This window comes from Dermacentor albipictus, chromosome 6, assembly GCF_038994185.2.
Source record: "Dermacentor albipictus isolate Rhodes 1998 colony chromosome 6, USDA_Dalb.pri_finalv2, whole genome shotgun sequence".
NCBI lineage: Eukaryota > Metazoa > Arthropoda > Arachnida > Ixodida > Ixodidae > Dermacentor > Dermacentor albipictus.
In genome coordinates this window covers 137,783,786-137,920,599 of record NC_091826.1, presented here as the reverse complement: position 1 = coordinate 137,920,599, position 136,814 = coordinate 137,783,786, and the positions used below count along the sequence as shown (strand labels likewise).

Genomic DNA, 136,814 nt, shown 5'->3' with positions numbered 1-136,814 from the left:
GCCTTTTTGTGTGCTTGATGGTCTGAGAATCGCCTCCATTGCAAAGACATGCTTTTGTAAGATGCTATTATTTTTCCTTTGTCCAAAGCACTTTTTGTCACTGGATCTTGAGGGTTTTTCTAACCTCTGCCTTTATTATGCATGTTGCTGCCTCTGCAAAGCTACCCCTTCGTGAGAACAATATTGTGCCTGTGTAAAATAACTTGTGAGAGCTTTTTACTTTATATATTTTTTATGTCATGGAAGATTCCTTTTATATTGCTGCTGCTGTAAAGCCATACTTGTGGGACTATTGTTGCGCATATGTATAGACTTTTGTGCAAGATACTTTTAGCAAGACCAACTTTTTTTTAATGTTTTGGTCATTTGTGTCCTACACTATGAGCATCTTGCTTATAAAAGCAAGGATGCACTTTATTGAAGTGCTCTTAGTGTGTTTTAGTACAGAACTTTTGTGCAAGATACTTTTATGATATATCTTGTATTATGGGAGGATTCTAGTCACTTTCGTGCATATGTAAGTTGCTTCCAGTGAAGTGTCATTGTTCTTTGTACAAAAGAACTTTTCTGTGAAGTCTGATGGGTACGTCTACAGTTTTACAAGGTAGAAGTGCTACCACAGTCTATATGCAAGTTTAACATCTAGTCATTGAGCCAATGAAACAGCCAGTTTGTTTTTGCATCATGTGCATTGCTGTTGTTGCAAAGATGTCATTATGTGCGTTCTTGCAAGAAAATGTGTGCATAGTCATTGTGCCAGATATTTCTTGTTCTCTTGTACTGTTTGTTTAGTTATGTTTGCGATTTCACAGTTCAGGTGCCAATGCAGTCAGTTTATTCTAGTCTTTTTCCTTTATAAAGTGTATGTACATCACTGCATTAAGTTGACAATTCGAATTTTTCTGTGTTAAGGTCACTTCAAGAAGCATCTTTAGTTCTCTTCTGTGCCCCTGTACTGATCTTGTCAATGTCAACATATACTCCTGCTGGCATCTTTTGTGATTTTCAATTTCTTGTGGGTCCTTATGGGCATTTCTTTAATGTGTTCAGGCACAGGTTATGTTTTGCTGTGCCAAGCACACAGGCATGTTCTTACAGTATGCTTTTTAAATAAAGATCCAATGTTTCTGCAGTTTATGCGCAAGTCTATGCCTCAGTTAGGCCATCCTAAAAAGCTGAGCAAGTTTTATTAAAAGGCTTATTACATCATTTGAATTCACATTCATGCAGCTTAATATCTACAACTTTGATGACTATTGGAGTTGATACATAATGCATATTCTGGCTTATTCTGTGCATTTGGAAACTGCACATATACATTTCTGATGCCTGTGTACCAATGAAACTTACATTAAATATGTTGAGTGTGCCAGTTTGCAACATGTGCTTCTGCCGTGGATGTTGTGTCCACGTACATTTTCACCTTTGCAACCTGCACCAGTAAGATGGTCCCAGTTCCTTTAGCGGCACTTAATTATTTGTGGATGCAATTTTCACAGTAAAGGAAGTGCAGCATATCCCTGTAACTGGTACATTGGTTCTTAGGTATAGCACAGCTTCTAAAGCATTGAAAAAGCCGCAGTACCAGCAAGGTGACACCCCAACAAAACCGAACAATGGATAAATCCCGGATTTATCATGGATGTCCTCTGTACATCTCGTGGACGTTTCTGTAATCAATATCCACATTTAAAATCCCACAAATGTCCCTGGGATGTCCATGTCCAGATTGTTTTATCCAGCGGACATTGTTTGGATATTTAGTTTTAAAAACGTCCATTTTTAAGGTCCGACGGATGTCCGAATGTCCGTTAAGGGCATACACGGGACGTCCGATTGAACGCCTTTTTTTTGCACGGGACGGTCCCTCAGATATCCGCCGTATGTAATCTGGATTTGTGGGGATATCCGGTGGATGTCCAAACGTCCGGCGCTAAACGTCCATTGCATGTACTGTGGATTATTTGTGGTCCATTGGGATGTCACTGAAGAAATTTATCGTCCCAGCCTTGCAAGCTTTGCAGTTGTCATTGCAGTTGTCCTTCGCATCGATAGGCAGGTCATTGGCTGCTCCAAGGGCTGGGCTGACAGGTTGTGTCATTCACCTCCGGGGGCATCCTGGCTTTGTGAACTTTAGACTTGTGCTGAAGGGCAAGGTCAGACAGGAGCTGAAGCAAGCAGAAGGTGCTCCCACCTCCCAAACTTACAGATGACGCCTGCAGCCACAGTACGAGTCCTGGGTATTATGGCACAAAATGTAAAGAATCGAGACAGATGCCATGGATACCCTGATCTTGCTCCTTTAATGGAACTCTAATGTGAACGATCATGATAGAAGAGTGGTGCTATCTTCCTTTTCTGTTTGCAATAGGTATGAGGGCATTCAAGGCAAGAAAACAGGAAAATTAAAGGACCTATTTGTACATATTAAGTAAGGGACTAATCACTGCGGACCACGAAGCCCTGGGTGACAAAAATGAAGGGAATAGCTGGAACATGGATGAAAGCCACATAGGAAGGTTGCCCCATGGATTGTGCTGAAGACATGCAGTCAAGACTTCACTGGACCAGGGCAACCAGTCAAAACCTGGCCAACACATCGCTACAAGAGTACGGTTTGTAACTTCACCAGGCTACAGAATTCTAACACAAGGCCTGTGAGCTCCCGCTTCTGTGGCCAGAACACAAGCTTCTCGATATGGTTCCCGCTTCTTTGGCCAAGTGTGGACATTATGTTCGAGATGTCTTGGACCCTTCGGTCAAGCCTGTAGTTGCTGGGGTGAGTGCAGGGCTGCTTCCCTCTTCTCACCTTGCAGCAACAGTGAAATGTTTTTATTGGCTGAACAATACTTTTTTCATTCGCTTTGTTTTGTGCCACTGCTTTATTTGTTGTAGTCTGCTGTTCACGTCGAAATACCATCTTACTCTCAGCTTCTAACTTAAATCTTTATGATTTACTTCCCCTTCCATGGGTGCATTAAACTTTTATTGCATGTATGCGATGGATTTTTTTTTTTGGGGGGGGGGTACTATGAGGTTTTTGGAAAGTCACCAATTCCAAATATAAATAACCGACATGATATCTACTGATTATTGGTAGCCATATGGAAAACAGGCAAACGCAATGAATATGTAATGGCTACAAAATCGCTCCACATAGTTAGATGGTCTGTTGAGATTTTTAGGCCTGCCAAAGTTATAAGAACACGACAGTGCAAGCCATAAAGTACTTAAATTTAGAATATACAAAATAGTATTCGGTTATTCACTATGTTGACTGTTTATTAAATAAAGACTGGCAGATTTTATTCCGTAATGATGCTGCGAACAGCCATGCAGCTCAGTATAGTTGCAGCCGCAATGGGTCTGTGCTGCGCAGAAATGTAAATGAAGTTTATTAATTAAATATTCACATAACATCTGACGAGAACTTAGTTGCCATATACATGCAGCCGTGCAGGTAGGTCTCCATGATCAATGAGCGCAAAAACAATTAGGCCATAAAAATAGCTGGGTGGCTTGTTTTATTCGAAATTGATTTTGCCCAAACTACACACAAATGAAAAATCATCACATAATATCTATATCAATAAGACAAACATAAATGAGGGGGGAAATGGTACGACGAGGAGGACAACAAAGCCAGAAAGATGGGGCTTGGTTCGAAACCTGACAGCAGCTTCAAAGCATGGCCAGAAGGTTGGCCCAGGATGCTAGAAAATATATGTATGTTGGCAAGAGTTCGAGGGCATTGTGGTCAGCTTCATGCTTGATCCATAGTACTATCTGCAATGCGTGTCAATAATTGGCCTCCTGAAAGTTGTTTCCTATGTAAGCATGGCTGTGTATGTTTCAGCTCAAGAACAGGACCTGCTTCTGTGCCTGAATTGACAGGTGAGCACGCTTAATAAACCAGAGCGTGTCAATAGTGTACTGAGCAGGCGTATGTTAGCAGGCTAGGATTTTATTTGTCTTTAGTTATATTTCTCATCATTTTACCTGTTGCACAATGCAGACCAATGAAGGCCCAAGCACAAGAGGGAAGATGAAAAAGTGAATGCATACATGACTTTCTTTAATGACAAAATGAATGTTTTCTGCACCAATGCCATAATACATACCTGCCAACTTTTTCAATTTCATCACAAGTCAGATTTTTAGAGGTTGCTTATAATTCTTCTATTGACACAAATAATTATAATGTGGGCATTTCTTAGGCACTTCATCATCTGCACATGACCATCATCACATCGTGTTCTTCATCTCTTGTGGGGACCCAGCTTAAGATTGAACTGCGCCTTCAGTGTGATCGGTCCACCATGTCTTCGGGACGTATTAAAGGTCATGCTAAATGCTACATCACAGTAAAATTTTTTCATTTGCATCTTAGTAAAGGCAAAAACTGATCTTAACGGAATGCAAATATATTATCAATGGGCAATTTTCAGAGCCAGACTACTCAGACCCACTCAGGTATTCAGGCTTACTGGCAGCAGTGCCACAATAAAACGGCAGGTAATATTTTGGCTGACGTTACATGAATATTTTGCGAATAAACATCACAAACATTTCTTTTTCTATGACGCAGATTATGTTTGCTGCGAATATAGAGCAGCGTGCCTTTTCCTAGAGCCTCTACAGAATGAAGCCATGTAAGGTTCCCTGAAATGTTGCATAATTCAGTTTCCTAAAATCAGCTTCGCCACAATACGGTCTTGTTATGCAGTGAAGCATATGCAATGTACGACGGCGAAGCATATTATAAAAGTGGAAAGGGGCCACTGTCAGGGACATATAATGTGTTCCTTAAAGTGACAATAAAGAGAAAGATTATTTCTTCTGCATTAGTAAATTACCTTTCTACAACACCAAAAACACCACTCTTACCAGTATAAGATGCTTGGTAGACCAGAAAAAGTGCAAAAACAAAAGACAGGTGGCGACGCCTCCTTGAAGTTCCCAGACCTGGTCGCTGTGACGTCATGGATTTGGATGGTATCTTCTAGGGCCTACTTAAGTACATAGCGGTACAGACTGTCTACATTGTGTTCTAAAGGAACCAAATATGAAGTTTCTGGAATTTTTACTCAGCCAACGCTGCCCAAATGCAAAAATATACTTTGAAATCCCTGACGTCACACTGACGCAGCTGTGTCGAGGTTTTGGCGTGAATTTCAAATACTGATACTTCGAACTTCATTTTCACATCTAATAACCAAACTATTGTTTTAAAATAACTACCTGCAGGGTTCTAAAACAATGCTTTATTAGTCTAAACTGATTTATTGTTTTGCTTTAGTGTCCCCTTAATGATACGTCTGTGCACCCTCCGTCTCCTGTCAGTAAAAGCACCAATACACCTATTTATTGTACTAGCAGGCCATCAGAGCTACTTTGGACATGGCTGGGGCAATGTGAGCTGTTATTTCAACTACCTTGCAAGGATGTAGCTATTATTCTAGAAATATTAAAGACTTAAAAAACATGAACACTATAAACTTTGGCTTGATAAACAAAACGTTACTTTCTTACAGCTAGGGCCGCACTTTTCACCCCAGAACATGGGCCTTAAATCTCCACACAAACAGCTTTGAATGGCTGCCAGTAGTTATTACATGTGTCGGTATTTGTAGTATGACAGAAGACAGCAGGTGCGTGCATGTGTAATTAAGGAACACGCATGTCCTGTGACAACAGCCTCTTTTCATTTTTGACATGCTTCACCGCGTGACACAGCTGTATTACGGAAAATCTGACTTTAGGAAACCGACTTACACAACATTTTTGGACCCTTGCCCAAAGTCAACCGAATTTCTTGTGCAGAAAACAATTCCCAGAATTTTTTACCATATTTTAGTATTTTATGTCTGCAATGGTAGTACTTTTTGGATTTAAAGTTGAAGAGTCTGTAATACAAATGGTTTGTTTGTGTGTAAAATGTCTATCGGGGTATCTTAAGCACATGTGTAAGCACATGTGGTGCGCACGTCTGTAATTAAGGAACACACATGTCCTGTGACTACAGCTGTATTACGGAAAAACTGACTTTAGGAAACCAAATTATGCAACATTTTTAGACCCTTGCCCAAAGCCAACCAAATTTCTTGCGCGGAAAACAATTCTCAGAATTACTATATTTCAGTGTTTTCTGTCTGCAATGGCAATACTTTTTGCATATAAAGTTGAAGAGTCTGTAATACAAATGGTTTGTTTGTGCATAAATTGTCTATTAAGCGCCAAGTAGAACACAAAAGCAAGATGACATACAACACAGAAAAGCTTAAATTTGGCCTGACAGCACAAGATAGCACGAATTTTAGTTCTTGTGTAAATGTCTTTTGACCATAAGTTGAAAAACCCTGTTCACTTAATGTTGAAGATAAAAGCTATAAGGAAAAGTACACAAATTCTTAAGGAATGAAAATGCACAAGGTAGGCCCATCAGAAAGTATAAGCTTTGCCTTTTAGTGAGAGTTTCTTGCAAATTTAAATGTGGTTTGTAATGAGAGCTAATTTTGAATGCTGATAATTGTAAAAATTCTATCACATTGAAGTCGTTTAATAAGGATCTAGCTTCGCTTTTTCCTCCAAGTTTGGCGTCGGCATCTAACCAAGTAGACGTAGCAGGATACAGCTGTACAATGGACAGGGAAAACATGAATATTTACAGGACAAAAGACTCCTGCCAGATAGACTAAGCGGAAGGGCTCTGCACTTGTGTGATAGGTGTATTTAATAGCTCATGCAATTCAGAGATGCTCAAACAGTAAACATGTTTAGTAGCTCATAGCGGCATGACTGTCACCTCTAACGCAGGCGAAAAAGATGAGCTCACATGCAGGTAGTGCGAGAATAGATCACGCTAGCGCACTTGACCAAAGTGGCCGCGGTGTCAGCCTGCCCCGAGATCCCGTGGCACCATGGCTGGCTTAAACAAACAGTGGCTACGGCAGCTACTTCTTCGCTCTGCCTCCCTCAAAGTGATGACACAGCTGACCGAGCCCAGCCTTCCCACAACTTGGTGACCAGGACGACTGAGCCCTGCCATGCCAGCATCAGCGCACCGACTTTACCAAGGCGAGTAGTGACGTGGCCTCGCACGGTTTGGCAGAAGTCTTGCGATTGTAGGGGGCACGGGAATTCTACATTGACATGGTGGACATCTGGTTCATCCCGCTAAACAACCATTTCCTTCTTAACAAGGTTCCAGGCTCCGGCTCTCAGCCCCTGCTCTGACTTGTACAAGGACTCGTGGGCAGCCGTCCTTGCTCACTATGTCACCTCGAGCACTCACTCTCCTCCAGCTGGTGCTCCATCACAACAGCTCTCGCCATCTATCGTGTCATTCTGAATATGGTCGTCCCACATCACCTGCTTCCACCCGTGCCGGTCGTCGGCATGCGCCGACCCCAGCATCAAACCTCTACGTGGTCCATGAGCTTCCTCCCCCAGCTCAAATTTCCAAGAAATACACTGGGCTAAACGCAAGCGCCTTCGGCTACTTTACAGCTCGTCGCTGTTCTTCCTTAGACGTCCCCACAAGCTGCCCGCTTTCCACTCGGGGCAACTCACTCATCGCCAATTCAGAGGCTCAGCCACCGACTCAACAAGGCGCAAATTTCACTCTCGCTGGCGCGGCGTTGCCACAAGCACAACCTTCGTGATGCATTGAGTGACCACTGCAACCCTGATGCTATCGGCATTCGAGATTCCACTGAAAGCAGCAGCAGGCAAGCTTTCCGATGTTGTGCTCACATCTTCCGCAGATGCATGGCCTACCGAAATTTTGCAGGAGCAACTTTGCCATCTGGTTTCTTCAGTTCGAGAATCACTTCTAAGTCAACAACATGAGTGACCAACACTTGCGCTATCTCCACGCAAGTCCCAAGCTGCCAGATGGTCTACTTTTGGAGCTCCGACTTCTACAGGCCCGTGCATCTACGAGTGCCTGTGGCAGGTTGCGATTTCTCACTTTGGTATCATATGTGGCTGCGCTTCACTCACAACCTATGCTGCCGGTGCTGCCTGGTGTATATCTCTCAGATTGCAAGAACCCGACACTACCAATGACGACACCGTCTGCACACTTTACCTGGGGGCTTTACCATTGGACTTTATTTCAATTGCACTTCGCACTAGGAGATGGGCTCTGTAGCCGCGCGGCATCACTTCCAACATAGGCAAAGAAGATGGGCTCACACACAGGCAGAGCAAGAATAGAACATGCTAGTGCACGCGACCTGAACGGCTGCTCCCAAGATCCCGTGACACCATGGCTGGCTGGCTTGAATAAGCCTAGTTACCTCTTCATGCTGCCTCCCATAAATTGGTGACCAGGACGACCAAACCTAGCCTTCGCACAACTTCTTTGTACATACACCTCTGCTCACAGTGCTTCCGTTGCAAGTCTGAAAACATTGCCTTAGCCTGCAAGTCATTATTGCATTCATGTAATTAACAATGAGGACTTGTTAATTTGAATTCCAGCAAAAGGGTTAAACAACTACACAAGTCGGAAATCAAAATGGAGCGACTCCCATGCATTATGGGAACCAATGTTATGGTAACATTTTGCTGGTAACCCAACATTGTTATGATTAACGTGAAGTGTTGCTAGGCGGACCAACATGTTTGTGTAAAATGAACTATGTGTGTAACAAAAGCAAAAAGACGTCAGTGACTATGATTGTGTGACACTGACAGCATGATTTCTACTCCGGCCATTTGAAGTCAGCTTACAACATGCAGACTGTTGCGTTCTACATGGGTACTGGACGAGCATATGAAAGAGAAGCATGGATTGTCAAGTTATCAGTGATTATGTGTTATACAATCGTACGTACCTATGGCTATGTCATGTGATGTATGTTAAAACAATGATGGCTTCATAGGTTTCTCAGCCCAAAGCAGTTTTTTAAAAACCCATAAGGGATTTCTTCGAAAAAGAAAGCTTCATAGCTGAAAAAAAATTTTCTCCAGGTCCTGGGATGGAACCCAGGACATTGTGCTAAAGTCAGGTTGATGAGAATTTTTCTTTTCGTGAACCCTCCTTGATTTTGCGGGCTTCCACAGAACTGATTTGCCATTAATCGGTCTTAGGAGCAGGCAAATGGTCGACGGCCCTAACTTTGACCGCCTAAATGCCTTGGGGTAGCATACAACAGTTTATTGGCTACTAGCCTGCTTCTAAGGTCACATGCAATTAAAATGAATTATATTAACTAACACATGCAGGATTGTTTTAATAACATATGCCTCCATGAACTCATGCACTGCCCAAGATCATAACACGCAAAAAGCACAGTTCACATTAGTAGGCCTTGCAAAGCATGCCAAGATGCACACCATGAAATTTATTTGAATTGTTTGAGTGCTTCCTATTATGGCCATTTAATGGGACACTAAAGGCAAATACTAAGTAGATGTTGCCTATTAAAGTAGCATTCCATAAACCTCACAGTGCTTCTTCCATGCCAAGAAGAGATAGTTTACGAGAAAATTGCATCTGAAGGGTTCGCATACCTAGAGAGCAATTCAATTCGCCTGCTCCTGAGGACAGAGTGGCGACGTTGTGCCATCACTGCCCTTCACTTCCATTGGTGAGTAAAACAGCACCCTACAGACGGTGCTACAGTTTTCTGTGCAAAATGCGTAAGCCCGGCCATGTAGCAACCGAGCCAAGACAGAACGTTGGACTCGCCGCTGCAACTGCTCTTGATCAAGTAGCACGGACTGTTCGGGAATCCCGCATCACATAAACATCGAATTCTCTGTAACTTGCAGTTTGTGCGAGTTTCGCGAGCCAGAAAATCCAGCTCAGCATGTGATAACGAAACTACTAAAACATGTAAGCGTGGGCGATGCTTTCAAGGGTAACCTCAATGGGTTCTTTTTTCTAAATATCAAATAGAACTAGATGAATAGCATTTTCTTTCATCTTATAATGCAATGCAGCAATCTTTTTATTACTAGTAGATAAGTCCTAGCGACAGAACTTTAATGAGGAGTGCCTTCATCATCGGGCTGGTACTTTAATGTGCTGGGGCAGCCTCTAATTGTGTATTGCAGTTACTTCCGTTCATCAATTACTGAAGCTCTGTTCGCAATAACAGTGATACCTTCGACGTTTTCAAGCACTAATCTATTACTTTAGCTTGACTTAATAATTGCCTTTAGTGTCCCTTTAGACACTAGTCTCTCTGACCTGCATAGGACTTGCCACAGCAGAGAGGTATTGCGCTGATAACCCCCACAGCACAACACACAAAGTGCTTGGCATGGTTCTTTGTACATCCTTGTCTCTCAGTACTCGTGTTACAAAGACACAATTGGGCTAATCACTTCGGTGCGGGAGAAACCATTGGGGCACCATATCTACTAGTCAAGTTTTTCAATTTGTGGCTAATTCTGAGCACATATGGCACGAAGTCATATCTAGTGATATCTGTTCTTCTTATGTCCGATGGTGTGTCCTAGTGAGGAACGCTTCACCTTTCAAAGAACAGATTTGGTAACGGCATGTACAACCAATTGAGTAAGTGGGATTTCAAATGCCTGTTCATTTGATCAAATCACATCAACAGGCCACTTGCCCCAATTGGGCAAATGGCCAATAAACCATCATACCCTGTCTTAGGGCATCAAGGGGCAGCCGAAGTCAGAGCCCTTGAACAGTTGCCTGCTGATGTATTTTATGATGCCTGCAGTTAAGACGTCTGCTGCTGTGGCTGTGAGTGGCAGTGGCTTATGCCAAGGGGATGGGAGGGTGAGTGCCACAGTAGCTGAATTGGTAAGGCACTACATGCCTAATGAAGGTGGTGTGGATTCAGCTCCTACCTACAGCAAACTATCTTTTCGTCCACTTTTATTTCCCTTATCCATACTATTTATAAATTCCAAGTTTGCATATTTAATTTACCCTATGCTTTCTCCGAGTTCATTACCTATTTTCATCATCTGGTCTAACAATTATGGCTCAGCTCGATAAAGGCTAATTCAGCTTGGAATATAAGAACATCCGAGGAGGCCAAAGGAAGTGACTTGGTCGGCAATTGTGGATACTGTTCAGAATCAGCTTTAAAAACATAGAAGGTTTTCAGCTAAGCGCATAGCAAAGACAGTCAACTTGTCATAAAGGTGCTTAGAGTAACTACTCACTAGTGCACTAAACATGAAAGTTTTAGCTAAGTGTGCCCAAATTGCTGACAAGAAATGCGGAAATAAGGTTACTTGTCAATCTAGTATATGCTCCTGACAGAGCACCTTGGTGGCGAGCGTCGCAACACCCGTCACAGCAGAAGCGCAACTAGCGAACAGGTGGGGGAATTAGGTCATGCGTGCCATGGCCGAATCCATTTCCCGAAAGCTGAAGAGCGGCTCGACAAGGACTTGCTAATCAAATGTAAGCGGAACAGACGCCACTAGGCCTGAGGTGTACAAATTGTACACCTCATGTACAAATATGCGCACAAATTTACCCACAGCTTCAAGAACATGCCTGCTAGATACAATGTCCCATTTGTTCCTTTATACACCTGTCAAATTAGCCCAATTGTGTTCTCGTACCTAAAGACAAGGGTGCATGAAAAATCACGCCAACCATATTGAGCATTGTGCTGTGGGTTGGTCATAAGATATCTCTCAGCTGTGGCAAGTTCTACGTGGACCAAACGGCCCAATGCCTGAATGACTATTTGAGGGAGCATTCAAACAATTTAAATAAACCGGATGGTGCAGCACACATTGCAAGGCCTGCTCATATGAGCCGTCCTTTTGCACATTATGATCCTGTGCAGGAGTAGCAACAAAACATCGCATGAGCTCACGAAGGTATATTTTATCAGAGAGTGCACATGTTAGTAGCACTTCAATTGCCTTAATTCCCCAGAGGTGCACTTGTTTAATGGCTATTTGTAGCATTAAAAGACAAACTAGCACTGTCACAACATTCACCTCTTGCCTGTGCACAAAATTTGTACACTATGTTTCATCCTTTGAATCATTAAATCAGTTAGTAGTTCGCACTTTCACGTGTCCTTCCTCTGTAAATAGATTTTCGCACACAAAAACAATGTGCAGCAGACTTCACCAATTTGCCCAAGATGAAGTCCTAGTCAGACTCAAAAATCTCCTTCAGAGATTTTCTTACTGTGATGAGAATTTCTGTCACTGCATGGAACTCTGTTCGAACAAGGCCTTCACTGATAAGATGGGAGAAAAAAAAGGTTACAGAGGCAAAAATTGTCACATTGGCACTCAGATATATTCCCTAATGCAATGCCTAAAAGATTTTTTTTTGTTGGACAAGAGGATCAGGGTAAGGCTCATGACTAATGAGCATTCTAGTGCACAGATGAAGGGATTAACCAAGCAAGCCCTGCGAAGTCAAGGAAGATTCATACAATGGAAACTTGGCATTTGCTTGAGAGTGGCATGCAGGGACCCGCAAACCCACACCAGTCATATTAGCGTGCATCTCACATCTATAACCTAATGCAGGTTCCTGCAATGAACCTACATCATGTTTGTAAACAAGTTGCGAGGAACATTTGCGCAAACCTGGTACCTCGCATAGCGCCATCACAAGAAGCAATACTAAATAGCAGCTTAGCAAACTAGCTGGAAGAAATTTAAGAAAATTTCTTGGTCTTCAAGACAGCCAAGCTTTAGAACAAAATTGAGCCAAAGTAGAACTATGAGCGGCTGGGCCACGTTCTGCAATATTTGTCTTCATAGTTTACATTGGGGTTGCTCAACATGTTCCTTTAGAACTGTGGCGAGCAGGTGCTCAAGCAAGTCGCGATTCGCTAGCCGCCAAAATCCGATAAACAAGGGAACAGTATGAACATGCAAGACAAGAAACAGTACAGGTAAATGCGACATCGAGTGCCATATAAAAATTGCAACAGCTCACTTACTTAGGCAATATCTGCAACAGCAATCCTACGAAGGATGAAACTTTTTTTTTTTTCGCGATCGATGCACAACACTAAGCGGCAACTGCAGCAACAAGCATTTGGAACGAGTTTAAACGTTTTTTACCATAAGAGCAAAAAGTTCTGCCAAACTGAGAGCCCACATATGCTCCATTCACATCAGTAAATTCAACAAACAAGAGCAACAGCACTGAAAAACGTAGCAGGAGCTGCACAAGACCACACTACCAACCATAAACGCGCTCCAAGGCATAAAGAAACGAGCTGCTCCAGCGTTGCGCCCAAGTGTGGCTCGAGATCGCAAGCTCGAACACCATCCGGTTCTTCCAGCGCAACTAACTAGAACAACATTCTATCACACAACACAGTAAGAAACCGTAAAATTCTGTTTTAGCTAAGCTGAAGCAGCTCTAGCAGCGCGCGCAAAACTATAAACCGGAACACGCCATACTTGTTTAAACAACGTCATCATAACTGTGACGTCACTTCCGTGCGTGGCAGCAGCGTTTTAGTATGGCATTTCGCTCCTACCACGTGCGTGTCAGCAGTTTACGCCAATGGAAAACCGTTCCAACAGGGTGCGCTTCCGGTGATCGAGGATGGTCGGTGCGCACCGGTGCGGTTGATCGAGGATGAAAGTGCGCACCAAGGCGCCCCGGTGCGGGTTATCGAGGACGCTATAAATTTCAAACCTAAATTGTTGCCTTCCTGTCCACAGATATCCTGTCCTGCTGCCTTCCTGTCCATGGGGCTCTTGCATTGCCCAGGGGGCGCTGCGAAAAAGGTGCTAAAAAGCGCCCTCTGTCCTAAAATGGGTCGTACCAAGCTCGCTCGTCTGCTTCGGAAAGCACGTTTACAATATGGACCCGCCACTTTCGGTTGTGTTGTATCACGGCCTGCAGCGAATATCCGGTGCCGAAGATTTTTTCATGGGTGGCACGCTGCGTAAAGGGAAGAAATTATGCAGTGCCGAATACCTGTATACCGTTCAAGAATTAAGCGGCGAAGTTTTAGCGCGGTGTCAATCGCAAGTGAAGCGAGTCGCGTACGAAGTGGAACTTCAGGTTAGGTTTGCACGCTGCTAGATTCAGGCGCACAAACGCGAGGAAATGCTTGATATAAATGAATCCACAGCAGCGATAAGCAGACATGTGTACGGAACTGCTCGAGCACACGATCGTACTCGCCGCGAAGGCAGCAGTCTTTCGACATGCCGCGAAACGGCGGGCCTCCTGCAATCTTTGTTGACTGCATGCCGCTAAACAAGTAGTTTCGTACAAACAAGCGTTGTCGTAGCGGCCATCTGTCCCTTTTAGTACCTGCTAATAACTGATGCAATGCATATGAGCTCGCACGTACGTACGTGCGAATCGCGCTGCAGCGCGAGCTCGTGCGCTGCTCGCTTGACGTAGCTTTTAATGACAGCGCTCGAACATCGATCTGCTGTAATCAATACTACCTTGCTGCGCTGCCTCAACATGCTGACTTGAGTTCAAGTATGAGCACATTTAACTCTCTAACCTGTGCTGCTCGTAGTGGGGTAGTGAATCGTCACCGAATCAGCCCGGCCATTTGTGGTCATTTGCACACACCTGGTCACTTAACCACTTCGCATCGGTCGAATTGTTAATTGTCGCTGTGGCCGGGTCTCGAACCGTGAATTACCAGCCATGCCTGCTGCTATGTCGGTGTGCTGTCGGGACTGTAGGTGCAAAAGACCGAAATTTAGAACGCAGATAATCAAGCAAGCTTCAAGACAGGCGAAGCAGTCAGCATGGCGCGAAGTTTCGCTTACTCAGCGCGACGAACTGCAGCTATGCAGCGTGCCCGACGCTCCACTTCGTGAGGCCTTGAAGGAAAACGGTAGAATCTGATGTTGGGATTCAGGCCTTCTTGCTCATGGCAGCCCACGACGCAGAAGTAATGACGGTGACGCTTTCTCGAGGCTGGCCTAGGTCTCTCCGGATCGGCGTCACCGATTCCGTCTGCTCCCAGCATTACCTCCCACGGCACACGGAGAGCCCGTTTTCGTTAAACTATAGGCTGCGGCGAGCTCGCAGCGTGGTCGGCATGGTCTGCGAGAAGTGACGAGCTTTTTCGCACTCGCAACAGGGCAGAAAAAAGTGCGAATCGACGCAAAACTCGGCCGAGAAACGTGCTTCGCCACAGCTAGGGCTCAATACGACCCAAGCTGGTACGACGCAGATGTCGTTTCTCGCGCCGCCACCAGGCGCCGCTACTATACCTCAAACTCCAGTGCAAGACGCCCATAGGATGGATGGATGTTATGAGCGTCCCCTTTGGAAAGGGGCGGTGGCTTGCGCCACCAAGCTCTTGCTACTATGCTGCCTAATATCCTACCTAGGTTAACCAACGAGAAAAAAAACCCACTATGAACTACCACGTACAAATTTTCTGATACCCTATTGCGAACTGTGCTTCTGTACGTCTCCGTCCTTTGTCGTTTCCCTACTTTTCTTCCACCAATCCTCCAATCGCCTCTTACTGATGTCTATTGCGGACCTGTTTGCTTTACCACTGCCATAGAGTTTCTCACTATAACACCTAGAGGGTAATCTGGCGCCACCGTCTATGGGAGTTTCTTAAGGGGGCACCGTGCCGTCATGGGAATGACGGGATATGTGTGTGCGAGGCTCGTGTTGGCTGGTGTTGTAAGAGGCTTCGTCTAAAACGTGGATATGGCTACGCAAATAACGCGTTCTCAAAGTAACATCTTCATAAAATGTTTCCATTCACGCATATTACATCTTTACTCACCCACGATGCATAACCAAGCGAAGAAAAGCAAGAACAGACGACCAACTGTTTCAAAGCGAGCGCGAAGCTTGTCGTCTGTCCTCCAACTTTAGCGGCCCGCTGATACTTTTTACGTAACATGTAGTCGTACACACAATAACAAGTTCTCATAGTTAAACAAAATATGTTTTCGCGTAATAATAAAGCTAAAACAGCTTTTCATGTGCTGTTCTAGTAGAAAATGAATCATTGTGACAGACGGAACGCTACTTGCCAAGCGCGTCTTCAAGGTGTCGTGTCTCTACGAGAACGATGCCATTCCGAATCCACAATATACCGGCATTCCCATGCATACCACAGCGCAGCAGCGCCAGATTTCCCTCTAGGTAATGTAGTGAGAAACTCTATGACCACTGCTCCCGCTGAACCCGAGGGCTTCAAGGAGGCCAGTGGTGCCTAAATCGACCGCTGGATAGATGTCTTCACATTCTAATAAAATATGCTCCGTCGTTTCCCTAGCCCATAGCCTATGTTCCTACAGCGCCATCTCGTGCTATCTACATGAAGCGCCTTAACGGCGAGCGCTTCCTGAACACACTGCCCCTATTCTAGCACACTGTATTTTCCTTGCACTGTGGAAAGTATGTGCCGTGGTTGGTTCGTTAATCCATGGTGGCGTTCAGGTAAATAGCGGCAACCGTGCACTTGTTTCAATCTCCGGTGTTGTTAAAATGTTCTCGCTTGTCCAAATGACTGTGGCGAAATTCCTGAGGATTCGAGCATATCGAAGTTGCTGCTTGTGGGCAACGAGTTCGCGTATGTGCGCTGACGACACGAGTTTCAGGAACATGAGCGTCGTGCTGGACGATCAGCGAGCAGGTCCCTTGCGGCAGTCCGCCGTGCTACGAGTGCAGCTGCCGTGTTCCCTCGCTATTTCGGCCATCGGCGACGACTCGGCAGCGGTGACCGCGAGGCTGCTGGGCGCTCGGCCGCAGCTGTTCCTTGGCGGCGAGTCACCGATCGCCCTTTCGATCGACGGGACCGGCGCAGGTCATCTCTCTGTGACCGGCGTGGACGGAGGAGGAGGAGCTCAGGCGGCGCGGCCGGACCTACTGTGCCGTCTGCGCGTGCCCTTCATGACAAGTGCGTGCATACAATGAGATTACCCTGCATTTAGCGAGTTGTGCAGGCGCGTAAAAAAAGAAAAATTGTATTACGATTAGCATTTTTAGCCTACTTCAGAAACCTTATTGTGCCTACTGGCTGACCTGTCTACCTAACCTCTTTGCGCCACTCTTCCCAGTGATGCAGTTTGTCTAGTAGCTTGATCCATTAGGTGCGTGCTGGCTGCTGTCTTGCCGAGAAAACGACATGGGCCACTGGGTATTGCTGCTAGCATAAAGTTTCATACAATTACTGTAGGGAATTGTGGTGCTGGGAGCTATGGGAGCTGCCAGCAGGACAGTTGAGTGCATAAGGTTTTATAGAATAATTACTAGAAGAAATTTTGGCGCTGCGATCGTGGAGCCACCATGGGAATGATGGGAAGTACATGGATTTGTCTGATCTTTGTTCCTGTAAATTGAGACTTTCTTGTGGCTTTGTTTGTTTGTGCTTTATCTGTTTTCATTGACCGAAATTTCAAAGCGATCTGTATTTTTCCAAGTGCAGAATACTCTGCCAATACGCACAATCTCTACTAATTGAAGCTGCTCAACCTCACGAGGTGGCCATATTGAAACGCCCAAGCGTCTCAACACGCAGGCTTGCCCGCAAGAAACTCATAAGGGTGTTCTATGCCGCTTGTCGCTGCAGGCGTCCGTGGTGTAAATGTTTCAATATTGGGCCCCTGTATTGGAGGTCCTGTGTTCGAATCCTGCTGGCTGATAATTTTAATGTCCAATTTAATTATGTGATGCACAGTATTATGTTGAAAATGACAAATCTACAAAGTGGCCGAGCCATTTGAATCAAGAAGGGCGAAGTTTAGGCAAATCTATGTTCTTCCCGTAATTCCCATGCTGACTGAACCGCCCCAATTGCAGCTGCCATAGAGACTAGCGTTAGAGTTTCCTCTAGTAATTATTGTGTGAAACTCTTATGGTTTAGCCAGCATGGGAATGATGATACGGTGGCTCGATGGATAGGTGTTCCTAGCAACGTAGTTCGCTTCTCCTCCACATCATGCCTGCAGGAGTAGCACTGCAGTCATAGAGGCCTGTGGTATATAGAATAATTGACCTTCACAGTAAATCCTGAAAGAAAATAGTTAAATTATGTTGAGAGAGTGCATAAAAGTGTGGTGTTTCTTACTGCAATGAGAATATTCAAAAGCGGTCATTTAAATCAGCTTTTAACTTGCTGACTGCACGGTGCATTGCTCTCGTAGTCAAGGTAATTCACCGAGCTCCTGTAATTTACTTAGAGGTTTAAGGAGCGAAGTGTGAATACTGTGGGGGATGTTTGTGAATACAAAGGCCTGCAACTGAGTGGAAGTGCTCCTCCAGCAAGAAAACTAGTCGGAGATGCACCACTTACTTTGCATCATATTGTAAGCTCGGCTACAAACATGCAAGCTGCGGGTTAAATATCACTGAATTTAGTGCCATGAGACCCTGAAATTTCTGAGAAACGTGAGCTCGCACATGAAAAATGTTTGAACTGCATTAGCCGTGTGTGAGCGCCACTTCAAGGAGCATTTAATTGAGTGTATTTTGCAGATTACGAAGGTGTACCTGCCGCTAATGAGTGACACTGTTTCTTCGATCCTACCCGGCGCTCCAGCTGAAGAAACTTCCTGTAGAATAAACAACCAATACCTTAATGGGATGGCGGTTGCTAAAATAATCCTGAAGAGACAGTTAGCCAAACTTGCACATGCACTTCGAGCAAATATGGTGTGAATTAAAATAACGCGTGTGTTTAACAAGCGCATAGTGAGCATTTGTACACAAGTAAGGAAGTGAACCTGTTGAAATATGGTTGACAAAATGATTCTATGCAAGAAGGTTGATGTTTCGGCAAGTACGACAACAAATCTAACATGCCACGCAACAGTATAAAGTACAGATTCAAGTGAAACCGCCGCCGTTCAAAAGAAAACGACTACTGTGCATGGACTGTAGCTGGTAGATTTTTCTTCCTTTTTCCAGCTCAAACCTTTTGGACTAGTCTCTTGTGAGCAGCACAAACTTGAACTTATGAACAGCGTCATCAAGCTAATCCATTGCTCTCCTGCACTTCCTTGTGACAAGCAAGAATGCAATTGTCTCGTGAGCGTATTGCAGAAATGAAAAATCACGTTGCACTAAGCTACATGTATTGAGAGCATTGCGATGCGGTGCCGTGTTTCATTTAAGGCTATTGTTGTATCGCAGAAGCAACGACACACTGACACGCATTTCGACTCAACTGAAGAAGGCACAGCTGCTTGCTGCGGCTGCTCTTTGTTCACTTTTGTGACATCATAGTCAAAACCAAGCAAAGTTGCCAACATCGTAAAACTAGTCGTGGCACGCAAGCGGCTATAGCGCGCAAACTTAACACCCCTCCCCCACATAGACAGAACATTATTAGCAATCCATTAATGCTAAAACATAGTCTCTCAAATTCCACGGAAAATTATGAACTCTTTGCAAACGACGCAAGCATGATAGATCGATGATGGATGACGTCTGCCTCGATTCCGTGACTCGTTCCCCAACGTCTTCGGCCAACGGTGGTTCATGTGCAGATGTGTCATCTGGAAGTTGAACTTCTGCAGGTCGCAGCTCTACAACTTCACTGATTTCGGAAGTTCCACTGCTCTGCCCATTGATTGCGGGGGGAACTTGGCAGGCTCGCTCTCTAGTGGCCATTCTGCGATCGCCAGTTCTGGTGTCGTGGCAGCTGCACCAATCCAATGCCGGAGCTGGTCCATATGGTGGTGAAGTACTCGGCCATCCAGTAACACGACCTCATATGACACCGGCCCCGTGGCTCTCCAGATAACTGCTGCAGTCCATGGCAGGCCCCTGCTATAGTTGCGTGGGAAGGCAAGATCTTCTGCCTGGAACGTCTGTGGGGTGGACACAGGTACTGTCAGCTGGGATGACCTGTCCGGAGCTCTGTCCAAATGCAGCTGGTCCAGCGTAGTTGACGACCGAGGGCCCATTAAAAGTTCAGCCAGCGAACAACCTGGGGCCATGTGTGGGGTTATGTGCTGCTGCAGCATGAAATCAGCCAGTCGCTTTTCATAGTTCCCATGGATGACTCGAGACTGTGCTTTTTAGGTCATTCACACCATTCTCTCAGCCTGTCTATTCGTGGTGGGGTGGAAGGGTGCTGATGTAACGTGACGGATCAGATTTGTACTCAGAAAACTCTTGAATTCGAGGGACGTGAATGGTGCTCTGTCATCTGAGACGTCTGGGTCCGGCAGTCCATGTGTCGCAAATAGCCTCTGCAGGATGCCAGTCACGGTGAGTGACATCATTGATGACACCTGAATGACCTCGAGCAATTTTGAATACGAGTCAACCACTACCAGGAAGGTCTGCCCCTGAAACGGCCCGGCAAAACTGACGTAGCCGGGACCAGGGTGTCCAGGTGGTCACCCAGTGGTGAACTGGTCCCCGTGGCATCTCTGGCCGCATCTCCTGACACGCCTGGCACCGGCGAAACCATTATTTTATAGCAGCATCCATTCTAGGCCACCACATATAGGTGTGAGCGAGTGCCTTTATCCTGATGATGCCTGGGTGTCCTGCATGCAGGGTTTCAAGTACATCATCATCATAATTTATTATTCCTTCAAAGGGGTGGAGCCATCAAAATTTTCGTTCATGCGTTTGTTGATCCAAATGTTGCGTCATGCTTCAGGGAGCACGATACACACAGCGGGATTCATCTATATCCGATAAATAATTTAATAATAGCATTATTATACCGAGCGATTCCGGTTTCTGGGCTCCGGGGGATGCTATGACGTCACAGAGAAGGAAACACGACGTCACAGAGAAGGAAACGCAACATGGCTTGGTCACGTGGGCCACAAAAAATAGTGACGTAAAACTGCTGCGTCGTCTGCTCGCGCATACGCGTTCTCTGCCAGCAGAGGTCAACAACTGGCGATTCGAAGTGCATGTCGCGATTATTATAATTATTGCGAAGAGCGACAACAACGGTAAGAAAATGTTGCGGCTTGTGAGAATCGGTGATTCATTCCGAAGCGCCGTAAGCTTTAGCTTTGAAGTGAACCGGAAAAGGCCTAGCGACGATATCGGCGGCGCCGAACGATCAGAGGCGGTGAAGCTGCCGTCGGTGCCAGGGTGACCACTCCTCGGTCGCTCATTGGCCACTTCGCCGAACGGCTGCCGCACAAATGGGTCCCGGGCCCGTCCTCTCTACGGCTAGGAAATCTCGCCGTTCGCGAGCAAAACCGCCGTCGCACCGGGGCCCGCAAACGGCGTGCGGCGAGTTTCCGTGCCGGACGCTCAAACCGCCCATCGCCGCACCGGATGCATGCGGTTCGTGAAAAACGGGCGGTCGTCGCGATCGGTCACAATTGCATTTACGCTGAAACCGCACGATGCGGTGCTAAGGCCCCTCTATAATTTCCAAGGTAGCGACATCTGCCGCGCGCGCCACCTAGGAAGTTCCTGTAGCAGACGGCGCCCACGCCAAACCGCGGCGCCGCGGCATTCGTGAGGTGAAAAAATATCTGCATACACGCGGAAAGAAAACCTACTGGTGCCTGACTGTGGCGAAAAACGAAAGAAGGACCCGAACTGCTAAATTTATTCCTTTAATTTCAAATGAGTGCTCCAAGAAAATAGCTCAATAGAGCGTAATGAGGGCTTGATCGCCTCGATTCCGCGTGTTTACATTTCATTCGTTTGCGCTCAATCACCGCGCGAGCCTTGGTGATTGCTTACGCTTAATCCCATATGCTCTGTGAAATCTTTTGCATGTAAGTGTGCTGCGTACACATAGCGGTTGCATTGAACGAAGAAGTCGTGTAAAAATGAAGGCTGACAGTCGCTTGGATCGGAAAACTTTCGACAGAACGTCGCTCAAACGTGCGATTCTCAAAGCGCGCGACCCTCACGGCAACTAAACAAAATCCTGTGTGTTTGTGGAAACGAGTGCGCCAACAGTCTTCTTGTCGCTGAGTGTGTCTGTTGTGTAGCGATTACACGACGACTGCTGTGTCTTGTGGTTCAATGCTACGAGCCAGTGCAACTGTCGTGACATGATGAAGAGGCGGTATGGATCGTGTCAGCGTGTCTCCTCGATCGTGTTCGGGCTGCCAGTGCGATCTGATTTCGCGGCACACCAACATCGAGCGTAGTGTATGCACGTGTGTCAATGTGGTTGACTGTTCTCGTAAACCGTGCGACGTCGCCGCGTAAACTTGAATCATGACGCGCATTGTTGTGTTTATCCCTTTTCGCCTCCGTGCACCGCTAAAGCATCGTAAGAATTAGAGTGCCCTTATACGAAACGCACGCTGATTGACCCAGCTATTAATGCACTGTGTTTTGCTGGCAATCCGTGTATCGCTTGTGGCGTTTTTCTTAAGTTCATTTGCAGTTGTGTGTTTTTCATCAGTAAAATGGCATTGCCGATTACTGAAACATCTTCGAGTGCAAGGGAAACTTGGAAGGAACGAGCTCGCAGCTGTATGTAATGTACTTTGATATACTGTATTACGCTTTATTATTTGACGGCCAGTAGCTGTGGCTATGCAGTATTCGTTTTTAAAAACAGAGTAATGCAGGTACTTAGCAATATATTTATTCACATATGCAATGCACAAAATACGATTAGGATATTGGAAATTACATTTTGGTCATGTTGTAAAGCGCAGCTAACAACGCGCGCACAAACAGAGGAAAGTGTAAAAGTAGAATTCACTGCTGAATTTTATTTTTTATCGCACGTAACGCAATGCGGATATTTGTCAGCGAGTTAATGCGTTTCTGCCCCACTATTTACTTGCATGCTAGGTCATACTGCACTTGCTAAGTCAACGGGCTCATAATGCACTAAAATCAGTAATCTCCACCAACTTCGGCCGTCAACATTCATGCGCGCGAATGAAATAATACTGCAGCTCTGCACACACAGGTGTATACTTTCTCTCGCACCTTCGTATCGCTCTACGTTACTTTCCTCGCATAGTCGTGCAGTTACCGACGGTGCAGTCTTTCCGTCCATTTCTATGCAACCAGAATTACCTCCTGGTTAGGTTTTGTTTGCTGCGCGGGATGCAAAATAACCTCTTGTCGTCCTCCGTCTGATCTCGGCACCCATCCGCACAGCAACAAGGCATTTCTGTCCTTCGCATCCTAGGTCATACCGATCTATTCAGCGGGCTCACAGCGAACTAAAATAAATAATCTCCACAAACTTCGGCCCTCAACATTCATGCACGCAAATGAAATACTATCACCGCTCGACACACGCACGTGTATACTTTCTATCGCACCTTTGTATCGTTGTATGTTACTTGCCTCGCATAGTCGTGCTGTTACCGACGGTTCAAAGTCCGTCCGTGCAATTCTGTGTAACCATACTTTTCGTCTGGTTAGGCTCTGGTTGCCGCGCGCGGTGCAAAATAACTTCCTGCCATCCTTCGTCCGGTTTCGGCACCCAACCGCACAGCAACAAGGCATTTCAGACCTCCCGGAACGAAATTATCGCAGCGATGTGCAAAGCACAACAGGCTAAACGCGCGCTCTTCGCCCGGCGCGCAGGAACTTTCATGGCGGCAAAAGGGCGGAGCAAGGTCACATGTCACCGATCAGCCTATCACAGGCGTTGTCGGCTGGATCCAAGCCTGGCGGTACATTTAAATGATTGAGGGACTTTATGCGGTGCGGTTCGCATGCGCCCTCTGGTTGTCCAAATAGGTAACCAGCAACTGGCAACATGCATCAGCGTGTTGGCAGCCTCGAGTGCTGGCGACCAGCAATATTTCGCATCGTGCCAGGATTTTGTTATTACATTTGCTGTATTATTAGTTATTTTTTTATTAATTAGCTCGAGCGGTACGAATGCGCCTGCATCCACACTTCGGTTTGGAGATGCGACGTCTGCTGAAAGCTGGCAAACATTCGGCAGTGCGCAGAGCAACACTGTTCGAAGTCGGCAACTATCGCCAACAGCAGACGACACTAGCATATTTTTGTCGATGTAGGTTGAAGCTTCCGCATCATAGTGAAAACATGACTCCTGCACTGTCACATTCTGTGCTGCATGTGTGGAATTGACGTGGTGACCCACCTTTGGAACAATGTGCAGTCGTCTTACCTGTGCCGCTTTTTTGTTATTTGTTTATTGCTACTGCATAACGTTGCGACAACATATGTCACTATGTGCTCGGTTGTGTAGGCGCGCTGGCGCACTTTTTGTAGCTGTGCTAGCGAAAGCTTGTGTTGTGTTGCCATCTGCTAGCCGCCTGGTTAGCTCAGATGCTGGAGCGGCTGCCCCGGATAGGCGGTGGTCCCGGGTTCAAGTCCCGGACCAGGACAAATTTTTCTGGAACTTTGAGGCTTTTCTTTCGAGGAACCCGTATGGGTTTCCTTGTAGCAATTGCTACGAACGGGTGGATGTCTGATTTTCCCTTTAGTAATGGCTTATGATCCGTGTGAATCTAAAATGGGCTGCCGTACACGTAATCGTGGAACTTTTCCACACCTGCTACAATAGCGAGTGCCTCCTTGTTGATCTGCATGTAGTTTCCCTCGGCAGTAGACAAGGTTTGCGAATAAAATTGGAGCTTTGGTACAGTCTGGCAATGGGGGGCTGAGCACGGCTCCAATACTGTACAGAGATGCATCGCATGCAAGGATCACTGGTTTCCTTTTGTCAAAATGTGTAAGGACTTGTTGGATGCCAAGAGCTGTTTCACACTGACAGAGGCACTCTGTTGCACTCGACCACAGACTCAGGTTGCATGCTTGTCCAGGCGATGTAAAGGCTCAGCAATTGTTTCCTTGCAGGGTTGGGAGGCGTGGTAGAAGTTGATGAGCTCCAGAAAAGCCTGCAGTTCGGTTTTGTTTGCAGGGTGAGGCAGGTTTATGATTGCCTATCTATTGCTTGACATCAGATGGACTGCTTTGACATTGAGTTACACATCAGCAGCATGGATTTCGTAGTGGATTTTCCTGTACAACACAGTTGCTTGAGTTGACGCATGATTTAGCAGGAACTTTGGATAAGGGTTTTCCTGTTCACTGTTTGTTTATATATTTTAAGAAGGCATTCGATGTTGTTCCTCACTCTTTACTTATAGAAAAATTAGAAGTGTATAATATAAACAGTACGGCTGTTAACTGGATAAAAGAATACCTAAATTTAAGAAAACAGAAAGTTGTACTTAATAGCAAAACATCCAGTGAAGTTGATGTGTCCTCTGGCGTGCCCCAAGGATCAGTCATAGGACCGCTTTTGTTTTTTATCTATATAAATTATATTTGCTCTGGTATTTCATCGCAAATCAGGCTATTTGTCGATGATAGTGTTTTGTGCAGGACTATTCATACTACCCATGACTGCAATGTTTTACAAAACGTCCTTTACAAGATAACTGGTGCAACAAGTGGCACATGCTCACTAACTTGAAAAAAACCATTCGTATGCATTTTTCGAGGAAAAGAACAACTCATGACTTCTGTTACTCTTTAAATTCAACCACGATATTATCGGTTCAGGAGCACAAACATCTTGGTGTTTATTTCACACCTGTTCTTTCTAGGAGCCGTCACATTGCTTGCATCACAACTAAAGCATGCCGTGTTCTAGGTTTCCTGCGCAGAAATGCAAAAAAGTTGCCTCTGGAGGCAAAGGTGTCATTGTACAAATCAAATGTCCGATCTGTTCAGGATTATGCTTGTGTTGTGTAGGATCCGTGGTTGGCACATGACGTGAACAGTTTAGAAAGAATTCAAAGCATAGCCGTTCGTTTTGTTTATTCAAATTACACCAGGAATTCCAGTGTTTCATGAGCAAAAGAAAGCCTCGGTTGGGAACCACTTCAGCAGCGCAGGAAATATCTCGGAATGAAACTCTTTCACAACATATTCCACTTTTGAACAGGTATAGATTCCGCGAAATATTTTTCCAAGCCTGATTACGTCTCTCAACAGCTGGACCATGAAAATAAAAATAAAGAAATAGCCTGCAAACCTGAAGCATTTAAAATGTCATTTTTCTCCAGAACCATAAGCCAATGGAACAAGCTACCATCAGATGTCACAACGATTCTCTAACACGATGTATGTACAAACTCTATAGGCCACTGAAGTAAGATAGTGCTTTTGTGTGTATGTACGAGTATGAATGTGTTTCGGGTACATGTTTTGTTTTGCCTGGTTTATTCTTTGTTTCCTTCTCCCCCCCCACTTTGATGCGTACGGGCGCTGCGGGTATTGTGATAAATAAATAAAAAAACAGATAAGGAATCCCAGAAATTACACGCGATCCACACCAATATTGCACTTGTTTTTATTGACTCTCAGCATGCCTTCTTGAAATTGACTGAGGACATTGGGGAGATGGTGAAAAAGCTCTTTACACAAAGCACCAGCAATGATGATGTCATCAAAACACGGAATGACGCCTGGTATGCCACGCAACAGGGTTTCCATCAGATTTCGAAAAATGCCAGGTGCAACACTGACCCCGAACTGAAGTCTTCGGGTGTCAAATGCCCCTTGATCTGTCACGGTAGTTTGTGCGTCCACAACTTCCTTGGTCACTGGCAGCTGCTGGTACACCTAAGCCAAGTCTAGTTTTGCAAATACCTTCCTACCTGATAGGGATGCAAGCAGGTGGCTGATTACCTGCACAGGATACACGCAGGGCTGCAGCGCCTTGTTAATAATGCACTTGTAGTCAGCACAGATGCAGATACAGTCAAACCTTATTATATTGAACATAGATATATTGAATTATTGTTTATATCGAACACTTTCTGTATCACCTGGAAAATCAAATGCATTTTTAATTATCTTATTTCGAGCGGGTCGAACGCGAAATGGATATATCGAATTCCACCACCCCAGACCACGTGCGCTCTGTTGACATGTGGTGAGCTTTCCTGCAACACCCTTGAAAATAGCGGTGGTGTGATGGGCGTTCCCAACTGTTGCGCACTATAGCTGCACACATTGATCATGCCGAGTGCTCCAGTTGAACGTAACGGCGTACACACACGGCGGCTTGGTTAGTTCGACGTCAACGATACATTGCATTTGCTGCACTAACTCCTTCTCAGTGACACGCTCTGCACCTGCCGTGCCTCGCGAGGAAGAGTGGTTTGCATCCACAAAGACGCGTGACAGCATGCACTCACTGGGCTCACTAATAGACACCTTGACAGGCACCACTTAATACTTTGTTATTGACAGTCTTTAAAAATGTTTCGGTTGACGGATGTGGAGATTGCAGTGAAAGTAGCGGCCAAATGAATACATTGCCAAGGTTGATCCCGCAAGCACTGATTTTGCTCCGCTCCCAACTTCAACTGACGCTGTAGCTGCTTTTTGCCCTTCTTCGCCGCTACTGCGGTGCAATAGAAGGCACAGGCCTAACACTTGTGGATCGTTTAAATTATGGTAAGGATGCTGTGGCTAAGCATGCAGTTGCTAATAAGAAGCAGGCTACACTGCTGCAGTACTTTCACCCAAAGAAATAAATGCTTTGTGTGAAGCTTCAAGTGGGCATTTACTGCGCCACAGTAGGTTCATTGATTGATTTGTACAAGTTTTTGATGTGTTTTTTATGTGATTTTATAATAGTGTTCTGGCTCTATCAAACTATTTCGCGATCACTGCGCTGTTTGATATACTAAGGTTTGACTGTATCTCTGTTTGCCTTCAAAGGAGTTACAATAGGTGTTTCCCATTGGGCGTGGTCGATGAGCTCAAGTATACCTGTAGTATCAGCTTATCCAAGTCGGCATCAATTTTGGGGCAGAGCGCAAATGATACTCTCCGAGCCTTCAGGCGCACTGTGAAATGTCCACGTTGAGAGCAAACTGCACCTGTGGTCCACAGTAACAACCCAGTGCTCCATCCAATAAGGAAACGAAATCTCTGAATATGTCAGTGCACGGAGCAGGCTGACATGTTGCACCCCGGTAATACTGATGCCTAATGTCGGGAACCAACCAGACCGAGCAGGCTCGGGCGCTCACTTTTGACGATTACCAGTTTCAGTATCGTGTTTAAATGGTGGAATGTCACCGACTATGCTGATTTCGTGCACAGCAATGTGATTGTGTTGGTAATCTCTCATTACCATATCAAGTGGTTGCAGCTTTGGGAGTCGTCCGTTTGGAAAAATCTTCCTAGATGTGCGATCGGAAATGAGCGAAAACGTAGACTCCAAGTCCACTTCCATTCGGCACGCTGTGCCCTCGATGCTGATGTTGACATAAACCTTCTTGGTGGGTTCCGGCAGCACCTGAATGGAGCTTGGCGCACTGTTGTTGCAGTAAGAGATATTTTCGCAATAGGCACCCTTGAATTGATTCTTGCTTCCGCTTTCCCAGTTTGCTCGTGGGTCGGACTGCCCCTGAGAAAGACATACCCTGGCAACGTGCCCCGTTTTTCCGCAATTTCGGCACTGTGTGTCCCTGAGATGCCAGAGATGGCGCTGAAGTGGCACGCCGCAACTAGCACAGGATCCATCCTGCAGTCTGTCATGGCCCTTCCGTGAATGGGCAATAGCTTGTAAACATAGACTGTCCTCCTCTGTGTTGTCCTGCTCTTTGGCACTGTCCTCCATCGTTCCTTGGTGCACTGGCTCCATTCGTGTTGCGGAAGTGCTAGAGTGGGGCAGAAGGTCAACCTCCCGATCCACTACTTTTGCCGGGACCGGTTCATCCATGGCGCTAGTGAGGGTCACCTCCTGTTTCGTTAAGTTCCTTTTCACCTTTTTGTTCTATAGGCCAAATACAAAACAGACCTGCAATGCAGTGTCGAGGGCCGTGAAATTGCAGTACTGTGCTGAGCTCCGGAACGCTGCAAGGTAACCGGCAGCCAACTCCCCGGGCGCCTTGCCAGTTCGGGTGGTTTCAGGGCAGGATGCTCTTGCAGGGCAGACAGTATTGTTGATGCCATGGTGTTCTTCAACTGTGCTGGCACCATAAGGGCCTTGGCTAACTTGAATGTCATGGGTCGCATCAGCTCAGGAAGGTATACCTCTGCTTGTTGGCATTCTCAATGTCGTGGGATTGCAAAAAGAACTAAAATTGTTGAGTGTAGACCTCCCAGTCCTCCGACCGAGATAAACCGAATGTCTTGATGTAGCCTTTCATGGAGGTGCCCATCAGACTTTCTGGTGGGGGGCTTTGTCCTTTTCCTTCAGTTGGCCTTGATGGTGAATCTGCAATGATGAACTCCCGGTGGTAGCATTCCGTTATTTAGGCACCAATTCCATCCTATTTGCCAGTGTTGTATCGTGGAAGCGACGACACATTGACACGCAGTTCCGACTCAGCTGAAGAAGGTGCACGCAGCCACTTGCTGTGGCTGCTCTTTATTTAATTTTGTGACCCCATAGTCAGAACCAAGCAGTGTTGCCTAAATCATAAAACTACAGTTATGACATGCAAGTAGCTGTATCATGCAAACATAACAGCCATAGTTTGCTATAAAAGCTTGGCATTGCTGGTTTATGTGTGCAACCTAAAAATTACCTTATTACATTCAAGCGTATGTATACGACCATCAAGAATCCAAACTATTATTTTGCATGCTGCAGGCTGCTACTATAATACATCATACAGTTAATCATCGATCGTGAACAAGGTAAGAAATAGCTTTTCTTTTTCTTCAGAAAAAGGATTTAATATTACAGTGGAACCCCGGTTATACGTCCCCCGGTTTTGCGATGACCCGGGTTTTACGACGGATCAGCGCAGTCTCGGCGAAGTCCCCATAGCAGCAATGCATTAAAAACCCCGGTTATCTGACGCAATTTTATGCCTGACCCGCGTGATATGACGACCTTCGCGAAGCGCGGGATGAAACGGCGGACGAAAGAAAACTGCCGTGGGTCTCTTTCCTCGCTCCGCCAGTGGCGTCACCTCTCATCTCGTTGGGGAAGCATTTCTCTCCCACCCACCAACAGCTGCCCGCGACACCCACTGTGCTGAAATAGCGCCTTTTCTTCTTTGCAGTCACTTTCTCCCTCTCTTCTCAGCGGCATTGCCTCTTGTCGCATTAGGGAAGCATTTCTCTCTTTCCAGTTTCCCAGCAGCAGATCGCCGGCAAGGTAGCACGGAGAGGCCTAGGTTTATCGCATGTGTTCTTCGTCATAATCCTAGCGACCAGCATTCAGCGGAGGTTTTGAGTTGTGCGGAGCAACGCAACGCATGATGTCTCGAAAGCATACAGTTCTGTCGCTAAGCGATAAGCTGAATATTATCGAGGAAGCAAAAAAGCGGCACGGAGCCATGAAAGCCAGCATTGCCCGGGACCTTAGGATACCCGAATTTTCGCTTAGGACGATCCTGGCAAACAAAGCGGTGATATTGCAGAATGCCGACAAGTTCGGGCTCAAGCGGAAAGCAGTAAAAGGACAGCATGAGAAGTTAGAAAAAGTTCTCATCAGGTGGCTGCATCAAGCACGGAGCTCTGCGATCAACGTTGGCGGCGCCATTGTAAAAGAAAAGGCGGACCTTGTGGCATTGCGTCTGGGCATCGATGACTTTCAGGCATCCAATGGGTGGCTGGATCGCCTTAAAAAGCGAAACAGGATTGTGTACACACACTTCTGCAGAGAAAGAACTTCCATGGACGTTTCGACAGTGAACGAGTCGATGGAGTCGCTGCCGGAGATGATTGCTGTATACAAGCCCTGTGACGTTTTCATCGCCGATGACAGTGGTATTTTTACCATATGCAGCCCGACCAAACCCTTGTGTTTAAGGGTGACAGCTGTCATGGTGGCAAGCGTAGTATAGAGCATGTGGCGGCACTAGTCCGCTGCGACATCGGACGAGGACAATGACGACGGCATCCGGAACTTCGTCTGTTCACGCGCCGCCACAGAGGACCTCCTTTTGGACATTGCCCAACTCGAGCGAAAGCTCTTGGTTCACGGATCAAACAAGGTACAAAAGAAACATACTGACTTTAAACATTCACGCTGGCTGGCGAGAATCATGGTAGTGCACAGTGGAGTGCCGTAAAGGTTCATTTGAATAAAGCGTGATTGGTACCTGTACTGCAATATTAATTCTTATTGCATTTACATCTTTGGTAATTCGGGTTTCCAAGCCCTGCAGAGTATGTTAGTAGCTTACATTGAAGTTTCTCGTAAATGCTTTGCACGAAATAAGTAGTATTTTTATAGGCATAATTTATGTTCAGATTTTACGGCGCTTGCATTTTATGACGCTTTTTTGCGGTCTCAAGAAGGTTGTGTAATTGAGGTTCCACTGTATTGGCGAAAAAGGTTGTTGGTTTATGTGTTCAGCTTGACACGAATTACCATGCATCTTGTTTATATATAATAGTACCCATATTGGCAAAGAAATAAAGCCAGGGAGTTTAGTTGTCCGAATATCAATATTTATTCGATATTTTACATTCCTTCAGACCAAGTCATTTTCTCTACAGACTTGGCAATAGAATGCTCCCTGCACGAATTGCATTCACATACAGCATCTACATACTGATTTGTAAAACAAATTTCGATTCTAGCTATACCGTTAGAGGAACTGATGAAGGGCTAGTTCCTTAGAGGAACCGATGAATGTCCGCATAGAATTGGTGCTGGTTTTCATAGACTCAATTTTAACATTTTTACCAAACGAAAGAACGTGAATAGTGCTATATTTTTTTTCCCACTCAAACTGGGAAACAAACTGCTTGCAGACAGAGCAAGTATGTTACCTTCGCAAGTAACAGGGTGCTGCATTCAGAAATCTGTATGGCTATGGTGTGACTGTGAACACAGTTTACAGTTCAAATAAAGTGATAAATACGCTGCATGTTGACTGTAATACGGTTGCAGCAGCAGATGATGCGTGCCGCTTGTGACAGGCCTCTGACCGCAGGGTCACATTTGTCATCATGAAGTGGAGAAGCACTGAAGTACGCATCATGTCCGGCAGACAGCGCACCTACCCATCTAGCCACCGTAATGATCGGTAGTGCATGGACTTGCCTAAACTTTGTCCTTCTAGCTTTAAATGGGTTTGCAGCTTTGCAAAGGGATCGTTCCTAAGAAATTACTGCATTATAAACAATTGAAGAGACATTATTAAAATTTTCTGAGAGCAGGATTCAAACACAGGACCTCTATCACAGAAGCCCAATATTGAAATCGTTATGCCATGGATGCACAGACAAGCCGAAGCACTGCAATTAGCAGTGATTATGTGTTCTTTCAGAGTCACCGGCTGTGTGTCCGAACAGGCTTGAATGACGTAATAACATAATCATCATAATAACATAATCATGAAAATTTCTACCAATAATAAGTTTTCCATTACCAAATTACATATGTGCTACTATTTGAATTATAATTGCATTGACTTAGATAATAATTCCCAAGGAATGTATTCTGCCTTATTAGGGAGTGGATCCCCGCAGGGGCGTCTGTGTCAGCAGGCATTTGGTGTGTTGCAATACCACGTATACCAGTTTTTACTAAAGATACTAGTTGTCCCCTACCATTAATGTCTAGTAACATAGTATCTGTAATGCCGGCCATCACCTTCTCCGTAATTAAGTAATTGATAACCTCAAACTATCTTCATCCACCAGTGTCGATGGTATTAACTCGAAACTGTTAAAAATACTAAGCATATCTCAGCTGCATTTTTGTGTCTCTTAATTTCTCAGTCACTTTCAGCAGGTTTCATCCCTTATGAGTGGAAAGTAGAAAAGGTCATTCCTATGTACAAGGGAGGCAACAGGAATAACGCACTAAATTATCGCCCCATCTCCTTAGCAAGTCTCGCATGTAAGATAATGGAGCACGTCATTTACTCACTCATCGTGGACCGTTTAGACGCCAACAATTTTTTTCATCCTGCTCAGCATGGATTTCATAAGGGCTTTTCTTGCGAGACCCAACTAGCTCTTTTCCCTCATGACCTTCATTCGAATCTTGACTGTAATAATCAAACTGATGCTATCTTCCTCTAATATGAAAAAGCTTTTGACAAAGTCCCTCACCGTCACTTATTACATAAACTTTCTTTCTTGAATTTAGACATGGATGTATTAAAATGTCTAGAAACGTTCCTCGCTAACCGCGAGCAATTCGTTACTATCAACGACCAGTCCTCCGTCAACCTCCCGGTATCATCAGGTGTCCCTCAGGGGTCTGTTCTTGGACCACTTCTATCTTTAATATACATCAATGACTTACCCCTTCATGTAACTTGCAAAATTTAGATGTTCGCTGATGACTGCGTGCTTTATCATACCATTAACAGTGACACTAACGGAGACAATTTGCAACAAAATCTCAACCATGTACAGTCTTGGTGTGCCCATTGGCTAATGACTCTTAATTCCAAAAAAATGTAAACATAAGTCATTTACTCCTAGTCGTACACCCTTCTTGCCTTCTTACACAATAGCCAACAATCGGATTGAAACGGTAAAATCACTCTAGTAACTAAGCGTCTTAATTTCCTGTGATCTTAACTGGCGCACGCATATCAACACCATAGTATCATCGGCGAACAAAACACTCGGTTTTATGAGGCGCCACTTGCGTCATGCGCCTCAGGATGTCAGACGTGGCGTACAAATCACTTATCAGGCCTAAAGTCGAATATGCGTCGCCAATCTAAAACCCGTATCAAAAATATCTCGTAAACGCACTTGAGCTTTTCCAAAATCGTGCGGTAAGATACATTCATTCATCCTACTCATATGACGTAAGCATATCATCTTTAAAAGAGTAATCTGAGTTAGAGTCTCTCTCGCACCGTCATAAAATAGCCAGCATTGGTCTTTTTCATAAGTTTTTCTACAGTTCTCTTAATCGTGTGCCATACATCATTCCACCCGCAAGAATATCGCAACGCGCTAGTCATCCACTCCAAGTTTTAAAACCACGCTCACACACAACTACCTTCTCTGCTTCTTTTTTTTCGCGAACAGCAGCTGATTGGAATGCCCTTCCCCACCATGTTGTATATACAAATAATCACCATGTGTTCATTGCTGAGGTTGCTTCTATTTTCTTGAATTAATTACCTTATTGTACAAATTTGTCATCTACAGTACATTTTTGATTGTATGCAATCTATCTACCTTTTTCCAAATGTTCCACTAGTTACTGAAGTGAATTGTTCATTGCCACTGTTTCTTCTCTTCAGCCAAATTAAATGTTGCTTTTTATTCTAATCGACAATTTGACACGAGTATGTACTTGTTTATACAAAGTATCTACCGCTTTTCAGATGTTTCGTTTGTTATCATGTTGAATTTTTGTTACAAGATGTACCCCACCCCTTATGTAACACCCCTGATAAAGGGGCCTTTAAGGAAATAAACTGACCTGACCTGACTGACCTGTATGAACTTTGAATGTTAAATTTTGGAAAGGAGACAAAGAAAAGAACATGTATCGAGCACTGGTTATCGACAGAAAATTTATTCCAATTAACATGAATATACTGATCATAAATACAGAGCATCACATATACTTCTACAGAAATATGAGATACATACTCGAGAAATCAATACTAAAGTATATACACACTGTTGCCAAACCAACCCACCCTGCTTATATTCAGGTGGACTTCATTTCCAAACTCTCGGGCTTTACCAAGTCGATGAACTTCGATCTCACTGTCCCTGCACTTCAGTCACCCTTCATAGTCACCTGTATAGTTTTCTTTCTTTTTTATATTCACATAGTTTTACCCCTCATGCTGATGACCTTTTTGAGCATGCAGCACAAATGAATTTAAAGAAAATGCAGTGGAGCCAACAAGTTGGTATCTATATACAGTAAAGCTTTGTGTGAGTGCATAAAGAGTCGAAACATGAGTATGCACACACACACGTGGGCGCACACGAATTATGCCAAGCCATTTGTTAAGTGGAGTTGCTGACTACTAGTGAGTACGATGGACACCTTGAACACATCATGGTTTCAGAGGCAGCATGTGCATAAATAGGTACAACAATTCGAATCCATTCTATCTGCAAGGTGCACTTACTTCCTCATTACCATACAGCTGCGGATGCGTGAAGGCAAGATTTCTGGTTCTTTTTATTTTCTTTCCTCCCCGTGGCCAGCACTGCCGCTGCTGTGGATGCGCAGAGGCGAGTGCCATCTGGTGTTGCAAGGAACCTCACAGCTCACAGCACGAAGCATGAGAAACATGCGCCGGAGCGTGTCGTATTGTCACGTGGTCGTGACGTCAAAGAACACAGTAGCAATACTGTGATAGGCAAAACTAGCTTTTATTGGGCAAACCTGTGCCCACAAAATCCGCTACACTTAAAGCACAACGAGAGTGGCGAACACAGTCGGCGATCGCCGAAAATCTGATCAACGGGTCAAGCGCGTCGGCTTTTATACATCAATCGTCGAATGTTCCAGACTAATCGTTGGGACCCGCATGCCTTCTACAAAGTTCTACATTATTCTCGTCGCGTACACATGTAATCAGATGACACAAGTTTCGGTCACAGACAGTGGATGGAACCATCGATAACATTCCAGAAACTTCCCACAACTGCAAGCGCATCCTGCGCTATGCGATAACATTTGTTAGGCGGTGAAACGTGTCGCCCGATAAAGAAAAATACACGTGTTAATACCCCCCCACTTGAGAAGCGTCGACCTGATGCTGCAAACAAATGAAAGTAATAAAGAAAAGCACTCATAGCAAAGAAAACAAAAATAAGGAAGTTCGTCAGCGTGCGTAAAAGGGCTTCAGATCGTGCCCTGCGCCGCTGTGACTGCGAAATGCCGCCTGGCACGACCTCATAGTCCAGCTCGCCAACCTGTCGGGCGATCTTGTAAGGTCTGAAATAATGTCGTAATAGTTTCTCACTGAGTCCTCATCGACGTATTGGGGTCCAAACCCAAACACGGTCACTGGGCTGGTACTCGACGAAGCATCGTCGGAGGTTGTAGTGTCGGCAGTCGGTACACTGCTGGTTCTTGATCCGTAAGCGGGGGAGCTGTTGGGCTTCTTCGGCACGCTGGAGATAGGTAGCGACGTCAAGATTCTCCTCCTCGGTGACGTGCGGCAGCATGGCGTCGAGCGTCGTCATCGGGTTCCTGCCGTAAACCAGCTTAAACGGCGTGATCTGTGTTGTTTCTTGCACCGTTGTGTTGCAAGCGAAGGTTACGTATGGCAGGACGGCATCCCAGGTCTTGTGTTCGACGTCGACGTACATTGCTAGCATGTCGGCGAGGGTTTTATTCAGGCGCTCCATAAGACCACTCGTCTGTGGGTGGTAGGCAGTTATCCTTCTGTGCCTTGTCTGACTGTACTGAAGAATGGCTTGGGTGAGCTCCGCTGTAAAGGTCGTTCCTCTGTCAGTGATGAGGACTTCTGGGGCGCCATGTCACAGCAGAATGCTTTCAACGAAACATTTTGCCACTTCGGCTGCGCTGCCTTTCGGCAGAGCTTTAGTTTCAGCAAAGCGGGTGAGGTAGTCCGTCGCCACGATGATCCACTCATTTTCGTACGTTGACGTCGAAAACGGTCCCAACAAGTCCATCCTGATATGCTGAAAAGGTCGGCAAGGAGGCTTGATCGGCTGTAGTAATCCGGCTGTCCTTGTGGGTGGTGTCTTGCGTCACTGGCAGTCTTGGCATGTCTTGACGTAATGGGCAACGTCGGCGGTTAGGCGGCCAGTAATACCTTTCATGTATCCTCGATAGCATCCGGGAGAAGCCAAAGTGCCCGACGGTCGGATCATCATGTAGGGCGCGCAGTACTTCTGGATGCAGCGCCAACGGAACAACAAGAAGGTAGTTGGCGCGGACTGGTGAAAAGTTCTTCTTTACGAGTAGATTGCTTTGAAGTGTGAAGGAAGATAATCCGCGCTTAAAGGCCCTGGGGACAACGTCGGTGTGCCCTTCCAAATATTCCACGAGGCCTTCGAGCTCCGGGTCTGCCTGTTGCTGTTCAGCGAAGTCTTCTGCGCTTATCATTCCAAGGAAGGCGTCATTCTCGTCATCTTGCGGTGGCGGGTCAATGGGGGCGCGTGATAGGCAATTGGCATCGGAGTGTTTTCGTCCGGACTTGATGTCATATTCTTGTAGTCTGAGGCTCCACTGTGCTAGTCGTCCTGAAGGATCCTTTATATTCGCTACCCAACACAACGTGATGGTCGCTGACGACTTTGAATGGTCTGCCATAAAGATAAGGGCAAAATTTAGCTGTAGCCCAAACGATGGCGAGGCATTCCTTTTCGGTCGTAGAATAGTTGCCTTCCGCTTTTGACAGCGACTGGCTAGCGTAAGCTATCACCTGTTCGACTCCGTTTCTCCTCTGGACTAGAACGGCACCGAGGCCTAGGCTACTGGCGTCAGTATGGATTTCTGTATTGGCGTACTCGTCGAAGTGCGCATGTACCGGCGGCGACTGCATGCGTCGTTTGAGTTCTTCAAATGCGTCGACCTGCGGCGTTTCCCACTTGAACTCAACATCACATTTGGTTAGATGTGTTAGCGGCTCCGCAATGCGTGAAAGGTCCTTGACAAAGCGCCTATAGTAGGCACACATGCCAAGGAATCTGCGCACTGCCTTCTTGTCGGTTGGCTGCGGGAATTTTGCGATGGCAGCTGTCTTCTGTGGGTCGGGGCGTACTTCTGATTTGCTGATGACGTTGCCTAGGAACAAAAGCTCATCGTAAGTGAAGCGGCACTTTTCCAGCTTCAGAGTGAGCCCTGATGACTTAATGGCCTCTAACACTGTCGCAAGCCGCCTAAGGTGATCGTCAAAATTTCCGGCGAAGACAACGACGTCATCCAAGTAAACAAGGCACGTCTGCCACTTCAATCCTGCTAAAACCGTGTCCATCACGCACTGGAACATCGCAGGCGCTGAGCACAGTCCGAATGGCATAACCTTGAACTCGTAGAGGCCGTCTGGGGTGATGGAGGCCGTCTTTTCGCCATCTCTTTCGTCGACTTCTATTTGCCAATAGCCAGACTTCAGGCCCATCGACGAGAAGTATTTAGCGATGCAGAGCCGATCCAATGCATCTTCTATTCGTGGGAGGGGGTATACGTCCTTCTTTGTTATCATGTTCAGACGACGATAATCGACGCAGAAACGTAGGGTTCCGTCCTTTTTCTTCACCAAGACTACAGGAGATGCCCACGGGCTTTTGGACGGCTGGATGATGTCGTCGCGCAGCATTTCTTCGACTTGGCGCCTTATAGCCTCACATTCTCGTGTGGAAACTCGATAAGGGCTCTGGCGAAGTGGTCAAGCACACTCTTCGGTTATTATGCGATGCTTTGCGACTGGCGTTTGTCGAATCCTTGATGACTTCGAAAAGCACTCTTTGTATCGTCGAAGTAAGCTTCTCAGCTGTTGTTGCTTAAAGGGACACTAAAGGTTACTATTAATCAACGTGGACTGTTGAAATACCATCACAGAAACCTCGAAACGCTTGTTTCGTGCCAAGGAGAGACCTATTTTAAGAGAAAATGCGTTCTGAAGCGTCCGCGTACCTCTAGCGCAGTTCAAATCGCCCGCCCTCCGATCGAGGAGTACTGACATCATGTTCTCATAGTGACGTTGCGCCATCGGTGAGTAGAACGGCGTCCGCAGACGGCGCTACGGCTTTTCTGCGCAAAACGCAAACGCGCGGCCAGAAACAGAGCCAAGGCAGAGCCGACAGCAGAGCGAAAGCGGGAGTATGGTGGCTAGCGGAAGGAGAAACGAATTACGTCCCACATTACGTCCCACGGCACATGGAGAGTCCGTTTTCATTAAACTATAGGCTGCGGCGAGCTCGCAGCGTGGTCGGCGTGGTCTGTGAGCCTTTTCGCACTCGCAACAGGGCATAAAAAAGTGCGAATCGACGCAAAACTCGGCCTAGAAACGTGCTTCGCCACAGCCAGGGCTCAATACGACCCAAGCTGGCATGACCCAGATGTCGTTTCCCGCACCGCCACCAGGCGCCGCTACTATGCCTCAAACTCCAGCGCAAGACGCCCATAAGCTGGTACTTCATTCTATGACGCAAACTTCGACGCTCGTCGCAATGGACCCTGACACCGACAGATTGGTTCGCGATGGTGGGCTCAACTTCAGTGATTTGAGCACCGACGAGCGCGACCTGCTGCTGAGGGCTCGCACTGCCGGCGTCGTTGTGTACTACGACGGCGGCCTCGACACCGGCTCTCCAGAGCGGGAAAGTAACGAGGGCTTCCCACGACATCACATGGACGTGGCATTCTCGCTGCTTGTTCCAAATGAAAGTTTCGCGAGCCAGCAGAACCCTCACAGCACGACGCGATAACGAAAGTACTGAAACTCCAAAGCGTGCGTGGCGCAGAGTCGAGCGAAAACGAAACCTTTCGAACACCCATATTACTGAAGGGTAACGTCAAAATGTTATTTTTTCCTAGAATCGAATAGATGTAGACAAGTAGCAATTTTTCCGTCTTATAATTGAATGAAATGATATTTTTAATACGAGTAGTTGAGTATTAGTTACACAAATTATGAGGAGTCCTTTCGTCATCGGGCTAGTACCGGAATGTCGCTGGGGGGTCTCAAATCGTGTCATGCATTTACCTCAATTTCTCGGTTACTAAAGCTCTGTTCGCGATTAAATTGACGCCTTAGACATTCCAGAACATTGCTCTACCACTTTAACTTGAGTTTCTGGTAACCTTTAGTGTCCCTTTAATCATGGGGAGGCTTGGATTTATGTCGAACTCTGGTTCGGAAACTACGGTCGTCGGGGTAGATGCGGCAGAATCTGAGAGGACAAACGCATTGCTGGTTTCCAGAATTTCATCGATGTATGCGATCGTCGTGCCCTTGTTGATGTGCTTGAACCCTTGGCTGAAGTTTGTCAGCAACACTTTCGTGTTTCCTCCGTGCAGTCGAGCAATTCCTCTAGCGACGCAAATTTCACGGTTGAGCAGTAGACGTTGGATGCCTTCGATGACGCCTTCTACATCAGCGGATATTTCTGTGCCAACTGAAATAACAATGCTCGAGCGAGGCGGGATGCTAACTCGATCATCGAGCACACTGAAGGTGTGGTGACTACGAGAGCTCTCCGGCGATATCGCTTGATCTTCTGACAGCGTTATCGATTTTGACTTCAGGTGTATGATTGCGCTGTGTTGGTTCAGAAAGTCCATGCCGAGAATGACGTCTCGTGAACACTATTGGAGGATAACGAAGGTGGCAGGGTAAGTCCGGTCATGAACGGTTATTCTTGCCGTGCAGATTCCAGTCGGCGTAATGAGGTGTCCTCCAGGGGTTCGAATCTGAGGGCCTTCCCATGTAGTTTTAACTTTCTTCAACTGGGCGGTGATGTGTCCACTCATTACGGAGTAATCGGCTCCTGTGTCCACTAAGGCGGTAACTGCGTGGCTGTCGAGAAGCACGTCGAGGTCGGTGATTCTTTGTCTGGCCTTGCAGTTAGGTCTCGGCGTCGGATTACGGCTGCGCGTGTTGAACTGAAGCTGGAACATCGTGTCGTCAGGCCGTCTTTCGTTGTCGTATTCTTTGCTTCCAGACTTCGTCGGGACGACGGCATGTCGTTATGTCGTCGAGGTAGTTTCTTCGGTGTCTTCGTCGTCGGCGGAGGACCTTCGTCAGTTCGATGAACAGCAACCACACCTGCATCGGTTGCTGCTTTTACTTTTCCGGATATGGGCTCGCTGACCGGCGCCGGGCTGAGCCAGTGTATGGTCGGCACTGCGGCGACAGGTAGCGGCCTGGTGATGGCGAACGTGACGGTCGTCGAGAGGTCCACTGATTAGCGGTGAGGTAGTCGGCGATATCACGAGGGCATTCACCTTGTTGCAGGCACGGAGCGTTGACGGCGAAACCTCGCAGTCCCATCTCCCGGTATGGGCATCATCGGTAGATGTGACCCGCTTCTCCGCAGTGGTAGCAGAGCGGGCGGTGGTCAGGAGGGCGCCAAACGTCTGTCTTCCACGGGTAGCTGCGCTGGGCGACGGGTGGGCGTGCTGGCGGCGGCGGCAGTGGTCGACGGAATTGCGGCGTTACGGGGCCCTGGCGCGGTCGTGGAGGGGGACCTTGATGGCGGGCGACGGCAGCGTAGGTTATTGCTTGCGGCTGAGGCTGCGGCGATTCAGGGGCTACTCCGAGTTGTTGTTGGAGCTGCTCACGTACGGCGTCAGCAATCGAAGCCTTTTGAGGCTGTGATGATCGGAACAGCTTCTGTAGCTGCTCCCGCACGACTGCTCGGATAGTCTCGCGTAGGTTGGTGGCCAGTGACTGAACTCTGGCGTAGTTTGTCGAGTTCGCGTGGCGGTCGAATTGCCGGTTTCGCATCTCGAGTGTCTTCTCGATGCTGGTGGCCTCGCGAAGAAACTCGTTGACGGTCTTCGATGGGCTTCGTACCATTCCGACAAAAAGTTCCTCCTTCACACCACGCGTGAGTAGGCAGACTTTCTTCTCCTCAGGCATTTCAGGGTCAGCGTGGCGGAATAGACGGCCCATTTCCTCCGTGAAGATCGCGGTTGTCTCGTTAGGTAGCTGCACCCGGGTTTCTAATAGCACTTGGGCTCGTTCTCGGCACATGACGCTTGCGAATGTCTGCAGGAAGCCGCTTCGGAACAGTTCCCAGGTCGTTAAGGTGGCTTCTCGGTTCTCGAACCACGTTCTGGCTGCGTCTTCCAATGTGAAGAAGACATGTCACAGTTTGTCGTCACTGTTCCAGTTGTTAAATGTAGCGACTCTCTCATACGTCTCAAGCCTGCTTTCCGGGTCCTCGAACGTTGAACTGCGGAACGTCGGAGGCTCCCTGGGCTGCTGCAGCATGACGAGGGATGCTGGGGCTGCCATTGGGGTGGACTTGCTGGTGACCTTCCTGGTCGTCTCAGGCAAAAGTCCGTGCTCTGGAGGCAGTCCTTGCAGCCTGCGGCTACCTCGCTGGTTCTTAGCGACGTTGGTGTTGTCTTTCGCGTGAGGGCTTGGGTCACGGCTTTGTGGGGGCGTCCGGTACATGAACGCAAAGCACCTCCACCAGATGTCACGTGGTCATGACGTCAAAGAACACAGCAGCAATACTGTGATAGGCAAAACTAGCTTTTATTTGGCGAACCTGTGCCCACATAACAGGCTACACTTAAAGCACAACGAGAGCAGCGAACACACTCGGCGATCGTCGAAAATCTTATCAACGGGTCAAGCGCGTCGGCTTTTATACATCAATCGTTGAATGTTCCAGACTAATCGCTGGGACCTGCACGCCTTCCACAAAGTTCTACATTATTCGCGTCGTGCACACATGTAATCAAATTACACAAGTTTCGGTCACAGACAGTGGATGGAACCATCGATAACATTCCAGAAACTTCCCACACATGCAAGCGCGTCCTGCGCTGTGCGATAACATTTGTTAGGCAGTGAAACGTGTCGCCTGATAAAGACAAGTGCACGTGTCAGTATATAAAAGGCAGCCAAGGAAGCTGAAGATGGCTGCTAGACTTGCTGATTGCTTATACTTCTCGCCATGACACCATCAAATGTTCTCAATTTTATCTATTGTACGGTCGCAAACGGACCTTGCCTCTCAATACTGCACTTCCCCCTGCTGCTACTTCAAGAAGCGAGTACAACTGTGAAGCACAGCTTTTACCTGGTGCACTCGTGCTCCTGTGGTCACCCTCTTGTCATGTCAGACTTTCAGAGAAGCTCCTTTCCCAATACATGGGGCCCTACCATGTGACGCCAGTAACTAATGAAATTGCTCCTGTCACTTCTGCCTCACCTTGTACTCTGACATCCACTTCTGTCATACGTATCATTAGGCTCAAGGCCTACTACACTGCTTCTGAGCCCGACCTTTAGTTGCACTGGGATGGCACATTTGCCACCAGGCTTAGTTAGATGACGTTTGGAAGCTAGTGTGGGCTTTTGCCTTTTGGTCAAATGCATTGTATTCACTTTGTAAATATACTTGTATAAGCTTCTTGTATGCATCTTCCCACATAACAATTTGGTGCTGTACAAAAATTCTTTATGTTATTTTCTGTCAGAAACTTGGTGAATGTTTCTGACGTGAACTGAGTTCTGTTGTCTGTCACAATGGTTTTCGATATGCCTAGCCAGCAGAAGATTTCATGCTCATGTAACCGCTGATTGCACTGTGGCATAATGCACTGGAATTGCTTCGATCCATTTTTAATGTGAATCTATGGCCACTAGGATCATGGTGTTATGCGTAGGACCCACATAATCCAAATGTACATACGTATGACCAATTCTCGTGTGTTAGTGGCCAGCTTACTAGTATTTTCTCTGGTGGTGCTGTGCTTGCTTGTATGCACATAGTGTAATTCCTACTAATTTGTTTGATAGCTGCATTGATGCTGAGTCACCATGAGACCGTACGGGTCGGGTCGTGCAGCAGTTGCAGCATGCCGCCGCGGGCAGGTTTGGGAGTCACGACTGTGTGACCCCAGTAAATGAGACCTTTATAAATGTTTGTCTCAGTCTTTCATGTGGAGTATGGTTCCAACCGCAAATCAGGTGCTTTGCACTCCTTTGGCCAACCATGAAGATTGTAAGACTTGACATTTGAGCACTTGATCTTTCTCGGTCAACTCTTCCGTTGCTTGTGATGAAAGAGGTGTATCATCCAGCTGCTACAGTGAGTGTAGCTCCTCTGACGTGTCCTCAGTGGTCTCTAGAAGAAACAGACCTAGTGCGTCTGCATTCAGGTTGTCTGTGCCAGGCTTGTACTCTATCTTGTGTTGGTATGCTCCCAGCAGCAAGGACCAACACTGAACTTGTGTGGCAGCCATAATGAGTGTGGAACTATCTTCACAAAGAGTTCAGTTTTTTCAAGTAATATTTGTAGGAAGTTAGTATGTAGTTGGCGCCTAACCTTCCTGGTTCTTGCACTGTCTTCTTGTGGGCTATACAGCACTGCATTCTTGTGTTAACAGCCAAATAGCCCAAGCACTTGCCCCGCATTTTGCTGTTCTTTCTGTTATCTGTCTGAGCACTGTTTTTGTGGCAGACTAAGAAAACAATGAACTAGTATAACATAAGTTCTCACTGTCCTCGTATGCACGCACTGAGTTAAATATGCAACATGACTTCAGTGTGCCTTTTTTATTGTACCATCTTGCAGGTATCGATGTAGACCTATCTCGATGTGCCCAGGCAGTGCTTGAAAACCTAGTACTGGACCAGTGCAGAGTGATGACACATGGATCAGGGGACATTACACTGTCCAATGTCAAGGTACTTCTCAAAGCTTTCTAGATCAGTGCTGCAAGTAGTGCATAGTTTGTATGCAATATATCATGTAAAAGTGCCGAACAACCATGGCAGAATAATCTCCTTAATGCAGATGGCCTAGTTGCAAACAGAGAACAACTTTGTAGTGTCCCGTGGACGGTGATGCTGTTTATTTTATAGAAGCATAAATAGCAGCCTAACTAAAAAGACCCTGTCGCTCTTATCTCTGGAGTAAGTTCATGGATGGCATGCTCAATTTAGGCATTTTGCTCCATATGCACATTTAAACTTTATCAACCACATAGCACATCCTGCGGTTATCATCTACATCCATATCATTCAGCATGAACCAACTGGCCAAGCAAGCAGCACTTCTACAATTCAGCACACTTTCTTGTCTTAGTTGTTACTAAAGTAAGCTTTCATTGATTTTTATATATGGAAATTTCAGTTTTTGTAAGACATAGCAACTAGATGTGGCCTCGCATGAGCACAACATGTCTTTGATACCTTCAACAGGCACAGGTCTTCTGATAAGCATATGCATGCATGCTGTTGGCATGTGCATTGAACTTGCGGGTCACTAGCCACTCCATTTCATTTTGTTTTTTATTGGGACCACTACCCTAATGATGCGATTCTCTGCCATGGTTTGCTGACCACCGATTCTCTTATGCTACTACTGGTATCTATCTGCCTGTGGTGTCTCAATGCCATCTTTGAAATTGTACGGCATACATTTGTGGGCTGTTCTCGCATGGCTTCTATATACTGTCTATAGAAGTCCCTGGGCCCGAAATGCTACCCTTCCCTGGACCTTCGCTGCTGCCAGCTGTCGGCCTGACCCTGACTGCCTTAACTGCTGCAAAAGCTGTTGCTGAAGCTTTTGTTGAAGCTTTAATTGGAAGCCCATCGAGGCCATGTTGACTCAAATTATAACTGCCTCGGATGGTTAAATCTTCTCGTGCTTTCGCTAGGGGATGAGATGATGATCCTATGGTGATGGTGATGATTACTAATGACATCCGCTTTGAATCAGTTTGGTGACAATTAGTTACCCAGCCTTGTAAGCTACTTAATGTTTCAATTTAGCATTCTGTCTATCACTGCTTGGCACTATGGCAAACACTGTACAAAAGGCCCTGCCATATGCCTGTAAAATGTATGCAGCATGTCCCCATACTGTCCCTCGTGGACAGGCAAGAGATGTCCTTGGGGCAAGGAAAGTGCAGCCAAATGATCATGTGAGGGAAGTCCACCAGTTGTATTCAGCACATTCCTAGGATATCCATGTTTCAGCAGTGGGTGTTCAAAGGATATCCATAGGACATCATTTTTGTCATTGGGTGGTTGTGAGGGTACAGCAGCATCATCTAGTTGCTATACTGTACTCCCATAGTTCAGTCATTCACAATGTTCATTTCCAGTGGCGCTTCCTCTCTGTAATTGGATTGCGTCCTAGCATATCTACTCCCTAAAATTACCCAAGCAGCAGAGCTAAGCGGTTCCAAAGTGAACCAGTGCAGAATACAGGACTAGGTCAGCCGTATTTAATTTTTAAGGTGACCTGCCACTATTGAGAGCCTGCTGAAAGATTTTAGCAACTCTGCTCACCTCTTGTGCCTCCACAAAAAGAAAAAAGAACTGTCATTATTGTTGTTGTTTGCTGTAATATTTCGGAATTCGAAGTAAAGAAGACTGACACCAAGTTGCCATTCAATAGCACAGCCCTTCCCCTGTGTTCTGGGGCGTAGCCAGGGGTGGGGGGGGGGCTTGTGGGGCTTCAGCCCCCCTCCCCCCCTGAAATTTTTTCATGCTGTCCATGCACCGCCGACCAAAGCTACCCCAGTGCCGGAAACCATTCTGAATTTTGCCTAGAATGTGTTTTTCACACTCGAAAAGACATTTCACCACGGACATTGCGAACTCGGGCTGAATTTCGCGGCAATGCCCATGCACCTGGAGTCACATACCGCAAGGAGCCCCATCCAAGCACAAAATGTCAAGGGCGTTTGGATGGCGAACAGGCTCGCCGCGGCACCTCGCGGAGGCCGCGGAATCTACGGAGCGCATGGATGTCGATTCCGAAACTTTATGGGTATAAATCTCATAAACTTTTGGTGTGAAAGGTGCATTGACCTTTCAAAAGTTGTGCTTTGGATTATCAATTGCGGAACTTTGTGGGTTTAATGCTGTTATAAACATTTGACGACAAAGGGGCATTGACTTCTCTAATCTCTTACATCGGAATATACAACGTGACATGCCAAATCACCACACTATCAGACAAGTTGACAAATCACGCAGCGAGGTCCGATGAGACGAAGCGTTGTGGTGGATTATTTGTGCCATCATGTCACATAAAAAATAACAACATTTTTTTTTCACCTATGCCAAAGCATCCATGTCAAGACACTAAAGCCAGCAAAGGAAACTACGTTCTTATTTATTTTTCTACTTTAACTTTTATTCGCGCGGACACGTTGAGCCTCTTCAATTTTCTCGTTCTTGCTACCAGCAGGCTGCCAGAGCCAGCCAGAGTGCTTGCTACCAGCAGGCTGCCAGAGCCAGCCAGAGTGCTTGCGTTTTTCTTGTGTTGCCCCGACCACCACGTGGCGCACTTTGGTGCACGTTTGGTTTGCTCTGGCTGAGTGGATTTTCACCTGGCAGAGTTTTGGACGCTTTCTGGCTAGCAGACGATAAAAGGAAACAATGGTCACTCGTCGCCATCACTGTGGGGACTCGATGGATTGCACCGCGTTCGCTTGAGCGCAATCTCTCCGTTAAGTCTTGTATCGCTAGTGTAGGGTCCCGAGCAGTATGCGTATGTTTCTCGGTAGACCAAGCGTCTCATGTTTTCTTCTATATGTATTCCTTAGGTAGCCACATTAGGTGCCCAAAGTAGACATTCAATTGCAGCCAACATACTTTCCTTTGCGTTTCTTCATTTAGGTGCACCTGCCCCACAAAAGGAAAAAAATACATTGCTGCAGTGCAGTGAATTGTCACATAGTGAAATTTCAATTTTGTTATTTTTTTTGTGGAAAGTAATGCTTCAGTTGCCCGATACTCTTATTATACTATTCTGATAGGAACTATATAGATGCGCCAGTGCATTCCTGCCGTCGCCATCGCCCTCATGTTTGATATAAAGTCCAAGAGCGGTAACTTCGTGACCAAGCGCCGCATGCTGCATGTGCGAGTGAAAGCGTGGGAGTGGGGGGTTGAATGGGTGAGCCGACAATGGTGACTCAGTTTTGTGTGCGCAAAGGAGAAAAGCGAGGAGCAAGCGCGTCATGTGCGAGACATCAGGGGGAGTGGAGAAAATGGGGGCGACACCTAGGATTCTGTGAATCTGTGATTGCGCAACATGTTTATTTGCCTTGTTTGACGCGTTATATCACAGTGACTTTTTCTTAGATACATAGATTTATTGGAGACTTATATGTATATTTAAATATCTTGTTGCGAAGTTTTGTGTATACGTGCGGTGAACTTTGTTTGCAGTGACAATTTTTTGCCCTTTATCAAGCTGTATCTTCGCATTTGTATATTTCATTGTATCTTCGCATTTCTAATGTACGAGGGCGAATCAGTCAGTCAGTCAGTCAGTGTTTTATATTCACCAAACAAAAACATTTGTGGAAAAGGGGAGACGGCGTAAAAGCTGCGGATACTGCAGCTTGACTAAGCACCGTCCACCCTGTAATAATAATAATATTTGGGGTTTAACGTGCCAAAACCACTTTCTGATTATGAGGCACGCCGTAGTGGAGGACTCCGGAAATTTTGACCACCTGGGGTTCTTTAACGTGCACCTAAATCTAAGTACATGGGTGTTTTCGCATTTCGCCCCCATCGAAATGCGGCCGCCGTGGCCGGGATTCGATCCCGCGACCTCGTGCTCAGCAGCCCAACACCATAGCCACTGAGCAACCACGGCGGGTACCGTCCACCCTGTAGGAGCAAGGACAGGGTAAATATACAAGCAAAAAGAGAATTATACAAGCAAAAAGGGAATAATTAAAGTGACAGCTGAAACACTCAAGCGAAAGCAAATAATTATTATACACCAGTACGAAAAATTGTACATATAGGATCATTTTTGCATATAATAAAGCAAGAGAAGACAAATTGGCATCATACTTCTATGCTTAGTGAAAACAATGTGTAGCGAAGAGAGACGCTGGTGGGTTCAGCGCTACTGGCGCTAAACGGTAGTGGGTCGAGCGCTCCTGCTCAGCAACAGCTCTCATGCTTGGAAGCTGTGACTGCCCTGCCCGTCGACGTTGCACTGCTCCGAGCTCTGCCTAATAAACACCTTTAGAATTCGTGGAGTGTGCGGGGTACCCTCAGACGATCATCCTGGAACTCCGGTCTCGTACCCTACCATCTACCATGCCCCAAGACGCCTCCCAGCAAACGCCTCCTCCTGCACCCACTGCGTGTCCCGGAGTGCCTCGTCATCGTGACCCTCCTATCTACACTGGAGCGGACGACACTGACGTGGACGAATAGCTCACGGCGTACGACAGGGTAGGCGACCATAACAAGTGGGACGAAGCGGCCAAACTGAGCCATGTTCTGTTCTACCTCGCTGGAGTTGCCAGCCTGTGGTATAACAACCATCAAGCAGAGTTCCAGACATGGTCGGAATTTAAGACTTCCCTCGCCGATGTATTTGGTCGCCCTGCTGTTCGCAAGCTGCGTGCCGAGCAACGTTTGCGAGAACGAGCTCAACAGCCAGGCGAAACGTTCACCAGCTATATCGAAGATGTTCTGGACCTATGCAGGAAAGTCGATTCGACCATGGCGGAGTCTGAGAATCCGAAACATCCTGAAGGGCATAGAAGACAACGCCTTTAACAAGTTGCTGGCCAAAAGTCCACGCTCTGTGGCTGAAATTGTCACACTGTGTCAGAGCTATGAAGAACTCCGCAGGCAGCGGTCACTGACCCATCGATCTCTACCGCGTGACGAACACCTTGCTGGTTTGGCTGCCATGTCCAACCAGGCAGCGTTGCTCACAGAAATGAAGGCGTTCATCCGCGAGGAAGTTGCCCGGCAACTCTCGTTGATGAATTTTGCACAGCCGCAGTCGGTAGACGCGCCTACGCCAAGTTTTGCGCCTCCGCTTCGCCGTGTCATAGTGCAAGAACTGCACGAGGTCTTGCCTGAGCACCACCAGCGTGTTCCTGCGGCTGCGCCTCACAGCTACGCCGAAGTCATGGCCAGGCCCCAACAGATCCCGACAGCTGTGCCACTCAGCTACGCGGAAGTCGTCACCCAGCCTCAACAACTCCCTCAACGGGGACCTCTCACGTACGCCGAAGTCCTCGCTATGTCCCGACAACAGCCTGCTATGCAATCAATTCACCAGCCGCCACGTTCAACGCGTCCTTCCACATGGATTGGACCTGCCACAACGACTCGGTGGCGTACAGCGGACAATCGAACGATATGTTTGGCGTGCGGCTACGCAGGCCACGTCGCACGCTACTGTAGTCGCGTGCAGTCGCCTAGCGCTACACCATATGGGCCAAGTTCTATGGTGGGTTCTCCGCGCCCTTATTACGACGACGAACCTCGGGCTGCGTCACCACCATTCCGCCGGTCCGCCAACATCCGCCGCTCAACTTCTCCACGCCAACGCTCCCCATCACCGATGCGGCCTCGGCCCGAAGCTCGGGATGAGGAAAATTAATCGTCGCAGTCCATGAGGCAAGGACTACGACCCCATCGAAACGCGGAAGTCCTCAACGTAGCCCGACCAATGTGATAGACGTCTTAGTTGACGGTGTGCGCACATATGCCCTCGTGGATACCGGAGCCGCTGTATCAGTTATGGACGCAAAGCTTTGTCGCTTCCTTCGAAAGGTTACGACGGCCATTGCTGGACTTGCCCTCCGAACAGCAGGCGCACAGCGTATTCACCCGATTGCGGCGTGCACCGCTCGTGTTCTCATCGAGGACGTTGTATACGCCGTCGAATTTATTGTGATTTCCTCGTGCTCCCACGAAGTTATTCTGGGGGGGGACTTTCTCGCTCGCCACGATGCCGTCATTCATTGCGCACGGGCCGAACTAGAACTGTCGCCGATCTCAGATATGACGCTTGCCGATAATGCTTCTTTTGCGAACAAACTACTCGTCGGGCACGACACAAACGTTCCTGCCAACTCGTCAGTGATTGTGTCAATGCAGTGCAGCAGCCTCTCTGATGCCATCGCACTACTTTCTCCGTCGGGCCACTTTTATACTCGAAAAGGTCTGCTGCTGCCTTTTGCGAATGTGAACGTCAAACAGGGCTCCACAGCTATTTTTGTTTGTCTGTAACCCCTTCCCATACCCTGTGATGCTGCTTCAGGGCGAATGTCTTGGCCACGTGGAAGTGATCGACGCCGTACAAATTACGGATGTTCCCGAAGACACGTCCTGCGTCAGTTACAACGCGCTCGGTTCTCTCTCTACATCGGACCCTTTGCCCACAGGTGTGTTCGATTCATTTATTGCCGATGGCCTCACCCCACCTCAGCGTTCACAGCTTCTGCACATCTTAGAAGAATTTCGTTCTTCTTTTGATGTCGGGCAACCTTCCCTTGGCTGGGCGTCTGCTGTCATGCACCATATTGACACTGGCTCCCAACCGCCATTGCGGCAACGACCGTATCGCGTCTCTGCCACAGAACGTCGTGTGATTAATGAGCAAGTGGACGATATGTTTCACCCCGAAGTGATCCGACCCTCGAACAGTCCATGGGCATCTCCTGCTGTCCTTGTTACGAAAAAAGACGGATCGGTACGGTTCTGTGTAGACTATCGGCGCCTGAACAAGATCACTCGCAAAGATGTATACCCGCTGCCGCGAATCGATGACGTCATTGATAGCCTACACGGAGCAGAATTCTTTTCATCTCTAGATTTACGCTCCGGCTATTGGCAAGTACCCATGGCTGACGTCGATAGGCCGAAGACAGCCTTTGTCACACCTGACGGCTTATACGAATTTAACGTCATGCCGTTTGGACTTTGTAATGCACCAGCAACCTTTGAACGCATGATGGACACAGTTCTCCGCGGTTTGAAGTGGCACACGTGCTTGTGTTATCTCGACGACGTTGTTGTTTTTGCCTCTGACTTCACCACGCACCTTCAACGCCTACGGCGTGTTTTGACGTGCTTAGCAAACGCTGGCCTCCAACTGAACCTAGAGAAGTGCCGATTTGCAGCATGGCAGCTCACGATACTAGGTTACGTCGTCTCAAAGGATGGAATCCTCCCTGATCCAGACAAACTTCGTGCCGTAGCTGAATTTCCTAAACCAACGTCCGTCAAAGAACTGCGCAGTTTTGTAGGTTTGTGTTCCTACTTCAGGCGCTTCATTCGCAATTTCGCCGCCGTCATATCGCCCCTGACGAAGCTCCTTGGCAGCAACGGACCTCTCCATTCGTGGTCTTCCGAGTGCAATGAGGCGTTCACTAAGCTCCGTCATTTGCTGACGTCTCCTCCCATTTTGCGCCACTACGACCCAACGGCACCTATTGAGCTACACACAGATGCCAGCGGTGTTGGCCTCGCCGCTGTCCTAGCGCAGCGCAAAGAAGGGTTTCCTGAATATGTTGTGGCATATGCAAGCCGTATGCTTACTAAAGCCGAGACCAATTACACCGTCACGGAAAAAGAATGCCTGGCGATCATCTGGGCGCTTACCAAGTTCCGGCCCTATTTGTATGGTCTACAATTTAATGTCGTCACGGACCACCATGCACTATGCTGGCTGTCATCATTGAAGGATCCCTGAGGCCGTCTCAGGTGTAAGCGAAGGCCCGCTGGGCTTACAGGATTACGATATCTGCATACTGTACCGGAACGGACGCCAGCAAGCTGATGTTGACGCCCTCTCACGTTCTCCCTTGCCAGTCGACAATCCCTGCTGCGCAATATCCCAGCTTGACGTTTCTTCCGTCGACATTGGGACCATCGCTTCTGAGCAGTGCAAGGACCCCCGGATTGCCTCCATCATAGACTGCCTTGCTGATCCGTCATCACAGCCAACCACTCGTGCATTGCGCCGTCAAGCTCGCCATTTCGCCATTCGAGACGACCTGCTTCACCGACGCAATTACACCTCTGACGGCCGCCAGTGGTTATTAGTTGTACCTCCAAGCCTGCGTTCTGAAATCTGCGCATCGTTCCACTCTGATCCACAGTGTGCTCACGCGGGACTTTTCAAAACCTACCAGCACCTCCGGCGACACTACTACTGGCGGGGAATGTACAACTACATTCAAAAGTTCGTTCACTCATGCCCCGACTGCCAGCGCCGAAAATCTTCACCCCACCACTCGCCAGCTGGCCTGCAGCCTCTACGCTGCCCTATCCGGCCGTTCGGGTGCGTTGGCATCGATTTGTATGGGCCACTTCCCCTGACGTCGTCTGGTAACCGTTGGGCCATTGTGGCAGTAGATCACCTTACACGATACGCCGAAACCGCCGCTCTCCCAGCAGCTACAGTGCGCGATGTTGCATCATTCCTGCTACGCCGATTCATCCTGCGGCATGGTCCACCTCAAGAACTGCTCAGCCATCGCGGACGCGTCTTCATGTCGGAAGTCGTTGAAGCGATTCTCAAAGAGTGCCACATTGTTCATTGTATGACTATGGCGTACCACCCTCAAACGAATGGCCTCACAGAACGCTTCAACCGTACGCTCAGCGACATGCTTTCAATGTACGTTGCCTCCGACCACACGAACTGGGACGCCATTCTGCCATTCGTCACCTACGCGTATAATACCGCTATGCAGAGCACCACTGGATTTTCACCCTATTTCTTGCTGTATGGTCGACACCCTTCGCACACCATTGACACCATTCTGCCGTACCGGCCGGATGCGTCCGAGTGCGTGCCTATTTCTGCCACGGTCAAACATGCAGAAGAGTGCCGCGACCTCGCACGGGCCTTTACTTCCGCTCATCAAGGGCCCCAGAGGAGCACTCGCGGTGACGCCACTGCCACGGTCACCTTCGATCCGGGAGCGCTCGTGTGGCGCTCAGTTCCTCTAACTGCCCCTGGCCTTTCATCGAAACTGGCCCCTAAGTATGAAGGCCCTTATCGTGTTCTCGAACGTGCATCTCCTGTGAACTATGTCATCGAACCAGTTGAGCCATCTTCAGACATGCGCCGCCGTGGACGAGACATTGTCCATGTCGACCGTTTAAAGCCTTACTATGACCCGCTCATCGTGACGAGCTGTTAGGTTGCCGGACGGCTCCCTTCTCGCTTCCGGGGGGTGATTTTAGCGAAGAGAGACGCTAGTGGGCTCAGTGCTACTGGCTCTAAACGGTAGTGGGTCGAACGCTTCTGCTCAGCAACGGCTCTCGTGCTTGGAAGCTGTGACTGCCCTGCCCGTCGACTTTGCGCTGCTCCGTGCTCTGCCTAATAAACACCTTTAGAAATGATATAGTGCAATACAATTTAAGGAATGCGCAGTTACAGAAACAAGCTAACTACATTGGTGGGGTTTAGTGTTTTGATTTCGATGTCTTGCTGCTCATATGCGTTAAGAGTGCTTGGTAATGTCTAGCTAAGCCTTTGCGTTCCGTAAATAGTGTGTGAGAATGGAGTTTCCCAGGGGGGTTTATACCGATGGAAGTGAATACTTTGAGTAGGTTCAAGATTTGCAAGTGTGAGAAATGTGTCAAGCTTCCTGCGAGTTGCACTAATGTAGGATTGTAGCAGCCTGCATTTGTATATATTGTTCGCGGTAACAATTTTATGCTTCACAAAAAGATGGCTGGTGTGTTCAAGGTATGGTATGTTCTCTATTGTCCTAATAGCTCTTTTCTGAAGTATTTTTAGCTTATTCAATTGGTTAATGTAGTGTTTCCCCATATATTGAAAGTGAGCGTACCCACCCCGCGCAATAATGGTTCGGCTCATTATGTGCGAGACATGCGCTTAGCAGAGAGGCCTCTCTCATTTACAAAAAGGATGCGCAGGTGTGAGGAGAAAGGTTCTTTGATGCTCTCATACACTGGGTTGAGCATGGTTGCCTGTCATAAATGACATTCCAAAACTTGAACAGCGTGTTGCCGTGCAGTTTTTGACAGCTGAAGGTATTTCCCAAAAAAGAAAGTAGTCGCTGTATGGCTGCCGTGTACGTTGAACATTGCATTTCATTGGCCACTGTGAAGTGTTGGAGCAAACGGTTAAAAGAAAGACGTGCAAGTTGCAAAGACGATCCAAGACCGGGTCAAAGCCATCGTGCAATCTCCCCAACAAAATTGCAAAGGTTGATTAGCTGATCAGACAAGAACGGAGGATAAGCATTGATGAACTTGCACAGCGTGTGAACATCAATCACAGTTCGGTTTACACCATAATTCATGAACATCTCGGTTATCAGCTCTTGTGTGCGCAGTTAATGTCCAAGATTTTGAACCACCGCCAGAAGACGGAGAAGTTTGGCGCTGTCTTGACTCCTCTGATCTGGTATCGCAATGAGGGTGATGACTTCTTGTCCTCAATCGTGATCGGGGATGAACCATAATGCCACTACTACGAGCCTGACACACAACGGCAAAGCTTACAGTGGAAACATTCGAATTCACCACGCCCAAAGAAAGCAAAGGCCATCATTTCTGCCGGAAAGATGTTGTCGACATTTGTTTTCGATCGTCAGGGGCCATTACTGATAAAATTTGCTATATCTTGACAGACCATCAATTGTTTCCGATATGGTGAAACGCCGGAACGGCTGCGTGTCGCAATTAGGAACAAGCGACATGGAAAATTGAGGAATTGGGTCGTCTTGTTCCACGACAATGCCCGTCCCCACCTCGCAGATGTGGTTAATACAAAACTGGTAAAGTTCAAGTGGGAAACGCTGCAACATCCACAATACAGCTCAGACATGTCGCCTTGCGACTTCCACATTTTCGGGCAACCGAAAAAACAGCTCAAGGGGACCATATTCGTGTAGGGCGATGACGTGAAAGAGTCAGCTACAGACTTTTTGAAGCAGAAACCCAAGGAGTTTTATGAGACGGGAATCACACGACTCATTTGTCAGTGGGACAAACGTCTAAATTCTCATGGAGACTAATTTTAAATAATGTACCCCGTTTGTCAAATATTCGCATTGGCTCACTTTCATTTGACTCGCCCTCGTACATTTTGCAGAACTCCTGCTTTGTATACGTGCTCTCTGTTGCGACTATAATTTGGGTGCAATTACTCACGATACACGACTGGTGACAGCTGCTCCTGCATAATACATTGGAACAAATAACAACGTCATTGAGATTTTTCACTGGCCGTTGCATATGTACCAAATGTAAACAGGGTTCTTGAATGACAAAGATATATGACAAAGAATGACATTAACATATTTGTCCTCAACTTGTTCATTTCATGGCCATTACATTTTTCATGTCAACGGCATCCAATGCTTTGCTAGTTTCGAACTGATATACTAAAGTCCGTGTGATGTATTCTTTACTTATTAAATAGACAAAAACACGAAAGCATTGATATCTGTTATTTTGGGCAAAATTTTTGACACATACGAGTATATTCTTTCATGAAAAAATACGTATTTTACTTTGACAGTGCGTAGCGTTGAAGAATTCGTTTGCAGCATCTTTGGCAATGGCAATGCAATTATTATTCATGCATTTCATCCCTCGACAAATTGTTTAAGAGGAAGCTTTAGCGTAGGCCCAGCGCGGCCTATTCAAATACATGTAAAACGCAGAAACGCTTTTCTGACATAACCCCTGCATCGCTTTGAATGAAATTTGTTGCATTTAAGAGAGAAAGTTGAATTATAGTCTCTGTTGGAAGTGGAATTTCGATTTAAGGCCTGAATTTCTTTAAAATATTGCGAAAAATTCTAAAGTTAAGAAAACTAGAAGCACAACGTTTACAATTTAATAGCTCTACATCAAGAACAGATATTGCGGTTCTGTAAACAGCATCTATTATAACTGTCAAAGCGGACAAATTTGGTATGTCAATTTGTATCTTACGTGAATTGGTTACGTTATGTACAAGGGCTCTGCAAAAGCCGTGTTTCCATAATAATTTTTTTGAGATTCATATGTAACATATAAATTTTGTCCGCTGTAGATGTACTATTATTGTATAATTCTGCGATTCACAGAATTATAATTTTTCATTGTTGAGTTACAGAGTTCTAAACTTGATAGTTTTGTTTTGTGAAAATGTGCGATATTGGTCGAATTTTAATAAAGAATTGACAATGTAAATGAAAAATTTGAAACAAGCAGTCAATAGAATTTAATTTTTTTTTTTAATGCAACAAAGCTGTTCAAATTTGGTGCAGTGGTTGCCGAGAAAAACGAATTCCCCTTCTACATGTATTTAAATCGCAGCGCGGGATTTAAAGCTTCCTCTTAAGGAGGATGCCGAGTTGCAACGTGAGCCCCCTTGGAACGAAATTTCTGGCTACGCCACTGCCTGTGTTGTTATAATTCACACAATAAATTTTACATTGAAGGAACCGCAGCGACGTTCCCGGTAATGGCCATGCTGGTGATGAGCCCTCTGTCCCAAATAGCCAGATACACCCATTAAATGTGCTTAATGTGGTACATTTTGGCCATTTGGTCTGTCCATTAGATATCTAAATTTGTTGAGAAAGTGTTGTGTTGATGGAATATGGATCATTGAAAATGCATTCGGAATATGTAAGTGCTGCATTGTGGAGCCATCAGGGTTAGATATATGCTACACCCATTAGATGTCCAGAACAACCATTAAATATTTACTATATGTAATAGATATCTGTGTGATCCATCATCTGTATGAACATCAAAGCTTTGATTGGTCTGACCCCCCTGGCATCCCATCATAAAATAGTGAGTCTCTGCCTTTTTTTCATAAGCTATATTATCATTTTCCTCATTTACGTAAGAGCCTAATTCTGCCGCCCATGATATCATCACGACGTCTGTTTAATTGTCACAGTGTTCAACGCCTTCATGGTTCAACTAAGGCTTTCAATAAATCATTTCTGCTGACTGCCATATCGGATTGGAATGTACTTCCTGACGCTATCGTCAGTGAAACAAATTCTGTAGAATTTAAACTGTTATTACTACACCAGTTTTGTCCACAGCCCCAGTAGTAAGCCTGTATATCGGCTTTTTCATTTTTATGTGTTTACTGTGTTTACCAGTTCTTGCAATCTGTATTAATTTATTTATTTATGATACCCTCAGGGCCAATGGCATTACAGAGGAGAGTGGTGTTAATATGCAAGAAAAATACAATATTCGCTCATTATACAATGTTAGCTATATCATTGGAAAAATTACGTAAAATATTAGCACAAAAACATGAAAAAACAACATTACAAATACCTTGTTTATACATTGTTGGCTAGAAGATTTCGGAAGTGATGGTTATCACTGATAGATACAGCATCAGAAGGAAGGTGATTCCTATCGCGACTAGTCCTGGGCAAAAAGGAGTAAAAGAAATGCTTAGTGTTGCAAATGTCAATACCAACTTTGTGGCTGTGATCGATGCGATGGGATCGGTAATGAGGCCTAGAGATAAATTGGTCGCGCAAAACAGGATGATAGTACAACTTATGAAAAAGAGTTAGTCTGGAAATTTGGCAGCGCGCAGACAGGGATTGGGGAGCAAGATTAGACTTCATGGCAGTAATACTAGCAGTTCTATTGTAGTTGCACAAAATAAACCTAACGGACTTATTTTGAACAAGTTCTAGTGCCGTTACAAGCTTGTCCTGATTTGGATCCCATATCGACCATGCGTATTCCAGCTTGGAACGTATTAGTGTTTTATACAGCAAAAGTTTAAGTGACGATGGCGCTCCAAGAAAGTTACGACGTATGTAACCTAACATGCGGTTTGCGTTGCTAACTATATGTTCAATATGAATGTTCCAGGTTAAGTTAGTGGTAATGTGAATGCCAAGGTATTTGTACGAGATGACTGATTCTAATTGAACATTGTTAAGGTAAAAAGGAGATATGGAGGTCTTAGTGCGGGAAATGTGCATTGTTTTACATTTGCTAGTGTTAAGTTCCATCAACCACGTTTTGGACCAAGTAGCAACCGCATCTAGGACGGACTGTAAGTGGGTAGTGTCATTAACAGTTCTTATTTCGCGAAAGATAACACAGTCGTCAGCAAATAAAAGAATGTTAGATTTTAAGAGAGGCGCCAAGTCATTGATATAGATAAGAAACAAAAGCGGTCCAAGAACCGATCCCTGCGGAACGCCTGAAGAAACGTGACTAAAAGCAGAGCAGCACTGATTCGCGACAACAAACTGTGAACGATGTGTAAGAAAAAATTCAATCCATTTTAACAAACCAGTGTCTAAATTTAGTTGATTTAGTTTATGAAGCAGTAATCTATGTGAGACCTTGTCAAACGCTTTTGAAAAATCTAAGAATAAGCAAACGGCATGAGATGATCGATCTAAGATTTGGTGCAACGCGTGAGTAAAGCACATAAGTTGCGTTTCACATGAATATGTTTTGCGAAAGCCGTGTTGAGCCACGCTAAAAAATGAGTTTGATTCCAGAAAGTTAACCAAGTTAGTGTAGATTACGTGTTCTAGTATTTTACAACAGTTACTGGTGAGAGAAATAGGGCGATAATTACAAGGAAAGTTTTTATTGCTTGATTTGAAGATTGGAATCACCTTTCCTATTTTCCATATTTCGGGGAGCGTACCCGTGTCCAAGGATTGTTGGAATATTTTTGTTAATATAATAGAGCAGTAGGTACTGGTGTTTCTCAAAAATTTGGTGTTAATACCGTCAAAGCCGGGAGAGGATGAGTTGTTTAACCCGTAGATAAGCTTAGCGACACCAGATACGTCGATTCGTACTGAAGGCATAGCTACGTAGTTGAACGCTTGTGTCAGGGGTAATTCATTTGAAGAAGCAGAGGAAAAATTCTGTACAAATGTTTGATTAAGAAGGGTCACACAAAGATTGTTGGGTACGGGTTCGTCAGAAGAATCATGTAAGGTGATAGTGTCGTGTGGTGGAGGGTTAATGGTGTGCCAAAATTTCTTTACGTTAGAGGCTAGCATCGACAAAAGCACAGTAGATAAATAGTTTTCTCTGGCGTCTCTAATGGCTGCAAGATAAGCGTCAGATGCACCCTTGTGTGCATCCCAACGTAAATTAGAAGGTGAGAGCCTGGCTGCGCGATAAAGGCGTTTTTTGTTGTAGGATAGCCATTTTAAATGAATGTTATACCATGGTGCCTGCGAATGGGTGGTGATGACTCGCTTTGGAATGTATTTTTTTATTAGTTCGTGCACTTTAGTTTCGAATGTGTCCCAATTAGCGTGCACTGAGTTATTGTCGAAGTTATGCAAGAAGATGTCTATGAATGCATGGAGTTCAGTATTGATTGCGTCAAAGTTTGCTTTGTTGTAGTCAAAAATAGTTTTGCGTTGTTTTGAGCGTTTTGGCGCGGTTGTTTCGATGTGAAAGTTTAGCAGTAGGTGGTCACTAATTCCAGGATAGCAAGTAACATCAGAGAGAAGCTCAGGGGTAGTTGTTAGAATTAAGTCAAGTGTGTGGGGTGCAGTAGCGGATAATCTGGTTGGTTCGGAAACAGTTTGGGTTAACGAAAATGCAGAGCGTATATCCAAAAATTCTTGTGATTCGGTTGAGTACGGAGTTAAAGTAGGAGGGTTCGTATTCCATATTATATTAGGGAAGTTGAAATCCCCTAAAAGTATGACGGGTGACGTGGGAAACCGAGTGTAAATCGTATTAAGGACGTCATGCAGTTCATTTAAACAACAGGAAGCGGAAGAAGGGGGTCTATAGCACACGCCAAAAATGAGTTTACGATGGTCAATTTTTACTGATGCCCAGACGATTTCGAGGTATGTGCTAACTGATATGCTCGATGAAGGAATATCATTTAAAATCGCAAGTAGTACGCCCCCACCTCGAGACGTAGTGCGGTCGCATCGGTATATGTTAAAATGTGAGGCTTCATGAAAGATTTCACAATCTTGTACGTCAGGAACGAGCCAAGTTTCCGTAAAAGCAACAATGTGCGCAGAGCAGGAATCTATCGCCGATGACAACGAATCATGTTTGTTGACGACCCTGCGTGCATTGGTGTACATGATAGACAGTTGTGCGAATGGCCGTCCAGCACCCCTCTCGCCTTCCTAGGGCATAGCATTTGCAGTGTTAGTGACGGGCTCATGCCGCTCAGTGCGTTCATTGGTTTTAATTTCTTCGATGCTATCCGTCAATGTGTTGTAAGTGTAGCGTTTCTTATTAACAATGACCTTATTGTAGCTGAGTAGAAAGGATGGGGAACCAGGAAGGTTTTTGGCGAATTCGGTTAGCTTTTTCGTGTGACACGGGTGGCGGGCGAGAAATCTTCAGATACTGTTACATTTTTTTATTTCAACATCTTGCCTGCGGAAAGTAGCTGTTCCTTGCTTTTAAAGTTCACAAGCTTCACAATAACGGGACGGCATTTGTTCGGTGATAGAGTGCCCAGACGATGCGCACGTTCAATTGAACCAGTTGGAAATGGATCTATGACTTTACTTAGTACTTCAATTAATTTTGTTTCCGTTTCTTGCCATGTTTCCTTCGCATCAGGCAAACCATAAAATATTAGGTTATTTCTTCGGGACCGATCTTCCATTTCGTCAACACGTGACTGCAAGAGGTTGTTCTGTACAGCCAGCAAGTCAGTAGTTGACTGTATATGTGTAATTTGTGCACCAAGGTCGTCTATTGTACAGGATTTCTTTTCCAGGGCGTCAAGTCTCGTTTGGATATCGGATACTTTGGCTTCAATATTTTTTTGTCCAGATTTAATGCTTTTTATGTTGGCTGCTAGATCGGCTTGGAATTTTGTGCTCTGTAATGAACGTGTGTGAACATCCTTTAGCAAACGAAAAAGGGCACCCATTTGTTCAGCGGGGTTGTCTGGTAAAGATTCGATATCAAGAAGTGCATCTGCTCTAGTGGTGGGCCCAGGGTTAGATTCAATATCCCCGCAGCACAATAACAGTAACGCCATAGAAAAGCACTCCGACAAGGTTTCGCGCAAGACGCGTGGGCATGGGAACAGCAACAAACAACGATTGTCGCTTTTTTTCGCACACAGAGAAAAGTAGGTACACACCTGCATGGCGAAAGTTTGACGATTAGGAGCGGTGCCGAAGGTGCGGCTCACATGCCCACTGAAGGAAACGCTGGCGAGCCGGCTGCTTAAATCGTCCCCGGTGATTGATGCAGTTGTCCATTGCGCTGTTGGGCAGTAGACGAGTTGTACAATTGCAGGTCCATCATAGTCAACCGCGCAGCAGGTCGACGCAGCTGACATTTCGTCCGGCCGGCCAATCCAAGGGACCGTCATTGACAGCGGGGTGAAAAAGTGTTTTATCTTTGTGACTCGGGGTTACCATTTGTTACCTTCCCCTTATGTAATGCCCCATCAGGGGCCCTTAAGGGTAAATAAATGATGATGATGATGACATCCAAAGGTCCTCTTCTGTACTGTACATCATATGGTTGTAGCCACAGCATCTAATAGATACTGATGCCCACTGGATGTCCTTTGTATTTTTCTCAGGTTACATTGGTCGTGCTGCTAAAAGAAAAAATTTGCTGATAGTTTAGCTCTGGCTAAGCACAACGTATTGCGCGCTAGCACTGTTAACCCTAGCCTTGCATAATTTGTCGTGACTTATCATGGGTATGTGCCACTCGCTCTGTTCTAGTCGCCAATGAACTTCTTTGAAGCCTACTTGGGTTATTGGATATGCCACTCTTCAGTGAACGGATTTGACTAAGCGTGCGGCATACCTGTCGCCCGTCGAGTCCTCATAGCTGAACATTGGCATCTACACAGCGTTGTTGCTGTTCCGATGTTTCATTAGACCTCGTGTTTCTCCTGGCCTCGGTGTCAGCATCGAGATGCCATTCCCTCTGTGCAGGTGTTTCATTTGCATGTTCACCTGTCTGTTTCCAACTTCCCTCATTTAGCTACAATGTCAGGATCGCTCGACAGACGCTCACGTCATTTCAGCAGTATTAGTGCGTTCCGTCAAGCCTGGCACTCCGCGAAGACCAACCCAAATGGACCCGCCACCTGTCATGTGTAAGAGGCATGCGGCGCAAAAAGAAAGGAAGAGGACAATGTGCTCAGTTTGGTCCGAATGGCACGAGCCCTCGAGGCGCGTGACCCGAGCTGTGACTGAGAGAGAAGCAGCGCTAAGCAGCGCATTATTGACGTGGCTCTGGGCCAAGAAGGTCGTAGCGTCAGCATTGCACTGGCGACGGGAGCCATGGAGGTTCGGTCGAACCCATGACGCTGGCGATCCAGGGTGTGGCCATTGACCTCGGCAACATTCGAGCGAGGTTCCTTGGATCTGCGGCAGCCTCTCATGGCACTACCGGGCACTCCAGGAAGGATCCCCCTTCAGAGGTAGATCAGCACGTACGATTGTCCCCGGGACGTCTCGTCAGCACTCAAAGAAGTAGTGGTGGAATACGGCGTTAGGCCTAGCCAGTGAGGCCAGAGTGCCACGTCACCGACGGAGTTCGGGACACCGGCATCAAAGACGGACAGGTGGACTGGCCGACATCAGGGCAGCAACTTCTATAGCGTCAGCAATGGCGAAGGTGCATCACGCACTGGACTCGGAGGTTATGTATGACGTCAAAAGTCTGTAAGAACAACCCTTTCGGTTAGTGTTGTTGCATATGAACCCTTTCCCAGGCATCACTCAAGTTTCTCGACCATATCCAATTGCCGTGACATTCCAATTATTGTGCGCACGGGCACGTCTACCACATTGTCGGACCCGTCAGACAGGTTGGCGACCCCCACCTCATGCGCCGCACGTCGAGCTAGTCTCCCCCTCTGCTTGACTCTTCCTGAAAGTGCAACAGGAGCCTGGCACGGTTCCAGGTAGTTGATCTTGGTCCCAAGCAAAGCTGTTTTGCAGCTCTGAAAGGTCATTCAAGAACGACCCATCTCCTCCAGCTGAGCGCTTGCAGACAAGGAGCCAACATTGGCGGCAAGTCACCCGTTAGACAGTGGAGCCCTTGGAGCGATCCCTCGGGGCACTTGCACGGGCACCTACCATTGGAGGAAAATGACGACACCTAAGCTGGCTCGACGATTGGCTGAAAATGATGTGACCCCGAGAGACCGAAGGTGTTAAAAGCGAGAGACAGGGAGAAGAGACATTCCTTCCTTCATTCGTTCATTTTTTTGTTCTTCTTGCCACGGGCCGCAGCATCCGATTTGCTACCGGCCATCAATGTCTTTATGATTGTTCATTACTTTGCGTTATTGCTGTAAATAATGTAAATAAACCTTCAGTTCTCAAAATCCTCCTCAACGTTGGCCAACTCCCGCACTCAACGGCAAGATCTAATAACTGGTGGCAGCGATAAGGATGAACCTTCGTCCAAATAAGCCCTGAGGAACTGGGAACAGCGAAGAAGAAAGAGCCTTCGAGCCAGGGAGTCCTGAAGAACTGGGAACAGCGAAGAAGAAAGAGCCTTCGACCCAGTGAGTCCTGAGGAACCGGGAACAGCGGACCGATGAACCAGATAGCGTGGTGCTGCATCCGTGAGTGAGCGCGTGGTTTTTTTCTTTTGATTCGCCAGACTTCACATTTTGCATGTCTATTTTGAGGGTTCTAGGAATCAGGAATTTGTTGCATATTTTGTTTGCACAAATTATTTAAGGAAAACAGTTCTAACCACCAAGTGGGGCAGCTGCCATGGATCTTAGAAGGTTGACGAGGGCAGACTTGTTTATTGTGCGACGAGTTGGGAGTTGAGGTCGACGAAAAGATGAAAAAGCCGGCTATCTAAAAGGCGATTCAAGATAGTGGCCATGATGATGAAAGAATTAAGATTGCTTGGGAGGTGATACAAGAAACGCAGGAGCGTGAGTGTCAACAACGTGAGAGTGAGTCAGAATGGGAAAAGTGTGAGAAAGAGATGGCAGAGCTAAAGGTTGAACTTGAGAAATCACGTTCAGGGGAGGGCAGTGAAGGGGACATCCCTACCAGATTAAGTGAGGTCGAGCCATATCGGATGGACCAGTGGATGAAACTGTACAAGGTTGTAGAGGACATTGCCTTATTCTTGGTTCATTTCGAGAGAACTTGTGAAAGGTGTAACTTCGCTCAGGGCACCTGGTCACAGCGGTTGGTGACTTTGCGTTGTGAGGCATTGAACGTTGTGGGGACTGCGTAGCCCATTTCGTTGCAGCGCCATAGCACAGCACGTTTTGGGCATAGGAACCGAGCGCGGCGAGGTCGCTTTTGAACTTCACGCGCGCGGTCCACCGCTTTCCCCCTCTCTCATTCCTCCGAGGGCGCCGAACGGCAGCGGGACCGTAAAACACTTGCTGCCGTCCGCCCCCGAACGGTCCAGGGGCTCACCCGATTGGTCTGTTTGGGTGGGAACCCGCGTTCCCTCTCCCCTGGCGACTCAAGTCGACCGAGGAGCGGCAACGCGGGGAGAAGCTCTCGGACAGCGAAACGGTGCGTACTGACTTCCCATTCTCCCGGTCATCCCTTTGGTTGGCCGGTCTCGCCGAAGGTCCTCGACCCGAGGCGGTTGCGTACCTATTCGCTGCTCCTGTTCTGAAGGCTACGCCAAAGAGACGCGGCTCACTTGACGTGCACGTTCGTACTGCACTGAGTCGCCCTCGGAGGCTACCCCGAGCTGAAAGAACGTTGCCCTGGTGGCACGGTCGTTGGGAGCCATCCTCCCGTATAGCGGCGTGCTACCGCGTTTTTGAGATAACTGAGTGTCACCCCTTGACTTGCGGGAGCTTCGGCTCATGAGCCCCGCGCCGAAACGGGTGTATACAGATATCCTGAACGCCAAGGTGGTCGTACAATAAACGCCTTCCTTGTACTCTGGGCCTTCTCCTTGCGGCGCTCTGTTTCGCTCCCAGAGGAGACCGAACGAGCGTCTGCTTCGGGCACACGCTACACACGCGGCTGAGCTGATCGTCCCCCTGAGGGGCTCGGATCCTCGGACCCGCGCGGTGGTCTAGGTGACTCCCGGCGGAGCACTGCTATATAGGCGGAGACCACAAGGTAGTCACAAGATTAACAGCGAATGACGCGGAAGACGATGGGAAAGTAAAGGCAGCACTGTTGAGGAGGTACTACCGAATTTCCCCAGAAGCATTTAGGCAGTGATTCAGAGAAGCAAGCAAAAAGAACGACGAGGGCTACTCAGAGTTTGCGCACGGGTTGAAAACAAACCTTGTTGAGTGGCTTAAGGGTGCCGAAGTCTACTAAAGTAGAGACAAAATTATAGAATGTAATTGTCTCAAACAATTCTACCGCAGCATTCCACAGTCAGTGAGGTTTTGGGTGCAAGATAGAGATGCGGTAGACACAGTAGACGAGGCGGCTTGGCTACCGGATGAGTACGTCATGCGACGAAAACTCACTACCGACGACGAGCGTTCAAATAGAAGCGATAATCCGAGAAAGCATATCCACCACAAAAAACAGACTCAGGTAAAAGCTGCCTAGAGGGCCGAGTCGATAAAAAAAAACTCGGGAAGGGAACAATGATAAAGGGGCTAGCAGCCCTCCAGAGGAGGGGATAAAGAAGGTTAATACGCAAGAGTTCGAGAAGAGGTGGCTGGTCCAATGTTACCAGTGCCAGGGCCTAGGTCACTATGCCTCGGAATGGAAAAAAAAAAAAAAAAAAGCCGGTAGTGCTTTCCTACGTCAGCGGAAGCGACGAAAGCTTGGAGCTTCTCCGTGCATACCTCCGGAAGCTACAGATTAGCGAAAAACATGTAAGGTATTAAGGGACAGTGGAGCAACCGTGGACCTAGTTCACCCTCTTTTGTAAACACCGAGGACTATACAGGGAAGGTAACTTGGATCAAGTTAGTGCTAGAGGAATACAGCGTGTGTCTGCCAATAGCACGAGTGACAATTTCTGGTCTTTTCGGAGAACTAGAGACAGAGGCAGGCATTTCGAAGGTGCTACCAATGGGCTACCCATATCTCTTTTCAAACCATTTGGAGCATTTGTTATGGGAGCGTGGTCAGGAGTTCGGAGAAGGAAGGGTGCAGGCATTAACCTGCTCGTGAGCACGCCAAATCGCTGCTCAGATGGCCGAGGACACCAGCGCAGCACTGGCAGAACACAACGAAGCACATTCCCTAGTAGAACCTTGGACAACGGAGGAAAAAGAAAACAGGGTGACAGTAGAGGTGCCAATTAAAATGATCCCTGTAGAAAACTCGCGTAGCGAAGAAAGGTAGTCAGTGGAAGTAGCAGAAAGGGGAGAACAGCTCTGTACTTTCACCTGCCTCTGAGGGCTTTGACAGGCATTTCCAGGTGGACAGGGATGTTGCTCAGCGCGGAGCAACATAGGGACCAGACTCTGACACGTTTACACTACAACGTGAAAGAGGGCATAGCTAGGCGCAACGTTACCATCCACAAAAAGGGAGCACTTCTGTATAGACACTACCAAGATTGTAGGGACTGTATCCGTCATCAGTTATTCATTCCGGAGAGGTGTCGGGTGGATCTCCTGACTTTGTGTCAAGGAAATGGCCGGTTGGGGCATCTAAGAATCAACAAAACGAAGGAGAGGCTCTTGTAAGAATTTTGCTGGCCAGGACGCTTTAAGGATGTGGAAAATTATGTAAGGTCTCGTGATGTGTCAGTGAGCTGGGAAGCTGGGAGATAAACGCAAAGCACCTTTAAAGTTGGTTCCCTTAATCACAGAGCCATTCTGTCGGCTGGTGATCGATACAGTTGGACCTTTGCCACCGAGCCGATCAGGGTCCAAGTACCTTTTGACCATACTCTGTCCCGCGACAAAGTTTTCTGAAGCGATTCCTTTGAAGAAACTGAGCTCCACCGAGATGGTCGACGCTCTGTGTTCCGCGTTTGCGTGAATCGGTTTTCCTGCAGAGATTCAGGCTGATCAGGCGACGGTCAGCCTGTCCAACCAGTCGCCGACTGATTTTCCGGACTCCAAAAATTCGGACATGCCCGATTATTCGGTCAGCTTTGCGGCACCGCCATTCTCCCCATAGACCATAATGTATAACAACTGCCGAAAGTTCAGATACCTTGGAACCTCTCGTCTGATTTTTCGGACACTCCTTGAGCCAACTTGGGGTACGTTCGATTCGCCTGCACCACTTGAACCAGTTCGCGAGGTGCTGCACCCTGCCATTTGTTTCAGCGATGCAGCAATGGCGCCCGCAGAACCACGACGTTCGTTTCAAAATGTGCAGGAAAGGTGCAGGGCTGGTTCATAATTTTGCTGCACCTGCTCCACTGTCGGTGGCGACTTGGTGCAGGCATACAGGTGCGAAGCAGTGACACAGCACACGGGCGCGAGCATCATTAAAACCACGCTTACGCAAGCCTGATGTGTTTACGCAACCGTGGTGTGTATTTACGCCCCAGAAACCGATCGTACCTGCAATTCAGGACTTCTCATACTTACGCACTCCGTGCTCATTAGTCTGACGTAGCATAACGCCCACACCGCGTCTGCACCTTTGCATTCGTTTCGAGTGTTTCGCTGGGCCTGCACCTCCGGAATCGTGCTGCACAGTTTCTGAACTTCTCGTGAACCGCCGTGAACTGGTTCACAGTGGTGCAGGCTAATTGAATAGACCCGATCGAGAGCACCATGCACCGACTCTGACCGGTGCATGGTTCGACTTGCTAAACGCCATTTTTGTTTTGAACGGAGCCTCCTTGCTCCCCCACAACGTGGCGCTACTGGAAATCCCCGCTCATCATCATCGTTGCTGCCTGGTTCGATAAAGTGGCTCTACAGCAGTACCGGTTTCAGCTTAGTAAGCCATCTCAAGACAATCCAGCAGCTGATTTGCTTCTTCGCGCAAGACGCTATGGTGGCTAGAAGGGGGGAGGTGATGCCAGCGCCGGCATATCCGCCGAGAAAGTACGATCCTCTCGTTCATGCACTGCCGCACAGGCCGCAGTGGCGCTGCGGTCAGCTTGGCGATGTTGTATAGGTATAGAGCAGCAACTCCCAGGTTTATTTTATGCGGATGACATTGTGTTGCTCGCTAACAAGCAAAGTGATTTGCAACGTCTGGCTAATATTGTTAAGAATGGCGAGCTGCAATGCAGGATTGCCACCCAATTACGACTGGGGAACAAGACGCGCATCCCCCACTCTCCGTCGCTTCAGCTAGGATGTGTTCGATGAAGCGGGCTTTGTGATGACACCGCCGCCATCCTCTAGCCTAATCGCCGTTGTGACGGAACGAGTTCGGCAGGTGAACTATTGTGCCCGAACTCCCCAGCGCAGACCTGATCTGCTACGCGTGAGCGAGCTGCCGCGGGAAAGCCGTTTTTTATTGCTTCCCACGCGCCGACCGGGACGCAAGACAACGAGCTACCCAGAATGGCTCCGAGCTTCCCGGAACGGTGCCCCTCTGACGTCGGCTCCGGACATCGGAATGTGTGTGCCTTTGTGTGCGTAAACTGTTCTGCGGGGTGCGGCAAATTTACAATGAGTAAACGAACGTTCGCGTCACCTTGTATCGCGGGAGGACCGAGTGTTTAAAAACTGCTGTGGTGCGAATGCTCGGGACACTTCTCTTGAGCAGTCATGTTGGACTGACACTCTTTTTTCTTAAGCAGTCATGTTAGACTGATTTAAATACTGTAAATAAACCCATATTCCTCGTTCTCGATGAGAAGCAGTTCTTCCCTTCATCAACGTCCTCAGCGTGGATAAGTTGGACGACGGCATGGGCCAGCTACCTTCGAATTCATGCCGGACTCCAATCTTGACAACGGATCACGAGTGATGGGATTGAGCCCCCAATCCTGACAATATCTGTGGACAGGAAGGCAACAATTTAGGCTTGAAATTTAGTGTTAGAAAATCAGGTGTTATGGTATTCAATGAAAACAGTGAACAGACAGTGGAGATACAGGGCGAAGAAATACCTCGGGTAACAGAATATAAATATACCTTGGTATATGGATAAACGAAGGCAATGGATATATGGAAACACAGGAAAAAACTATAACAGTCAAGGGGAAGAGAAATGCAGCCATAATGAAGCACAGAGCACTATGGGGATACAATAGGTACGAGGTCCTCCGAGGTATGTGGAAAGGGGTGATGGTTCCAGGACTTACGTTTGGAAATGCGGTTGTTTGCTATAAATCAGGGGTACAATCAGGACTCAACGGGAACCAAAGGCCAGTGGGTTGCCTCGCATTGGGCGCTCACGGGAAGACTACAAATGAAGCTGTGCAGGGGGATATGGGCTGGACTAGTTTTGAAGTGAGGGAAGCTTGCAGTAAAATTGAGTTTGAAGAACGGCTGAGGAATATGGAAGAAAGTAAATGGGCTGGGAGAGTGTTCAGGTATCTGTACAGGCAAAACATTGATTCCCAGTGGAGGAAAAGAACTAGGAAGCTTACCAGCAAGTATGCGGCCTGTGGGGTGGGCAACACAGCAACAAAGAAGGTCAAGCAGAAAGTCAGAGAGGCTGAATTAATCTCATGGGTAGCGGCAATGGAAAAGAAACCTGCCATGAGTAACTACTTAGGAGGAAAAAACGAAATCAGGAAAGAAACCATTTATGATAACTCAAAGGGAAGCTCGTTACTTTTCAAAGCGAGATCGGGATGCCTTAGAACACGCACCTATAAAGCGAGATATAAGAAGAAAGAAGAAGCATGTGCTTGCTGTGGTAAAGCTAGGGAAACGACGGAGCATATTTTGTTAGAATGTGAAGACGTCTACCCAGCGGTCGATTTAGGCACCATTGGCCTCCTTGAAGCCCTTGGGTTGTGCGGGAGCAGTGGTAAAGCAAACAAGTCTGCAATAGACATTAGTAAGAGGCGACTGGAGGATTGGTGGAAGAAAAGTAGGGAAACGACAAAAGGTGGAGACGTACAGAAACACAGTTTGCAATAGGGGATCAGAAAATTTGGACGGGGTAGTTCATAGCGTTTTTTTTCCTTTTTTTCATTGGTTAACCTAGGTAGGATATTAGGCAGCATAGTAGCAAGAGTTTGGTGGCGCAACCCACCGCCCCATTCCAAAGTGGACGCTCATAACATCCATCCACCCATCGATGCAGTCACGTGGTTGCACGCATGTGCAGCTTCCCGCGGTGTCTGGCCGGCGCGACAGCGTTCCTGTTCCTTCACGGCTGCCAAAGTGTTCTCTCGTTTATGGCAATATGTGTTTCACTGCTGACATGTTAATGTGAGTGCCGGACTTCACCGAACAGATGAATTGCAACGCAAAAAATGCGAGGCAGCATCACTGCTTCACCCCTGGCTGCACGTCCGGCTATGTGTCGTCGAGGTAGCAGGGAGGGTGCTCTAAACTTGGGAGGGTGCTCTACGTTGCATATTTCTTCAAGGTCGAATGTCTTAATTTTTTATTTAGTGGAAAGTGATATCCTTGCCTCCCCATTTCTTAGTGGGTGTTCAAAGTTTTATGTTTTTCTTTCAAATTACACAGAAGCATGTGTAAATGTGATATCTTGTATTTTGAATTACCCTGAATGTATGATGTGCAGTGCTTTGCTATTACTACGATGTGCAATAAATTTTTGCTATGCTTTGTATTACCTGTTTTGAACCCCATTCACATTTTTTTGGATTAGGCTGACGCTTCATATTACTGAAACTTAAGGAGTGGAAGACACCGGCCAAAGAACAGCCAACCTTTCTTTCTCTCATTTAATACCCCTTTTAATTTTCTTGTTACATATTCCTTTATGCCCTGAGGCAATAAACAACGTTATTAATAAAATGCAATCGCACGGACCCGAAACATATTTCTATCCTAATTCTTTTGGTCTGTGTCTCCTACTGTCGTCATGCACTATCTTGACCACATGGGACTCATTCGGACCCTTAAATTCCTGAAACTGAGACGATTCGTGAATAACGCTTTAGATACGCCGATGTGTTACGCAGCAGATGTATTGCAGAGGCAACCACTCGATTTCAAGGGTTTTGTTTGTGGGGTTCCACGTGCCAAAGTGACTCAGGCTATGAGAGATGAGTAGTGGAGGCATGAAGGACTCTGGAAATTTCGACCACCTGGGGTTCTTTGACGTGTACTAACATTGCACAGCAAACGGGCGCCTTGTTTTTCGCCTGCATCGAAAAGCGGCCGCTGCGGCCGGGATGCCATCCCTCATTCTTGGGCACAACAATCGGGCGCCCTAACCTCTGCACCACCACGGCTTAAAATTGCATTCTGTCAGCCGTAGTCACGTTCGACTAGCATTTAATGAGCTAAACCATTGCTTGCAACGACATCACTAAAAGGCTGACGCGTTGCGTGCACGGCAGGCCTGCGTCCTTGCGTATGCTCAAAGCCAGCGGCGCGTACCATGCATTGCATTACGGCCAACAGCGCCACCTACCCCCGGTTTGAAATGGAGAAGCGGCTTCCATCCGCCGTGTGCGTCACCTCTCCCTTCTAGCCACCATAAAGACGCTGCGAGTAGGCCGTGTTGTGCGACTGGTGTCGGCACGGTAGTGTTTGCTTTGTGTGCCGTGTCGAGGTTTCGGTGATCCAACGCGGCATAAGTAAACATCGCGTCAAGAGTCTAATGGCGCCGACAGTGCCCGCGCAGACTGCGCTGGGGGAATGCCGGCAAGCGGGTGCCGGGAGGCCTAAGATTTGTCGCCTTCCGATGTGCTCCCTACTGACGCGGAAAATGTTCTGCCGAGACCTGCGCAGTGGTTGCATTGCGATTCCAGACACCGTCTAATTTGACAGTTTCATAGGTGCTGACACTGCTGTATTGACATGCGCAGAACTCGACGACGGCAAGATCATTCATCAGCTTTCTGCTGCACCGCCGGACGATGACTCTGAGTCGTAAGATGATGCACCATGTGCTACGCTGCCGTCGCATGCGGAGTGTGTACAAGCAGTGACTGTGCTTTCAGCTGCCTATTGGCCTCGAGCTCCACCACTGGAAAAGCTGGTGCCACCGTCGGCGTGACATGCTATTAGGGATCACGTGGACATAGCGGCCGCGTCGGCTGCTTCGGGAGCGCCTAAGCGAGCTGAAAACGAGAGTTTAAATTCCCTCGTACGCTGCGGTCTTCATTCAGTGGCATGATTTTCCCGATTCGAGTGTCTCCTTTACAACTCTTGAAAGCACTACAATAAGTAGTGGCTGCCATTGAAGGCGCGCACCATGGTAGGCTACTGCTCGGTGCCGCAGTGCCGGACCTACGCGCCCGGTGTCCGCCTTATTCACACGTAGCCGCAACACAAGCTGCGTAAAGCTTGGCTTGCAAAACATAAAAGCGGCAAACAGTCATCGGCTACAACTCGGCTGCGCAGCAAGCACAGATGCGAGGAAGATTTCTGCCATGGCGTCGGGTCTGCGATGTTTGGAAAAAGCGCACTGAGACGCTCGCCCGAGTCTGCTGCCCGACTAATGTCACGACGGTTTGGTATATGAATTTCTCGATGCTATAGATACTGGCAAGTTCACTGGAGTGAAAAGGGAGTGGTAAGAAGCACATTAAAAGAGGCATGGAGTCATGTTTGTGTTATGAATTAATGCACTGGATTACAAAAAAGAAGCAGTGGGAAATCGCATGCTGAGAACACCGATAAACATACAGTGCGACGAAGCTCGAGAAATAATATTGAAACGTCCAAGAATTTAGAAGAAGAAAAAAAGATTGAATCGTCGCGATGGCACATCACAGTCCCCGTAGGCGTCCGTCGAAGTCTCTACAATCTAATTATTTTTTGAACAGCTCTGATAGCGCCCACGCAACAATGGTTGCTTGTATACTGTCAAATGCTCATATTCTGCGGCCTAACACTCATGGCACGGTGCGAAAACACGCACGCGGCGAAAGCGAAACAATGCACGGACAAGCATGCAGACGCACAGTCGGTCGCTGCGAATCTGTGCGATCGCTGCATTGAGGCTTCATTCTATTACGCTCCATTTAGTTATACAAACAATATAAGAACATATTTCACATAGTTTGCTCTCAGCGTTTACCTACCTTTCACGCAAAAAGCCGGTTCGGGAGACTCCATCGCGACAACCGCGCGCAGTGGCGTTCACTGTACGTATTTGGTAAAGAGATAGTGTCTGTAAATGATTCTATGCTTTCAGTTTGCCCAAAATTATTATTTAGACAGTAAAAGACTTCTCTTGTTTCGAAAGTACTTACAGAAATGTCTGGGAAAGCTCGCGCGTAGCGTTTTCAGTGAGCGCTGACAGCAAAACCTATGAGGAGGGCGCCGCGTGATCCCTCATACTACGCCAGCGAGGCACTTCCGATAGATGGCGACTCCGTAACTCCTCGTCGCCAATAGTGACCATAAGACCCTCTGAGAGATTAAGGCTTATCTGATTGCACGTAAACGGAACAGCGTGCAACGGCGCATTCACGATTTCTTCAAGCCCACTGCCGAGCCCGAATGAGCGTAGAAATAAAGGATTTCATTTTTTTTTCTTAATCTGCTTTTCCGGACACCTGTTTATATGGACATTTCTGCAGCCCCTGTGAGGTCCTAATAAACGGTTGGTGACTGTAGTGCTTTAACCATGATGTTCCTAGAAAGGTGTGGTGTGCAGCTGATACACAGCTCCATGTACCATCCACAATCAAACAGCGTTAAGAAGATGCACTCGGTGCTTAAGAGAGTGTTATGTGCGTTCTGCCATGAACACGAAGCAGACTTGGAGGACCGTTTACCCGCAATCCTGTTCGCGTTGAGAATGGCCCCACATAAGGTAATGGTAATGGTGACGCTAGTGACAGAGGGTTGGGAGCCATCCTCACCCAGGTGGGCGAAGACGCAGAGGAGCATCCGGTACTGTATGCTAGCCGAAAATTAACGTGCAGAGAGGAGGCGTACAGCACTTCCAAAAAAGAATGCACCTGCTTAATTTGGGCATTCTAGAAATTGTTATCTGTACGGAGTGAACTTCACTTTCGAGACCGACCACTGTCCTCTGACCTGGCTCAGACAAGTCCCCTAAAAATGGACACTTGCTCAGATCGAGTCTAATTTTCCAGGAATATAACAACATCTGTTACAAAAGGGGCAAGTATATATTGGAACGCGGATGCTTTGAGCCGGTTGTTTCGGTAAACCGACTTATTACCTTCCCTCCTTTGAGTAATGAGGTAGGGAGTGTTATTATGGGCTGGAAGTCGTACTTGTAGTTTCAAAACTTTGCTTGTGTATAGTTATACAAGTCGTTTTCATTAATTGTTTAACATTCTCCCGTTTCTTTTGCAGCAGCGATGTCACTCTGGTTTTGTTGGCATTTGGGGAGATATGGAAAGCTGTTTAGAAAGGTGGTTGGAACTGCTTTATCAAAATTGGGAAAAGAAAAAAAAAGTACCTGTGTTGATTTTGACATAGTAGTAGCCTGGCGGGTCAGGGGTGAAGAGCCTGCGCTTGCACGTGGTGCAGCGCGGGCTCTTGCTCTTGCCCTCGTTGCCCACATGGCCTCGTTGGCCACATGCCTTCTTCCCCACATGCCCTCGTTTATTTTGGGCCTGGGATACAGAAATTCGTCACACGAGGCTCGTTACCCGTACACTACAGGTTATATCAGCCTTCATGGCCAGCCAATTGAGTTCACCGCCCATTCCGAACTTCCGGTGCAAGGAGGAGCTCTTGGATACGGACACTTTTCCTGGCATCACTCAAGTTCCCCGACTACATCCAATCGCTGTGGCATTCCAATTATTGTGCGCATGGGCGCATGTACCACGTTGTCGGACCCATCAGACAGGTTGGCAACTCCCACCTCATGCGCCGCACGTCGAGCTATTGTCTCCCCCCCCCCTGCTTGACTCTTCCTGAAAGTGCAACAGGAGCCTGGCACGGTTCTAGGTAGTTGATTGTGGTCTCAAGCAAAGCTGTTTTGCAGCCCTGAAAGGTCGTTTGAGGACAACCCGTCTCCTCCAGCTGAGCGCTTGCAGGCAAGGAGGCAACGCCAGTGGCAAGTCACCCATTAGACAGTGGAGCCCTTGGAGCGACCCATGGGCTGACTGTGACGGCACTTGCTCGGGCGCCTGCTATTAGAGGAAAATGACGACACCTAAGCTGGCTCGACGATTGGCCAAAAATGACATGACCCCAAGAGACAGGGAGAAGAGACATTGCTTCCTTCATTCATTCATTTTTTCGTTCTAGCCATGGGCCGCAGCGTCCGATTCGCTGCCGGCTGTTGAATACTTTATGATTGTTCATTACTTTGTGTTATTACTGTAAATAATGTAAATAAATCTTCAGCTCTCAATATCCTCCTCAATGTCGGCCAACTCCCGCTTTCAACGGCGAGATCTAATAGTGTGCAACCGTAGGCTGGGGTTGCCGGACTCTCGCGTAGAAGGCGCTGAGGACTGACATAGCTGGAAGTTGGAACGTGTTTAGTGACTATTAAGTCGGTAGCCTAAATGCTAGTACTTCACTGTGTTTTGGTTTGCATGAGTTTTACTTTGAGTTTGGTTTAATTAAAATTTTTTCTGTGCTGCTCTGTGTCTCCTGACTCCATCTCTCCCGACATCCGCATGCCCCCGAGATCAGTGACATGTGACAAAGTTTGCGACACTGCCTCATCCATGGCCCACCTCCGAAGAACTGCAGCACGACTTGTTCTGATGCACTGCTAATACGAGGAGAACGACACGCGGCACTCGTAGCAGTATCGAATCAGTTCTCTCCTTTTAAACATACTCCATACACTCAGGCTGGCACCAGGTAACAGGATTCTACATTTATTTATTTATTTTTTTAGTACCCACAGCGCCCATTCAGGTACTACAGCGGGGGGGAGGGATACAGATGAAAAAACAAGCATAAAAATTGCAGGCTTGCATAAATTCGTGTAAGTGAAAAACAGATTATTATACACCGACACAAAAGCACACAGCCACGTAGCACGCAGCCATGTCAGACACAGGCACGTTGCAGATGTCTCATGTCGCACGTGAAAAAAAAGAAGTACATAAAGCACAATGATTACAAAGACTCATGATGAAAAAGCAAAAAGACGAAGTGAATAATATTTTACAAAAAAAAAAAAGAATGGGGTGATTAAGATACAGTGCGACAAGGTGAAAAAAGAGACACTAAAATAAAATGTCATTTGCAACTGGGATTCTTTATAGGTCATGATGATTGCTAGACGTACACGTGATATTTATCAAGCCTTAGGGATCAAAAGATTCTATCGCTTTTAATGCAGAAAAGAACTTGTTAGGACAAGAAATTCCTACAACTGAGGAAGGAAGTCGGTTCTACTGACTGATGGTTCTTGACAAAAAAGAGCTGGTAAAGGCCGATGTATTACATTTGTATTCTCTTATCTTGTGTTCATGATCTTTACGTGCTGATGTGTAGTGAGGCTGATTTATGTACACGTCACGCGGAATTCGAGTATGAGAATGATATATGCAGTGTAAAAGCTTCAGTCGAAACGACGCTCTTCGGTGCTGGAAAGATTGCCAGTTTAGCATTGCCTTAGATTTAGTTGCACTAAACTGCCTGTCATACATTGCTATATCTAGTACATATCTTGCCGCCACGGACTGAACCCCCCCCACTGTAATACCTGAATGGGCGCTGTGGGTACTAAAAAAATAAATAAATAAATGTAGAATCCTGTTACCTGGTGCCAGGCTGAGTGTATGGAGTATGTTTAAAAGGAGAGAACTGATTCGATACTGCTACGAGTGCCGCGTGTCGTTCTCCTCGTATTAGCAGTGCATCAGATCAAGTCGTGCTGCAGTTCTTCGGAGGTGGGCCATGGATGAGGCAATGTCGCAAACTTTGTCACATGTCACTGATCTCGGGGGCATGCGGATGTCGGGAGAGATGGAGTCAGGAGACACAGAGAAGCACAGCAAACAAATTTTAATTAAACCAAACTCAAAGTAAAACTCATGCAAACCAAAACACAGTGAAGTACTAGCATTTAGGCTACCGACTTAATAGTCACTAAACACGTTCCAACTTCCAGCTATGTCAGTCCTCAGCGCCTTCTACGCGAGAGTCCGGCAACCCCAGCCTATGGTTGCACACTATTAGATCTTGCCATTGAAAGTGGGAGTTGGCCGACATTGAGGAGGATATTGAGAGCTGAAGGTTTATTTACATTATTTACAGTAATAACACAAAGTAATGAACAATCATAAAGTATTCAACGGCCGGCAGGAAATCGGACGCTGCGGCCTATGGCTAGAACGAAAAAATGAATGAATGAAGGAAGCAATGTCTCTTCTCCCTGTCTCTTGGGGTCAATTCATTTTTGGCCAATCGTCGAGCCAGCTTAGGTGTCGTAATTTTCCTCTAATAGCAGGCGCCCGAGCAAGTGCCGTCACAGTCAGCCCATGGGTCGCTCCAAGGGCTCCACTGTCTAATGGGTGACTTGCCACTGGCGTTACCTCCTTGCCTGCAAGCGCTCAGCTGGAGGAGACGGGTTGTCCTCAAACGACCTTTCAGGGCTGCAAAACAGCTTTGCTTGAGACCACAATCAACTACCTAGAACCGTGCCAGGCTCCTGTTGCACTTTCAGGAAGAGTCAAGCAGGTGGGGGGGGGGAGACAATAGCTCGACGTGCGGCGCATGAGGTGGGAGTTGCCAACCTGTCTGATGGGTCCGACAACGTGGTACATGCGCCCATGCGCACAATAATTGGAATGCCACAGCGATTGGATGTAGTCGGGGAACTTGAGTGATGCCAGGAAAAGTGTCCGTATCCAAGAGCTCCTCCTCGCACCGGAAGTTTGGAATGGGCGGTGAACTCAATTGGCTGGCCATGAAGGCTGATATAACCTGTAGTGTACTGGTAACGAGCCTCGTGTGACGAATTTCTGTATCCCACATCATCCCACATCAATCATGATTGCACATCTTGCAATCATGATTGCAAGATGTGGTCGCTCTTTGCTGGAAAGTCGACGAGAAAATGGCTGAGGTTGACAAAGTCGGCCATGGCATCGCAGACAACGCGGTCAACTTGTTGGTCTTCAACAATGTGTCCACCATCGACGTCATTGTCAAGGAATCCCGCTGCTTTGAGCTCGCCAAAAGTCGCTGCGTCATTCCACAGTTCTCCCGGCTCCCTAACACGGCTGTGACGTCGTCTTGTGTCGACGTTACAGGAGGCGAGCAAAGGCAATTTCGTATGCTTGGGCTGCTCTGGTGTTCAAGCCAATGCGAAAGAACGGCTCTGAAGGAATGTTGAGCGGTTGAAGACACCGGGCAGGGAGCGTCGATGGTGTTTTTTGGAGCTGGCATTTTTCACACGCCGCAACGTATTTCCGGACGGATCAGGCAAGGCATGGTCAAAAGAAGCGTCGACGAATCCGGTCGTAGGTGGGGGAGACACCAAGGCTGCCTGCTGTTGGTGAATCGTGAAGTTCTTGGAGAACAGCTGACCGGAGGTGCTTAGGAATGACGAGGAGTAGGGCAGGACCATAGGGGTGTACGTTGTGGCGGTATAATACACCATCCTAGAGAGCAAACAGGTGAAGGGACGAACCAGAAGGCGAAGACTCCAAGCCATCAATGATGGCATGGAAAGTGGCATCACGGCGTTGCTCGTCGGCAAAGTGTAGCAGCTGAGAAACAGAGAAAATGCAAGCGTCGGTATCAGGGTCAGGGTAGGTGGGTGGTTCGTCCACTGGATAGCGTGATAAACAGTCTGTGTCTTGATGTAATCATCCCGACTTGTACAATACTGTATAGGAATATTCTTGCAGCTACAGAGCCCAGAAACCAAGTCGACCGGTAGGATCCTAATGTGAGGAAAGCCAGCAGGACGCGTGGTGGTCCGTGATTACAGAGAAATGTGTGCCGTACAAGTACGGGCGGAATTTGGAAATCGCCTAGATGAGAGCCAGGCATTCACAATCTCTAATCGAATAGTTGCGCTCTGCCGCTGTGAGGAGGTGGCTAGTGTACGCAATAATGCGATCTTGACCCTGTTTGTGCTGGGCTAAGACCGCTTCGATACTGTGACCTCTGGCATCAGTACGCACCTCTGTAGGACAGGACGGGTCAAAGTGGGCTAAAATAGGTGGTATGGTGAGAATGTTGGTGAGGTGGGCAAACATGGCAGTTTAAGTGGGGCCTCACATAAATGGCATGTCCTTCTTCAGAAGATCAGTAAAACGTCGGGCAGTCACTGCGAAATGTTTAACGAAGTGTAGGAAGTAGGAGCAGAGTCCTACAAAAGTCGGACATCTTTGACAGACTGAGGTACAGGAAAAGACATGACAGCACGAATTTTCTCCGGGTCTGGTTGAATACCGAAGCATTGACGAGGTGGCCCAGCACTGTAACCTGCCGACGACTGAAGTGACACTGTCGGAGATTAGCAGACGACAAAGAAAAAGAATGGATCGTGGGCTGCTGCCTCTGCGCCTGGCACCAAGAAGTGTGCGCACCTTTATCATAATCATGATATCTTTTGTGTCTGTCTCTTGCCATTAAAAGGCTTTGTTGGGTGTCTCGCGGCTCCGTTTTATTTGGAAACGCGACCTTTAAGTGGTCGGTGTTCCGCAACAGACACTTCGTGGAATTTAGGTGGAGCCCAGCCTCGTGGAAGACTTAAAGAACAGCTGATAAGTGCTCAAGGTGTGTCTCAAACGTAGGCAAAAATACAAGAACATCCTCTAGGTAGCAGACGGCATGTTGACCACTTGAACCCTTGAAGCAGAGAGTCCATCATACGTTTGAACGTTGCTGGGGCGTTGCATAGACCGAATGGCATAACTTTGAATTGATATAGACCATCAGGAGTGACTAACGCGGTCTTCTCTTGGTTTTCTTCACCCACAGAAATCTGCCAATAACCAGGCCGCAGGTCTATCGACGAAAAGTAGTTGGCACTGTGGAGACAATCGAAGGCGTTGTCAATGCGAGGCAAGGAGTAGACATCTTTCTTGGTAATGCGGGTTAGATGACGATAATCTACACGGAAACACCATGAGCCATCTTTCTTTTTAACAAGCACCACAAGTGATGCCGAAGCGCTCGACGAAGGTTCAACAATGCCTTTGGCAAGCATCTTGTTCACTTCCTCTTCAATAACCTTACGCTCTGAAGCAGAAACTCGATATGGCCTGCGATGAATAGGACTGGCATCACCAGTATTTATGTGATGCTTAACATTTGAAGTCTGGCCTAATTGGTGATTGTTGAGGTCGAAGATCTCGTGGTAGGAAACCAAAAGGCGACAAAGAGCTGCTGCTTGTTCAGGCAATAGGTCCGCAACAATCATGGGCCAAAATGTTGCGTCAGGGCAAATAGCATCCTGTGGACATAGTGAAGAATCAAAGCAGCTATCTACGGAAAACGTCATGACATGGTCATCTCCGATAGCAGACAGCGTTGCAACCGATACACCTTTGGGTTGAACTTCCTTTGCCAGGCTAAAATTGACGACAGGGAGGCATGTCCGGTTCTCGGCAACGGTGACGACGGAGTTGGGCACAGTGATATTGCGCATGAAAAAGACATCACGAACAGGTGTGGCAACAAAATCACCATCGGGCACAGGAAAAGATGATACCAAATAAACGAAAGTCAAGGCTTTAGGCAGCAGGTGGACGAAGGCAGTCGTACTAAAGTTGTTCGGCAGTTCAGCACGAATATGCGCAAGTAGAGGAAGTTCGAGGCAAAGGGTACCAGCAGAACAGTCTATCAATGCTGAATGCGCCATAAGAAAGCTGAGTCCAAGGGTTAGGCCATGAGGACAATTAGTCAGCACTGTAAAAAGAACAGGAACGTGGCGGTTGGCGACACTTATATGGGAAGTACACATTCCTGTGATGTCAACAGTGCTGCCATTGGCCACGCGTACGGCTCGGGTAGTAGGAGGTGTGAGAACCTTATTCAGCCGACAACGGAGTTTACAACTCATTATGGACAGCTGGGCTCCAGTATTTATTAACTCCGTCAAAGGGACGCCGTTTAAATGAACATCAAGTAAGTTCTGGTTCGTTGGGATGGTCAATGGAGGATTTCCACATGACGAAAATAATGCAGCACTACCTCCAGGAGCTGCATGGTCTAGTTTTCCATTCGGGAGGTTCCCTAATTGGTCGACGACAAATAGCAGCATGGCTGGGCCGACGGGGACTGATGGCACTGAGGTGACGGTGAGCAAGCAGGACGACTGACATCGACGGATACGTCAGAGGTAGGAGGCATACGGCGAGGCGAGTAATGGTGCAGGTCGGCATATGAGCGAGGAGACGGGGAAAAGGAGCCTGAATACAGCGACGTCCAGAAGGTGCGGCAGTGGCGAGCGGCGTGGCCAATGCAGAGGCAACAGAAGCAAATGGGCTTGTCGTTTGGAGTTCTCCACCCGGTAGGGTTACAGTATCGGGAGGGGAATACAGATTGCCATGAGGTGTAGCAGTCGGCACCAGTCGCGTGTCAGGTCGGGGGATGGAGCAGGCAGCAGGAAAACCTATGTTTGCAAATTCTTGCAGCACAACTGCCTGAATGAGAGAGATTGCTGGGGCTGGTTGTTGTTTTTTTGTAAATGTTTAAAATCTTTTACACTTGATTAGAGCAATATTAGCTCTTTCTTTGGCAGGTTGAGCTCTGTGCCAACGGGTGGCTGGACTGGAGACCGATCAGGCAGCTCACGTACGTCTACGCTAAAGTTCCTTCGTCAGCTTGAGTTTATACCTTCACCGTTCCGTTGAAACGTTCTGCTAGTGTGTGATTACTGGAATACCAGACACGTTCGGCGCTACGACAGAATGCTCGCAACGCACGCTGCTTCGATAGCTCTCGCTGGGGGTTGACGGCCAAGCCGCTAGCGGAGACGTTTTGCGCGAGCGGGGGCGGGCTCCAAAACAACCGGGAGTGGACAATGTGACGTCGCATCGGGACGCAGAACCAGTGAAGGTGGAGCTTAGCCCTGTCCGCTCGGCGAACAAGTTGAGGAAGAAAAGCATGGCTAGGGAGGAGGGTAACTTGTATTCGCTTGTAGCTCCAATAATACCTAACGCTTCACTTAAATTGTGGTGCGGATGTTCTACTTAAGCTGTACCCTACGCGTCTACAAAATTTGTCCGAACCGTTTCAGGGGCACTTTAATACAAAAGACTTCCAGCGGCAGTCAGAACAAAAGCAATGCACGAATAGGGACTGTCTCAGAACATTGAGCTCCCCTATCAATTGTGTCATTGTGCACAGGACCTGCGGACTGCGAGAAGTGCAGTACCAGACCAAAGCGAGTATGAGCAGCTGAACTGAAACATGGGACAAAGGAAGACAGACAAGAATTTAGCTTGTCTATCTCCCTTTGTTTTGTGTTGCAATTCAGATGTTCAAACTCGTCTTAGCAATCCACCAACTAGCTCAGCTTAATACTATTCTGGCATGAAACACTCCCGACATGCCTTGAAGGGTACTGTCGAACTCGTTGTGCATCGGCTCCTGCGGCCCATGTGAAGTGCTCATTACTGGCACACAGAAAGGAGAAAGCACAAAAACAGACCGCCAACACACCCTGAAAAGCAGCGCCCGCCGACAACTGGACACCACTGCAGACGTCATGCGAGAGGGAAAGGAAGTGTCACTGTGTCAAGGCTGCAACACGCTTAAGCATGTTTGCTTGTCGCACCAGTGCCTTCTTTAATCTAGATGTCTGGAAGCTGAAAACCCGCTTCTTTACCCTTCCTTCCTTGCTACTTGGGAGTGTCACTAGAGACCCTCTCGGAGCACGCTTAGAACACACCTGTGGCTGTGCCGCTGAAACCACTGTGCTGCCGGTGAAACTCCAACAGACGTCTGCTCATTATGATGCAGGTTTCAGCACACAGCACTCCTGCTATTTCCTCGTTCGCACAGCTTATCACTGTAGAATGTCTTCCATTACAAAAACAGTATGATAAAAGATAAGGTGTGCGGTGTGCTGAAAAAGTGCTAAATAACATAATTTCACCTTGCAGAAAGTGCGCTCTCTGCCAGAGAAAGTTCAGTGGTACAGTTGCAAGTGCTATCTTGCAGTGGTGGCTTGCAATGTGCGACAGGGTGCCTCCAATGGGAAAGGAAGCAACATTCCAGGCATCTAGTTAGAAGAAGGGTAGGGCATATTTATGGCGACACATGACAGGCACATGACTATAATGAGACTAACTGATAATTAGACAATAAGACTTATAAGACAATAAGAGTAAAATCTTTTTAAATTATTGAACTTTTTTAACGCCATGCCAACAAATTTGCTTACAGCCACCATCTTTGCGACACACTGTACGGCAGCCTCTGATTCCTGACGCTGTTCGTAGACACACTTCGGTCTCTTTTTGTAGCTTCGAGCAACCTGTCATAGGACTAGTTTTGGATTTGCACGGTGCGCGTGATGTGTCATGTCACTAGTGCGCTGACATATTTGTGTGCAAACATTTGCGCATATAGCAGGTGGAGAAGGAAAGGGGCGAGGGCTGTCAAGTGAACTGCCACGACCCTCCTGATTTATCTTTCACAAGTGGGAAATTACGCCAGCACAAGGAGTAAAAACAATTTTGCCACCATCAACTTTTCCACTTTTGCCAACTTTGGCAGTACTTGATTCTACCAATCAGATTTGGAGCCTCTGGGAACCTTGGTATCAACATTTCCACCTATTGGCACCAGGGTTGTTCTCTGTGTCACTACAAAATGTTATAATCTCGTCAACCACATTTTGAAAAATGTCAGCAGAGCACATGACTAACAAGTGAGAGCTGGAAGATGTGCATTTCTGTAAATGTGTGCTGCTACTTTTGTGAAACTTCTAGTTGTATCTACAAAATAATCCATGGCCACTGACTTCATTTGCTCATGCACGTTGGTGTATACTAGCTGGATTTGTTTTAATATTTGCAGGCGAATTCTGTGACGCTCAACGTGGAGGATGGTTCCATTAAAGCCACAGGTACTCTGCAGGGAAACCTGGAAGCTGTAGCTCAAGGGTCAGGGGTAATGTTTCAATCTTTATTCAATATTTATTTGCGAAAGAAGACAAAATCTGCTTGTAGAGTGGAGCACGCCTAAGTTACTGCTAGGGTTAAATTGTAATTTATTACAGTATCTATTTCACCAATGCCTTACTGATTCCGTCTTTGCTCACATTTCGCTTATTTCATTTTATTCATGTTTTTTAGTGTAACGCAATAGATGATACTGTGTGATAAAGAGCTGCAAGGATGAGAGAACAGATGCCATTATAAAAATAAACTAGTTCATAACAACCACTGTACTTCATGAACTACTACTACCATGAAAAGTTTATAAAACTCGTGAAAGATTTCTTCTGCATCATATTTTCATGATGATAAGAAGATTTTATGGTAGCATTTTACTTAAAATTGTATGGTTCAGGGAAGTACACCTGATGTTCCAAGCGGTAAAATGGCAGTCTGTTAGCGTAGTTGTTTGGATGCCAAGGAAATGAGAATTTCATTAAAAAATCGGATAGTGTGATTATACCAGGAAATTGGCCAGTGTAGGGTTGACCCAGGAGTGAGGAAATGTAATTTTTAATATGGCCAAGGAGAGAACCGGATCATGAAAGGGAATCTTTAGGCAAATAAAAAATTAATGACTCTCCCATAATTGAGACTAGATTTAAGCATGAAATAGCAACCGGCGAAGTAGACTTGTTGGAGATGATACTAGCCACAATCTTGAAATAGGTGTAGTGCATGTTCGCAATGGCACACCCCACTACACGGCACCACGCTATACTGTGCACTGGTCCACATGGGCATAGTAATTTCCTGTCACAGACAGAACCTCATTTCAAATCTCGTCTCGGTTAAACAGCCATCAGCGGTGCGCCGAATGCTACCAGCTTGGGTGCTGCTGGACGCTACCGGTGCTGCTGGTGTGCCGGATGCACTGCAGGCCTCACGGACCGCTGGCATATTGAAAAGCCGCACAGGCAGCTCAGTGCCAAAAGATGACAGTCATGTATTTGCCTTTTCAAACGTTGGTATTGGAAATGACAAATAAAACTTCAGTGTAATGATATTGTGAACAAACATTAGGAAGAATTCAGAAGCAATATTTTTTGTAAGTTGTTTGTGAATAACTAGAGTAGGTAATGTGGTCCTGCCCTGTACATAGGGTGGGGGAATCTCGTTTTGTTCTCGCAACTTGCCCGAATGTTCTCGTTTCAGTGCCCGGATGATGGCTCTGGCTTTTGGCTCAAGGTCACCTGAAGGTCGCTGACAACAGGAGCTAAAAGCTTTCCTTGCTTAAAATGGCTTGGAGTATCCACTCTTAATGAGTGATATGTTACCAGTATTCTGAAAAGAAAATTATACCGCCTGCTGTTTTTTTTTCCATTGCCTGTGACAGATAGCATTTTTCTATCGTTCAGATGCAATTCTAAAAGAGGTGGAAGTCACCTACACAAAAAGTTGCTGTGTCTGAGTAGCTAATTGGAAAGATTCTCTAATTAACCTTTTAGTTATTCACTTTAAGACACGTATTGCAACAGTAATATTGAAGCCAAGCAGTAGTGAAATCATGTCTGCTTGGAATAAATGATAATACTAGCACCACTGCTGAGATATCTGTCCTTAAAATGTGGAATAAATACATTGGCATTTATTATGTATTTTAGAACTCTTTATTTAGGTTGCGATGTATCCTGCTTGGCAGCTACAAGTGTTCTAAACGATATAAGATCCGTCGCTAGGCAAAGAATTTCCACGCAGTGCATGTAGCCAGGCTAATCAGTGGTGGAACTGCTGCTACATTGCTCCAAAACTGCTACAAATTGCAGTATCTCCTACACGTGACTATAAGAGCCCGATTTTGGAAAACATCGCACCATATCTGCTCTGAGAGTGGTTCCAGAGGGTTCTATATAATAGGTCTTATGGCAGCGAATGTGAAAACTCAACTGCAACTTAAGCTCCACGTTCGTGTGCGTATAGCTGCATGTTATTATATCTGGCTGCAAATTGCCATCCATTATGTTTGCTGGGCCTGGGTCAGCAAAACAAAGTGGGCGGTTGCTTTGTTGATTTGTATGAAAAATAAAAAATCCAACTTGTTACAAGTTCTAATGTATCTGCTTCCCTGCACATGCTTTGTAGACTCAGTACTCAAAGTACAGTACAGTACACAGTACTCAAAGACCTTCGGTGTCTCCACCAGAGTTTTTGAAGACAACTTAGACAAGGTCTTCTTTGGCAAATTCAGGTCAATTTGGGTTTTGGTGGATCTAGGCACCTAACCACTTTTGTTTAATCAAATTCGACAATTTTAATCATAGTGCATGTAGGACAACAAAAAAGGCCTTAAAATGAAGCTTAGAATGAAGCAGACGCACCAAGTTAGCGTAGAGCTATGTACAGACCAGCAACAATGCATAATTAGTGAAAAAGGTCGAAATATAACCTAGAGGTGCTTGTTTGAACTGTGCTCACCTAGGATTGCACCAGGACGTGTGGCTTTACTCAACAGGAAAGAAAATGGGACCTGATCCCGGAGATAGTGCAGTCTAGAAATGTCGGCGGTTCCTGAAGGTAGTGCAGTTTAAAAAAAGCACAGTAAAATAAAAAAAAATGTAATGGCTAAGAACTGTTTTGTGTCAAAGGAAGATGGTCCTAAAGCAGGGCAATGTGGCAAAATGAAGTTAAAGCCATTTAATTAAGAGTGGTAAACGTCGAAAAAAGAAAGACAAGGTCTTCTTTCTGGGCGAGCCAGCTTTAGTGAAGGTATTAATGGCACCGAAAAGCCAAGCACCACCTGTTTACAGATATTGTCTCCCACCTTCACCAGCATTTCTACCCTCAGTCCTTCGAGCTCTACAGCAGATGTGGCATTTAGCGTCGAGACCAGCTGCCAGATGAGTGCATTGCACCCTTCATAGCAGTGCTAAAAAACTGGCAACCGAGTGTAATTTCGGAACTTCAACACTGGTGCCAGAACAGTCGCAGTTGGATCGACTTGACTCCATTGCCAGGAAAGACGCTACCGCTTGACATCATGCTGCGTAACTGGTTTGTCTGCAAATTCCAAGACGACAATGTCAAGCAGGGATTGTTTGCTGAGAAGGACTTTGCTTTCCAAAAGGCCCTCGATATTGCACTGCGAGCAGAGAATGCCAAGATCCACCAAAAACCCATCAAAGGGGAGGAATCCAAAATCAACAAAGCCACTGCCAAGTCATCTGCAACCAGCAACTGGAACAAGCGCTCAACACGGTTCTGTTTCTGCTGAGACGATCAGCATAACCTAGACAACTACCCATACTGCACTTCCAGATGCCACTACTGCACAAAGGTAGGCCACCCCACATTGACAAAGCCTGTGTAAAAAAGAAGGAGAAAAAGAAAGTGGAAAGAGTGAAGCACACAACTCGCTTCTAACAAGCCTCCACATCACAGGTTGCATGCTGTAGGCCAGTCTGAAGCATTGGGCATCTCAAGACCATTGCAAGAAATGAAATTGCATGACTTGAACATTGTGACGCCAATCCAAGACCAAAAGCTGCTTATGGTCTTGTTAGAAGTTAAAGGCACAACCCCCACATTCAAGATTGATCCAGAAGCTGCCTGTGACGAGTGGAGTGGAGACAGGTCTGCAGGAAAAACATAGTAGACGAAAAGGAAGTGATGGTGCTTAGCGGTGTGGCACGCGAGGGGAGCGGGCACTGTGGCTCAGATTTGGGCAGGTCAGCAGAATGAGCATGGGTGGCGATGGCCTGGTAGGACATGTTCCATTGGCAGTCGAGATGGCTACCGGTCTACCTTGGAGCTATTCTGAAAGCACAGGCGGGCCAGCGCATGCACGACTGGCTAGCGGTCCACTCGGGCAACTATCCGAGGCTGATCGGGACCAGGAAACGACTCCGGCGCTTGACGGTCTGAAAGCTGCTGTCTGAAAGCCACTGCTGAAACCGAACAGTGCTGCAGTTCACATGGCCGGCAGCAGTGCTGTCGGTCCTGTTACGTGCGGCAGCCACTGAACGCAAGCGGTGCTCAAGAGAGGAGGCTGAGCATATACGTGGCATGCATCAGGGCGGCGAGGTGCGTCCGACACCACAGAGTCCAGGGACGCGATAGGCCAACGCAAGAGAGGCCATGCATTTGAAACGACTCACTGCATCTCCGGGTACCAAGGCAAATGAAGCTCGGAAGCGGCGTGACTGCCATCTTGCCGCAGCAAGCCGAGCAAGTACAAGTCAATCAAGCAAACCCCAACATCGCCGTGGAAGATGCATCTCCTCCCGATCCACAGGTGGCGCTGCAACAGTTTGGCGCTGCAAAGCAGCCATCCTGGATGTGGACCCACTAAAGCACAAGGAGTTCACTGGCGATGAGTTGCAAGCCGACATCCTCCCAGATGACAGCTTTGAAACGATGGACTCGGAACACATCAAAATGATAGACATAGGCGCAAACGACGTTGCAGGCATTTGATAAACAAACAAACATTCACATAACAGTGTACAAGTTGTGTGTCTTCGTGGTGTTTCCAACGCAACAAATCGCCATTGCCAATGGTGTCAGGCTTTCGCCGTTTCACACTTTAGTCTCGACAAAGTGTCTTCCGTTTTTTTATTAATTGCTGCTCTCCACCATGCGGGTTTATGCAGAACTATTACGTCAAATTAAATGGCATTGATCACATCTGCTGTGACACGAATGGGACTGCTGTACTCAGCAAACATGCTGCCATTTTTTTACGGGGGCATAAATGAGTACAGGAGCCTGTCCACCAAGCTCGAGCTGCACGATTCAGCTCCCCCGAAGTTCATACCTGCATTACCGGTTGCCCAGAGGCAAGCTGTATAGGAAGAGCTCAAACGTCTCATGCGCCAAAGTGTGATGCAACTCATGCAACATGTTACTTGGGCTACCCCAGTTGTTATTGTGCGGGAAAGAGATGGCAGAATCTGACAGCACCGTAAATGCAACCTCAATAAAGGATTTCTATCTGTTGCAGACAGTATCCAAGGTCCTCACAAACCTGTAAGGCAGAAAAGTGTTCTCAAAACTGGACCTCACCCAAGCCTATGGGCAACTAAAGGTGATGATGAGGTGGCCGAGGTTCTGTCAATCAATACGATAAAAGGCTTTTATTGCATTAACACTTTCCGAAAGCATAATGTCAACCAGAACGCTGACACAATTCTTGAGTAGGTTTTTGAGACTGATGTCTCAAAAGTGGTGCTAGTCATAAGAATTCTGCGAACAAGAGGTGGCTTCACTGCTGCTTGGCTTCAATTCTGCATGTGCCCTAAATTAAATAATAGTGAAGTTAATTTGGTGGCATTTATCAGGCACCGATCAATCATTAGTAACATTAGTAACAATCATTAGAGTAGCAGGGCCGAAATGTCTTTTTTTTTTCAGTGATTGGTGGGTGCTTGATATTTCCCACCATGAATTTTTATAACTAGATGGGTTTCTGTTTAACCTTGGATTTCAAAGTTAATTAGGGAATCTCCTTAATTCACCACCTGGCCGAAGCAACTTGTCATATAAATAATGTATTGTGTCTTCAGATAATCAACCTGAACAGGCAATTTGTGCTATGCACTCCATGCAATATTTAAAAATTGTGTTTAAATAAGATAAAATAAATAAAAACAACCCATGCAAATGAGTTTATTATGCCAGTGTAGTCTAACCTTGTTATAAAGGAAGTCTCATCTGTTACTAAGATTGCTTTGTTATATTTGATATTTGTGTAACAGCACAGACTAATACCTACAGAAAAAATATTCAAAATTACGTGGACGTGAGAGAAACCCAGTATTGATGCCATGCTTAGGCATTGCAAGGCACCCAATAAGGGCAGTATACTTGGTCATTCATTTAGGAGATAAAATCGCTTTCGTAACATTTTGCCTGACTAACAGCTGACCCGTAATTGTTGTATTGTTGTTGATTATCTGAAGACACAATACATTATTTACATGAAACATTGCTATGGCCAAGTAGTGAATTAAAGAGATTCCTAATTAACTTTGAAATCCAAGGCTCAACGGAAACCTATTATCCTGGTACCATGTCAAGCACGCTGTCTGGCATAACTGGCAAGCCGCTGCCCTGTTATCACCGAGCTGAGAAATAATGGCTGTGCGGCAGTGGGCCAGTCAGATCAGAGCCCAGTAAAATTCATGCATGACACCTGAAGGCTACCACACCTGCAAGCACGTATTTATTTTTAAAAAAAACGTAATTGCAGTCACTGCAATTAGTCACCACGCCGTCACGCCGATATCAGTTGCACAAACGAAAAGCGTGGCCTACTCGCAGCGTTATGCGTGAAGAAAGAAACAAATCAGCTGCTGGATTGTCTTGACATGGCTTACTAAGCTGAGACTGAAACTGCTGTAGCCACGAAACAGGCAGAAACATTGATGATGAGCGGGGAGTTGCAGTAGCGCCACTTTGTGGGGCAGCAAGGAGGCTCCATTCAAAACAAAAAGGGCATTCAGCAAGTTGAACCATGTACCGGTCAGAGTCACTCAAGGAGTGTTGGAGTCGCTCAAGGATCGAGTTGGCTCAAGGAGTGTCCGAAAAATCAGACGAGATATTGCAAGGTGTCCGAACTTTTGGCAGTTGTTATACATTATGGTCTATGGGAAGAATGGTGGTGCCACGAAGCAGACTGAATAATCGAGCATGTCCAAATTTTTGGAGTCCGAAAAATCAGTCAGCGACTGTATATGAATATATAGTATATAGCTGAAAAATTTATCATATAACATTCTGTTAATATACGAAAGCACAGATAGCAAATAAAGGTGTGTATAAACGTCTTGCAGGTTACATCCTATATGCAAAATGTTATCAAAATGTAAAACCACTTAATTAAAGGAGGTAGGTAGTGACTTCCCCTAGTCAAAGGAATGTTTAAAAATAATTACTCACTTTGACTTAGGAAGTCTCATATTGTTTTCCTAGTAATGTCAGTTATCTCGACACCGTTTTCACATAGTTTATTTAATAAGAATGGGACGCGATTGGTTAAACGATTTGATCCATAACTTGTACGGGAAAGTGGTAGCAGCCATCTCGTTCTTTCCCTAATGTTATAGGATATGCGTGTCTGTTTGCTCTGTTAGGTTGCACAACCCCAGGAATGCTTCATTGTTGTAATTAAAGTACCTCTGGTATTTTAATACCAGAGGTACTTTATATAACTTTATATAACCTTATATAAACTTGCTAGACAAATGATATTAAACTTCGAAAATTGTTCTGATGCATGTGCATTGAATGGCACGTTTGTGATATGACGAAGAGCCTTTTTTTGTTGCAGTAATTTTTTTCTGATATTATGCTTTGACGTGGTACCCCACACAAGGTGGCAATACATTAAATGAGATGAGAATAGTGCATTATAAAGGATCAGCTTAACTTTAGATGGTATCGTCTCACGGAGTCAACAAAACACACCGCAAGCTTTAACTAAACGGGATGCAATAAGTTCCACATGTTCATTCCACATTTATTTTGATTAAATATGACACCCAAAGTTTTGACATTAGGAACAAGTTCAATTACTTCACAGCCAACCTGCACATTATGTCTTCACTTAGATGTTTTTGTGGAGGTGCAAAAATAACAGCTTTTGTTTTTGTTGTATTTAATTGCGTTGACCTTGCGTTGCGTTGCGTTGACCGTTTAATTACGAGAGCGTTGACCTTGCTCCATTCGTCCAATTGTTTCAGTGTGATATTTGCCAATGAGAGATCGGCGATATTACGAGACTGAAAAAAAAAGAGGCTAAGAGGCTGGTGTCATCCGCATTAATGATGAAGTTCGTGTCATTAGAAATTTTGACAATGTTGTTAACATATATATTAAACATTACTGGCCCTAGTATACGTCCCTGGGGAACACCCTGTGTAATTTTCCTGAGACGTGAGTCTTCTGATGAAATTGAAACAAGTTTGTTTGCTATGGTTAAAATAAGAATGTAAATGTTTCAGAGAAATGCCCCGAAACCCATAATGCTCTAGTTTAGTATGCAAAGTCTGATGATTTAGCCTATCAGATGCTTCAGAGTAATCCACGAAAATTCCTAGCGTTAGTTCCTTATTTTCAAAACTATTTAAAATGAACTCTTTTTGGGTAAGCAGAGCCAATTCAGTTGACATTGCCGCACGGAACCCAAATTGTTTATTTGATGTGATGGGATGTTTATCAGAAAATGACTTTAATCTTTTACAAATAACTTTTTCTAGTCCGTTGGCTAGGACAGGCAGTATTGAGACTGGCCTATAATTCTACAGCATATTTTTGTCACTGGACTTCAATAAGACTAACTTTTGCATATTGCATTTTTTCAGGAAAAATTCCAGTTTACAGTGGTAGGTTAAAGTTATGAGTAAGTACTGGTAGCAAAAGATCAAGCACAAACTTAATAGGTCTTATTTGCAGTGGCGTAGCTAGGTGGTCTTGCACCCGGGGCCCATGGGTCTTCTGTCACCCCCCCTGGTGTAGTCGAGAAAGGCGAGGATGTCGACAATTTCCAAGTTTCATCACCACCTTGGATACCGCGCACGTCCCCCGGGTTCCCCCCTCCTTCACTTTCTTTCCCAGACATCGCGAATGCAGCAGGTATACACGCTGTTTTTTCTGCGCCAAATAACACAGGGTGCTGCACTGATAACTTGCGAGAAACGCATGTGCACATCTTCTGTCAGACTGTAAGGGTTGGCAGCCAATACAAATGCGGCATCATGGAAAACGTGGCTCACGTCACAGGTAACAAAAATATATTGATAAAGCTTTAATTACCAATTTTAGCGACAATATTGCATTTGGAAAATTGAAGCCCGACATTCATATCTTGCCCTACAACAACTTCACAAAAATCGTCGTAGGTACTATGGCGCGCAGTATTTTGGCTGTGGGCAGCCGTGAACGAAAACGATAGTTAAATTGTGTGTCAGTGACGCTGATCTCCCCACCCTATTAGAAAATGTCACCTGCCTCCCTGCGGCGCGGGCGCCAATGCTATGAAAATTGCGAGCTCTCTTTATTCTGAACAATAAAGCCTTGTTTTTACTTGCTGCTATACGGACAAACGTGATTATGCGGGCTTCGGTACCACCACAAGATTGGGAACAGAGTAGAGCACGCTTCGCGTCGATTCTTAGCGTCACCATAAAAAAAAAAAGAAAGGCCGTGATGAAGCCCGTGCCAGCGAAAGCTTGCACTACTGTTGGTCTGCACTCGCAATGGATATGATTGAGGGATCAACGTCACTGGTCCACTATTTAATATTTCTGTCGCTGCTGCCATACTGGGCGCCGCCCGCAGTGCCAAAGTACTGTAGACTGTAGCACCAAAAACGATTTTGTTAAAGAAGTTTTTCTTGAGTTAATGATATGACTTAGTCCTCGATTCTCTAATTGAAGTGCTTCCTCTATAAGTATTAATTAAATGATTATTCAGGATATGGTCATAACTTATCTGCCATATTTTTCACGCTACCGAGTTCCTAGTAATCACAAAGGCACATAACGTCATAGAATATCGGGAAATATTATTACAAAATTAATCTTTTTTTTTATAAAATTCCGTGTAGCTGACACAGACACTGTACTTTTGACATGAAGTCACACAACAACAAAATGATAAAGAAATGGTTAGCTATGACTAGGAGAAATATCTTTTATTGAACACCGCGAAACTGATAAAGAACGAATACAACGATTCAAAATTGATAAATAGAACATAGTATACATATTGCCGATGCACAAACCATGGTGGGACATCGAGCCTTTTGCACTAAAGTAATGACCGCTAAGGACACATTTCCTTCAGAAGTTCTTTTTCCGACACTTCGCTTCTGCAAACTCATTACAGTAGTAAAGATTATATATTTTTTACGTCTTGTTTTTCTATGGTCAGTATCGCCAAGTTTGATAGCATTTTATCACTCATGGTGGAGCGCAGAGACGTCTTGATCAGCTTTAGCTTGGAAAAGTTCCTTTCGCATGATGCAACTGACACGCAGATCGTGAGGAACATGCGAAAGATAACAGTAAGTAAGAAGTTCCATTTGGCGATAAATTCTAGGAACTCCAGGCACCGAGTCTGAAGACGATCCAGACAGAGAATCCCATTCGCGACTTTTCACGGCCGCACTTGTGCAATGTCGCTCTCAACGGACGATTCGCTGTAAACGCGAGCGCCGGGCGCGCTCGTTGAACGCCCTCTCGCTGCTGTCTTTGTTCGTCTTCGCTGCGCGTTCGGAACGGAAGAGGGACCCAAGAGCATCAACGCCTTAGAACGCCTCACTGTAAGTTTAGCGACGCCTGCTCCCAGCATGCATGAAAGCACGGCACGAGCGCACCCCACATGAAACATTCCGCTAAGGCGAGTATAGTTCAGCGACCATTTTGCGAAGTAAATTTTTTAGCCCGCACATTCGTGCAATTATTTCGTGGAATGTTGATAGAGCTGCAACCGACAATTCTGCGGCGCAACGCATCGGGTACGTGAGCTCGGGCTACTGGATACCGGAGCATTCTTTGCTATTTGCGCCCAGTCAAGCCGGCGGAAAGAGGGGTGTCTTCAGACGCATATGACACCCCCTCCCTCCCCCCCCCCCCCCCTCCTGGCACCTTGCACCCGGGGCCCACGGCCCCCCGGCCCCCCCTGTTGCTACGCCACTGCTTACCGTATTTACTCGCATAATGATCGCACTCGCGTAATGATCGCACCCCTAAAATTTGTCGTCAAAATTCGATTTTTTTTATTTCCCGCGTAATGATCGCACCCCGAACTTGCCGCAGCGATATGTCGTGTGCTAAGTCTAGCGAATAATGATCGCGCTTACCACCTGTCGAATGCTACGCGAACGACTCTTCAAGACAAGCCAAGCGGCCTGCACGCACTAAACATTCTTAAGTAGATGCCTCATTTCATTACTTTCATCACTTTCCGCACTTCCATGACAAAATTAGGTACAACCAAACTTGCCTTTATTATGGGTTGGCTTTATAATGGCTGATGTCAACAAAAATAAAGGCGCATTTCGATTCTTTTCATCTGCTTTTGCACTCGTGAGCACGCAACAAATCGCGCGCGGCAATGATAGTAGCCACGTTTACTCCGATACGTTAAAAGTGTACCCTATTCATACGCCGACGCTTGTAGCACAGCTAAGATATACGCCCACCCTTAGCGGAAAGTAGTGAAGACAGATGCCGCAGTTTCCGCAGCATGCCCGTCATGTGTTTCTGTCACTGGCAGCTAAGCGCGCCCACCTATTTCTGTCCCCTCAAAGTGGACATGGCTACGTTATTGCCGCAAACTTGCCGATAATAACGATATTATTCATCACTAATACGGAAGAAACTGTTTCAATGCACGTAATGTACTCACGAGAAGAAATAAAAATCGCGTTCGGCGCGTTCGGCTCGCTCCGCTAGCCGCCATTTTTGTTTTGGTGTCCCGCACCCGCAATCTCGCATCCCGCAGCAAACGCGGACGAAAAAAATTTTTTTTTTTCCCGGGAAATTTAACCCGCGTAATGATCGCACCCCTGAATTTGCTTCAATTTTTCTGACAAAAAAAGTGCGATCATTATGCGAGTAAATACGGTATTTGAAGCCCGTTCACATCACAGGATTTACTATTCTTTAATGGCATGAATATCATGTAAACTTCATGCGGATCTGCAGGTTTAATAAAAGCTTTATGTGCGTTGCGTGTGCCCAAATAGTTGGGTTACTGCTGTGCCATGAGTACTTCTTTCCAGACTGCTAAAATAATCATTAAACACGTTTGGTAATTCTTTGCCTCTTACATTTTATCCTCAACTACAAGGTCAAGGTCAACACTATTGTGGACATTGGAATGCACTCACCTCTTGAAATAGGTTCCTGTAATACAGCTTTTTAGCATATCATACAAATTTTGTAACATAGTTCCGGTATTTCCTAAAGCCTGCAAGTGCATCAGGGTTCCTTGTTCTGACAAACTTATGATACAGTGAATCCTTCTCAAGGATCACCATAAGGCATTAAACCGCTGAGCATTGATGACAATAGCAGAGGGACAGCCGCACGCACTGAAGTTCATAGTTTTATTGGTGGCATCACAGCATGTTCCAGAATTGCTTTTGCAACCTCAATTGTTAAGCTTTAGTTAATTGTGTGCTTGAGAAATGCAATTGTTTACACCTACTATGTCCACTGCGGGCAACATAAAACAAGCCCTCTAACTCACTTTTTGTGTGAGTGGTGATGTTTTCATTACTGATAACTGTAAATAATAAAACAGTTACTTTGTGAGCTGTTAGCTTTGCCTACTCAGAAAAGAAGCAATATTGTTGAGACATGTATAATTCACTTACTTAAATTGTTGTAAATGATTCCACCCAAGGAATCTCTGAAGTCTGCAGGTTAATTTTTGCATTAGCAAAAAAAGACAGTGGACTTGCGTGGCCTTACAAAATCATGGGCCAATTTCTAGTCAAGCTGTATCTTTCAAGCAGTCGCATTTTAAATTTCATTTGTTTGTAAAAGAACCACACACAAAAGAACCAAACGTTGCCTGCATATGACTCATGCATTGGTTCTTTTCCTGCAGGCTATTACGCTTTTGCACATTCAATTGCTATTTGTTTCTTTTGTTTTTGTTTGTCTTTAGAGTTGTTTCATTGTGTTATCGCACCAACTTGCTCAAGGAATTTTCATCCGAGGCTGTACTTCACCTGTGCGCTTTTAACTTCGCATTCATATTGGCCGTAATGTTCCCCCATTTGCCGAATTTGATATTAATGGCTTACAGTTCTGCCAGATGACAGGCTAAATTCTGCGCTGTAAATCAATAACACACTTTGAACTTCGCCTGCACACCACCAATAACCTTCCACCTATACTCATGAATATAAACAAGGTGACTCGTTTATTCATTGAGGACACCCCAGGTGTCTTGCATATTGCATGAAAAGAAGAAGAAAAGAACGGTTCAGTAATTATTTTCAAAGCTCCTTATTACTTTAGAAACATTAACTTTTCACCACATATTGCGCATAACACACTCCCAATTTTCACCAAATGTAAAGACATTGTGGCCTAGAGTCCTTTCAGGACGTTGGGAAACACAGAGAAAAACAGCTGTGTAACTCACGTGAACACTTGATGAAGAAATAAAGCACTTGAAGTGCAGAATCTTGCAGATGCGTTTGGCATGTTCTCAACTTTGTACTTCGCCTACACATTACCATCATAATGAGAGCAGCATTCCGGGCAAGTTGGTAATCCATTGCTTAAAAGTTATTGCGCGACATAAAAAACGACACGGACGTGAAAGAAGTTTGCGCTTGGTGTGTCGTCTTCTTTCACGTCCGTGTCGTTTTTTATGTCGCGCAATAACTTTTAACCATCATAATACTCTTATTTTCACAGAGTATAAACAAAGTGTCACAATTACTTCACCAAAGACATCGGAGAAACCGACTATGAATGCCGTGTAATGCATGAGAAAGAAAAGAAAAAAAAAAAAGGATGAAGTATTTATTTACGAGACTCATTATCAAGCCAGAAAGGTTGAAGTTTCGCCACACATTACATTTAGCATGACCCCTGGTTTCATCAGATGTATATGCGGTGTGATGCAGAGTTCTCTCACGACATTGGCAAAAGGCTGATGATGGCCATATAATGCTCTCGAGCACTTATTAAAAAATGTTTAGCAAAGGGCATAATTAACTGTTTCTCTTTGAGAATTTGTTCATGCATCACGCATAATATGCCCCCTATTCCCTCAAAATGTAGTCTTTGTGGCACGTTGAGTTCTTCGAGGACATTTTGATCACTTTCTTCGTAGTTCGTAAAATAAGCTTGTAAAGCTTTTGATGCACGTCACCCATGCAAGGCACCCATTTTGTGCAAATATAGAACCATCATTGCTTCTTGGGGGCAGCGGGGAAACCTTGTAAGCATTTTAGTAACACAGCCAAAAAAGAAGTTTACCATTTGTCGTTTAGTCATTAATTAACCAACACACTTGAAAATTTTCTGTGTATTATGGTTAACAGTCCCCACATTCCCTCTAACTGTAACTTAGTTATTATAAGCAGATCACTTCAAAAAACACGGACACAAAGAAATGAAGGGCGTCCTCATTTATTGTGTCCGTGCTTTTTAAAGTGCACTCCTGTAAGGAAGTCATGAATTACCAACCGGCTTGAAAGGATGTCTTAGGCTCCAAATGTAAATCCGTGAATCGTCTATTCTCCCATGTTATCATTAAAGCAAGCATAGAATCTTTTCAAGCGCTCTTAGTCGCACTAGTTTCTTCTTTGTAAAGACCTGCAGAGCAATGTTAGAGAAATGTCAGCAACGTTTAGCAAATATTGTAGAAACTGTCCGTATGCCATTAGAAATGAAGATTATTTTGCTAAATTATTCTTTAATCCGCTTTTACTTGATTATCAGCATTTCCAGAAATCAGCAAAAGTATTATTTAGTGAAAAGCAGAAAAAGCGCACATGAACAAGCTTTTAGTCAATTGAGAAAACTAGCAAGTGCCAAGTTAGGAACAGATTAAAAGAAACCTCAGCTGTGACCGACAGATGCTTGGCAATGAGAAATTGTGCCATAGGAAAGGATGCAAGGGCTAAGGATCAACATTGCCCCCCTTTTGGAATACTTCCCTCGGAGCGGAGAAAACCGCTCCAGAATGGCAGAAAAATATGTTGAACAGTGAGTGAGGAAATATTGACTTGACCATGTCTGATATTGCATTGTATCTTATACTTTCGACTTCATTATAGCAGTAGGTTAGTCCATTGAAACAAAGCAGGGCCAACCAAATCTTTTGTGTTTCTTCCTCCATGCATATCACCATGGAAGAAGGAAATAAAAAGAGCATTATGTCACGCCTTGGCAGGAGAATGTTCTATGAAGCTAGGCCCAGCACGTGACTTCTTGCATCGAGGTCACAGGACAAGAATTGAGATTTGCCGAGACGTTTGGTTCCCTGTAGCCATGCCAGTAGTTTTTATTCAGTGTGCGCTTGTTTGGCTGCTCTGCCATGGCTCTGCTTGCTGAGCGAGAACACTAATGGCGTTTTTCAGTGGTTCATCTCGAGCAGGATTTTTCGCTCCATGGCGACGAATTTAAATTTCACTGGTTGACCTGGAACGGGTTCGCACTTTTCATTGGTCTTTTCGGATCAACTCACTCCGTGCCGGATCGGTCTCACCTGCTCCGCTGCCAAGGCATGGATTCGGACGGAACTAGGGCAGGAAACATACGTTGCTTCTGCTTGCTGTGAGATGGCAATTTTGGTGGCCACGAAAACGCACAGAGCAGAAGTTGGTTTGTGTGGTGTAAGCGCACAGACCTCCGGTACGATCCACCGTGGAGCATTTTTGCTTTCTGCTGGCAAATTCGGATTGGTGAAATGCAAGCACTAGCTCCAGGTTTCGGCGACTGCTGTAGATCGACTAGTGAAAAACACTATAAAACCAACCGCACACTTTCACATGCAGTGACGTGTTCGCCTGACAGGTTTGGCTTCAATTGCGTTGCACAATGCTCCCTCCTGACTTTTCCTTCCTCCATGCATATTACTTACTTTTTTCACTGATGACCATGGCGACTCCGCCGGTTGGACGCTGGCGCTTTTTTTGCCCTTTCCCAGTGTGCATTTGTGGTGCTCTGCACTTGCAGAGCTGCTGTACTCTGCCGTACTAGAGCCAACTGGGTTGTGCTGGCCCTAAGGAAGTTGAAGAAATACTGAAGTTCTTCAACCCAGTTTATCTTTAACGTCCTTGGCTGCTTAAAAATAAAATTTTTTTTAGTCCTCCGACGTAAACATCAGTGCACATGCTAGCAGCATCTATTTACACACAGGAGAAATGTGCATGGTGGTAAGTTATGGCCTTCCAGATTTAAGTGCAAAAGCTTAGGTGCGCTGCCCGCTTTCGGGGGCTGCTGGCAGAGCTATTGGCCATTTGCGTGTGTGTGTTGCACACTCCGTCGTGGGTGATGGAGGTTCCTTGGATTGAGTGCACCTCATGTTCACTGTCTTAGCCACTTAGTGAGAGTGGAACCAGGGAAAACTTCTTGGTGGTTCAAGGAAGCCCGAAAAAGGGCCTGTGGAACCCCTCCATGAAACCCACTTTCGAGAACCCATGTTTGTATAAGAAAGGTGCACGGATGAGCAGCTCATTTAGGACATAGAGCAGATAACCAGTGTCCATTTAGAGTAAGAGGGTGCTTGCATAAGAAATGAAGTACTGTCAAAGGCGATGAGATTAGGAAGCCTGTGACCACATAATGGACTAGATTGATGTGCAACATAATATGACACCTCTGGGAGTGTCCAGAAACAATCATGAAGTGGGATGATTATAGTGAAAAGATGTCATGATTTGTCATGCGATGGACTGATGATGATGATGAGGCATGTAGAAGAGCATGGACAGGCACTTCTCATTATTGATCACAGTGACACTGGCAGCGTAGAGCTTGTTTTCCCGAAACTGTTGAAATATGCACTTGATTGGGACAATGATTCTGCATAACACAATTTTCTCTCTCTCGCAGGGATTCGAGGCTAAGCGGTTCCTGGCGAACTGCCTCAAGGTGCGTCAGCATTCTCGCATTGTTGGCTGCTGTCACTGACTCACTACCATGTTTACAATACGTTTTTGTCGTGTTTAGGGACAGAGTCCTTCCGAGGAAGCTTTATCTCAATCTAATTTTGCGATTCATAGGAAATGCGGACACACTGTCATTACAATTGGTATGGTTGCAAATCGTTACTTGATAGGGAAGCACTAAATTGTATTGAATGCAGAGAGATGTCTTACTTAGCCCTTTTTAAATGTTGCTGAAAACTGATAAAATGAAAATGTCAAATTCAAACTTTTTAACAATGATGTATATCATATATAAATTCTTTAAACTATTACAATCTCTGTAGCACATTAATAAATACAGCTGTTGAGCGAATTTTGGGAAAATAAGTGTATCTGCAGAGTTTTAAAAAAATTGAGTGCCTGAGTATTTTGGTAGTTGTGTCTTGCATTCACCTAGTCGTAATGTAGCTATCCAACGCTTACATGAATTTCATCTGGGTTTAGCTGATAAAACCAACATTGCAGTATGATGACAGCCTGTGTATTGGCTGCCTGTCTGCATGAAAACTGTATTGCCTGCATGAGATGCGGCATAACTTTTTCAGGACAATGGGTCAATGATGGATACGTACTGCTGTGGATTGGTTATCAAAATTATCTGCAAATCGACACAGTGGCCAGATGATGCTTGGGGAGCCAATTTGTTACCCTACCATGAGAAATGGGTTCAACATTGACACATGGCGCTCGTGGTGTCATGTCAAGCCACCACCATGCATTCACCCTAATGGGCACGTTCGGTGCATGGTCTAAAGACTATAATAGGCATGTAATAAAAATTGGAGGCTAGTCTGAAAAGAATGTGTCAGCTATTAGTTTGCCGTTTACATGGATTACTCATTTGCATCTGTTTACAAAAATCCTGTATTCAAGAACTATTTGTATATTTTTATACAGCAGAATGCTGAAAGAGTTTTTAGGGAAGAGACAGTCCAAAGACCCATAATTAAAATGGGGAGAGATAAATCTTGGTTGGCAACATAGTAAGTGGCTATCACTAAGCGTGTGATAGTCATTTATAGAGACCAGAACTTTAGGTACAATGCGTATTTTTTTCTTTAGTTTTTATTGTGCGTGTTTCACACATAAGCACCAACTACGGGCCTAGAAACATTTTGTGGCATCTTTTTCTGTGCCTATAAATGCCTATTTCGAGGTTCATGCCTATACTGACTTTTCAGAGCCTAAAAATGCCTCTTTCTATGTTTTGTCCTAGCCTTATTTTGTTTCTAATGTCATTACTCGCTGGGGAACTTAGCTGAAGGCAGCGGATTATCAACACACACTTTACCGACGCAAAGGCTGTAATTAACAGCTTTGCAGAAGACTAGAACATCGCCATGGGAAGCGCCCAAGCCGCTCAATACGATGACACACTCAGAGGTGACTTAGCATACTTGTGTGCTCACTTCACATTTTTAACCAACTTCATCAAGAAACCTGAATTCTCAGGTGCGGCTTTTACCCTGAATGTTGAGCTCAATTAGGATGTTCGGGAAAGGTTCTCCACCATCCCCAATGGACCTGTTGCTGACAGAGTTGGTTCGAAACTTCCCATCTGTCTCGGATATCGATCCCAGGTTTTTGTACTGAAAGAACTGCTGAAGGTTCTCAGTGGCAAACCTTCTACAATTCCAGGAGGCATTGGACCATCAAATGTTCCAAAGTACAAGTATGCGCTGCTAACGTTGGGGGATGTTGAATGTTCCTTTTTCTGTGCACAAACTAATACTCAGTTGCAACATGAAGCTCGAAAATCTTGAGATGGTGCTTCTTTGTCACTGCTTTCATTCACTTTTCTCAGGATGTCTGTCATACCAGATATATAAATCTTGTAACCTACGCAGCTTGCCTTGCTCTGTTTTATTGAGAAAATGAATTTCACAAAACGGGTTTAGTGTGCTGTGTTCCTTGAAAAATCATAATTTATAGTGATTAGTTCTTATTATTTAAGCCCCTACATGACCTAAAGGACAGTATTTTGCACCTGTGTATGGCCTTGAGTGACAGCTTTAGTGCCTAAACACATCTTGTCTCTAGTCATTTAATTAAAAATATGATTTTCTAATTAGCTTTAATTGTTTATGTGATGACTAGAGGTAGCAAAAGAGGCAGCACTAGTGTTCATTGAATGGACTGACAACCGGCCAGAATCTGTTGTGAGATGTTGATAGAGTATAAAGGGGGACGCGGCTTTCGCACTGCGAAATATGGCCGAAAAATCGATGTTTTGAAAATCACATTTTCAGTTTCTATAACTCCTTTTCTATCTGGTTCCGAAATATCATCCCTGTAAACCAAGTAGGAGTGCTCTAAAAAATTTGTTTTATCAGCCAAGGTGGTGAAAAATTTCACGTAAATCAAGAAAGAACAGTATTTTTCAAGCCAAGATATCTCCGAAATGGCCCAATCGAGCGCCGCCATCTTGGTCTCGTTGGAAAGCGCATTTCTCAGTCTTCAAATTTGCCGCTTCAGTTACCTCCTCCATACAGAAACAAGCACACAAAAAGCAAATGATTGAAGCTCGTGCCGGAGTCTGCGATTGGCCGCGCCTGCCACGGGATTCCAACGCTGTTCGCCATTGGTCCGGCACTCGTGTCATCTGCTCGGCTCTTTGCACCTCGCGAGTCTGGATATGTTCTGGAAGTCTGCACTTGCCGTAATCTCGACGTGCCAAAACGGGCGCTACGCGGCCATTGCAGTAGCGTGGCCAATCCCTACATTTGTGGACATCTCAGACCTGTGGCTTAGCATACCGAGCATCGGCGATGTGGACATCGTGATCAAGATTCGCGCGCAGAATCCTTGGACATGTGGCTAAGCCTTTCAGCATTTGCTGTTTTGGAATCCGTGACTAAGCACATCACACGCAATCGTTAAACCCGCGGCGAAGCATTTCGTGCATAGGCATCTCCGACTCTGCGATCAAGCACATTGAGCGCGGACATCTCGGACCCTCACCTAAGCATTTTGAGCATCGGCACCTCCGACTGCGCGACTAAGTACATCGAGCATCGACTCCTCGAGCCCGCATCTAGGAATTTTGCGCGTCATCACCCCGGACTACGCGACTAAGCACATCGAGTGTCGACTCCTCGAGCCCGCGGCTAGTCATTTCGTGCATCGGCACCTTGGACTGTGCAACTAGGCACATCAAGTGTCGACTCCTCGAGCCTGCGACTAGGCGTTTCGCGCATCGGCACCTCGGACTGCGTCGCTAGGTACTTCACGCTTCAGCACCTCCGACTGTGTGACTAAGCACATCAAGTGTCGACTCCTTGAGCCTGCGACTAGGTGTTTCGTGCATCGGCACCTCGGACTGCGCAACTAGGTACTTCGCGCATCAGCACCTTGAACTGCGTGACTAAGCACATTGAGTGACAGCCGTCAGTGAACCAGAAAATCATCTCGTGTGCACGAAGTCAGAGGGACCAGGACAAATTTTTCTTCAACTCTGAGGCTTTTCTTTCGAGGAACCCGTATGGGTTTCCTTTGTAGCAATCGCTACTAATGGGTGGATGTCTGATTTTCCCTTTATTAAAATAATACTTTCTCACGGTTACGGCTGTACTTGTTGTGTGCCTCCCGCTAACGCTGGCATGTAATTGCTATCAATCACGCTCACCTACCACATGCTTCCCGGAAATGACTACATCCTCACTGCAGATAGAAAAATCCCGATAAAAAATTTTACACAGTGTTTTCCGCATTACCACTTCATGGTTAGGCACCCTGACCAATCAGCTTTACGTTGCAAAAAAAAAAAATGGGTACCATGAAAATTGGTTTCCAGTCCCGCCAAGCTTGTTAGAATAAAAATGCAGGTACTGTATCTTTTGCACACAACTGTAGAATTTTCAGTATTACTGTAGTAGCTCACCCTTCACATAAAACCTCTTCACTGGGGTCTTTGAGGTATTGTAAATAAATAATTAAATAAACAGTTGCACTTTACTGGCCAGTTTCCCCAATCTCTCATAGCATGTGACACCTTGCAGTTGAAAGGATGTTCATCTGCCACCACACAGCCATGTGTGCTACCAGCTAACAGTGCCAGCACTAATATGTAGGCACAGATACCCAAGGAAGTGTACAGGGAGTGAGTCTTGCGTAGCAGCATGATGCGCATCATGTCGAGATTTTAGGTTCAGCTCCCATTCTTGGTATGTTTCCTTTTTTTTCCACTTTTTTACCTTTTGCGGGATAACTGTACATTTAAAGTAAGTAAACTGTCAACTTTCTCTGCACCTTTTTGGCTCGATACATAATTGTTCTAATGAAAAAAAAAATCAAGGCCCCGATTTCCTTTGATCCTTTTCACTCGTATGTAGGGATAGTTTATGCAGCAATATGTAGCGAGAGTTTATGCAGCAAACAGATAAATTAGCAGCAGCCTGTGTGTTCCAAGCTGCTACACCTTCAACTTTCCCTACCACCACGCTGTCTAGTGCAGGTGAAGACTCTGGTGGGGCAGCAGCGCATCTCTGCGGTCTATGCTGACAAGGCATGCCTGGACTCCACAGAGGGTGCTATAGACATAGGCACCCTACACAGCCAAGATGCTGTACTTGCGTCGCAGTCGGGTGCCATCACATTGGGTGAGCCCACCACTCCTCCTGTTTCTCAGTGTTTACAGTGACACAAAGCTTCACTAGAGGCCAGGACTTTGTAGCCTTGTCAGAGGGGGACATTTAGTGGCATTCGTATTTAAGGACGGTGAAGACATTACATGAGTATAATATGAAAGGGCAGTAACTCTTTCTTTTTTAGCTTTTATTTTTGGACGGCATGGTCCTGCACTGGCTTTGACTTTTTTTGTGTCTCATTCTCAGGTTCAGGAACTAAATTTGTGGTGGCAATAGTTAAATAAAGGCTAATACTTAGTGATTTAATTGAGAGAGAATTAATATGCAGGGGAAACAAGTGATAACAATTTTAAGCGAGGAAAGCTGAACTGTCTAAATGGTCTGTTGTCTCAAAAGAAAGGCCTCCCGAGCCACAGCTTCAACTGTGCTGCCACGTGCTCACATTTATTCATTGCGTCCAATGAAGCAGACAGTGATGTGGTTTTCGTCACTGGACTTCACAAGGCATCCCAATGGCAAAAGGAAACAAGAAAGCTCTGCATGCATCCTCTCTGCCTTCCAAACTTTCGCACCAGTTGGACATGTCCGCACATTTGAGCACAGCAAAGCATTCGAGGTGCAGGTAGTCTTGATGCGCTGCCTTCTTATTTCTGTTGTCCAAGACATTCCCTTGGGGGACAAATGCAGCTTCGAAGTGTTCCGAAAAGTGCAGTCGTCTAGAAGAAAAAAAGAATTTGGGGAAATTTGGGCAATATTTCTAAGCTGAGCTTTACAGACATAGCCAAATGTTATGCAGCAGGCTGCAGTGATCTCATGTGCATAACTAAATGGACGTCGAAACGTTCTGGCCTGACAATAGGCCTGGAGTGGTCTTACGAGATTCTGTAAGCTACCTAGGTATCTTAGGCTGATGCTTCACTTCATTAATTTTTCTTTGACTTTGCCACTACGCCGCTGGCTTACCATTTTTTACGCTGCAAAAGTGCTGACATCTATGCAATAAAACAAAGAAGAGTGAAATAACTGTGTATTTTAATTGCTGTCACTGCAGCCATCTATGCATTAGAAGAAAAACTAAGTGGACAAGATTAATCGCGATCGTGCAACAAGAGGAGCTAGTCTAAAGCACTCAAGTGGTTAACAAGCATTTGTACATATTTTGTCAGCCTCATCTCCACACCGGTGACGGAGCAGTGAACTCTCCTGGCAGGTAGAGAGCAATGGTGCAGTCCGGTCTGGCAGCCGAACATCCGATGTCATCGTGAGTGCTGAACAGATGTCAAACAGAACAAAGGGAAGGTAGTCAGTCGAGTGTTCACCTGAGCTCACAAATGAGAAAAGCTGCCTGCAGCTGTCAGTGTAGGTCCTTGATGGTGCTATTGGCACAAGGATAGTGGCTGGTCGTGTGAATGTGTGGCATGCTGAGGGCAGTCACACGGGCAACAGACAGAGTGAACTTTTGCCCGCGCTCTGTTGTGACGTCAGTGAGGTAGCGAAAGTAGAGGATTCATCCACTGATGAAAGTGGCGGTGACGATCCCTATGCTTTTGGTGTCATTTCTATTTGCTAGATTGGCAACTGTGGATCGAAGCAGTAAGCCGTTTATCTTTGGTGTAGCTTTATACAACAAATGATTCTGATTCCACTTGGAGACCTGCAGAGGGTTTTCTTTTGGTGGTGCTAAGCTTTGTGTTTCTTCTTTTCTCTAGGGGGCCTCGACGGGGAGCGGTGCACGGTGACGACCGACTCTGGAGACGTCTCAGTTGTGGTCGCTCAAAGCCAGCATCTCAGCATCGTGACAGAGTCTGGTGACTATTTCAGCATCAGTTTAGTATTATCAGTTCAACAAACAATGATTAGGTACAAATAGTGTGCAGGCGAGGGTCCCAAAGTCAACTACTGCATGGGACTCTCGGTCAACAAGAATTTGTGTACAAAACGTGGGTGAATGCAGCAAACTTAAAAAAAAGTACAAGTTAAACAAATGAACCCACAAAATGGAACATAATATATTGGTAAGTGTCAGTTAGCAAAGAGTACGTATCCAGAAAGCATAACTATACAGCAGAATGCATTATCTTTTCGGAGACAAAATGTTTGTGTACTGCCTTGAGTGAAGACATAGTTAAACCGTAATGTAATGAAGGTGTACTTATAGCGAAAAGCTTCATTGAATTGTGAATTTTTTAAATTTGAGGTTTTAGGGTTTCAGCACTAAAAATAATTTCACAAATTCTCAGGACATTCATGGTAGATAGTATCTTGTTAGTAAGCACTTATAAGCAAATTGCAAGAAAAGAGGTCAATTCCTAATAGCACAGTTATGAGTGATAGCGCGTGCGGTGCAGATAGCGCTGAGAGCAATGCATCGATATGGCTTACAGCACCTGAGATTTGCATGCGTTGCATCGAGCAGTGCCAAATAACTTGGACACCATGGCTGACCACGCTTGGGGCACACAAATTTAAAAGAAAAGTGTGAAAAGATACAGATATTTGTCCTCAACACATGGTGCTGCACTCTGTACTTCATGGTGCATACTTTCCATGACTTCTCAATTCTCCTCGTTAGGATTGTGATGAGTATCCCCGCCTGTCATGTGGGAGTCTGGGTTGTGATTCCCAAAAAGCAGAAGACAGTTTCTTCAGAAAAGCGAAGCATTGATGGAAATAGCAGAGAGACAACTACGCGAAGTAAGGGTTGTAGTTTTGTCGGTGTCATGCATGCTTAGGCTTAAGAGGCTTAAGGATTAAGAGGTCTCACTTGATGACCACGAACTCGCTGGCACAACATGAGCGAACCCTTTGCACTGTGTCGTATAAACTTGAAATTACGTGACCGCCAAAACTAATGCACACCAAGGCACCAGCCGTCTTGGCGAGGTGTTTGGACTTGCCGCAGAGAGATTACTCCCAAGATACAATGTGTGGCCCACGTGGGAGGAGGAGATGCATGCGTGAGGGGGTAGAGGGTTTTATAGATGTGCATTCATCCCCAATCTACTCCCCCACCCTAGCGCGTGCTTGATCACATTACCATGCTTTCACTCCCTCGCCATCTTCTTTCCACAGAAGGAAACGTCAGTTCTCGTGTTTCTATGAGCGCTACGAGCTGCCGTGTGCCCCACAGCCTCCGCAATTTGTTTACCAATGTGACAACTGGCGCTGCAGTGTTTCCTGCCTACTGCGTTCCTCCGTGGGCGCTTTGATGTCATTTTTGCCGATCAAACTCTTCGTGCGGAAGGACACTTGAAGTAACTTTTGCTTCGGCCGACCTTTTTGTAGTCTTTTGCTGGATTTACTACTAACCATACAGGCTCCAATTACGTGCTTGAAATTGCCGAAAAATTTTCTTAAATCGAAACCGTTTCATGAAAGTGCTTCGTTAAATCACGAATAAACAAGACAGGTTTTTCTTTGCAACTAAGATTGGGTATTGAAAATAATTAATTACATTGCGAATTTCTTTAAATCATGGTTTGTTGTATTGAGGCTTAACTGCATATACAGTGGAATCTCGACGATACGATCACGGCTAATACAAATTTCCGGATGATACGAATATTTCTGTGGCCGAGCCCCATTACTTTGCAATGTGCTAGAGAACGGTTGTTACAAATCAATTTTGGACCCGCGACGGTTGATAAGAAAATTACCGAAGACACTGGAAATTCTAATCTGAGCTTGGCGAAAGCCAGACGCAGCTGCCGTCTGTGCTCCACTTCCCTGGCTTTGCTGTTCGGTGACATAGCCAGTTGCTGCTGCCGTCTGTGCTCCAATTCATTCGCTTTGGTGTTCAGCGATATCGCCTGTCGCTGCTGCCACTTTCGCTCTGCTTCCCTGCCATTGGTACCCGGCGATCTAATCAGTCGCTGTTGGCGTTTCCGTTCTGCCTCCCTTGCTTTCGCATCTGGTGACATGTTCAGTCGCCGCATGCGCATTCGCTCCTTGTTCTTCTGGCGATCGGTGCTGGGGGAATCCGGCGTCCGCTGCCGCTTCCCCGAACTGCTTGGTGCGGAATCACTGGGCCGCTTCGGAGCCATGCGTCTCACTCACTCGACTGCAACGAGATGTCTGGCGAAGGAGCAGCGGTGCAGTCACAGAACACCTATACAAATTAGAGAAGGAAAACTGTACCTTCCGCAGTGCAAAGAAAATAAGAGGTGGCATTGTGAACTAAAGTATGCGACTGAGAGTTGGCGCTGGCACTAATATCATCATCATTATGCAGTGAGCCGCTATGGTAGTGGCTGGTGGGGTTCGTAGTGCTGCTCGCTCGCTGGTTTTGGGTGTTTTGCTACCGCTTTTGGAGCGGTGTTCGTGTGTAAAATACTCTAAAATGACTATCAATACCTTTATTATATCGCCAGGTGACTGAGAAGCCTCAACTGGCAAAAAAAACACACATCAGACAAGTAAGCTTGCATTGTTTATTGTCAATCGTGAATGAAGCAGTACATGACCACAATTTTCGTACAGGTCAAGTGGAGCTAATGCTTTCAGTTACTGAGTTTACAACATACAGAAACACAGATAGTAATCTGTTTAACGGAATTGAAAGCTGATATCGAGCGTAGTTTTCTCATCATGTTTGGCATTCCACTTAGGCAAGGACAACGATATTGTGCTCGCCTGCACTCGTACTTGTGTTGCATACAGTGCTGTTTGACTGTTTGACATGTTCCATGTATGTTGTCTGCCTTTGACGATTTCAGCTAGATTAAAAAAAGAAACATAAGAAGTACTCGGCAAACATCTACTGCCAGTAAGGTAAGCTCGAGCTGCAATGTCGCATTGTTTTCATAACACATTGGCGATAGGCACGAAGTGTAGAGGGAAAAAAAAAGACGTTACGCTGAATTTAAGATCACATATTGTGTGTTCTTGATATTTCTGCTGCACATTTAGTGTTCAGGTGCAGCAGTAAAGGCTTTGACACAAGTGGAGTACTCGAAGGAGGTCGAGGAACGTTATGGAGACAGTGCTTACAAGGACCTCTGCAAATATTGTGTATAAACAAGGACACTAAATAAGCATATACGTATGCCCAACTAATGCTCACAAATCCTTGTAAAATGCAATTTACAGTTTCACGTTGAAAAAACGTCTCGGTTTGCGTGTTCAAACAATACAAAATGGTTACAAGGAGATGAACATGTCAGTTGAGTAACAGAGGTGAGCAAGGGAAGCCTCAGCCTGTTGTAGCCAATGTTTCAACAATCAAACATATTTGTAAGGGCGGTGACGAAGATAAGTTCCCACGCTGAGGCTTCCCTTGCTCGTCCACTGTTGTTTGGCTGAATGTTAAGCCAAACTTCGAGTATATTTCAAAAACTTTTTGTGAACACACTATCCTAGAAAAATTTATTTTATTGGTTTGTCATGTTTGAGAAGTGAGGAGTAGGCCAGTTGTGTGAAGTTGCCTGTTCTAGCCATCTCTTACGGTGCAGGGCTAGCCTAGTTACTGATCTTATGCAAATGAAAAATGCAATATCCAGATCTAATTCTAACCCTATCACTTATCATCTTAACAATGTTCCTTTAGATTTCATCCTGTCCTAGTAATGTATTGGTGTACACATTACGAATAATTTAAATTGGACCAATATGTCATTAGCAATGCTATTCACCTGCTCGGGTACCTACAGTGCAACTTTTCCAAAGCACTGTCTATGTTAAAACTACACCTTTACAATACGGTAAAAGGTTCAAAACATTAATATGCATCTGCAATATGGTATCCCAGTCGCGTTACTCGTCTTACTTGACTTGAACTAGTACAAAATAACTGCTCGTTTCATTCTAATTATAACTGTACAGTGAGTATAACCTTAATGAAACTAACCAGCACTTATTCCCCTAGCTAATCGCTGCAGTCGCCATGTTTTGCTATTTCATAAAATTTTCTGTGATACCACACTTCATGACGACTTCATACCGCGGCTTCAAGTATATTTCAAACTGCATCGATCATCTCAGTAATGCAGGGATTGATTCTTGCTACACAAAGTCTTTCTTTCAATCCTTCATCCCCCGCACATCTCAGGAATGGAACCACCTTTCCTCAAATATTGTAGCCATCACCGATAACAAACTTTTTTTGCAAAACATTAGCCAACATTGTATAATCAGCAGAATCATTGTATTACCAGAACTTGCTGCTCTTGTTCGTTTGTTTTACTCTAGTGCTTTGTACCAACTCCCCTCTTTAATGGCATATGGCCCTGAGCATACTTTAAATAAAAAAAATATAATAACGTGAGGAGTGACTGCCAGAATTTCAGTGAACATGAAGCATCATTTTCTCAATGTTGCATTGAGCGGTTTTGAAGGCTTTCAAATTCTTTGCGTGTAACAAATTAATTCTATGAGGGAGCATGTGATACTTGGTGGTAGTGCCCGTCAATATGATTTGCAAATAGGAGATGACAGAGTTTGTGCATTACCAAGTGGGAGCTTTCTACATGATGAGAAAAGAAACAAGTTGGGACTCAACTTGTTACTTCTCTGATTGTCATAAAATGCCCTTAATATCAAGCAAGCTTGTATATCAAATTTTAGCATTCCCGCTCCGTACGATACAAAACTGTAGACTGCTGCTTTCCTGATAGGACTTACAGCCCTCTATCTGGCAAACTTGGAAACATTTCATGGTAAGTCACGTAGTTCAAGAGGACCTGTTGTCATTATAGTGTCCATTGAACTTCTTATGGCTTGGCATGGGCAGCTTGCAAACCAATATTCTCTCTTTTGTCCTTATTCCTGAAAAGAGAAATCATGAAGCCATGACAGACATGCAAGCAAAGATAGGCGAAACAAAAATTTGTTCAATAAACGAACAAATCACAGTTCTAGTTGAAGTGTTCAGAAACATACCTACCTTGCAAGGATTCTGGCTCTGTGGCGACACATCCACTGTTGACTTGTATGTCCCAAGACAATAGAGGCTGAAGTGGTGATCAAATATGAGCAGCATCTTGGAGGCTGGAGGCAAAAGAAAAAAGCCTCAATTACTATGGTGGAAGTGTGGGTGAGTTTGTGATTCATGTAACGGTGCACAAAACGCTCCATGACAGAAAAGCACATACACACACACACACACACAACACTGTTTTGAGTGTGCATTTCTTTCACTGGTGTCCTTGTGCGTGATGTGCTTAGTGAAGCCTCAATTAAATTTTTTGCCAGCTACTAGGTAATAAACACAGTAATTTTATTATGTATCAAATGATATTAATCCAACTGTATCACTGGAAGCACACTTGCACTGATGTACTGCGAATTTATCGCAGTGTATCATTCATGCAGACACAACCAAAGCTATTTGTTTTATACTGTACTCTGTGTTAGGAATTTTAGCAATGTTTCAAAAATAACAAGGGCTTTGTTTGAATTGCCTTTGAAGAGCAGTAACTTAATTATGATTTTCCACTTTGAAAAAAAAGAAAATTGACTACCGCAATCTGTTTTACACTCCTTGCACCCGAAGAAATTGAAAGTTGAAAATGCGTATCAGTGTCTTTTGACTCACTGCTGCACACACCCAGAGGCTGCAAGGCTAATCCGCTTTCTTGGGTAGTTTCCAGACAGACTGTGCTCGGTTCCAGCGACAAGTTTTCACACTAGCTAGTACAGTTTTTTCAAGCAACCCGTCATTACGCGGCAAGAGGAGGCAGATCACTTACAATGGAAGCCGTGTATGTGGCCATTACGCCAGTTAAACGCCGCAGCTGATAAAATTCACCGACTTTAAACACATGCACCTGGTAGCGGCTATATAATGTCGGATGCACAAACTGGCTGAGATATTATTGTTGTCTAATTAAAGCGAACCTGCGTGATGCTGCACAAAGGAAATGGCCACCCCGTTTGCAAATATAGCTGCCGTACAATTTGAATCGACAAACGGCACGGACTGCAATCGATACCGGTGGGCTGCTCAGGCTGCTGCTTATCACACATCAGTGAGGTCTTAAAACCTTTATTCAATAAAGCACAGGTTTTAATAACATAGGCTTAATGAAAACAATTGTCTGTTTATTTTGCAAAGAATTTCGTGTCCACTATGTTTGACGGTTATGATATGTACATTTATAGATCGAATAGGACGGACGGACGGACGGACGGACGGACGGACGGACGGACGGACGGACGGACGGACGGACGGACGGACGGACGGACGGACGGACGGACGGACGGACGGACGGACGGACGGACGGACGGACGGACGGACGGACGGACGGACGGACGGACGGACGGACGGACGGACGGACGGACGGACGGACGGACGGACGGACGGACGGACGGACGGACGGACGGACGGACGGACGGACGGACGGACGGACGGACGGACGGACGGACGGACGGACGGACGGACGGACGGACGGACGGACGGACGGACGGACGGACGGACGGACGGACGGACGGACGGACGGACGGACGGACGGACGGACGGACGGACGGACGGACGGACGGACGGACGGACGGACGGACGGACGGACGGACGGACGGACGGACGGACGGACGGACGGACGGACGGACGGACGGACGGACGGACGGACGGACGGACGGACGGACGGACGGACGGACGGACGGACGGACGGACGGACGGACGGACGGACGGACGGACGGACGGACGGATGATTGAGGCTCAACTCTTTGAATCGGGCGGCGGTGGTGCGTGCCACCTAGCCTTGAGTGGTACTATATGCATGCATACCTATGTATTTACTCCTTTACTTTTGCGTTGATATTATCCATGAATCACATAGCCTCCGTTTAGTTATTTCTACCTGTTCAAAGTCTATTTTACTTTCACTGTCTTTAAAATCCAAAGCTTTGTATAGTTCCCTGTTACATTCAACTGCAGGGTGAAGTTGTTTACAAGCAAGTATCAGGTGTTCAGCCGTTTCCTCCTCCTCGCCACACGCCCCGCACAACATATCTATCTCCTGGTATCTGGCTTGGTAGGTTTTAGTTCGCAGTACACCTGTCTTGGCCTCAAACAACAATGAGCTTCCCTTAGAGTTATCGTAAATATTTTCTTTTGCTATTTCTTGCTTAAACGTCCTGTATGTCTCTAATGCTGTTTTGTTTGCATCTCTGTTTTTCACATACTCATCTCTGTCTCCTTAACCTTTTTCTTGACGGATGATTCCTTACCTGTCCCCCCACTGCTGCTCAAGTATTTGCTTGACAATTTTCTAGTTGGCTTCCTCCACCTTGTGTCAACATTCCTCGTCTATAAGTAACTGAAAACCTTCCCAGCCCACCGCATTCCCCCCATTTTTCTCAATCACTCCTCAACTGCTATCTTGATACTAGCCTCTCTACCCTCGAAACAAGACCATCCCAGATCCCCCTGCACCCCAAGATTTTGTGTCTTGCTATGTGCTCCCTGAGCGAGCCTACCCTCACCATGTTGCCTAGTTTCCAACTGTTGCCGAGTTTCTGCTATCATACATATAAGTGCATTGGCAAAAGTCAGGCCTGGAACCATTACACCCTTCCGTATCCCTCGTACTACCTCGTACCTATTGTAGTTCCACAATACCCTACTCTTCATAATCGCTGCACTTCTGTTACCTTTAGTCGTTACATATTTTTCGCACTCTGTCAGATACTCAATGCCATTATTTATCCACACCCCAAGGTACTTGTATTTATCGACTATCTCCAGCATGGCCTCCTGTATCTTATGCTCGCCGCAAATGTTATCGTTAAAAAGTGTGACTGCTAATTTTTCTTTGCTAAACTTCAACCCTAATCTGTCTCCGTCTGTACCACATATGTCCATCAATCCCTGCAGATCTTCTGTGTTGTCAGCCATTAGTACAATATCATTCGTTTACATCAGTCCTGGTAATGACTGTTCAATAAATTTTCCTTGTTTGAAAACTGGTGGGAATTGAAACCGAGTCCGCTTTGCTGTATTTTGGCTTCTAATCCTTGTAGGTACAGCGTAAACGACAGAGGTGACAATAGACACCCCTGCTTAAGCCCCCCTCGCCGAATCATTGCAGGCTCCAAAACCTGCATTTCCCATTGTATAATCACCCGGTTGCATTTATATATGTCGTTTAAGAAATTGGTTACTCCATCTTGCACTCCTTAAGTTTCCAGAATGCCCCACAAGCCCTCTTGAAGTACACTCTCATTGGCTCCCTTGATATCCAAAAAAGCCAGCCATGGCGGTCTGTGTTCCTTTTCAGCTATTTCAATGCACTGTGTTAGCGAGAACAGATTGTCTTCTAGCCTCCTATGCTTCCGGAACGCATTTTGTAGCTCTCCAAGCACCCCCGTGTTCCCTACCCATGCCTGCAGTCTGTCCTTTATAATCTGCACAACCACCCTGTAAACCATTGACGTCACTGTTATAGGCCGGTAGTTATTTATGTCAGCTTTGTCCCCCTTTCCCTTGTATATCATTCTCATCCTACTTAGCCTCCATTCGTTAGGTACTTTACCATCCATTAGCATTTTGCTCACCACCTCCCTTAATGCTTTCTTAGATTTCAGGCCCAATTTCTTTATTAACATAATTGGAATACCATCCGGGCCTGCCGATATGCTACTTGGTACCATCTTCTCGGCCCTTTCCCACTCTCTTTGTTCAAGTGGAAGCAGTGGATTGACCGGGCTATCCCTCTCCGACATACTGCACGTACCATTTCTCTGTTCTGTAAATTTTTCCCTCATCATGGTTCCTATATGCTCCATTGCCTCCTCTCCTTCTAACCGAGTACCTTGAGCTGTTACTATATACCTCTGCTCTTGGCTTGTCCTATTACCCAAGGAGTTCAGATGTTGTCAGAATTTTCTAGCTGCCTGATTATCTTTTTTATTGCTTATTTCTGACAGCCATTGGGACCCTTTTGTTTATATTTAGCTGCGTTGAGCGCCCCTAGCAGAAAATATACAAATTAAAGTATGCGACCAAATTACAGTAGCTCCACTTGTGCGCTGGTTTCTAGGTTTTCATTGCGCTTAATGCGGCTGTATCCCGCTTTTTGAAGAAACAACTATCTTAGCTAGACATTCTAATGAATGCAGCAGACTTATCATTGAAGCAGCAGTGATTGCCGATGGTGACTCAGTTAGCAAGCCATCAATTGCATTAGCAGACAAAGAACTGGTTTTTCTGAGGTCGCACATGCGCTCTCGCTCATCTTAGGCCATGAATTTTGAATGCACACTCATGTCGGGTTGATGCTTTGTAGGGGGCGCTTTTGTCTTGGTGTATCAGTACATATATGTTTGTTTCTCAAAATAAAAATCAGTTGGAAGTCAGCGCTTGTCTTCGTCGTCCTTTTTTGTCCCTTGTCTATGTATGCGCTGTAAGTGATGATTGATATCATGGAGTGCCAACTAGCTCGTACCCAAACCTTGCTTCTTTAATTTAGCTAGTTTTAATTGTTTGGATGATATGAATTTAGGCTAATACGAATATTTTTCATGACCCCGTGAGATTTGTATCATCGAGATTCCACTGTACTCTATTTACTGTCTATTTACTCAAGTCCAATTTGGCCTCAATTGTAACATGCACATGCTTTCCGTGACAAAAATAAAAAAAAACAACAAAAATAGGTTTCAATTGTAACACGTACCTGTTGTCTGGGACCAAAAAAATATAAATAAATAAAAGGTCTCTTATCGTATTGGGCACCTCATGCTTTCATACAGAAATACAACTTTCTCTCATTTGCAAAAGCAAAGTTTTACTCCCAATGCACTAAAGTTGTGATGGATAAAAATGACGCACTTTTGCCCAAAAGACGAAGCATTAATTGTGCTAGCAAATTAGTAGACAGCTATAGAAAGTAAGGATAGTAGCTTTATTGGCCATATAAACTTGTAAACATTTGCTTACTAGCTAAATTAACAAACATGGTGTCACACGTGCACAAATGAACACATCTCACCCGACGAATGCACAAACTCGCCATCAAGATGCTGGAGCAAGGAGGAGCGGCAGCAGCACTGAGCAGACTGACCTTCGTGCTTGCTTCTCTCTTTCAGTGCAAACTGAGGGGTGAGAACACAGCACGCATGAAGCCCCCTCCCCCCCCCGGTGAACCTAGACTCTGTACTCATTGCAGATCAATTTAAAGATGAGGCCTGTGTGGCCACGCCATACACAGCAGCTACCAGAGCAGAACGTGTTTCTGTTTGCGCCAGTCCCGCACGAAAGTTTTGGGAACTTTGAACACTCGTGATGTAGCTTGATGTCCATCTGTCTCCACACATATGATCACTTTCTTATTAAATGAGGCATTGTGATCAACTTGTTGTGTTTTTGCAGTTGACATGTGCATGCTGATAGAGCAAACGCAGAAAACTGGAAGACAGACGGTTGACTAACCTGAGCACACATACTATAACATGTGGACGAAACCATGGCTGCTAGGCTCGAATTTTGTACGAGGCAGCCATTTTTAAATGCCGATGGCAACATGTTAAAGCAGATTTAGGGTCGCACTCAATCGTAACGCACGTGCAATTTTTGGACCCCTTTAATCAGAAAAAATGTACTCGTTAGATTCGAGTAAATAACGGTATGTATGTACAGTCGAACCTTGGTATATCGAACACTGCGGTGATCGCGAGATAGTTTGATGTAGCCATAATTCGATACATAAAATGAAGAAACACGTCAAAAACTTCTGCAAATTAATCAATGAACCAAAGTGTGCGTTAGGTTGTGCCGCGTGCAGCTGGCTTAGGCCTTGCTGGGAGTGTGCGGTCGATTGTACCGCACGCACTTAGCGTAGGCCGTGTTGACTTTGCAAGCCGCACGAAATCGGCGTGGACTTGGCCAATTCCGCGCAGCGGAACGGAACGCGCACTACCAACAACGATCCCCAATCGTGCCCCAATTGTGGCGTAGTAAATACTCATTAGAAGCTTCACACAAAGTATTTATTTGTTTAGTTGAAAGTACTGCAGCAGTGTAGCCTGTTTCTTATAGGAAGCCATGTGCTTAAACTAGGAGTCCTCAACATAGTCTAAACGATCCACAAGCAATAAATAGGCTGATGCCCTCTATTACACCACAGTAGTGGCATAGAAAGAAGGGCCAAAGCAGCTACAGCCTCAGTTGAATTTGCGAGCAAGGCAACATCACCACTCACAGTATCAACCTCGGCAGCGTCTTCGTTTGGCCGCTACTTCTGCTGCGATCTCTGCGTCCGTCAATCAAAGTGTTTTGAGACACTGTCACTAACAGAGTATTAACTGCCGCCTGCCAAGGTGTCTCTCAGTGAGCCCAGTGAGCACCCACTGTCATGTGCTTTTGCGGATGCAAAGTGCCAGTTCTCGTGAGGCACGGCAGGCGCAGAGTGCGGCACCGAGGAGTCAGTGCAGCAAATGCAATGTGTCATTGACGTCGAACTATCCAAGCTGCCACGTGTATACAACGCTGCGTTCAAATAGCACCCTCGACGTGATCGATGTGTGCAGCTATACTGCGCAGCAGTCGGGAACGCCCATCGCACCACTGCCATCTGCGGGAGTGATGCGGGAAAGTTCAGTGCCTTTAACAAAGTGCACATGGTCTGGTTTGGCGGTGTTCGATATATCCATTTTACAAACGACCCTGTTCAAAATAAAAAATAAAAGAATGCATGCGATTTTCCAGGTGATATAAAAATTTTCGATATACACAATAGGTAATTCAATATATCCGTGTTCGATATATCGAGGTTTGACTGTATATATGGCGGTTGTCTGCTCCGTGCCACTGTCAGTTACAATGCGCTCATTGAAGGGGCAAGACATTTGTCGAGGGAGCTCCTGAACAAAACTTTGCAATGTGGTGAATGCAGTATACCGTATTTAAGCACATAATGATCGCACTTTCTTCGTTAAAAAAGTATGGACGCAAATTTAGGGGTGCAATCATGACGCAGTGAAATTTTCCGCGAGAATAGTTTTTTGTTTTCATCCCGCATTTGCTGCAGGATGACAACAGGTCAACAAACGGGCGGCTGCCACTGTAACAGTGCGGGACACCAAAACAAAAATGGCGGCTGGCAGACCAGGCTGAATGCGCCGAACGTGATTTTTTTGTTCTTCTCATGAGTACATTACATGCATCGAAACAGTTTTTTCCGTAAATAATAATATCCTTAATATTGGCAAGTTTGTGGCAATAACGTAGCCATTCCCACTTTGAAAGGAGAGAAACAGAGATGGGCGCGCTTAGCTGCCAGTGACATAGAAACACAAAACGGGCATGCTGCGAAAACTGCGGCAGTTGTCTTCACTACTTTTTTAATACGGCATGTTTCTGCTAAGGTGGGCTATAAGTGTCGGTGCATGAATAGGGTACACGTCTTAACGTATCAGTGTAAATGTGGCTGCTCTCGTTGCCGCTCGCAATTTGTTGCGTGCTCACGAGTGCACACGAGAGGAATGGAAAGGCGCCTTTTTTGTTCTTGTTGACCACAACCATTATAAGGCCTACAAATAATAAAGCCAAGGCAAGTTTGATTGTAGCTTTTTTTCATGGAAGTGCAGAAAGTGATGAAAGGAATGAAATGAGGCATCTGCTTAAGAATGTTTGGTGTGTGCAGACTGCTTGGTATGTCTTGAAGAGTTGTTCACCTAGCATTTCACAGCATTCGACAGATAAGTGCGATTGTAAGTGCAATCATCATTAGCTAGACTAGGCACACAACATATCGCTGCTGCAAGTTTGGGCTGTGATCATTACACGGGAAAGGAAAAAAAATGAATTTTGGCGACAGAATTCAGGAGCGTCATTACGCGAGTGCGATCATTATGCAAGTAAATGCGATAATTAATGAATCTGAGACTTCAGGGGTCTCCACTGAATTTTTTTCTGGTGTACATGGGATCTAGCGGCCAGAAAACATGATACAATTGCACTTTGGTGATGTGCTGAACATTGGTGCTGGAAAATTCTATTTTTCAGGGACATAATAACCGGCAAAAAAGAAGCTTGACTGTGTTGGTTGTTTTTTGTGTTCTTGATTGTGAGCGTTGTTGCCGGCAAATCATAGAAAGCAAGACTGTATCAACAAAGTTCTCTTGTATATATATTTGGGTTGTATGACATTCCAGAATATAATTGGTCTTGCTCACTTACATTTGAGTGTGTGCAACAGAATTTATGTTTACGGGATTAGTAAATGAGGCTTTTTCACTATAGAATCTGCAACAACCTTTAAAAATTTTTGATACAGTAGGTGTGCTGAGCTGTGTGGAAACTTGATAACGGTGGTAAACGGGTGTAGAACAGTCACTGCCAAAAAAGCATAATAATATTGTTATGCGAAGAACGAGTCAGTAAGACGAGCAACTATTTACAGGTTATATTTACAACAGCAGTTGCAGCGCTGACCGGTTAGATTCACTGCACGAGTCCAGTTCGTTCTTTTTCCTCTTTTGTCGAGTGATGGCACCCACGTGCCTCATTCAAACAATCAAATATCACACGTGTGTAGCATGATGCCCCGGCAGCAGAAGCGACATCCCGGAGCATCTAAATGTCCTCACTGGGAGGGTGATACTGCTTCAGTCATATAACGTGCACAATATCACTGGACTGGGAAGCAGGTAGGGTGTCAGGGGCGATCTTGTAGGTCACGAAGCCTTGGTATGGGCCTGTGTAACGAGACAGCAGTTTTTCTGACATGCCGACCTGATGCGACGGAGATTATAGAAGCACCAGAGAACCAGGCGAGAAGTGCACGTCTCGGTGTCGCCGGTCGTACAAAGGCCTTTGACTCTCTTAGGATTTCAGAAGGCGGTCACGGGCAATTTCCCTTGCGTGGGCACAGGAGGCGATGGCGTCAAGTGCATATTCACTGGATGGTGCTGCGTGAACAGGGAGGGTTGTGTCGAGGGGCAGTGCTGGTTCTCGGTCAAACAGAAGGAAGAATGGGGAATAACTGGCTGTGTGGTGGCACGAGGAATTATAAGGAAATGTGACAAAGGGTAGAGTGAGGTCCCAGTCAGTGTGGTGTGAAGAGACATATTTCGCGAGCATGTCTGTGAGAGTGCGATTGAGACGCTCCGTGAGGCCATTTGTTTGCGGATTGTATGACGTGAATAGCTTGTGCCTCGTGGCACAGGACTGCAGGATGTCCGCGATAACTTTTGATAGGAATGTCTGACCACGGTCTATGAGAAGCTCCATGTAATAAAATCACGTTGCGTAGAAGAAAATCGACAACATCTGTGGCGTAGCTTGTTGAAAGTGCTTGTTTGATGGCAAAGCGCGTGGCATAATCCGTGGCCACAGTGGTCCACCTGATCCCAGAGGTAGAAAGAGGAAAAGGGCCAAGTAAGTCCAAACCAACCCGAAAGAATGGTTCCGGGGGAATGTCGAGTGGTTGAAGGTACCCCGCAGGGAATGTCGATGGTGTCTTGCGTCGCTGGCATTTCTCACACGCAGCTGCGTATCTTCGAACGAAGCGAGCAAGCCCTGGCCAAAATAAGCATCGGCGGATCCGGTCGTAGGTACGTGACACATCCAGGTGACCGGCAGTGGGGAGGTCGTGAAGTTCATGGAGAACAGCCGAGTGAAGGTGTTAAGGGACCACAAGGAGTAATACAGGGCCGTCGGGGTGAACGTTGTGGCGGTAGAGTATGCCATCTTGAAGTGTGAATAAGCGAAGGGAACTGTTGGCAAGTAACGCTTCTAGGCGGCCAATGATGATACGCAAGGACGGGTCATGGCGCAGCTCGTCAGCGACATGGAGCAGTGGAAAAACAGAGAGAACACAGGCGTCGGTGTCAGTATCAGACTTAGAGGTCGCGTCTTCGAGTGGGTAGCGAGAGAGGCAATCTGCGTCCTGGTGTTGGCATCCCGACTTGTAAGTCACTGTGTAGGGATATCCTTGAAGTCGGAGGGCTCAACGACCGAGCCGGCCAGTGGGATCCTTCAGCGACGAAAGCCAACAGAGCACATGATGGTCTGTGATTACTGAGAAGGGCTTGCCGTATAAGCATGGGCGGAACTTTGAAACAGCGCAGACGAGAGCAAGACATTCGCGCCCGGTAATCGAATAGTTGCGCTCTGCAGTTGTCAGGAGCCGGCTAACGTCGGCTATAACGCGGTTGTGTCCATGTTGGCGTTGCGATAAGACAGCGCCGATCCCATAACCACTGACATTGGTTCGGACGTCTGTAGGTGCGGACGGGTCAGAGTGGGCCAAGACCAGTAGATTGGTGAGAATTGTGATAAGGCATGAAAATGTGCCAGCCTGAAGGGAACCCCATGTCAAAGGCACGTCTTTCTTCAGAAGTTCAGTGAGGGGTCGAGAGATTGTTGCAAAGTCTTTCACGTACTGTCAGAAATAAGAACAGAGCCCCACAAACCTCTGGACGTTTTGGAAACACTGAGGTACAGGAAAAGCAGTTCCTGCTCGAACCTTCTTCGGGTCGGGTTGTACTCCGGAAGCATTGATGAGATGGCCTAGCACTGTAATCTGTCAGCGTCCGAAGTGGCATTTGATAAGTTTTATTGGAGCCCAGCCTTGCGGAAGACGTCAAGGATAGCTGCGACGCATTCAAGGGCGTCTCAAATGTAGGAGAAAACACAAGGACATCGTCGAGGTAACAAAGCCAAGTTGACTTTTTGAAACCTTGAAGCAGAGAGTCGATCATCTGTTCGAACATGGCGGGGGCATTGCATAAACCGAACGGCATAACCTTGAATTGGTAGAGGCCATCTGGAGTGACGAAAGTGGTCTTTTCTTGGTGTTGCTCATCGACCGAAATCTGCCAATAACTAGATCGAAGGTTGATGGACGAAAAGTATTTGGCACCGTGAAGACAATCAAGAGCGTCGTCGATTCGGGGTAAAGGGTAAACTTCCTTTTCACTGATCCGGTTGAGGTGGCGGTAAGCAACGCAGAAACGCCACGAGCCATCTTTCTTTTTGATGAGCACAACCGGCGATGCCCAAGGACTTGACGAGGGCTCAACAATGCCTCTGGCGAGCATCTTGTTTACTTCTTGCTGAATACCTTGCCGCTCTGCTGTGGACATGCGATATGGTCGGCGGTGAATGGGAACTGCATTACCAGTGCTTATTCGATGCTTCACAAGGGACGTCTGACCAAGTGGTCGATCGTCAGTGTCAAATATGTCGAGGTAGGAAAGCAAAAGGCGATATAGGTTGGCTGCTTGGTCAGGTGCGAGGTCAGGAGCCACCATGGGATGTAATGGGCCATCAAAGTTCAAGGCATCCTGCGGGTAATCAGGAGGATCTGGAGACGCGTCGACTGCGAAAGCAGGGATGTGGCCGTCTGTCACTGACCGGAGCGTGGCCACCGCTATGCCTTCAGGTAACACTTGCTTCGTCAAGCGAAAATTGATAATGGGGAGACACATGCGATTAGTGGCAATGGTTACGATGGAGTGTGGCATAGAGATGTCGCGCGCCAGGAGGACATCATGAATGGGTGCAAGGACGTAGTCGCCATCAGGCATGGTTGCCGTTGAGGCCAATTCGAAGAAGGTTAGGGCTTTTGGAGGTAGGCGAGGAAATTCTGTAGTGCAGAGGGTGTTCTGTTGTTCGGGGCAAACGTCTGAAAGAAGAGGAAGCTCGAGGCACAGCGTACTGGTGGAACAGTCGATGAGGGCAGAATACATCGTCAGAAAGTTGGGCCCGAATATTAGGTCATGACGGCAACTGGTCAGCATGGTGAACAGGACTGGAACTTGGCGGCCAGCAATTCCTATGTGAGCAGTGCACATACCTCTCACGGCAACAGTTGTGCCATTGGCGACGCGTACGGCTCGAGTGATGGCAGGTGTAAGAACTTTTTTGAGGCGATGACGTAGGTTAGCGCTCATTATGGACGCTTGGGCTCCAGTATCAATTAATGCCGTCAACAGAACACCATCTACGTCTACTTCAATTAGGTTCGTGTTGGTGAGGAGCGTCAATAGAGGATTTGGACAGGACAAACGTGAGGCAGCACTGCCTCCAAGAGCTGCATAGCCTAGTTTTACATCCGGGATGGTCCATAATTGGTCGGCAACGAATAGTGGTGCGGCTGGGGTGACGGGGACTGGCGGCGCTGAGGTGACGGCAAGCGAGCAGCACGACTGTCATCGACGGATACGTCAGAGGTAGGAGGCCTACAGCGAAGCGAGTAACGGCGCGGGTCGGCATATGGGTGGGAGGATGGGGAAAAGGAGCTTGAATACGGCGACGTCCAGGAGGTGCGGCAGTGGCGAGCGACGTGGCCAATGCGGAGGCAACGGAAGCAAATTGGCTTGTCGTCCGGAGTTCTCTACTTGGCAGGGTTGCGGTATCTGGGAGGAGAATACAGATCGCCATGAGGAGGAGCAGTTGGCACCGGTCGGGCATCAGGTCAGGAGATGGAGCAGGCAGCAGGAAAACCTAGGTTCGCAAATTCTTGCTGTACAACTGCCTGAATGAGGGAGATCGCTGGGGCTGGTTGGTCAATGGTGGGTTCAAGAGGGCATGAATGGAGCGGCACAAGACTTGTAGCCTCGAGTTCGCAGCGAACAATACGTATGACGTGCTCATTAAAAGCTGGTGAAGCGGTAAGGTCAACACAAGACGACGTCGCAGTTGTGTTGGAGAGTCGGGAGAACTGTGGAATGATGCGGCGGCTTTTGGCGAGCTCAAAGCGGCGGCATTCCTTGACAATGACGTTGATGGTGGATGCATTGTTGAAGATCAACAAGTTGAATGCATCTTCCACGGTCCCTTTAAGTATGTGGCCGACTTTGTCAACCTCGGCCATTTTCTCGTCAACTTTCCGGCAAAGAGCGAGCACGTCTTGTATGTACGAGACTTACAATTCTATAGAAGACTGAACTCGGGTAGCAAGCTCTTTTCTAGCAGCCAGCTGCCGACCGGTGGGATTTCCAAAGAGGTCGACGAGCTTCTCCTTGAAAGCATTCCAGCTAGAGATCTCGTCCTCATGTGTCTGGAACCAGACACGAGGAGTTCCGCCCAAGTAGAATAGGACATTGGTTAGCATAATGGTAGGGTCCCAGCGGTTGTTTTGGCTAACACACTCATACAGGTTGAGCCAGTCCTCAATGTCGACATTATCTTGGCTGGAGAATATGCCAGTGTTGTGGGGATTGGTAACCGTAACGTTCGTTGTTGTAGGCGTCGCAGGAGTAGAAGGAGACGAGGTGTCGCCACCGGGAGCCATGGCGGAAAGCAGGACGGTGCGGCCGCTGCGGAGCTTTGTGGCGAGGATGTGGAATGGCACCCTCCACCACAGTGTTATGGAAAGGACGAGTCAGTGAGATGAGCAACTATTTACTGGTTATATTTACAGCAGCAGTTGCTGCGCTGACCGGTTAGATTCACAGCGCGAGCCGAGTTCATTCTTCCTCCTGTTTTCTTGAGTGATGGCGCCCACGCCCCTCAAACAATCAAATATCATACGCGTGTAGCAATATGTACAATGCACGCTTGCACAGATGTCAAGATAGTTTCATAATCCCTGAAGACATTTTCATAAGACAAAATCGTAAGAATGGAAAAAAGCCCTACCGATCCCAGGTTTTGGGAAATCAATGTAAGCGAAGCTCCGGTAAAATGGCAAGATGAAATGGCACATCTTGGTAAGAGATGCACTGTGGACTTTAGTGATGAATATGCCCCACAGCTGTCAGCCAAGGCAGTGGGAAAACTTGACACAGCACCACGACCGACCACAGCATCTAAACGTGTGGGTTGAACGGAAACTGTTGCAACTGTCACATGCACGTGCTCTTGTGCGCATGTGCTTCAAGATGTCTCAAACAGTTACTTGGTGTGAGAGAAGTGTGCATGCATTTGTGGCCTTACAGTTAGAGCATTGGGCTGTTGTGTTGAGATACCAAGGCTTGATCCCACTATCAAATGCGTAGTTCTTTCATGTGCTGTGCGTGGACTATTAGGCAAGTCTGCAGCAGCAAGCAACTATGGTCAGCAAAGTGCGGGAGGGCTCACCAAGAGAGCTTCGTATTAAAATGGAATTCTTTGCTCATGAACGAAGATTGATTTCATTTTTTTTAATGGCTCACGGAATTTTCTTTATAAATTCCTTCTTTTGTATTTTTCCTGGCAGGAAATGTGACGCTCAGCTTGAGTGCACCCTGTAACGTGACTGCAGATGCACCTGTGGTGAAGTCTGACTTCGATGGCTTGTCGCAAGAAGGTGTGTGTTCTTTTCCATCTCCAGTGGACTGTGGGCAAATCGTTCTCAATGGAATTGAGATATAGAAGTGGGTGCAGTTCTATGTGTTGTGAGTTGGCATACGACTACAGACACAGAGATAGCAGTTATATGATTTAAATGAAACCATTCAATACAACTGGGTGTCCAGATCTGATGAGTTTCCTCCAAATGTCACCCTTGGGGAGTTCCATCAAGCAGTGCTAGACATCGCTAGTGTTAACTTCAGTTAAAGCAAACCAAAACAGTTAGTTACTTCCTCCAGTTGAAGCACCAAACTTCGGTGCAGTACTGTCACTACAACGTCATGAAAAGAATAACAAATGACGGCGGTCACTCTTTGAATCCATAACTCACTGTGTTGTAGCTCAACGGCCTGAGAGAGGAGATGTAAAAAAGAATAGAAAAGTATGCACAACTTCAGGTTATCTTAGGTTACCTTTATTGTACACAAGTGCGCAAGTTTGCAACAAACTCGAAACACATACACGTGTAGTATATGTGTCGAATACTTTTTAGAAAGGTTGATTTATTGCGTTTGCCACTTGGTGACATGTCCATCATTGATTGTAGGTATATAAAGTGGTCCAGCTATGTTCTGTTCACAATTGGAAGTGCCCTATTTACCCTATACTAATGCACCTATGAATCTAATGTGCACCCAATTTTTGTGGGCTTAAAGTAAGAGAATGAAGGGGCAGCTAAATGTAACATGCTGCCGAATTTTAAAAAATACAGCATGCCCCCCACATTCAGGATCAGAAAAATGGTGACGTCCAGAATTTACCTTCACAGGCGAGAGTCATGTTTGATCAGCATTTCATTATGAAAACAACACATTGTCATCACCATTGGCACTTCGTTGGCTGCAGACACCAGGCACACGGTTGCGGAGCAATCACTTGTGGAGGCACTGCGGCCAATTTCGCGAGAGGCTGCTTCAGGCTTGTCGAAGTACGCCTCCGACAGCATTGCTGGCACTGTGTGCAGATAGCGATCTTGGCACAGCACCAGACACAGTGGAGCTGATTATGCCAACACATTCGGTGCTGAGTTGCGTGAAATCTCGTGAAAGTGATAGCATCTCCGAAAGTTAATGGCCAAAAATAATGTTCTAGATTGTAATCGAGGAAAAAATTAACCAGTAGCAACCTGCTAAAAAAAAGTGGGCTGTCGCCATTTTGCGATGGCCATGACGCTGTGTTTGACAGCTCTAAAGGTTGGCTGTCACCAATTACACAAATGCGGTATGTGTAATTGATGCTGTGATGATGCTGTGTTTGATAGCTCTAATGGCTGGCTGTCACCAGTTACACAAATGCGGTATGTGTAATTGATGCCGTGATGATGCTGTGTTTGACAGCTCTAATGGCTGGCTGTCACCAGTTACACAAATGCGGTATGTGTAATTGATGCTGTGATGATGCTGTGTTTGACAGCTCTAATGGTTGGCTGTCACCAATTACACAAATGCGGTATGTGTAATTGATGCTGTGATGATGCTGTGTTTGACAGCTCTAATGGCTGGCTGTCACCAATTACACAAATGGGGTATGTGTAGTTGATGCTGTGATGATGCTGTGTTTGACAGCTCTAATGGTTGGCTGTCACCAATTACACAAATGGGGTATGTGTAATTGATGCTGTGGTGATGCTGTGTTTGACAGCTCTAATGGCTGGCTGTCACCAATTACACAAATGCGGTATGTGTAATTGATGCTGTGATGATGCTGTGTTTGACAGCTCTAATGGCTGGCTGTCACCAGTTACAGAAATGTGGTATGTGTAATTGATGCTGTGATGATGCTGTGTTTGACAGCTCTAATGGTTGGCTGTCACCAGTTACACAAATGGGGTATGTGTAATTGATGCTGTGATGATGCTGTGTTTGACAGCTCTAATGGTTGGCTGTCACCAATTACACAGCTGCGGTTTCGGAGTTGTATCCGATTGTAAAGTGATTTCCAGACCCATTTTCTCTGAAAGAAGCTGCGCTTTAGATTCAGGTAAATACGGTAATCACGTTGTCATGACAACAAACGAGTTCACGTGCACACAGCTGTTCTGGCCATAAATACAGTCAAACCTCAACATAACGAACCTCAATTTAACGAAATTCGTGATGTAACGAAGTATTTTAATTTCCCAATGTTAGTTCTAAAGAAAACTGTTTTTTTTTTTTTGCAATCGAACGAAGTAATTTCGTGGCATGGTTTCGATTTATTGAAGTTATTGGCCATTCCAAGCATGCACTTGGAGCCTGTATGGCTAATAAATCTGGGAAAAGAAAAACTATGAAAATGGTGGCTGAGGCAAAAGTTATTTCAAACGTCCTTCCGCATGAAAAGTTTGAGCTGCAAGAATGGCGTCAAAGCATGCACACCTGGATGTGGTAGGCAGAAAACTTCGATAGGCAGGCACACTGCAGTGCCATTTTTGGCAAACAACTTGAGGAGGCCATGCGGTGCATGGCAGCTCACAGCGCTCAGAGAAACAAGAGAGCTGGCGGTTCCTTCTGGTGCAGCTAGTCTAGTGTTGGCAGTCGCATAATCTCAAGTTTCTGAGATATGGTGCGAAGCGGTCGTTTGTGTTGTGACAAGTTTGTGGTCATTGAAATCTGTTAATGTTAGCCGGTGCACGCATGCCACCACTAAAGCTACAAACCTTACGTCGTGTAGTCTCTTTGCTGTTGTCACAGTTTCGCCAGAAGTGCTTCGCATTTCTGGCGAAACTGTGACTTTCTTTAGTGCGCATATCTTAGGCGCTCGTTCCTGCAGCAAGCATCAGCATCGTCCTCATAACCGAGTGAACCCGCACAGCGAAGGATGAAAGCAAAAGCAGAGCGCAGCTCGATATGAAAAATGGTGATAGTAAAGGGAGTGTGAGGAGGAAAACTGAGGAGGAGGGTATGGCAAAAGCATGAGAAGAAAAGCGTAGTGCCACACAAGGCAGGCTCTGCGGCAATGACTGCGATGTGATGGCACCTCAGTAGCGCACCGTTTGTTCACCGATAGCATGCGTCGGGCGCATTCACCGATGCCATATACGGAAACAAAGCACTGCATGAGCGGAGGTCTGTCTGTGGCGGCTGCTGTGAATCACGCGTCACTCACGGGCAGCCTCTCGTGATTTCCAGATGGGTGAGGCACCACACTTCGCTCTGTTTGCAGCCAGCATGCTGCACGAGACAGATTGTCTGTGCCAGCCAATATATCATGAAATAAAAATACATGTAGAGCTGCACTCAAATTTCGCATTAAGAGTATCATTATCATTGGTGAATTTTTTGTTGCCAAGGACAAATATCTGTATCTTTTTATGCTTTTGTTTTTAATTTGTGGGCACCAGCTACGAGCACTAAGCGTGGCCAGCTATAGTGTCCAAGATCTACAGTGCCGTGCAATACAACACACGGAAATCTTGGACACTGTGAGCCACATTGAAGCATTGCTCTCCGTGTCATCTGCACCGCGCTCACTGGCACTCATAACTGCACTATTATGGGCCGACCTTCTAGCTATTTGTTTAGAAGTGCTTACTAACGTGATAACATCCACCAAGAATGCTCTGCGAATTTGTGAGATTGTTTTTACTGCTGAAGCTTTAAAACCTCAAACTAACGAACTTTGCAATTTAACCAAGTTTTTTTGCTGCAAGTACAACTTCCTTATATTGAGGTTTGACTGTGTATTACTTCTTATAAGTCAATACAGCAGTGATGATGCTTATGTTGATATGGTACCGATAAATGTAATAGTTCAGACGAGTAGATAACATTGTACTTTTCTCTCGGAAGAGTGTAGCCAACTGGGCCATGGCGTCACCAACAAATTGTGAGTGTTGAAGCCAGCGATGGTCCACCAGGAACTTCTTGCGTTTCTCGCTGCAGCGCATGGGACAGTCTTAAACCAGAAACTTACCAGACAGCAGGGAGGTCAAGGCAAGTTTCATTAAATGTAGAAGTCAGCAGCCCCTCAGAGAAGCCATATTGGCTTCCTCACAAGAACGTTAATTATGTAGGAGAGGGATGGCATGCCTGTGTAAAAACAGAGACACTGACCGAATAAAAGCACTAGCAGGTTAAAAAAAGCAGTGACACTTTGGCTCCCACAAGAGAGCCGAAACATCTTCTCTTTGTGCTTTCATTTTGTCCCTGTTTTTACACAAGTGTGCTGTGTTTATCCCTGACCAAACAAGCTTTCGTCAAACCCAATGTTTTTTAGGGAAGTGGTGTTTCAACTTTCCCTTTAAAATAATTCGGGATGTGAAGCCTTACACTTCCACTCTTAGCCTCCACCAGGCACTCGGGTCTACGGCCGGCTGTGTTGCTGGCGAAAAATCTTGGAATCTCGTCCACTTTGCTCTAAAACCTCCTTGGCCACCATCTGGCTTCTCACCCGTACAGTCTCCTTCCTCTGTGCACCACTGTGGAGGATGTTAATCGGCCCAGACATTTTGTTCTTGTGAGGCAGGCGTGTGTTATCTTTGTCTTCACCTGGATTTTGTCATAACCCTTGTGACCTCTACGCTGACATTGTATTTGTATCGATGCACTCCACACACAGCATTCGCACGCCTTTCTGATCAAGCCATATAGGCGCATAACGGGGCCTTTGGGATCGGTGGTTGTTGTTCTCATGGAGGCCATGTTTACTGCATGTGTGGGCAACTCGTTGATTGCTTACTACTGTTTTTCTCTTGCTTGGTGATATTTTCCTTTGATGTGCTTCTGTATAGTTCATGCATCTGTATTTTGAACTCTCATTTCTTTCTGTTCTGTTGCAGATGTTCACTCCCATCTTGAACCTCAGATCACCACCAGAAGTCGCTCTGGGAGTGTGATCATAAAGAAGCAAGACTGGATCACTTCGCTCAACCTTGGAGGAGGAGGGTAAAAGAGGCGCGGGTGCTACCCAAGTGTGTCGACTGAGGTTAAAACGTTGGCGGGCTAGTTGGTTAGAATCCATGGTAGAATGTATAAGCGCGACTGGACGAGAATGTAGAAAGAAACAGATACACAGACACAGCGCTTCACTTTCAACTATAGATTTTATTTTCACACGCATGGATAAATATGTACTGTGTAAGCGGAAACAAACGTAACAGCAAAAAAGAACATTGAGTAGTGCATTTCGATGAACTGAACATGTGTGCAAGGCAAGGGAAAACATGTACTGCAATGGTCACAGAGATAAACCGAGGAATCGTATCTCCTTTTTCGATAGTGACACCAAAGGCATGCTTACACACTTTTGCGCTAATTTTGTAGGCCTCTGCAATCTCCCTCGTCATCCTGCTATGAGCCTTATGCAGAATCGAAGTGCTTTCAAACATGGGCTTGCAGGAACAATCTCAGCAGTGAATATCCAAATGACCCGAGATTACCCTAGTGACGTTATATCGATGCTCTTTTAATCTCTCGTTGAAGCATCTGCCGGTTTAACCAATATACGTTCTTCCGCATGAAATTGGGTTGGCATAGACAACGTTAAGAGTACAGGTCACAAATTGTTTGCGACGTTGGGTAGAACATGCGTGCTTTTTGTTATTCTCTGTGTTAACCTGTTTGCATAGTTTCTGTGACGCTCAGGGGCAGAGAAAACCTCGTCTACCCCCGATTTTGCTGCTATTCTTCTGAGATTATGTGAAATGCAATGAATGTATGGTACCACAGTAACTTTCTTTGCTCTAGCATTGGTACTGCTTCCATTCGGCGTGTTTTTGCGCTTCTTGCTTAAGCCCTCCGCGACAGAAGTTGGCATACGTACCGGGTAACCAGAATCTGCCAGGCACTTGGCCTGCTCTCTGAAACTGGCTTCCATTTCGCGGTTACACGACTTCATCATATAATTGTTGAAACACGATGTTACTACGGCGCGTTTTACAAGTTTTGAATGAGCGGAATGAAATGGTAGGACTGGATTATTGCTTCTCGGCTGATTACTCCAGCATGTCATTTGTGGATAAAAGTACAATCCCAACTCTAAAAACCTTACGAAATTGCCTATGGGGGCTTCATGTGTCAAAGACAAAGGGGACAACACTGTAGTGAATGAGGTTACGGTTTTTGAAACCAACAAGTCAAAATTGTCTGATTTGTTATTTAAAATGATTAGAAAATCGTCAACGAATCTGAACACTTTCGCGACATCGGTGTCATTTTTCAGGCATTCATCAAGAACCTAGTCGTGGTTAGCTAGATACAAGTCACTTAAGCAGGGAGCGATAGGGTAATCTAGGGTCAATCAAACGTCACTAGGGTAATCTCGGGTCATTTGGGTATTCACTGCCGAGATTGTTCCTGCAAGCCCATGTTTAAAAGCACTTCGATTCTGTACAAGGCTCATAGCAGGATGACGAGGGAGATGTAGAGGCCTACGAGATTGCAAAATTAGAGCAAAAGTGCGTAAACATTCCTTCGGTGTCACTATTGGAAAAGGAGATACGATTTCTCGGTTTATCTTTGTGACCATTGCAGTACATGTTTTCCCTTGCCTTGCACACGTGTTTGGTTCATCGAAATGCACCACTCAATGTTCTTTCTTGCTGTTACGTTTGTTTCCGCTCACACGGTATTATTTATCGATGTGTGTGAAAATAAAATTTATAGTTGAAAGTGAAGCGGTGTGTCTGTGTATCTGTTTCTTTCTATGTCCTCGTCCAGTCGTGCTTATATACTCTACCATCGACTGAGGTGTTTTCACTGTTATCATGAGAGCCACGCATGTTGTGTTGCTCAATTTATCAGTCTGGTTTTATTCACTGAGGAAGCAAGCTAAAAATATCTGCTTCCTGTTTCTTTCAGAGGCCGTGGCAATAGATAGTGATGAAGGAAATCGCACCAGTGCAAGAGCTAAGAATAAAATTTAGATTGTCCTTACAGTGAAATAAAAGCAGACCATTGAACAATATTATTACGGGGATGTTGGGAGTATAGAAGATTATATTTACAATATATATACAAAATGAGTCTGAGTAGTTAAGATGGCTGACCATCAACAACCCGCAGCAGCCAGCATCTCGCAATCTTCTTCTTCCTCTCTTCATTCATCCTTCCGTAACAAGACCCCCGGATGGTGAAGTGCCGTCTCAGCGCATGGTAGGTGAAGAACTGCGAGCAAAGTATAGTTTCAGCCGCGAAACGTGCATGCTATCAAAGGGCGGCGGACTTCAGGATGGATGAAACTGTAACGGCGTGATCTCGTAATTGACGTCGTTAACTTGAGGTAGGACTACATAAGGCCCTCTGTAGCGAGAGAGAAGCTCGTGGGAGAGGCCAACCCGATGACATGGGGACCAAAGCAGCAACCAAGCGCTTGGGGTGAACTGAACATCGCGATGGCACCGGTCGTAACACTCCTTTTGCAGATGCGGTGAGGCTAATAAATGATATAGGGTGATTTGACATGCCATGTTAGCGCGATCGATGTCTTCGCAAGTGTACTCTGGCAACGCGGCGCACAGATCATAGGATGGTGTCAAAGGGCAATGTGGGGTCGCGACCATGCAGAAGAAAAAAGGGTGAATATCCTGCAGTGTCATGTCGGGCGAGTTATACGCGAATGTCACGTATGTTAACGTGGCGTCCCAGTCACGGGGATCGTTGGAAACGTACATTGACAGCATCTCTGTGAGTGTTCGGTTGAGACCTTTGGTAAGGCCGTTTGTTTGTGGGTGCTAGGTAGTGGACAGCTTGTGCTCAGTCGCACAAGAGCAGAGGAGGTTGTTCACTACTCGAGACAAGAACGAGTGGCCGCGGTCTGTAAGCAACTGTCGAGGTGCACCGTGCTGGAGAATGACGTCGTGAAGGAGAAAATCGGTGACGTCTGTTGCGCAACTAGTCGGCAACGCCTTTGTTATCATGTAGCGTGTCGTGTAATCAGTAGCGACGGCGATCCACTTATTCCCTCTAGTCGTCGTCAGAAAAGGGCCAAGCAGGTCAAGGCCTACATGAAAGAACAGTTTACAGGGAACTTCAATTGGATAGAGTCGTCTGACAGGTGGCAGGGGAGGTTTCTTCCGGCACTGACACAATTCGCAAGTTGCGACATAATGTTGCACAGATTGGTTGAGACCTGGCCAGAAGAACCGGCGTCGTATGCGGTCGTATGTACGCAAAACACCAAGGTGTCCCGCTGTTGGTGCATTGTGAAGTTGTTCGAGAATGACGGATAGCAGATGACGAGGAAGGACAAGGAGCAACTCGGGGCCGTCAGGGTTGATATTGCGGCGGTAGAGGATGCCGTCGTGTGGCATGAACATGCGGCATGTGCCGTCGGAGCTGCCAGATTGCAGTCCGGCGATGCTGGACTGTAAGGATACGTCGCGCTGTTGTTCAGAGTGCATGTTGGTCATGTCAGTCAAAGCCATCACGCAGGTCACTCGATCATGCCCAACAGGATCAGGGGATCCATGGGATGACGTGAGAGGCAGTCAGCGTCCTTGTGCAGACATCCAGACTTAAAGTTCATAACAGATGAAAATTCCTGGAGCGGCAAAGCCCAGTGACCAAGTCGTCCTGTGGGGTCCTGGAGGGAAGACCGCCAACAGAGGGTGTGGGGGTCTGTAACGACCGAAAACATGCGGCTGTACGAATATGGCTGGAACTTGGCAACAGCCCAAACTAAAACGAAGCACGCTCACTCGGTGATGCAGTAATTTCTCTCGGCAGGTGACAGCAGGCAGCTGGCGTAAGCTATCACACACTCGGTACCATTCTGCTGTTGGGCAAGAACAGTGCCGATGCCGTGGCCGCTTGTGTCAGTGTAAACTTTGGTCAGTGCAGATGGATCAAAGTGGGCAAGTATGGGAGGGGTGGTCAGAAACCCGATGAGAGTGGTGAATGCGTGAGCCTGCTCAGGGCCCCATGAGAATGGCGTGTTCTTCTTTAGAAGATCTGTCAAAGACCGAGCAACGTTGGCGAATTTTTTTGACGAAACGGCGAAAGTAAGAAAACAGGCCGGACAAAGCAGAACGTGGCACAGGGAAACTGTGTACGGCACGAATTTTTTCGGATCTGGTTGGACACTGGATGCCTTAACGAGGTGTTCCAACACTCTAATCTGTCGGCGCCCGAATTGACACTTTGTGGAGTTCATTTAAAGGCCGGCTTTTCTGAAGTCTGCAGGAATTGCAGCGAGTTGGGTAAGGTGGCTGTTGAACGTGGGAGAAAAAACAATAACGTCGTCAAGGAAACAAAGACAGGTGGTCGGTTTGTATCCTCGCAGAAGAGAGTCCATCATACGTTCAAATGTCGAAGGAACATTGCATAGGCCAAAGGGCATGACTTTGAACTGATATAAGCCATCCAGCATGATGAAGGCAGTCTTCTCGTGGTCCATTTCATCAACTGAAATCTATCAGTAGCCGGATCGAAGATCGATGGACGAGAAGTATTCAGCTCCGTGCAAGCAGTCCAAGGCATCATCGATGCTTAGTAGTGGGTAGACATCTTTACGCATGACCTTGTTTAAGTGGCGATAATCGACGAAAAAACGCCAGGTACCATTTTTCTTTTTCACAAGGACGACAGGCGAAGTCCAAGGGCTGGCTGATGGCTCGATGGCCCCTTTCTGGAGCATTTTGTTCACTTCTGATTGGATGACTTGACTTTCAGCATGCGATACCCGATGGGGACGCCGACGACAATATAACCATATAATGACCAAATTTGTGTTTCAACACAAAAGTGAACATGTGCAATTCATTGCAGCACTTTTTTGAAGACTCCATCTTTGCTCTAGAGCTGTTCTCAGTATGTCAAAAAAATAGGAGGAAAAGGAATTCATCATGCAAAAAAGAGGTGAGGCGTGCAGAAGACTGATAAGCAGAAGACCTCAGCGAAGACCCATGAGCGAGAAATTCCTTTTGATGCTATAGTGTCAGAGATAGGAAAATGGCAGGTCTGTGTCGCTAGTTACCTACAGAACTGCTTAGCTTCACTAGTCTTTTCAGACTCCTTTTGCTTGCGTAATTCTCAGGCACTAGTTCAGTATTTGAGAGAGGAAAATCCTGGTGATTGTACAGCTTTTAGTATGGATATCAAAGACCTGTATTATTCCTTGCCGCATGACGGGTTGCGAAATTCCGTAAATGAGTGCATTAAAGAACAAGTACAAGAGTCGGCTTTTATTGACAGATGCGGTGTTTCCACGGGAGCTTTTCTAGAAATTCTTTCAATGTACGTGAAGTCGACGCTGATTGGGTGGAGAGATGGCGTTTTTTTGCAGA

General features: G+C 46.2%; 1 protein-coding gene across 3 annotated transcripts; it reads left to right on the top strand.

Annotated features, from left to right (window-relative positions):
• Positions 1-16,242: 16,242 nt before the first annotated feature.
• Positions 16,243-133,598, top strand: LOC135902248 (protein FAM185A). 3 transcript variants are annotated; one of them, XR_010564462.2, is made up of 9 exons: positions 16,251-16,835; positions 43,991-44,103; positions 84,047-84,139; positions 100,716-100,754; positions 105,264-105,408; positions 107,106-107,204; positions 110,112-110,166; positions 126,477-126,566; positions 131,370-131,394. XR_010564462.2 is itself a non-coding variant. In XM_065432233.2 (9 exons), the coding sequence occupies exons 1-9, from the start codon at positions 16,424-16,426 to the stop codon at positions 133,406-133,408; spliced, it is 1,116 nt and encodes a 371-aa protein (XP_065288305.1). In that variant the 5' UTR covers positions 16,256-16,423; the 3' UTR covers positions 133,409-133,594. The 3 variants fall into 3 exon arrangements, 2 of the variants coding, with proteins under 2 accessions (XP_065288306.1, XP_065288305.1); XM_065432233.2 differs by lacking the exon at positions 110,112-110,166 and adding an exon at positions 133,390-133,594 and having other exon boundaries at positions 16,256-16,835; positions 131,370-131,475; XM_065432234.2 differs by lacking the exons at positions 110,112-110,166; positions 126,477-126,566 and adding an exon at positions 133,390-133,598 and having other exon boundaries at positions 16,243-16,835; positions 131,370-131,475.
• The last annotated feature ends 3,216 nt before the right edge of the window (positions 133,599-136,814 follow it).

Coding starts and splice junctions, on each gene's coding strand:
- LOC135902248 (XM_065432233.2), top strand. CDS start 16,424: ATGTTCTCGCTTGTCCAAATGACTGTGGCGAAATTCCTGAGGATTCGA. Junction 105,409..107,105: donor GTCGGGTGCCATCACATTGG/GTGAGCCCACCA, acceptor TCTTTTCTCTAG/GGGGCCTCGACGGGGAGCGG. Junction 126,567..131,369: donor CGATGGCTTGTCGCAAGAAG/GTGTGTGTTCTT, acceptor GTTCTGTTGCAG/ATGTTCACTCCCATCTTGAA.